This window comes from Neovison vison, chromosome X, assembly GCF_020171115.1.
Source record: "Neovison vison isolate M4711 chromosome X, ASM_NN_V1, whole genome shotgun sequence".
NCBI classification, from domain to species: domain Eukaryota; kingdom Metazoa; phylum Chordata; class Mammalia; order Carnivora; family Mustelidae; genus Neogale; species Neogale vison.
In genome coordinates, this window is record NC_058105.1 from 101471715 (window position 1) to 101593700 (window position 121986).

A 121986-nucleotide genomic window follows, 5' to 3' on the forward strand; every position below is an offset into this window, starting at 1 on the left:
TGAACTTCTATAACATTGTCTTTGTTCCACCATGTGCTTAATTTAGTACAAATGCCTGGCTCAGAGACTGCTCCACAGACGGTCTTTAAAAGAAACATGGTGGGGCGCCTGAGTGGCTTAGCTGCTTAAGCATCTGACTCTTGATTTTGGCTCAGGTCATGACTTAAGAGTTGTGAAATCAAGCACTGCGTTGGGTTCCGCAACAGGCGTGGAGCCTGCTTAAGATCCTCTCTCTCTCCCAGGGAGGCAAATCATGAGACTCTTAACTCTAAGGAACAAACTGAGGGTTGCTGGAGGGGAGGTCGGTGGGGGGATGGGGTAATTGGGTGCTGGGCATTACGGAGGGCACATGATGGAATGAGCACTGGGTGTTGTATGCGACTGATGAATCACTAAATCTACCTCTGAAACTAAAAAAATTTTTAAAAGGTTCAAATTACCATTGGGATACCTGGCTTAAGGGGCAATGTACTGTAATCAGTAGGGGACTTGTTTCCCATTTTATCTTACAATGTTGTATAGCACATTTATGCAGCTGTGCTTTGATTAAATCATATTCCCATGAGTCATTAAAAAAAAAAAGATTCTCTCCCTTTCCCTTTTCCCTCTGCCTCTTCCCCCAATCCTCTCTCTCTCTCTTTCTCTCTCTCTAAAAGCAAATAAACAAAAACACATATGGACTACTTTATTTCAAAAATTGTGTTGTTAAAAAATGCTTTATGAAAAAAATGTTTTATGATCAAACCCAGCTGCTACATTATAAATTGTTGACCCACTATTTTTCCTTGCCAAAAATCTCCCAGACTCCTATAAATCTCATGGCAATGTAGAGAACAAGGGATAAAAATTTCTGTCTATTGTTTGGTAATTCTTCCAAAAGAAAATCTATGCCTTTGAGTGCCCACTTTAGATACTTTGCAGCTCTTAAAAATTCGGTAAGGTAAACCCTATACAGTAAAGATATCATGCAACACTATATATCACTCTCCACCTTCTCAAGAAGGAGAAAAGTACAAAGGTAAACCACATGAACCTAAGGAACAAAGTGAACCACACAGATCTGCTAGATTTGATATAATGAAGAGAAGAATCATCCATTTCCTTTACTATGCATAACACTTCTGAGAATAGCATCACTCTAAAATGCTAATCTTACTCAGTGCTCTCTGGCCTTGCCCTCATCCCCCGTAGGGGCAATTCTCTCAGACAGTGGCCATTAGTTCAGTCACCAGTAGGCAAAGGCATAAAACTGATGAACATAAATCCCTCCGCCCTTAGCCAGGGAAACAATAAATAAATTCAACAGATATGTAAAGAGCAGGCTGCCCAGACAGTATTCTAAGCTCCCCAAGCAGGGATTTCAGTCCAAATATGTACCAGTGTGTCCCCAGCAGACAAAAAGCAGACAAAAAAAAAAAAAAAAGATAAACGCATGTAGGCCCCCCAAATTCAACCAGAGGCTTAATACCCAGTAGTTATATCAATCTGTTCAGGTCAAACACGAGTACTCTCTGCCCTGGGAAGTCTCCTTAGGTCCAGCCAACAACTATATACCGTTGTTTAAAAAGGAAAGTCTTAACACAGGGGCCGGGTAGACAATAGAGAAAGAAAAGGCAAACATCCTTATGGCCAATGCTCCATGTTTTGTTTTTTAGGATTTGGATGTAAAATTTACTTCCTGCTTCTGAGAATTGTTTTTCAGCCATAAAGCTTTCAAAAATCCGGTACACCTAATTCAAAGCCTTTAAAATTTATGTTATAAAATTTATTATAGTGCCCTTATAAATCAGCACTTAGTAGTAACAAATTATCAGAATGTGCCATATATTAAAAAGATAAGTCAGAATTAAATAGTAAAGGGAGAAGGTGTTTTCAAATCAGACAGCCAAAGCACTAACTAATGGGAACATTTGCAAACACGACAAAGATTTACAGCAGGGCTCTTGGTTACAGTGCATAAATCTAGCAGAAGATTTTTGCATCTATCAACTGGGACTTTTGGTCCATTGTTTATAAATCAAGAAGTTAATGAAGAGTCAGGGATCTGTAAATCCAGACACTATATTAGAGATTTGTAGCTTCTGATTTATAAATGTTACCTCAAGAATTACGTATATAAATAAGCAGAAAAAGAAATTGCATTTAAAATCAGGTGGAGGTTAGCATTTATAAATCATGGTTGTAAATAAAAAGATTACCAATATTAACTCAACCAACTCTACAACTCTGCATTTCATAAGATTGTAACAGGGATGTGTAAAGCAGAATGCCAACACTAAACAACTTCAGTGAAATAATTAGCTCATTCTTATTCCTTTAATTTTAATAGGTTATTTTTTCAAAAATATGGTATTGACAGTACAATATTTTTTGCTCTACCATAAAAGACCCTTAAAAAATGGCATATCATAACCCCAAAAGACACTGTCTTGTTATATAAGTGAACTTCAAAGATGTTCCTTTTCCCTTCAGATACATACATACAGAGAGAGAGAGAGAGAGAGAACATCCCAGGTAAGGACAATTGTCTCAGCTTTTGGTTTGCTTCTTAACTTTACCTCCCAATGGAATCCTAGACAAACACATGTCATTCTGGGAGCAGGTTGCTCAGGCCCCACATGGCTGCTTTCCAGAAGCCACAAGCTATGACACTGAAGCACATTAGCTTGAGGGACCCTCATAGACCTCCAGTTTGTTCATTCCCAAATATTTCCTGAAAGGAGAGGGAAGACTGTCATCACAAAAGAACACAAGTAAAGCAGAATCAAGGAATATTAAAGAGCACAGGGCTAAGGGACCCAGACAGGTGACTGACTCGGAATGAGCTTTAACTGGATAGGTTTGCCTTTCCCTGACTCTGTTTCAGAGAGATCTCATTGCTGGATTGTCTTCCTCTGAGTTACTAGGGAAGAGCAGGTCCCAATGGAGTTTCAGGGAGACTCATCATGTCAAAACTCCACTCTGTCTCGTATCTCCACCTCCCACCCAACCCTTGAGAGTCAAGTGCCTTACTTCCAGGGATACCCTGAGGCTGATGTAAAATATCATGCCTTCCCATTCCCACGGCAGCACTCCTGCTTTCTGTCTTCTCTCCATATTACATTAGTTAGTGTTTCACTAATCAGTAAAATCATGTATGCTCCACATTTGAATGGTGGTTAATCCATGCCCCATGTGGACTAACAGCTTGACATGTTAATAGGACCTTTAGTACTCTTCCTTCAGGGAGGTCTGAATATGGGACTTTATCAATACAGGACTTTGTCAGTCACCTGCATCATGAAGACTAAAGACTTGAATAGAATATATCTACCCTAGCCATCAGGGAAATACAAATCAAAACCATAATCAGATACCATCTTACACTAGTAAGAATGACAAAAATTAACAAAAGAGGAAACAACAAGTGTTGGCAAGGATGTGGAGAAAGGGGAACCCTTTACACTGTTGGTGGGAATGCAAGCTGGTACAGCCACTCTGGAAAACAGTATAGAGATTCCTAAAGATGTTGAAAATAAAGCCACCCCATGACCCAGCAATTGCACTACTAGGTATTTAACACAAAGATACAGATGTAGTAAAAAGAATGGGCACATGCACCCCAATGTTCATAGCAGTAATGTCCATAATAGCCAAACAATGGAAGGAGCAGAGATGCCCTTCAACAGAGGAATGGATAAAGAAGATGTGGTCCATATATACAATGGAATATTACTCAGCCATCAGAAAGGATGAATACCTACCATTTGCATCAACATGGATGGAACTGGAGGGGATTATGCTAAGTGAAGTGAGTCGAGCAGAGAAAGACAATTATCATATGGTTTCAATCAAATGTGGAACATAAGCAATAGCATGAAGGACCATAGGGGAAGGAGGGAAATCCAAAGGGGGGAGAAATCAGAGAGGAAAATGAACCTGAGAGGCTATGGACCCTGAGAAACAATCTGGGGGGTTCAGAGGGGAGGGGCTGGGGGATGGGTAACAGGGTGGTGAGTTTTAAGGATGGCACATGTTGTGATGAGTACTGAATGTTATACCCAACTAATGAATCATTGAGCACTACATCAAAAACTAATGGTGTACTATATAGTGGCTAACTGAACATAATTTAAAAAAAAAAAAAAGAAAGTATCCACCCTTTTCTCTTCTTTGTTTTACTGACTAGTTATTTGTTGACAGGAACACCCTGGACTTCCCCACATAACTCTTGCTCAAGGTCTGAGACAATAACATCTTAAGGCAGTCACAGTCTGCCAAGAGGAGTGAGGAATAGAACAGAAGACCTGAGGTTTATCCTTCCAACCTCACTCTCCACCAAGACTTCATAACATGCCCCTGTTTCTCTTTACTTCACACAGTCCTCACTATACAGCAACCCCAGCTTCACAAATTTTGGACTATGTACTTCTGTTGACTCCCTGTCTTTCAGTTGGGCAATTATGCTACTCTTCACAGCATGACATTCTTTGGGGAAAGTACATAAAAATGTACATCAATTGTGTCCTCATCTCTGACTAAAGATAAAACTACTCATCCTATTATGCTATCAGGTCCCTTAGGAGCTACCTAATGTTATTTGTTAAAATTTTAAAACACAGGCTTAAGGACACAATGCATTTCAATGCTTGTTGAGAGGTATTGTGGTATAGTGTTTAAAGCAAATGTGTATTTCATAAGTTCATTGAATGACATAAAAGAGCACAGATCCTAAACCTGGAGTCTGAAGGTAAGACTCTTTCTTCCCTTAATATTTACTCTCAGGTTTATTTAACATCAGTCCTAAAGTTACATCTAGGGGCTCCTGGGTGGCTTGCTAGGTTAAGCCTCTGCCTTCAGTTCAGGTCATGATCTCAGGGTCCTGGGATCAAGCCCCGCATTGGGCTCCCTGCTCAGTGGGGAGCCTGTTTTCCCCTCTCTCTGCCTGCCTCTCTGGCTACTTGTGATCTCTCTTTCTCTCTCTCCCTGTCAAAGAAGTAAAATCTTTCAAAATTTTTTTTAAAATAATGTTAGAACTGATATGGCATTGCAGACTCATTGTACCTTTCTACATTTTGCTCAGAACTTTGGAGAGCTGACCAATAGAGTATTGAGTGTATTAACTAAGTAGAAAACCAGAGTAGGTGGTTTGATAAGTTAGATACAAAATTCTTCCATCATACTGATGAAGAAACTCCATTAGTTTCAATGTAAGCCAAGTAAAAACTATGAGACTGTATAACACGGTATTTTGCTTCATAAGCATTTGCTTATGTTTCATCTATTTGGAAGAAAGAAGAGCCATTAGTCAGGAGACAGATACACACACACACACACACACACACCAGTATATGAACATATATTGATTCTAATAGAGAATAAAATCAGGGATTTTTTGGGGTGCCTGGGTGGCTCAGTGGGTTAAAGCCTCTGCCTTCGGCTCAGGTCAGGGTCCTGGGATCGAGCCCCGCATAGGGCTCTCTGCTCAGCAGGGAGCCTGCTTCCTCCTCTCTCTCTGCCTGCCTCTCTACCTACTTGTGATCTCTGTCAAATAAATAAATAAAATCTTTTGAAAAAATCAGGGATTTTTTTTCACTTTCATGCTTTCATTTGCAATGTTAAATAGAATGATGCTAGCTATAAAGTTCCAAACACTTCAATGTTTTCTCAATTGAAAATTCTTCAACAATAAACATGTGTTACCAAAATTGTAATTATTCTAATATCATCTACCTTAAGAGGGCAACCAAAGCCATGTTGCTGATAAAATTTTATTTTCTCCAAGAAAATGCAGTACTTGTTTCTAAATTGGAGTTTATACATTTTTACCAGTCCTCAAATAAAGATCAATGTTTTTTTAGCTATCCTGGAGAAATGGGCTGATTTGTGAAATAGATAATCTATCTGCAAATTACCAGAGAGCACTAGCACACAGAGATGGAAATAAAGGCTGTGTAAATAAATAAACAATCAAACAAATAGCAGCTAGAACTTATGACTGCAAAAAGAACAACCAAATCAGGATTTGGGGTCTCCAGAAGATAGGTTCCATTTGCCCTTAGACCTACTGAAAGCTGTTCTCTGTTCTTCTTTGTGCTCAGGGAGGCTCAGTGTACACCACCTGGGTTCCTCCACACTCTGGCTTCTATTGGGTTTGGTCAACAGAAGGTGTCCACAGGGGCTTGGAGGGCAGAAGGAAAGCAAGGTCATGGAATTTGTTCCTGTCCCTTCTCCTGTCTAGGGCAGTTGTGGCAGTGGCTGTATCTTCGTAAAGCTACAACTTCTGCCACCAACCCTTCCCTCAAGGCTCCCTCTCTCCACCATTCACCAAAACACCTTCCTCCTTCAAGTGTGGTAAAGGCTTCTGTTGTTGCAGGTCCCTAGGTGCTTCAATCATTCCCCTGGGTTTCCCTAATCTTGCTCATACCTCTCTAAATAGCTCTATATGAAAAGAAGTCACCTAAAGGATGTTCTTGTCAACCACCCTCCTTGTTTCATAACAGATGAAACTCGTCAAATATTGTACAGCTACTGCAAAATTGGGATTAGAATTTAGGTCTGGACTCCCAGTCTGGGCCATGCCTTAACACAACCCTTTGCCATATTCCCAGATGGAAGAGGTCCAGAAGTCAGGGGTTAGAGTGGTAAGAGGAAAGCCTATGGCACATCCATAATGAGAAAGTGTGAAAGGTCACAAAGAGAGAGGTGTCATCTGTGCACGTGCATTGGTGTCAACGGGGTTATAAAGAGGGCTACACCCCTTAGAGGTAGATCGATTGCCATCTGCTCTTGAGGAAGTGCTCATGCAGATTTCACTTCCCTTTCCACAAAGGTCAGCTCACATTCCACCTTCCTTTTGAGGCCTCCTTGGATCTGAAACCGCCACACAAAATTAAATTCCCATAGAATTTATTGTTCGTAATGCTGTGAAGATCAAGTGGGACAATGCATATTGGGATGCCTTGTACAAAGTGATAGATTTACAGTGTTACTGATGACAACCATCAGTGAAAGATGAAAAAGCTTGCTCCCTTGGCATGGTGTTTTTTGATATGAAAGGAAACGTATAAACGATGTTACTATCTTAACCTATAATTAATATTTCTGAACTTTCTTCATAAGGTTCAAATGAAAAGGTTCAGTGAAGAAAGCGTAAATAAATTTGAAATGGTTGGCATTAGAATTTTGGCTTCGATGTCTGCTTATGTCTTGATTTATATACCTTGATATATCTATCAGTGGTAGATAATTTTTTTTTTTTTTACATAGCAGAGGATGAGATGGTCGCAGTAGACTCTAAGAGGGTCTGTACAACACACAGGGTCACAGTCTTTCTGACTGCCCAATTTGTAGAACATAACTAAAATCTTAGCTGAATTGTCCAATGTTGGATGGGTTTCATCATCTCCAGCAGATTTTCAACAACCGTCTAATAAAACAGCTACCACAAAAGATGAGGATTTACTAAATCCCATTTTTCAGAGGAATCACTTGGCTCAGAGCTGGTAGAGTCAGCTGTAAGAGAGAAGGAAAACTGATCTTTCCCTGAACTATACTTGATATAAAAGCAGCCAGAGAATACTTCGAAACTGGGCCTCACAAAGAATGTGTGGCTTCCAAAGCCTGCTAGAGGTGCCAGGATCTCTCAAAGCAATAAAACCCTAACAGTCAGCAGAAGTCAGACATCCACTTTTCCATCCGAGCTGAGGATGCCGCCAGGAGTTCAGAGAAACAGTCTGAATGGTGAAGAATGAAGCCCCAGATGCAATGAAGCTCCATTTCCCCTCAAGAACCTCGAGAAGAACTACAAGCTGCAGAGGCAGCCAACTCAGTCCCCCCCACCCCCAACGGACACCTGAGGAAATTCTGCTGGTTAATGTTCACTGAGCAGCAGTGGATGCAACATCCTCTTCAAGGTGCTCTCAAGAAACAAGTTTCTTATGTGGAAGACACAGTTCTAGATCGCTCGCATAGTGCCACTAGCCGCAGAACCACCCCAGGCCGGTCTGCGGAAAGCTCGGTCAGGCAGTTCACAGAAAGCCCAGAGGAGCCGCAGCTGCTGTGGGCGCCATGTGTGCTCAGCTGCCACAGGCAAGTGGACAAACAGACAGACGCACCATGACTCTTGTAGACAACCCTTTTGTTTTCATAAACCTAAATTTGCAGCACCGACAGCATGTCTGGAAGAAAGCAGATAGGTATGTCCAGACACTTCTGACTTAGAAGAGACAGAAAGTAATTTGCTTTTATTTAAAGGACCACCAAGATGCAACGCTGATTCTGACCTAAACAATAAAGTGGAACAGTTTGGTTCAGAGGAGGACTTTTAGGGGAGTCAGTTTTCATTTAACTCATGTTGCTGTTATGGTCAAATGGTGGGAAGAGCTCTTTGAAGTTGGGCCACAGGCACAGGCCCTAGTCCCTGGAATACCGGCCTTAGGTTATAAGTTAAGAAAACATTAGCCTTTGGAGCAACAGAGATCAAGCAAATTTTCCAGGCTGTTAGGAGACCATTTAGCCATTTGCCTGCTGACCATATGGTAACCCTTTGTCATTTTTAGAAGGGCTAGGTCAGGGACCGTAGTGGCCTACCACCCAGACTAATTCTCCCCAGGAGCTTGATACTGTGAGAATATATCTGACCTCGGGGCCTAAGTTGACATCCGCAGATCTCAAGAAGCACTTCATAAAGGGCTTACACTGCAGGTTTTCAAGTCAGTAAACCTGTTGCCTGCACCTTTTATGTGCCACCTCTAGACTTTTGATTGGCAATAACGCTCTAAAGGGGCTATTTGGACTCGACCTGCATCTCTCCTCAGCTTGCCTGGTCGGGGAGCGCCCTCTTATACACATGTCTGTTATTGCCCCGGATAGTCTGTCTTCTGGATAAGAATCTGTTTCTTTAGGGGAATGTGTATTTAACCTTTATTGACATGCAGCATTCTCAATACGAGACTTAATGCACAGAAAAATGAAATGTTTGTAGAAGATAGAAAGAAAAGGAGGAAGCGAAGGAAGAGTGAAGGGAAAATTACAGAATTATAAGTAGTAATCATTGTCACCCTCTTCACATCTTCAGTATACAACAGCAATGACCTTGCTCGCTTAATAAATATTTTCTCATGAAGGTCTCAGAGAAACTCTAAGGTATCATTATCTCTCTCCTAGTAGAGAAAACTAAGCTCAAAAGAGTTAAATTTACCTCAACTCCCAGAAAGGAAAAGTGGTAAAATCCACATCTGAAGCCAGTTTTGACTAACTCCAAGCTCTGTGTTCTTCTCTACCAAGCCAGGAAACGCAAGAGCCCAGAGAATCTGAGTAATCGTACCTGATGCCATAACTAGTTAGTGGAGAAGAGTAGAAGACTCCTGATTCTAGCAGTTAAAAACTCTTTGAAGTCAAGTGATTGGAATCATATCAAGCTTAGTTAAACCAAAATTGTGCTCTGTAAGTGTTTCACAGATCACAGGGAAAAATGATAGTATTCTAGGCCTCAGGAAACACTGCAAACTACAGATTGGAACCCTGGCTGAGAAAGACACTGGGAGCATTCATCTCACTTCTTGATTCCTCTGCACATCTGCTTCACTCCTTCTTGTAGATGAGCATTCTCTGCTTCTCAGTTTAGTGGAAAAATTGCTGTCTCACAGTCCCTGAACATAATGATTCAGACACGCCCACAGAAAAAGCCTTAGATAGTCCCAGTCTAGGGTTTATGGAAGAGCATGTGATTGCCGTAGACAGGTCTAGATGTCCACTCTGGTCCAAATGCTGCAGGCAGAGGGATAAAGTCATGAACTACTATGAGGACTGAGAGGGACTCACAGGGGTCTGTGATCCTGTGAATTCAAGGATAGGTTGAGTCCTAGATTAGGGAAAATAACAGTAAGGAGAAGAGATACTCAAAAATTATCTACTTGTATTTGTTCAAGCTTCTTACTGTCCATATTGTTTTTCAGCCCTGTGATTAAAGGATTATTAAACTAAATTTAGAGCACAAATGAACACATTTTACCTTAAGGAGCTTTGCTTACAGTGAAGAAAAATGGTTAATTTTTTATTACTCTATAGAAAAAATTTGAAAATGTATTGTTTTACAAAGGTTTTCAAAATCTTAAAATTCCAAATTCAAATTCAAAATTCTTGAAAAAGAGCAAACTACTGGTACAGGCAACACATATTATACCTTATCTAAAATAGAAAAACAAAAGCAAAATATTAAATTAAAAAAGCCTCGACGCCACTGAAATTTCTGAATTATTTCTCTGGAAGTTTCAGAGAGGACCAGAGTATCAAACATTAAACATGTGCTAGCATTGCCCAAATGAAAACCTTAGTTCATGTAACAACTAAGCTTTCCCAGCTAATGCATAGATTTGTCTCATTTGCAAGAATAAAATTTTCTTAGTAAGAATTATAGGTTCTTTCATACATATAGTTTTCATATATTATTTTATGTGTGTGTATATTCATTTGAAAATAAAATGAATACCCACTCTTAGGTATTTTCCCAAGAGGAATGAAAACATGTTCACACAGAGCCTTATACAGGAATGTTCCAACAGCTTTGTTCATAACATCTCAAAATGGAAATTGCCTAAATGTCTTTCCACTGGTGAACGAAAAACTAATTATGATATGTCAGACAATGGAATACTATTCAGAGTTAAAATGGAGCAAGCTACTGGTACAAGGCAACAATATGAAAGCATGTCAAATGCCTTATGCTTCATAAGTGAAGAATGCTAGGCACAAAAGGCTAACATACTGTGAGATTCTATTACAGGACAAGATTCTGGAAAAGTCAAAACTATAGGAACAGAAATCAGACCAGAGTTGGGGATTCAGAAAGGGATTGATTACAAAGGGGCATGAAGAAACTTTAGGGAAATGTTCTCTATTATGATTATGGTGAGGGATACATGTCTGTTTATATTTGTCAAAATTCATTAAACTGTGTAGCACAAAATGGTGAATTCTAATGCACCTAAGTTATACCTCAGGGGTGTCTGGGTGGGTCAGTCAGTTAACTGACTCTCAGCTTTGGCTCAGGTTGTGATTTTATGAGTAGTGAGATCGAGCCCCCTCAAAGGGGTCCATGCTCAGCAGGGAGTTTGCCTGGAGATTTTCTCCTTCTGCCTCTCCCACAGTGTGTATGTTCTCTTGCACTCTTTCTCTTTCTCTCAACTAACTAAAGAAGTCTTTAAAAAAATTCTACCTCAGTAAATCTGACTCTTCAAAACAAAAGATATATGTATTTATGGTAGATAATGAATACAGCATACAAATGTTCTCTTAAATCCACAAAAACAGGTTTGATTTATATAACATATACTTAAAAACTTGAACTGTATTCTGTAATCTCTTGAGTATTCATTACTTTAATTAAAATAATGCTTTTTGATGCATTGGACAGTAGTAACATTGTGTTGATCAACCCATTCAAAACCCAAGTAACGTAGGAAAACATTGCAGTTTTGTTCTTCTTTATTAAAAGCCAACATGCAAATACTCACCAAACACATACATACATGCGCAGGGAGCATATCAGGAAATTCCAGACAGCCCTGGTTTCATCTGACATTTAGATATCTAATTTATTATAGCACATTCTGAAAACTAAGTGCATTGCCATTTAATCAATGTGAGGTTACTGGAACCTTGTAAAATGGAAAAAATCAATTCAATCATTGACTAGGTCATCCTGGTCTTTCCTTTATAGAACATTTCTTCATTTACAATTTTCAAAGGAATAGGACTCTTAGGTACTCCAGATGATGAGTTTAAAATTTAACTCAGTCTTGCAGAAAGAAGCAAGTGAAGGTAAAGAACAAAGTGAAGGAATCCAAAGATGAAGAAAATGAATTCCTATGGACAACTCCAAGGTAGGAGATGAGAATCTCATTCTTTTTTTTTTTTTAAAGATTTTATTTATTTATTCGACAGACAGAGATCAGATCAGAAGTAGCCAGAGAGACAGGCAGAAAGAGGAGGGGTGAGGGAAGCAGGCTCCCTGTTGAGCAGAGAACCCGATGCCGGGCTCCATCCCAGGACCCTGGGATCATGACCCGAGCTGAAGGCAGAGGCTTTAACCCACTGAGTCACCCAGGCGCCCCGAGAATCTCATTCTTGATGAGAAACTTCAGAGTACAAAAGGTTCTTCCATTCATCGATGTTAGAAGTTGGGCCAAAACCTTTACAGCTCCCTCATGCCCTGGAGTTCAGCTGTGGTTGTTAGGCAGAAAAGCTGCCTGTATGAGGTACTGTAAGGACGTGCACATCCTCAGTTGCAAGACAGCTGGGGCCAATGGTTCCCAATGGAAGTGCACGGCATACAGGCCTACGTGATGTCTTTCCTAGCCAGGTCCGGACTTCTTACGAGCACCACTGTGCTTTTCTGCAGCCCTGGGATCACCCCAAAGTCCTATTTTTCCAGTAAGTGCTGGAGTCAGCAGAATGAACCACCTGAAGGAAAGTCCTCTGGTATAACAAGAAAGAGAAGCTGGCATGGGGTTCTAGATGCTTTTCTGGGGCTACCATCTCCTAAATGTCAAGGCCCATCCAGGGAGGAGACACTCAAACAAGAAATGAGCATCAGGTATCCCCCCCTAGCTCCAGCTCCCAGAGGCCCATGTGCATGCCTATCTCTCCAAAAGGGACAGGTTGGCAACTAAGCATAGAAACAGGAGGAAAGAACCAGATATTTGTAGCATACATGCTATAGTTGTGTTTGTTGTTCTCCCTCCAAAATGGACCTTTTTTTTAAAGATTTTTTTTTTTAATTTGACAGACAGAGATCACAGTAGGCAGAGAGGCAGGCAGGGGGGCGGGAAGCAGGCTCCCCGCTGAGCAGGAAGCCCGATGCAAGGCTCGATCCCAGGACCCTGGGATCATGACCTGAGCTGAAGGCAGAGGCTTTAACCCACTAAGCCACCCAGACGCCCCCAAAATGGAGTTTTATGGTGTTCTTTGGTACAAAGAATTTTTTAAAAGATTATTTTATTGGCAAAGGATCGAGAAGTTCTCAAGTAAAATGCAGGGATAGGAGTAGTTTAAAATTGGACCTGACAGCAGAATGCCATACTGACCTAAGGCAGTTCTGAAGATTGCCTCTCTTTTCTTTGTCCTGGGAATTAGGTTTTCCACAAGCTATCCTAACTCCTTTTTGGTCTATTCCATTGCATTATCTGTTCTCCAACAACTGGTATTCTCTATTTATTCATTGGTTTTTATCCCTCTTGATTTTAACCTGACTTTTACCAAATTCACTATCCTCCGTAGTCAGTGTCATGTGGTGATTAAAAGAGGCTCCGGAGTCACATAGACCTTGGGTTGAATCATGGCCCTACCAGTCATTGTGTGGGCAAGTAACTTACCTTCCTGCAAATTAAGAGTGCCTGCGTCATAGAACTATTATGAGGATGTAAAAGATAGTCCATGGAAGGTGTTAGGTAGTAGCAGACACATGGTAGGGACCCTGTAAATGTTAGCTTTTCATATCCTCACTTCATCCCTTCAGCTTCTGTCTCCAGTTTCTGACCTGTAAATTATTTCTGACTCTCTGTGTTCAAATCCCTAAGAATGAAAATCAGGTTAGCATGACTGTCTTTTCAAATCACATGGCTACAAGGCTGCTCATGGATTAATGAGTCTTCAGTTGGAGATCCTCTCTAGACCCCCTCCCCAGAGCCTGGACATGAGTTTAGGTTACAAAACCTTCCTACCAAGGCAGAAGAAGCTCTGGGGGTGGTAGTTTCCTGAAGTAGAGGCAGAGATGGTTGGTACTGATCAGCATTCTAAAGTTTGTTTATATGTGTTCCCAATATTGAACCATTGTTCCTTTATATCAGAAATGATGATAAATGCTTGTTATTGGTTTTTATGAATTTAGCTGGTAGTGTACATCTGCCTTTTTCTTAAGCCTACTTACTTGGAGAACTTCTGTTGTTTGATTAAGGTCATCGGTACAATAAAAATAATTATTTCAAAGATGATTCTAGAAATACAAAATAAAACTGTTTCCATTAAACTGCCTTCACAACAATCAGTCTCTACCACACACAACAACCAGTGGGTGTGGTAAACCTGAACTCTGCCTGCCATTGCCTGTGTGGTGAGCATTTTCCTGAAGGTAAATTAGCTTCACATAACAGGCAGGCATGCCAGAAAACATCCACATAAACCTACTAGGAAGGGGTTTGGGGAGATCAATTCAAATGAAATCATCTGTGTGGGGAGCTCTGTGAAGCTGATGAGTATGTTATTTACAGGCCAATTCCGTGAGGCTTGCTGGCTGAGTAATTAGGACAATAGCTGCTCTGGCCTCTTGCCCCCCTCTGACTCAGCTGACACAATTCATCCACTCAGTTGAACAGACCAGTTCTCCACCTCTTCGGACCAAACACAACACCGTCTATTGCAGGGCATAATTTTATTGCCAAATTATTGTTGACTTTGGCACAATGATTTCTTTTTTCTTCATTCATTTCATTTTAAAAGTACTAGGAGATATCTTTTCTAACTCAGTTGTTAAAGACAGCAAGACACCAGAGTCAGGTTCCATTGATTCAGTTACCTATTTGTTTAGCAAGTATTTTCCAAGGACTGACTTATGCTAGAGCTTGTTTCAAGTACTTGAGATCATTCATGGACAAGACAAAAAAAATCCTATCTTACTAGAGCTTACTAGAGCATAAAGATAGAAAATAAACAAGATAAATAAGTAAAATGTATGGTATGATGGAGAGTGATAACAAATGGCTTTTTAATAGAGTAAGAAAGGAGACACCTTTGTTACTTTTAAGGTAGAGGGGTAGATAAAACATTCATAAGAGTAATAATCATCCCATGAGTGTCTCCCTTCTATATCCTCAAGTTCCTAAAGTAACATTGGAAAAACCGCTCACATGGACCAACCCATCTGGACCAACCCAACAAATCCCCACTGGCCTTTAATCTCAGGTAGAACAGAAGTTGGGGGTCTCAAACCAGCTAAATTCTACTGAATTTAGAGGGAGGAAATTCTACTGAAGATCAGGGGAGGAGATATGTAAGGCCACAGAGCAGATAAAAGCAAGGAAGAGATTTAGAAATTTAGTAATCAGAACAGGAAGAATTGTCAGGCAGGTAATTGAGAATAAGGCCAGACATCAGAGCAGGCAAAGCCGGAGAAAGTATCCTATTAGCAGCTCAGAGAGGGGTAGGGGTAATCGAGAACCAGATTCCCGAACAGGATCACAGTTATAGGAGACAGAAGATGGGCAAAGAGCTTGAGAAACATATTTATAACAACTCAACAAAATTAACCTCAACTCTAAATCAACATTCACTCTCAACCAGGAGCTTTGAAAAACAGCTTCTAAGGGCAAAAGTCAACTCATCCTATCTGAGCCTGTAGGTAAAAGGAAGGGAAAGTAGCTATGATAGTAATTATCAGAGACACTATTTAAAGTACTTCACAACCACTATTCCAGTGTAGTGTCCAGGAAAAATGGAGACAGGTCCTAATACTGAAGAGGGTCCCAGAAAGCAGTTCTAGAAATTCCCCCATAGTTGGTGAATGGATCATATAGTAGTGAGGAGGGAAAGTGTACGGCAATGATGGAGGAGGTCTGAGAAGTGGCTGATGATCCACTGGTACTCAAACACCTCAATGTATTAATATAGTTTGCCCACGGCTCAGATACTAGAACTTAAATCCAGGGCAGCTAAATCCTTAGATCCTTAACCATAAGGATCGTAAATCCTTGAATCTTTAGATCTTAGCAGGGCAGCTTTAATGACAAAATATAGCTTTTCCCATTAATACCATTTTGGTCTGGTGAGGAGCACAGCATAGTTTTTAGGATACTGAGAACGAGCTAAGGTGCTTGCAGGCTGTGTCTGTGGCATGTTCCTTACACATGACTCCCCAGCAGCAAAATGCGGGTGATGGCACCTACCTCCCAAGGGTGTTGTGACGATCAAAGGGAATGGGAAGGGCTCAGAGTAGTGACTGCACATAGGAATTGTGCAGGAGTCACTGGCATATAACGTTATACTGGGAGGGACCCAGGTGAGATCTCATCCAGTCCTTTGTTGTCCACGTAAGAAGCTTTATGTCCGGGGATGTTGTCACTTCCTCATGGTTACCCAGTGGTAACCATGGTTATCACGAGCTTGGAAGAGGAACCAGGTTTCCCACTCCCAGCTGAATGTTCTTTATTCTACTTTACACGGTATCTCTTTGATTCTTTACAAATAATTCATAGTACCTTTGCCCCTCTGGTGTGTTAATAAGATAGTGTTCATGTTCATAACTTTTTGCCATAGAACACACAGTAGGGAAGAGGGGAAAGTAAACATGAAATGAGGTTTTATGCAGAAAGGATAAAACCTATAGACATACGCCTCTTGAAGGGACTTAGAATGTGGTTTGTGGGGTTCTGACAACAACAACACATGTTTCATAGAGACTGTGAATTCCTTCTTTCAAGAAGGCTTAGTCCGCATCATGCTGTCCTCGCCCATTGCCCCCACACGTATTTCCCGGTTTTTCTCTGACTTGACTCTCCAGAAGCTCAGGTAGAGGAGTGTATTCTGACAGAATACAGACAATCTTGCCTTGGGAACTGTTGGCTCTGAGTCTTCTGTGAATCTGCATTTCACAGCTGGCTGCTTCGGGAGAAAGTGTGTAAGCAGCAATGTTAGGTAGATAGACGCGGCCCCAAGAGGACTTGCACCAGATCGGCACCACTCCTGCCTGCTGGGCACAGCAAACTCCCGTTTAAAGAAAGCCGCCAAATATGTCACCCTACTCCGTGCTTTTCCTCTAATTATCTATGTCAGTAAATGTTTTCGTGTGTGCAGGAAGCAAAGGAAAGGAGCATCAGGTCTGGATTTTGGCCGCCTTCCCTTTCCCTCCCTCCTGCCTAATCTGTAGATCTATAAATGAGCTGCTCCACTGATGGAAGTTGAGATATGCTTCTCTGGTTCACTGGTGTGTGTGTGTGTGTGTGTGTGTGTGTGCGCGCGCGCATGCACGCGCGTGCAATTTGGCCATATACACAAACTCTTAACAGTTACTGAGGCAGCAGAACGTGTCTACCTTCCAAGAAGCAGAAGAATCAGTCACAATCTGTCAGAAAACAACTGTTTGCCAAGGAACTCTTCCAGAAGCACTAACCTTTGTTTAATATGTTATTGATTTTCTAAACTGTTAAGTATGGTTTATAATGGCAATAACCCACATGATACCACTCATTACATCAGTTAATACCTAGTTTATTAGAACATTAACTTTTGCCACAGGCAATTAACTGACAAACTGTGTGTGTGTGTGTGTGTGTGTGTGTGTAGCAGAGAGAGGCATTGTGGGGTGGAAAGAGAGAGACTTATAATGAGAGATTTCCAAGTGAACATTACTTCAATACTTTTAAATAGCCTGTGGGAGCCCAGCAGTGGAGCCCAGAATCTTCTTGTCATTACCTTTTCTTCCCAGAAGAAACAGGCCAGTACTATGCATATATGGAGCCCCCCACTGACATTAGTAAATTAATCCACAATTAGCTATTGGAAATCATGTGCATAATTAATTAAATGTCACTACTCATGGCAAGATGTGGTGGGTGTGTGCAGGTGGATTATTTGGGAGTAGGATAACGAAGACTTCTAAACAATGTAAAACATTAGTACTGCCCCATTATTGGTGTATGGTAAAGATTCATATTTATTCCTTTACAGGGAGGTAGCATGACAAAAAGAAAGTTCTTCATATTTTATTGCATCCTAAACTTAGTACATTTCCATGAAATAACACTATCTACCCTATGTATACTTGTACAGCAATTTTTTCTTAAGGCTTTTTATGAAAAATGTTTAAGATTCTCAGTAATCTATATATGAAAACGTATATATGCCTAAAGAAGAAGCCTTGATACTTTTTTTTTAAGTTTTCACATATTTAAGTAACCTCTACACCCAATGTGGAGCTTGAACTCACAATCCTGAGATCAAGAGCCGTGTGCTCTTCCAACTGAGCCAGCCAGGTGCCTCTATAGTTTTGTTTTTAAACAAGTTTAAAAACTGGTATTTAGAAGTTGACAAGACTTCCAGAATGGTGGAGTAAGGGGATTGGCAGATTTGCCCAACACACAATCACACAACTGGACAAATTGTCAAAACAGTTACGTTCGAACATTGTTTCCAAGTTAACCAAAGGCATACAACGATCTGAGAAGCTTGAAAAACTGCTGAAATTCAGGCTTCAGGTACAAACGTCAGTCTATGGCATTTCAACTGTACCTCCTCCCTTTTTTCCCCTGCCCCCAATTAAGCTCATTTTGGATGGTGATTCTATTAAAGTGGGCAAGCCATGAGAATCAGGAGCTTTACTGCCAATGGAAGCTGATCAGATCTGGCAACCCACATGCAGGGACAATCTGAAACAATAGGTATCTTGGAGGCAAACGATCAAGGAAGGCCAACATCACAGCTGTCTGAGTTGTGATAGTGGATAGAATAATTTACCATACAACCCAGGATACTCACTCCTAAGTATCTACCCCAAAGATATAAACACACATATACACACAGAGCTTAAACATAAATGTTCATAGCAGTATTGTATATGAGTCAAAAACTAAAGATAACCCAAGTGTTCACCAATTGATACATGTATAAACAAAACTTGGTATTCCCAAAAAGCAGATTATTCAGCAACAAAAAAGTAGTTACTGCTGCATGCTACACCAAAGATGAGTCTCTGAAAAAATAACTACATGCAAGAAGCCAATACAAAAGACCATGTATTATATAATTTCACTTATATGAAATATCCAGAAAAGGTAAATCTATAGATACAGAAAACATGTTAGTCTTTGCCAAGGACTGAGGGTAGGACAGTGGAGTGAATTTAACTGAGCAAATGGGACTATTTCAGATTGTGGTTAATGGTTCACAGCTCTATAATTTACTAAAAAACAACTGTACTCTTAAAATGGGTGAATTGTACGGTATGTAAGTATACCTCAAAAAAGCTCTTAAAAGTTGTTATTTTATAGAGTATGAAAATATGAAAAGATGTTAGCACTAACACAGAATAATCATTAGCTCTATTATAATAATCTAGCTTCTCTTAAAGTATGAAGCATCTTGAAAAAGCATTATTAAGATTCTAAGCAAGTTTTATAAAGCAAGTGTCTTATTGCTTCATAATATACTAAAATAGAAAATTCTAAGAGCTCCATTATTTTCCTCGGTATATCTGAAGAAATTTTCCCATTCAGAAATGGTCTCATAAATCATGATAATAATAATTTCAGATGGTTATAAGAGAATATGTTCTGAAATTACAACATGTGTTATAATAAACTACATACCCCCCCCAAAAAAAACCCTGCAGGAATTGCTCCATATTCCAGCTATAGAGAGAAAGAAAAAATAATGGCTAATAATTTACTTTGGCATTAGCTTGGCACTAGACAATGCTCTGAACAAAAGAATGAATACTATTTCAGATAGTATCTACCAAGGTCCTCTGAGATTAATGTAATTGTCAATTTTTAAACTAATTGAGGAAGCTGAGACCACTGTCTTTATGTTCCTTTATAGAGTTTCTTTGCTAGAGATTGATCAGAAGCTCAGTTTTATATTTTGTTAGAATAACAGCAACTCAATAAAATGGTCGTTTTGTGCTGAAAAGATTTTTCCTAAAAAGTAGGAGGTAAAATGATGGTCACTATGCTTTCTCTCTCTTTAAATTTAAAATGTCAGGAAGGCCATTTCCACCTATGAAAGTTCCATCAGAGATATGTGGGTGCATGTACATATATACATATATGCATATACACATATAATATATGCAGATACTTAAGTAAATAATATTACCCAGTGTCAGTAGAGATTTGGGAAATTTGATAATACCGTGTGTTGCTGACATTGCCAAATAGAAAGCAATCTGTCAGTGTGCATCTTGAAACATGAAAATCTCATGCCTGTGACTAGTAATTCAGTTTCAGAGAGTCTATCCAAATCTCCTGATAGTTGGGCACTGCTTGAATCAGTGCAGCCTCTTTTGGGTCCAGAGTATGTGGATATGAGAAAGAACAACCAGACTCAAAGAACCTTAAATATTTGCTCATTTCAGAGAGCCTGTCTACATCATGATAAAAGAATTAACAAAGACTAATGGCATAAATCTCTTTTCCCCCTGACACATTTTCCACAAAGCCCTCCCAATTGTTTCATCATTGTGTCAATCCATAACCCATACGAATTAAGAGAGATATTAGCAAAAGATCTTGGCAGAATTGAGTCTAGAATTGTAACCCTTGAGGCTAACATAGAAACATTGTCATTTTGGGTCCCCTTTGGTAAGGTTTTATTGTTTTAAGGTTTTGGGCACCTTGTGACCTACAGTCTGTGCCAATGAGCATGTGCAGAGCCTTCATTTGGGTCCCTAAGTTTCTGATAGCTTTGTACCAAGCATATCATTTATGTCACAGGATGATAAATGCAGTTCTTCCTGTAGGCTCAGAAAGAGGCCACAAAGGCTGAGAAGAGAACAATAGTTGCCTGGTAACCACTCGATCTAAGCCAAGGGGCTGGCTCATCTATGCAGGATTTGCAAAGAGGGTGGCCCAATGCTGAGTGTTACACAATTAACAGATCACCTATCTCCTTTCAGATAAGAGGGTGAGATTAAAAAGTCAAGACAGTTAATTTCATTTTTGTTGGCTTGTTTTGGTATTATTTTGTTTTATAGTTCTTACTCAAGTATTACATTCAAAAGAGAAGTGCGTTTATTGTTAAGCCTTCAGCTCAATAAAATCTTATGAAACTAAATTTGTGCAGAACGCCAGCACCAGATCAGGGAACAGAATATTACCAGTGCCATGATTCCTCCTTCAAGCTTCTTCCAGCCAATCTCCTCACCATTCTTAATGACTGTTATCATAACATAGAGTAACTTGACCTATGTTGAGGATTTTATATAGTGTCATACAGTATATATACTTTTGTGCCTGGCTTCATCTGCTCAATATTGTGTTTTTGATATATTTGTGTGTGTTGTTGTGTATGTATGTAGAACATAAATCTTCTATGAAAATGCTTTTGTCGAACATATGTTTGCTTGTCTGCTAGATATATGCCTCAAGAGTGGAATTGCTAGGTCACAGAGATTAGACATGTTTGGCTAGAGTATATAATGCCAAAGCATTTTCTAGTTATTACACCAATTTATACTTCTACCAGTAGTATATGAGAGTTCCACGGGCTCCCCATCTTTACTAATACTTGGTATTTTCTTTTTCATTTTACCCATGCTGGTGGGAATGTAGGGGAGGGTAGTGGTGAGAGGATTTATTTCAAGAAATACTTAATTCTGCTGTGCTTCGCCTTCCCTCAACTTAAGTGATAGGAGCTTTGAGATCGATAAGAAAATCTTTAAGTGTGTTTGCAAGAGCTCAAGGAACGAGAGGAAAAGCTCTGACTTCTGCCTACTAGTTCTAAAGGCAAGCTCTCTGGCTGGTACAGTCCCTCACTCTGCTGGCAGAGTGGAGAAGGTTGCCCCGGGAGGCAGCTCCTCTTCCAACCAAGGTTGAGCAGAGGTGCAGTTTCCTGGAGACTAAACATGAACTTGAAAAAAGGGATCCAATCTGGGTTTATCAATATTAACTCTGACCTAGACGATCGATTGGAGATACGTAGGGATCCCAGTTATAAAGAGCTGAAAGCCCAGAGGCCAAGGGTGAATTTGGATATAGCCAACCAGACAAAAAGCATTCTTCCCACCAAGGAGTTGCAGTGGGAGGTCTCCAATAGGAAAATTGCTAAGAACCCTGTAAATGCACCCCTTGGGAAGGAAAGACTATCGCCAAAGTGCCCCAACACCAGATTCCAACTGGTCTAGCCACTTAAGCTCCTGTCCTTTTCACCATTGCCCTGGGGTCAGCCATATAGTAATCAACAAACAATGAAGATAAGATAAGACACTGTTAGTTCTGTCCTTTCTTGTTATGGTCTTCCAATACTCAAGAAGCTCTGTGCTCAGGAGGGAGAAAACTTGAACTCTGAATAAGTTCGGCAGTTGAAATACCACTACTACACACTAGACTGGAGTTGAGTCATTATGAGATGATATTGAACTTGTCAGCACTTTAAAGAGATTGATTTTTTTATTATTGTTTAGGAGGGACTGGAAAAACTAGAAGTCATGTCAGAAATTTCATCCAGGGGAAGGGAGAAAACTGGCCCACAGTAAGACTGAAAAGGAGGATGAGAAAGAATATGAAAAAATTTCATACTATAGAGGTGATTGACTCAGTGTCTAAAAAATAAAAAAACTCTAATAATCTCAGTGTTACTTTACCCTATGATATTCAGTTGTTCACAGATACAGTTCACAGGCATGCCGTAAGTAGCAAACTATTTGAAGTTCATGCGAAAGTTGCTGTAGCACATGTAGAAACCAATCAACTTCAATACTATCTAATCATGTGTCTCAGAAAAGGAAAAATCATTCAACAGAAGATGTAAGATTGGTATGTCTGAGTGACCATAGTCTCTACTTCTCAGTGGACAGTGATAACTTCATGCCTATGCATTAACCTTCTAGAAATTTCTATGGAATCTTTCTTAATTTAAATTTCTTGGAATCTTGCTCTGAAGACAGGTCCACTGACTTGTCCTGACAGCTCCTGGGACAGTAACAGTTCTGCTCCAATTGCAACAGCAACATCTATGACCAACACTCAGGCTAGTGAAGTTTCTGTATCACAAGTAAATGTGAGTGAAATTTCAGGGTGTACATCGAGTATAAACATGTCTCGAAGTGCCACACAACCAACCATTTCTCCATGATCAAAGCCTACTGTCCCTAGAGTCCAGTCTTCAACATGCCTTGTAAACCAACCACCTAGACCTTCAGGAATATAGCAGCAAAATAACCTATTCCTGTAGTAGGAGTCAAGAGGACTTCCTCACCAAATAAAATAGAGTGTCTCAAGAAAACCAAACAGAAGGGAATAAAACAAGTAAAGAAGCTAACAGTCTTGTTTTGAATGGACATGAGAAAACAGAAATAAATAAACATCTTTATATGAAGAAAATTACAACTCAACTAGAAACTAAGGGGCTTCTCTGTTAGCCCCTCACAAAACACCTAGTATGGACCTTTCCAATATCCTTGCTCAGTCTGCAAATTCTATTCTTACTATCAAAGTTTCAATAAAACTGAGATTTACCTGTCAACAACTTCAGGGATCCATAAACAGTATCTGCCAACTCAATCTCTTGTCTTCAAGTACTAAAAAAAAAAAAAGAGAGAATAAAAATGAAGGAGAATAGAGTGGATAAGGTTAACATGACTGAAAGAAATGGTTTAGATTTACTTGGTGACCTCACTTCCTGGGATAATCCACATTTGTTCAGAAGTCCTAATTAGTAAGTGCAGAGGTAGGAGTGTTATTATTAATTTGCTAACAACAGTCCATGAAGGATGTCAGATATTGATAAACTTACTCTTTCTTCATCAGGACAAATAAAACAGATTTTTCCAAACATGTTTTATGAACCCTCCATTGGGCTTATTCTATCATATTTGCACTTTCCATGCTTAACTGCAATGATTCAAACTCTTCCTCTTTTTAAAATTTTTTAAAAGATTTTATTTATTTGCTAGTCAGAGATCACAAGTAGGTAGAAAGGCAGGCAGTGGGCGGGGGGGGGGGGCGGCGGCAGGAAGCAGGCTCCTTGCGGAGCAGAGCCCAATGCAGGGCTAGATCCCAGGACCCTGAGATCATGACCTGAGCTGAAGGCAGTGGCTTAACACACTGAGCCACCCAGGCACCCCAACTTTTTTAAATTTTTTTAAAGATTTTATTTATTTATTTATTTGAGGCAGAGAGAGAGAGATAGCACAAGCAGGGGGAGGGACAGAGGGAGAGGGAGAAACACATTCCCGGCCAAGCAGGAGCCGGGTGTGGGTCTCAATTCCAGGACCCTGAGACCATGACCTGAGATCATGACCTAAGCTGAAGGCAGACACTTAACCAACTGAGCCACCCAGGTGCCCCTTCCTCTCTCTATCTAAACTAATGTTCCAAAGTTGAAGTATAGTCTTAACACCCTTAGGAGATATACTGAGGCTTTCTTTTCACCATTAGTTTATGCTATCTAGTAGACACTATTTCTTCTTCCCGCATTTGCATTGTCTGTAGTCACTTTGCCTTCCCTCCCACTCTCTAAGAAAATATTGTTACACTAACAGGTATAATGTAGTATCTGGTGTTTTGTGTAGCTATGGATTTAGATTGAAACTGCCCAGCATGGATTTCAGTTTTGTCATTTTGTGACACAATGGAGAAAATTCAGCTTATTAAACATTTTGCAGAATTGCACCCAAACTTTGCCAAGCAGGAAAGTTGGACATTTTCTTTGTAGTGACTTTTTGATTCTAGTTTTCATAACCTAGAGATCAGACTGTTGCTTTCACATGATATATGTAGTATCTCATGAGCGGACTTTGAGTTTGTTCTGCCTTGAAATATCTAGACTCCTTTTATTTTTTAAGAGCTATATTGTAAACAGAATTAAAAACACATTTTTAACATAACAAACTTAGAGAACGAAGGGAAGAAAGAAAGAAAAAAAAGAAAGAGACGGCAGGAAGGAGGGAGGGGGAAAAGGGAGGAAGAAACAGGAGCAACAACCAATACCAAGCTTACAGAGAAAAATTCAGGGATGAAATATACTAAATGTTCAGGATTAAAGAAACTGGGATTGTGAATATATTTAACTATGCTCAGTATTTGTAATTTTCTGTGACAAAAGTATAATTTTCTAATGTAAAGAACATAAAAATACCAGCTTGGAGCTGTTAATGTAGAACAAACATTAGAGATTTAGAGCTAGAGATTTAGATTTTATTATAAATGGTTAGATAAATTTAATGATAGGCTTTATTATCTATACATTTAGGAGTTATCTTGGGAAATCATTTATAATACTTCTACTAGATATATTTTGATACAGGTATTATATACTATATATATGCATACATAGATATGTGTATATCTCTTATCTCTATTGAGTGTGTATGTATGTATATGTGTGCAATTAAAAAACATTTTATTGTCTAGCTCATTACATACATATAATACTTTTTAAGTTACAGTTACAAAACGTTATAACAGATATAGAAAGCTGTCTTCCTAGATCCTGGAAAACTGTAAAGCATTAGGAACAAATAGGGCTTTTTTGTTTTCATGTGGTTTCAATGGACTTATGGCCTATTTTATGGCAGAGATGACACAGTGTTAACAGAATTATTAAATAATTCCTAGACAACATTTCTAACATCAATATCTGAAGCTTGTTTTTAATAAGTTATATTTGTAGCCCTGGGTCAACTATATGATGTCCTTAAGGTTAACAGCCCTAAGCTCTTTGTTAGAAACACAGTCTAGGGCCTTTAAAAAAAATCTAGGTAATATTGGTCTCAAATCCTTGTAGATAGTCCAATGTCCCATCAACGAGTTTTGTAAATTCCTGGTAGGGGTGTTAGAGAAGAGGGAGAGCTCCAGCTCTGGCTGTCTGCTTTAAGTTAATTCTTATCCTCTACTCTGTGTCTCAGGAGTGTTTCTTTTCTTCCATCCTAAGGGAAAACTTAATATGAGACATATACTCTACTCCATGAGGGCCCAAGCCAAAAGTGAATAGAATATGATTCTAAACAGCATTCTACTGAAAAATGTATAAACATGGTATATCAAGTAAATTTAAATTGCATGTTGGATATGCTTATCCTTCAAATTCATTGATCACTTTGGTATAGGAGATTTCTCCCATATTCCATGGCCCCAAATAGCACTCTGTCCTCTTGACATTCCCTGAATTCCTCTACTCATCAATTAAACCATATTCCCCTAATGACACTATTTTCTTACTCCGTTATAGAAAAGATTTCAGAGATTAATATCAGTATCTATAGCAACCATTTATAACCACCTGAATAAGAAAAATAGCAAAACAAAGCCATATGGACAGGAGATCCTCAGAAGGGAAAAATACATATTTATTTTTAACAGATCCATTGACTGAATTTATCCTGTCCATTTACAGGAGACTTGAGACAGCATTAATTCATCTGTTTTGAGAAATGCTGGCACTGCACTCGGTTCTAAGGATACTGTGTTGAGTGAAAAAGATAAAGCCCATGCACAGACATATTGACTTGTCTGGAGGGAACACACTATCACGTAAGTAGACACAGAGAAGAGCCATGAGGAGTGCTGTATAAAGTGTAAATTCATATTGCTAAAGTATACAAGGAACCTAATTTCAACTGAAGACTCAAGGAAGGCCTCTCTGAAAAGTAATAACGTGCAGCATGTCCTCAAGGATGAGAAGAAGCCAAGTATCGAAAGGGTGAGGAGAAAGATGAACAAAGTCCTTAAGGTGAGAACTTTGAGTGTTGGAGGGAATGAAAGGAGGCCCAGAGGGAGTAGCACAGACAGGGCATTGGCACGGCAATGGAGTGCAAAGAGCGTGTAGAGGAAGGCAAAGGTCAGCTCCCAAAGGATTCAAAATAGTATTTTAAGTATAATGGGAAATCCTTGAAAAGTTCTGGGGAGGAGTTAGCATGATCCATTTGACATTTTAAGGAGATCACTCTAGTTTATGAAGAATAGATCCAAGAACAAAAGGGGATGGCATTTATTTTCATAAATCTATAAGATGTTATGATTGGGGACATATCATACAAATTAGATCTAAGACCTTTTTTGGAAAGGGTCTATATAAACATACATAGCCATTTCTTTAGAGACTAAAGTCTAAAAAAGGAAATGGCTCTCCATTTGGATTTGGATGGCCAGATTGTTTTATCATCTGATGTAGCACTGCTTGGGCAACTTAGTATTTCAGCACTGTGTGAGCTAAAACTGTTGAAGTTAAATGTTTAGATGAGGATTCTCTATCTCTTTCACTTCCGGGTAGGGACAGGAAAGTAGAGCTTCAACTTCGCCTTTTTTGCTATTTTATCTATCTACCTATCTAGATGCCTAAATAAATAAATAGGTAGGTAGGTAGATATAGATGCAGGTAATAAAAAGCTCTCATTTACTGAGAACCTACTCTGAGTTGGGCTTCTTGTATACATTACCTCTAATGCTGACAAGACTGTGCTCATTTTACAGATGAGAGAATGGAGATTCAGAAATGTTAAGTCACTTGCCCAAGGCCACACAGCTATTACATAGCCCTGCTAGTAGTAGACCTACGTAGACCTACTACAAATACGTACGATTCCAAAATCTATTAACTTCTCCCCTCTATTCTGCTGCTTCCTCATGCATTATTCTTTCTGAGCAGAGAAAGTAAATCCAGCAGAGGAAAGAACTGTTGAACTTCCCCCTTTTATCCCTCTGACAACACAAATATTTCCTCCCTAAAGTGATTTTAAATGGAAATTGGAGAGCTAATATTTTTTATGTAACAGTACATGATTTAAAGGAATAAACAATTACCTAGTTCACTTGAATTTTATTTGACTTATTCCTTCAGACAGACACTCACTGCTTTTAGTGTGGCTGACAGAATACATATGGAAATAAGGAATCATCGGTTTGTGATATGATATGTGGTAGGCATCCTCCCTCACTTCACACAGATCACGGGCAAATGTGTGTTCTCAAAGATGCACAGATTCATACGGAAGCGAGAAAAACAAAAACCAGTACTGAAGGCCCTGTTGTCTAAATAAAAGAATAGTATCACAAAAACAAGAGGCAGCAAGGCTTCTTTGATCAATTGTCTACCGGGGATACTGTCAGCAATATTCAGGTTCAACCCTCTTTTTCTTATCAGAATGTTCGTCTGGCAGTGTTCTTGCGGATTATCTATTTCTGCTGAATAACTTGCAGCAGGGCTGCTAATCAAGAGAGAAAAGAAGCTGCCTTTGGTGATGAAAATTGCTTTCCAGTGACTGATTGTGCTAATCAATCTTCTACAAGGGAAATCAGGAGTAAAAGATGGCCAATAATTGCAAAACACTGCTGCATCCATGAAGAAAAATAACTGACGCACAAAGCCCAGAAAAGCAACTCTTGGGAAAATGTTGCAGAGTTGGCTATTTAAAACACACATACGTTGGAAAGCAGTTTTTCACAGTTTTAGCCTTCTATGTAATATGTAGGTAAGGACTGTGCCTACTTTACTCTGGCATTAGAGAATCTGATGGCACTTCATAATTGGAGGGTAATCTGGGATTTTTCATTTGGAATCTGAATACTGATTGAAAGTTATAAAACTTATCAAGATGGTTGATGCAGGGATGACATTTAGCCTCTGATCATAACTTTTTGTGTGTGATAATTACAACTGAATTAAGGGCAGAAAATCTCTTTCTAATGATTCCCAGCTGTCAGTGCAGCTCAATTAATGATCCTTAGTGGTTCAGTCCATTTGTTTAGAGTTTGCTCACAAGTTCCTTGTGATATTAAGTACAAAATTGGATATAATGTTGATTCTATATCTAGTTTTATGCAGACATTGTAAAGTAGAAACTAAAACATATTCCTCCCATTAAAAAACAGAATTATTTTTCCAATCTGGTGTGCATTTAAAGCAATTTTTTAAGACTCTGCATAACCTAAGAGTCAATTACCTAAGAGATCTAGAATCATACATGTTGAGTAAAATACGTGAGTTAATGCCTGAAATTTGAAAAATCCGTTTTGGCTGCTTAGAATCACATATCGAGTTTCTTCAGATCTAAAACAGCATCAGTTGTAAGGCTCACTAAAATAATTGAAGAGGAAATAGATCACAATCTAAATTAATATATATTGCTTTAATTTAAAGCAATTTGTAAATTGCTTTAGCATGATCTAGTCATACAAGCTTTTTTTGCTTTGAAGTTTTCTATTTCCAAGAGATTTGGAAATTTCTCTTGCCTAAAGTGACATCTCTTGGAGTATATGAGGTAATTCCAAAAGAATGTAACAAAACCTACAACAGCAATGTCTGCTCATGATGGGACTCTCTCTTCCGTCTCATGAAGCATTTTTATATTTCTTTGCACAAAACCATGAAATTGTGTTCACTCCCCCAATGATAAATATTTTCTTTGATAGCATTAAATTTGCACCCCAGTGCTGTATTTTCATGGCCAAATAATTCTATATTCCAAAATGCATGATATTATAATCACTAATAAAAGTGTAAAGCAATGAAACCAACATGTTTAGTAACATAACTCAGCTGAAATGGTATTAAAAGCGATGACTAAGAGTGCATATGAGCAGGCAACAACAAATACAACATAGTTGGTACCTGGACAATGGCAACTGGAAGATACAGACATGTCCTGATTTCAGAGAAGTTAATATGTGGAAAATGTGCATCTTAGAATTGGGAAATACATTAATATTGCAAGGTGAAACTTTCAAGATAATGATTTTCAATTCCCTCATTTTCCACGGTAGGTCCATAAGGCCCAATGAATTAAGAAAGCCATTTCAGATGGTGGTATAAACTAGGTAAGACTCCTAATTTTTAGGACAGTTTATATTCTATTAATTCATGTTTTTCCTGATCCCCTTTTGAATGATTTGTTACTTTGTGATATTCTTATTTTCTTGGGCTTAAAGCTGTTACTTGACTGAAGACTGATTTAACTCGTCCTATTGATGACTGATGATTGAATACACTATATAGGTTGCTTCTATGCTCTATTAAGTGAACGTACTTGGTAATATAGGATGTTCTTAATCTATGTAATTCAATATTTTATTTAGGTTCTAGCAACTAAAAGATAAAATTACTATCCCTGATTAATCTTTCCCAAAATATTTTCATTCTGCCAAATTAAAGGTCTTTCTTTTGTTTGCTGCACCACTTCTAGACTTTTCTATCCAATTTTTTTTGGGGGGGGGTGAAGAGATGGAAGGGCAGAGGGAGAGGGAGAGAGAGAACTTAAATTGTCCATGGAGCCCAACTCGGGGCTCAATCTCACAATCATGACCTGATCCGAAATCACAAGTAAGCTGCTTAACCAACTGAACCACCCAGGCGCCACTCCATCCAATTTTTGAGGCTTTTCATAACTTAGCCTCATCTAAATCACTCAATTTTATTTCCCTCGACTTGAAGCCATATTACCCTGATTTTTATTTTGCTCATTATCAACACTGTTACAATGTTACAAGGCAATGCATTTGACAGAACCAAAAAAGGAGGATCTGGAATCAACATAACACTGGCAATGGGGCTTATATTAGTTTTAACTTCCTCATCTGGTATTAAAAGTTCTCTCTAAAGTTGGCTTTAATGGGTGTGCAGGAGAGTATCATACAATCAGGTGTATGTGAAGGCATTCTCAAGCAGAATATCACCTTTTCCAATGACACTATATCTCTGTCCGTAACGAAGCTTCTTCCTAAAACAAAAAAGCAAACTTAAAATCCATTAAATAAGGCATCACTGAATACCTTAAAATTATTAGTGTATAACAGATGGCTCATACTCAGTTCCGGTTATTCTGTCCCCTACATATTTACTCTGCAAAAAAAAAAAAAATGCTCAAAAAATTCTAAAGGACTAACTCAATATGAAAATAAGAAACTTCATTACAGGGGCACCAGGGTGGCTCAGTGGGTTAAGACCTCTGCCTTCAGCTCAGGTCATGATCCCAGGGTCCTGGGATGGAGCCCCGCATCGGGCTCTCTGCTCAGCAGAGAGCCAGCTTCCCTTCCTCTCTCTCTGCCTACTTGTGATCTCTCTGTCAAATGGATAAATAAAATCTTAAAAAAAAAGTAACTTCATTATAAAAGTAGACTTAACTAGTACCTGAATATGTTTGTCATCATTCAGAAAGTATTCTGGATCAGCAGAAGTATGTTTAGCTATGGATCAAAGAACTAAGGAGGAATTACAGAGTGTCTGAGTTGGTTTATGATAGCTGATAATTTCCTTTCACCTTTTCTCTTCTTCTCTAACTTGTTAAACTGAAGTCCTAAGGACAATTCTTCACCTGAAAACCATGACCACTTTGCCATTAAGATTAGTCAACAAGATATATGATATAAACTCTTTATCATATTTCTATTTCAAATAAAATTATACTACCCTAGATTATATAGATCACAGTTTTTAACATAATGAAACATACACATGTAGAGCATTATATACAGCACTGTATAGATATAAAATTTTAGATTATGAGCACAGGATTTAGGTTGCAAATTAAGGTTGCAGAAATCAAGTACTGTATCAGAAAATAAATATTCAGAAACAGATAATTTAATTAATATGATGGAATACAACCATTAGAAATTGTGGGGGCGCCTGGGTGGCTCAGTGGGTTAAGCCGCTGCCTTCGGCTCAGGTCATGATCTCAGAGTCCTGGGATCGAGTCCCGCATCGGGCTCTCTGCTCAGAGGGGAGCCTGCTTCCCTCTCTCTCTCTCTCTGCCTCTCTGTCTACTTGTGATTTCTCTCTGTCAAATAAATAAATAAAATCTTAAAAAAAAAAAAAAAAAAAAAAAAGAAATTGTGGCTTCAAGTAATTTCTCACTATATAAGAAAAGTTAACCTTAAGTTTTTAAAAGCATTTCATGTGATAAAACTAATGTGATCCTCGTTAAAATCTATACATATTCTATGTAGCTACCAATATATATTTATCTGTGTATCAATATTTAGAACATATATATCCAAATGTAAAATGAGAACAGTGATTGGTATGAGCAATGACATTATAAAATATTAGTCTGATCAATTAAAATGGGATTACTTTGGTGTTTTACTATGTTCATTTTATGTTTTTGTTCTTTATTTCTAATATAGAGCATTCATATTTTATGGAAGATTTATTTACAATACAATATGAAAATATCCCATTATGCCTACTGAGAAAAAAGAATCTACTAATAGGCCAGGATATTGCAAATTGCATGATAATGGTCAAATGTGAGTTGTTAAATTACTTTGGTTATCATAAAAAAATCAATGGTCATATCTATAGAACTGATAGATCCTTAATATGACAAATTTATATAACCCCTGCCTACAGTGAGTAAAATAATAGGTAACAGGATTGCTTTAAGAATTAAATACAATAGGGACACCTGGGTGGCTCAGTCCATTAAGCACCTGCCTTCAGTTCAGGTCGTGATCCCAGGCCCCATGCGGCATCGTCATTGGGCTCCCTGCTCAGCAGGGAGACTACTTCTCCCTCTCCCCCTGCCTGCTGCTCCCTCAGCTTGTGCTCTCTCTCTCTGTCAAATAAATAAATAGACAAATAAATAAATAAATAAATAAATAAAATCTTAAACAAAATGGAAGTAAATGCAATAATGTATGTAAAGTACCTAGTGTACTTCCTAGAAATTAGTAAGCATTCAATAACAATGGTTAAATTTTTCATAATAAAAATGCGTTATTTGGGGGCACCTGAGTGGCTCAGTGGGTTAAGCCTCTTCCTTCGGCTCAGGTCATGATCTCAGGGTCCTGGGATAGAGTCCCACCTCGGGCTCTCTACTCAGCGGGGAGCCTGCTTCCCCCCCTCTCTCTGCCTGCCTCTCTGCCTACTTGTGATCTCCCTATCTCTGTCAAATAAATAAAAAAATAAAATAAAATCTTAAAAAATTTTTTAAAAATGTTATTTTGGATGTTTTTACTGAATAAAATCATATCAGCAAATATATGTGTTTTAATAAAAATATGACAAATTAGTTAAATAATGTTAAACCAAGAACTGAGGGATTCATTATACCATATAATAATCAAACAGAACTTGTGCTTATAGATACTTTAAAGTCTCATACATATTTCACCAATCATTTGGTTCTGGGCCTATCTGACGCTGTGTTAAATGACAGCTTTTCCAAATCATAGGTATCTACCTTGAGGAATTAATTTATAGTTATATTAATCCAGAATGAATGTCCTGTAAACTTCACTTCACTTCTCCATACTTCTTATTTTGCCAGCCATGTCTGCAACTTTTGAACAATTAGGGAAGAAAACTATGACCTTCCTATTAAAATAAAACACCCAATAGTAATGGAATGAGAATTTCCCAGAGGGCAATTATGATTGTACCTCAAAACCCCAAAATATTTCCTGAAATTCATTCTGTTTCTTGCTTGTTACTATACAGACCACCATCTTGGTTGAGGGTTGAAATGGAGGTTGGAAGAGAGACAAGTAGAGAAACTCCTGAATAGCTACAAAAATCTCTAAACATCTCACAGCACTATTGACTTTATTAAAGGTTAAAGTAGTGGTTTCCAGTTTGACATTTTCAAAAAATTCAATTAACATGGAGCTGTTCCAGATGAAGCAGAATTCAGGAATCTTAAAGCTTACCTTCTCAAAGAGGGTCTTTGGAACCCCTTGATTTTTCCACTGAAAGGGGCTTTAAAAGACCTGAGTTAGAGAATATCAAGGGGAAATAAACACAAAGGAAAATATGAACCTAGATCATCTGATTCATAAGGTGCAATTTGGCTGTTTTCAGTTTGAGGACTTCTACAGAGAAGCCTTTCTGTGAAACTCATAGTATATTTTCATGAAGTCTTTACTTGCCTTAGAAAATATCTGTCATGAAAAAGAGGCCATACATACAAAATTCTATATTCCTGAAGATCTAAACTCAACAAACCACAGATCAAAATGAGGCTCTTTTGCTCAGTCTCGCCCAAATTTGACTTTTCTTCCAGCTTCTCCTTGGTGTGAAAATACCAAAGTAGTTGATGCTATCAGGACCTATTAATTTGAATATTTCCAACTTAACTGATCATCACCAGAAGATGGCATAAATACACTAAATAAGAATGTGAATAAGTATTTAGAGACCCTTTCTTTGTTAAAGAATACAAAGGATGTTTTAAAATTATACTGCATAAAAAAATAGAAAATAAAATTAGAGTAAATGATTCAACTTTAATTTGTTCCTTATGTATTATATTCTCACAGACTTCTTTATTGTGGAGACTGTATCATAAAATATGCAAACATGTTCTTTTCATATATACTAATGTCAGTAACTAGAATTTTTAAAAGGTAGAAATCTGTTTCAGTCCAGAGTCAAATCTGAAAAAAGTAAAATCCTTATTTCAGTTGATATTTTTCAATATGAAATATCTATTTTTCTTGCCACTTTAAGGGAAATAAACATTGACAAATGTTATTAACATTTAATGAATGATTAATAGCATTGCCTTTTCCATAATAATTTATTATAAGAAGCGTTTTATCATTTTCAAGAAACACGTAAATAATTCTATGCAATGCCATTTATAAATGCTTTATAATAGGTTGATGGAACATTATTTAGAACGTGTTACAAACATGAAAAAGGTAAAAACAAGTCTCCTAATGACTAAATCTTAAAAGTCTGTGTTGTCATTAATCAAGTTTCTTAAATCATTTCTAAATGTTACCTCAATTTAAAATGCAACTGCCATTTCTTATTCAGTTGTTCCCTCAAGTAAGGATAGAACAAATCTATAGCACTCAACCTGGAGTAACCACCATGGCTTAGAATTGTTAGGTGCAGTGGCAGCAGAAAGTTCCAGAGAATTACCTGTCATCAAAGCCTAGAATATTCTGATATTAATTTTAGACAGATGTTAAGTAAGGGAGGTGGTACAAACAAGTTTATGACAGATGCTTTTTAGGTAAACCTTTTAAACTAATTTACTGATAACTAGACCTTGCTTAGAAGTAAATGCCACCTGCATCGCCTGGGTGGCTCAGCTAGTGAAGCATCTGACTCTTGGTTTCAGCTCATGTCATGATCTCAGGTTTATGAGATCAGGCACCTCCTCAGGCTCCATGCTCAGCAGAGAGTCTGCTGGAGATTCTCTCTCTCGCTCTGCCCCTCCCCCTCCGCACGTGTGCGCGCTCTCTCTCTCTTTTAAGTAAATAAATAAATAAATTTATTTTAAAGGACTCACATTTAGGTAAAATAGAAAAATATATTTTACATGTGTCTAGTAAAAGAAAGAAACCAAAATTAAAAAATAAAATAATCATGAAATTCCTACAGGGCTACAATGAATGCCAGTCCATAATTTCACAAAATTTCACAAAAGAAATCTCACCGTAAAAGGTCTATTTAAGGACGCCTGGGTGGCTCACTGGGTTCAGCTCAGGTTATGATCTCAGGGTCGTGGGATCGAGCCCTGAATCGGGCTATCTGCTCAGCGGGGAGGCTGCTCCCCGCACCCCCCGCCCCTGCTGCCCTCTGTCTGCCTCTCTACCTATTTGTGGTCTCTGTCTGTCAAATAAATAAATAAAATCTTTCAAAGAAAAGGTCTATTTAATTCTGTCATTGTTTTGTAAATAGGAAAGAGTTGTTCAGCTAATGTCTTCACACCTCGTGTGTTCTCACTTGGTTATCTCTGCACCACTGATTTTTTAAAAATATTTTATTTATTTATTTATTTGACAGAGAGAGAGTGAGTGCAAGAAGGGGGAGCAGCAGAGGGAGAGGGAGAAGCAGGCTTCCCACTAAGCAGAGAGCCTGCTGTGGGGTCCAACCCAGGACCCTGGGATCATGACCTGAGGTGAAGGCAGACGCCCAACCAACTGGACCACCCAGGCACCCCTTCACTAATCTTTTTCTTGTCACCACCACCCTCTCTGTTGTGACTTGTTCTCCCTGCCTTCTGCTCCTTTCCTCTCCAAGTTATCTTACACACTTCTGCAGGATCCCTTGTCCTAAATGTTATACTGGTCATACCACCCCTTCAGGGACTTGTCCTTTACAGTAGTATTTCTCATCCAAGATCCTCAGAACACATAGGTATCTGGACACATTACATGCTGTTTGATGAGGGAAAAACAGTAATCTGTGATCAAATACACCTGAAAAATATAGGGTAAACAGAATAAAGTTAATTTCTCTACTTCTCATAACCTTTGATGTCCCAAAAACTCAGTGTGAATTTCCAGGTTAGAGCTAAGATATGAAGCACTTCTCAAATTTATTTCTCCATCAAAATCATTTGCTGCAGAACATCCTCCAACATCTTCTAAGACACTTGAGAACACTTTGAGATACTGGTTGACAGTATAATTACTCAATTCTAAATCTGATATTCTATGAACTTCACAGTAGGGCCCTATATTAGTTTCCTAGGATTGCCATAACAAAGTACCATAAACCAAATCCCTTAAAACAACAGAAATTTATTGTCTCACAATTCTAAATGCTTAAAGTCCAAAACCAAGTTATCAGCGGGGCCATGCACTGAGGTCACATGCTGAGGTTCTAGATGGCCATGAATTTTTTTGAAAGATTTTATTTATATGATAGAGAGAGAGAGAGCACACATGCATGAACAGAAATGAGAGGGAGAAGTAGGCTCCCTGCTGAGCAGGAAGTCCCATTCAGGGCTCTATCCAGGACTCCAGGATCATGACCTGAGCCAAAGGTAGATGCTCAACTGACTGAGCCACCCAGGTGCCTTCACATGGTCATGGATTTTGAGGGAACACTATTCACCCCAGTACAGGCACCAACCATCTTTGTAATATTTCTCTCACTACTATTTTAGTGTTTCCTATGTTTAAACCAATAATATTTAGTTACTGCCCCCTATAATATACCCTGGACTTTTTCCCTTGGCAGTCCGTACTTAGAAACAGTGTGCTAAGATCAGTTACCCTTGAGGCAGATGTTATACGTTGGCTCACTCAACAGCTTTATCAACCTATTCTTCACTTTCCTCTACTATTAAATCTAGACAGGAAAATACTTGACTTCCCAGCTGCTCTTGCACCTAGAGGAGGCCATATAACAAGTCTCACACCAAAGTCCTTGAGGAAGATTACTATCAAAAAATAAAAATGCAAATGATCATGAGGAGAAAAACATTTTCCTTGTTCTTTTATATTTTTCCTGTCTTCTTACCTGGAAAATGGGGAGACATGATAAGTGGAAGTCCAGCAGCCACCTTGTGACCATGAGGGTGAAAGCCATACACACCACATGTGGTAAGGCAGGAAAATCAAAGGAATGTGAGTGCTTGAAAAAGAATATGGAGCCTCCTGGGATGGCTAGGTGGCTCAGTCATTTAAGTGTCTGCCTTTGGCTCAGGTCATGATTCCAGGGTCCTGGGATTGCACCTAGAATCAGCCTCTGTGCTCAGCAGGGAGTCTGCTTCTCCCTTTGCCTTCTCTCTCTCTCTCTCTGACAAATAAATAAATAAAATCTTCAAGAGAGAATGTATTAAAAATTTAAAAAGACTAGGGAGCCTCCTAATACTGTGGATTGCCTATTCCTAGACTTTTGTGCATGAAAGCCACTGTTCAGAGGGTTTTCTTGAGCTAGCAGCCATGTGTAATCCTGATTCATAAATCTTTTCCATTTGTTAAATTCAGTTTCTGTCTGTTCTTAATAATGGCACTGCTTTCTATAGCTGGAAAAATGCTTTTCTTCTTTGAATTAACATGACTGATTTCTAGGATTCATTTATCAATTAATATTCTCCTGCCAGGCAGCATTGCTCTTTTTCTATTCAAACTGTTATTTTAATAGTTCATGTACTATTTTCATATTTACCTATATAACTAAATATAACATAGTTGTCTTAGATGACTCAGAAATAAGCATACTTAACAGAAAGTATAGCTTCTGATATTTCCTTCTACTTCATAGCATATAATAGCTATTCACAGCTTCACAGCATATAATAGCTGAAAATATTTTCTCAAAACATGTCCACTATGTGATTAAGTTGGGGGATCTGTAAAGTATCTGTAAAGGTGTTGCCTACTATTTTCCTCTCAAGTAGTTCTTTCTGCTGAATCTCCCATTACATCCATTAGACCATGCTCCTCATATCTTACTGCATAAGGAACCTGAAGGCAAATGCTGCAGACATTTTCTATAAGAAAGATATCACTCATAAATGGATTTCTTGGAGAGAAGAAATTAAGGATCTGTCCTCAAAGCGTCAGTCCAGAGTTTGTTTTCTGTTCAACCAAGACTTCTCTCTGCCCTTGGAACTTGACTCTTGGCAGAAAGATCGACAGGCTTAAAATGTTCTTGTGGGAGTCCAGAGAGAAGGAGCCAGAAAGGACTGATGATGATGTTTGGAATAAACTTTGAGGAATCTGGTAAATGTTCCATGTGTCCTAATATAACCTTTTGACAATCTTACAGGAAAATCCCTTTATAATAATGGATTCTGAAAATAACTATATATCTTTGCCTAGGCCGGGGCCCATAGCAGGGACAGAGCCAAGCTTCTATCTAGTGCCTTTGTTACACACGCACATACACACGCATTCATAAATATATACGCATATCCAACACATATGCATACACTCATAAATAAGCATAGAGACACACAGGCATTCATAAATATACACACTTACACACATTCAAAAATAAACACAAACACATCTATAAACACATATACACACGTATGCACAAATGTCTATGTACACACAGAAACTCTACACTAATCCTTGCATATATTGACTATGCCAGATTTCCAGGTAAAGTGGAGAAAGAAATGTCCAAGTTGTTTTCAGCATAAAATTTACAAGGAGTATCTGTTGTCTCACCTTTGAGGTAAGGAACACCACGAACTAATGACACCTAATTTTTTCTGGCAATTGGGGTTTATTTAATGGAAATTCCAATAATGTGGCAATCATAACCTTCTTTTCAAGCAAAAAGATAGCATGAAAGAAGCCCCAGATCTCAGATTCTGCAACAAGTGTTGTTTTAAAAGAATACCATGCCATACCCTCCCTACATGAGCCACCCACCCTGGCATTCATTTAGTTCCTTAAATGGTGTACCATCTTCCTTCCTATTCATAGACTTCATCCATGTTGTTCCTTTCTGTCATCTAATTAACTGGTAATTTTCTTCCAAATTATGGGGTAAATGTTCCCTCCTTAGGGAAACCTTACCTGGAACAAGGACTAAGTGAACTCCTCCTTTTATAGTCTTTTATAACCTTGGGTGGACTTCTTTTTTGTGCCCAAGAAAGGTTGCAATTTTACATTTATTTGTGTGATTATTTAATGAAATTCTATCTCCTGAAGTAGACTTGCATGCTAAGAAAATAAGGGTTATCTGATGTGTATAATAGTGTCTTGCATCTAGTAGAGTGACTGGCACATACATAGTAGATGAACAATAAATATTTATTGATTTGATGGAAGGTTGTCTCTGAAAGATGGAAAAACACAAAGTATCTGAATGCATTCAGCTGCAAAAAACCAAAAAACAAAACAAAACAAAAAACCAAGCTGAATATGGCCCACACAACGAAGGTAAGTTTTTGGTTTACATAGTGAGAAAGTCCAGATGTGGGGTTAATTTCAAGGATGGTTTGATTAAAAAGATCAATAGGGTCTACAAGAGTCTTGATTCTTTTCATGTCTCTCCTTCTACAGCATCATCTTAGACCTGGCTCCCCTCCACAGTCACAAGATGGCTGCCAACAACTCCAAAGATTACATGCTTTCTTGTCCATATTCAAAAGAAAAAATACCTGCCACAGTAAAAGAAAGAAACCTATAGGTATATGGTAACTGGGCTGGCATAGATCATGTGTCCAGCACTGCACCAGGGACTGGCCAAAGAGAATGGCGTACAGCAACTGATCTAAAGAGAATGGGGGGGGGTGGCATGTCTGGGTGGCTCATTTAGTTAAGTGTCTGACTCTGTTTCAATTCAGGTCATGATCTCAGGGTCCTGGGATGGAACCCCAGGTCAGGCTCCCTGCTCAGCATAGAGTATGCTTGTCCCTCTGCTCCTCCCCCTCATGCTCTCTCTCTCTCTTTCTCTCTTTCTCAAATAAATATACTTTTAAAAAAAATAAAGAGAATGGAATATACTGACTGACCATCATTAACAGATGGATAACTAAGGGAATATCTTGGTAATTTGAAGAAGGGGAGAAGATAAATGGATATTGCATAGACATCCAACTAAAATGTGTCAATAAATATTGCATGCAGCACATAGTTAAGTACAGCACATCAAAAGGGTTATGGATCAGTGTGAAGAGATCTCATAGAGTGTTGAGGACTGAATTGAGTCCCTCCCAAATTCCTATGTTGAAGCCCTAAACCCAGTAACTCAGAACATGACTGTATTTGGAGACTTATTTGGAGATAGGGATTTAAGAGATCATTAAGTTAAAGTGTGGTCGTTATGGTGAGTCATAATTCAATATAATTGATGTCACTAAAAGAAAAGGAAATTAGGAAACAAACAACATAGACAGAAGGACGACCATATGAGGGCACAGCAAGAAGGCGGCCATCTGCAAGCCAAAGAGAGAAGCCTCAGAGGAAACCAAACCCACCTACACCTTAAATGGCTCTATCATCTAGAACTGTAAAAATATATAGTTGTTTCAGCCACACAGTTTGTAGAATTTTGTTATAGCATCCCCAGAAAACTAATACATGGAAATAATGTAATTTCCAGATTCATTAACCAACTACATAGAGCTTAATAGAAATACCATGATAATACAGTTCTTTCGGGGGGTATCACACAGCTACACGACTTCTCACTAGACTCTGGGTGCCTTCATCATACACAGCTTCCTTTGATATTCTAATGTAAGTAAATTTTTGTCAGAATTGCAAAACATTCAAATACCCACTGTTTTATACTCAGGCTTTTATATCATTGTTCTTCTGTAATCACACTTACAAAGTACTCTTAGAAGACTTAACATGAAAATCTATGTTTCTATTTAGCAGATGTTTATAAATACTAGATATTTTGTCTCTTGAACAAAACTGAATAAGAGCATATTCACATCACTTATTTGTTAAGAGAAAGTAAGGTCTTCCTAAATATGTTTCCTTTTTTTTTTTTCCTAAATATGTCTCTTTAAGAAAATATCCATGTCTCAGCCTTCCAGAGTTCTGAAAAGCCAGGAACCCCACAGTCTAACTTCAAAGACTATTATCATAAATGCATCTCTTCAGCAAATATTCCCACATCAACAAGGTGACTATTAGTAAATTTGAGGTAAGAGTTGACATTTTCCAACAGCTGGAGGATGATGGGCAAATTCAGGGCCCTGCATCTACCTAGCTTCCTCTAGAATCTATAAGCCCTATAACCCCTCCAGGGGTATTTCAGAAACCTCTAGATCAGAAGAGGAAACAACAGCAGCATAAACCTACTATCCCTGGAAAGAATTGAAACCCAAATCTTCTTCTTTCTTCCTCTTAATTTAGGGTTCCTGTATCAGACATGAACACAGGGCCATAAACTCAGCTGTGCCAGAACTACAGATTCATTTACTGCTTTAGAGCTCATTTTAATTTCTGTTATGATGTTCCATCCTACTGCCATGCTGCTTAGATTCCACTGGCCCCACCAGATCCATTCTTACCTGTACACTGCTTGGTTCTGAGCCTCAGGCAGCTGGCCTCAACAGACTGCATATCCTACACCCCCTTGTTCTCTGGCTTCCAGGTGGGTTTTGGCCAATGGGATGACAAAGAAGGTGGGTAGTTCACTATCCTTCACTCCGCTGCTGGGCAAAGCCCTGGGCAGGGTAGAATAACCTTCTGCTGCATCACCTATGCTTCCTGCCTACTGGACTGTGGGGAAATCTAAAAATTCCCAGGGGAGGAGGTGTCAAGCAGGCTGGTAGAAAGCAGGTGGGGGATCCACATGGAAGTTTGTGGCAACAGCCATCACCAAGTGGTGCAGGAATATTGCCAAATGTTAACAATCATTTTAGCTGAATCAGTTCTTAACTGACTGAACTTCAGCCCTAGTTCTGCTCTTGTCCATTGCCCAGCCGGTAGCAGTGAATGTGGGGCTTCTTTTGGACTATTCCGTGGCCTAAATAAGGCATAGCAACCTCACAGAATTAGAACCCAATACTTTTTTTTAGAAACCCAGAATAAAACTATGATTCTCTCATTTCAATAAACAACTACATTGAGTCTCAATTTCTTTTTTTTTTCTTCAATTTCTTCAAACAAAAGTGGAGATGATACATACCTTTTAGGATAACTCTAAAGGTAAATTAACTCAGCATGTGCAATATCCTCAGTATTATAACTGACAGCTAGTTTAATATTGAATTTTCAATCAACATAGCAGTATATACTTGTGATAGCAAAACGGAAAGCATTACTTTTCAAAATAATTAGAAATTCTCTCTTTTTATTCTGCTGGAGTATACTCTCTCCATAGAAAAACCAGAATGGATCCATCCCCTCTTCATTACAAGATAAAATTTTGTGAGGTAGTGAGTTCAACCTTATCCCAACCCAATCCTCGTCACTCCCAACAGTTGCACTTTTGCTGTTCTGGTTTTTCTCCTCGTAACTCAGAGAAGAAAGTGCTTTCTTTTAGATTTTTGAAGTCTTAAAATAGTCAAGAAAAATATTTTTACATTGAAATGAACCATCTGGCCACTTTATCTTGTTCTACATTGAACATCCGGAGTTACTATAATATTTATTTATTGGATTCTTTATTCATGAAAGTGCTATTACAACTGGAAATTGCCATGAGTAGTCAGCAACTGCTTTTAACTGTTTCCTTTCCTTTTTTTTTTTAAAGATTTTATTTATTTATTTGAGAGAGAGAGAGAGACAGTGAGAGAGAGCACGAGCGAGGAGAAGGTCAGAGAGCGAAGCAGACTCCCCATGGAGCTGGGAGCCCGATGCGGGACTCAATCCCGGGACTCCAGGATCACGCCCTGAGCCAAAGGCAGTCGTCCAACCAACTGAGCCACCCAGGCATCCCGTCCTTTCCTTTTTTAAACTAAGAAACAGTCTTTATAAGAACTAGAATTAAGAAATGTTCATGAAAATTAGAGCATCAATTAAGAAATCTAGATCCAAACCTTGGTTCTGCTACTAACTAATTTTGTAATCACCAGCAATTCACTCAAATTCCTCACCAGTTAAATGTAGGATTGGCATAGGTGATTATCAATGAACTCTTCAAATTCACTTACTCTATCTTGGTGTTTATAAGGTATTTTATTTCATGTTTTTAAAGGATTTTATTTATTTATTTGAGAGAGAGAGCGCGCGCATGCAAGAGCGAGCACCAGCAGAGGGCTGGGGAGAGAAGGAGGGAAGGAGGGAGAGGGAGAAGCTGGATCCCCAATGAGCAGGGAACCCAGAACCATGACCTGGGCCCAAGGCAGACATTTAACCAACTGAGCTACACAATCACTCCTATTTCTAAGGTATTTTTTAAAAGATTTTTTATTTATTTATTTGTCAGAGAGAGCAGAAGCACAGAGAGCTGCAGGCAGAACGGGCAGAGTGAGAAGCAGGCTCCCCGCTGAGCAAGGAGCCGGAGGAGGGACTCGATCCCAGGACGCTAGGATCATGACCCAAGCCGAAGGCAGATGCTCAACCAACTGAGCCACCCAGGCGTCCCATCTAAGGTATTTTAGCATAAAAGAGCAGCTAATATACATTCAGCAATTATACCTTGGACCATGTGCATTTAATAATCAGAGCAACCCTACTTTGTGGATAAGAAACAAAACTGTGAGGGTAACTCCCTGACTCAAGATCTTACAGGCAGGTAGTGGAAGAGTCATAGTTTAAAATGGTCATTTTGAATTTAAATTATATAATTCAGTGACTATCATCTTATTTTTGTTATGATTTCCAAAATAAATTACCTTCTATGACTGAAAAAAAAAAAAAAGTAAAATTTCACAAGTGCTCAGTCGGCCAGTAAGGAAATAATCAACAATTTTAGCAAATTTGAAAGACGGAGAGGTATTAAAAATGTGTCAGCTTGGAAATGTGGAGGTATTTTCTATCCATTTATAAACAAACTACAAATGTAACTCTGCATTGTTAGGAAACAGAACAGTAACAGCCAAAAGAATGAACACCCTCTTACTGCCTCGATGGAACCAGAGATTGTTTTATTCCAAGCGAATCCCAAGAGGATGACACCTGCTGCCTATTTCTCTGCTGTGCTTTTCAAGCAAGTGTTTCTTTCTTGGGTGCTTGTGGAATTCAAAGGATGGTTGGCTCATAATCTGCAAATGGTTACTTATGTACTTATTTCTATGATCAGTAGATTATTTTCTGGATAATAGGATAGATTATAATGGTTTCCTAAACTCACATGAAACCAGTGACTCAATTTCCTATTAGTGGAAGTTTAAAAAACATTCACAAGCTAGGCCTGGTGGTGGGTATTAAGGAGGGCATGTATTGCATGGAGCGCTGGGTGTGGTATATAAACAATGAATTCTGGAACACTGGAAAATATAAAATAAAAAAACGATTCACAAGCTAGGAGTATTTTTAATTGTTTTATAAATAGAAAAGACTAGGAAATATAAAATAATTTTAAATGAATAATTAAAATTTAATAAATATTTTAAATTAATGTGGGGAAAGGAAATGACAATAGCCATTTCTGTGACAGTATTGTGGGGATGAAAGGAATAGTAGTGACAAATAATAGTAGTGACAAAACTTTTTTCCCAAGCATGAGATGATACTGCTTTTGGTTGACTATTAATCTCATTTGTAAAGTCTTTTAAAAAAATACCTCTCTGAGACAGTGATGACAATTTCCTCCATACTACATACTTATCTATGTACAGTGCTATAAAAAATAATCTTTGGAGGATACAGAATTTAAACTTTACTTCTATTTACTGATATAAAAGCATCAGTAATGTAGAAATGTAATTAGAATCAGTGCATAAAAGTGACACTTCATTTCTATTTGGATATAGTCTGATGTCAGTCCTTCTGACTCATTGAAGTTAAAGCTCAATGTACTTCTTTCCCTTGACAGAAAAATAGAAAAAATTTCGTTGTCAATTGATTAAGGTACAATTTTATAGCTAATGTGTGGTGTCAGGCCCCCTGACAGGATTTCAAAACTATTATATCTATTTTTCACAGATGATATGAAAATGCTATGATTCTATGAAAACCCTAAAGATTCCACCAAAAAAAATCTGTTAAAACTAATTAAAAAAACTCAGCAATGTTGCAGGATACAAAACCAACACACAGAGATGAGATGCATTTTTATACATGAACAAAGAACAATTTGAAAAGGAAATTAAAAAAAACAGTTTAATTTACAATAGCATGTAAAAGAATGAAACACTTAGGAATAAACCTAACCAAGGAGATGAAAAGCTTGCACACTAAAAACTATGAAACACTGCTAAAAGGAATGAAAGAAGACAGAAATTAAATGGAAAGACATCCTGGGCTCATGGATTAAATGTCCATATTATTATTGTTAATATTGTTAATATGTTAAGATGTCCATATTATCCAATGTGATTCACAGATTCAATGCAATCTCTACCAAAAGCTCAACAGCATTTTTTGCAGATACAGAAAAAAATCCCAAAATTCATATGGGATCTCAAAGACCCTAGGCCTTCAAAATTATCTTAAGAAAGAAGAAAATAGTAGCATTATACTTTCTGATTTCAAAACGTATTACAAAGCTACAATAATAATTTAAAAAAACAAGCAAACAAACAAAACGGTGTGGTCTAGGAATAAAACTAACCAAAGGATCTGTACTCAGAAAACTGTAGAACACTCATGAAAGAAATTGAGGAAGACACAAAGAAATGGGAAAAAATTCCATGCTCATGGATTGGAAGAATAAATATTGTGAAAATGTCTATGCTATGTAGAGCAATCTATACATTCAATGCAATATCTATCAAAATACCATCAACTTTTTTCACAGAACTGGAATAAATAATCCTAAAATTTGTATGGAACCAGAAAAGGCTTTGAATAGCCAAAGGAATGTTGAAAAAGAAAATCAAAACTGGTGGCATCACAATGCCAGACTTTGAGCTCTATTACAAAGCTGTAATCATCAAGAAAGCATGGTACTGGCACAAAAACAGACACATAGTTCAATGGAACAAAATAGAGAAGTCATAAATGTACTCTCAACAATATGGCCAACTTATCTTCAAAAAAGGAAAGAATGCCCAATGCAAAAAAGACAGTCTCTTTAACAAATGGTGTTGGGAAAACTGGACAGCCACAAGCAGAAGAATGCAGCTGGACCATTTCCTTACATCACACACAAAAATAGACTCAAAATGGATGAAAGACCTAAATGTGAGACAGGAACCCATCAAAATCCTAGGGGAGAACACAGGCAGCAACCTCTTTGACCTTGGCCATAGTGACTTCTTGCTAGTCATGTCTCCAAAGGCAAGGGAAACAAAGGCAAAAATGAACTATTGGTACTTCACCAAGATCAAAACTTTTGCACAGTAGGAAACAGTCAACAAAACCAAAAGACAACTGACAGAATGGGAGAAGATATTTGCAAATGACATATGAAATAAAGGGCTAGTATCCAAAATCTATAAAGAACTTACCAAACTCAACACCCAAAGAACAAATAATCCAATCAAGAAATGGGTAGAAGACGTGAAAGACATTTCTCCTAAAAAGACATCCAAATAGCCAGCAGACACGTGAAAAAATGCTCAACATCACTCGACATCAGAGAAATACAAATCAAAACCTCAATGAGATACTACCTCACACAAGTCAAAATAACTAAAACTCACAAGTCAGGAAATGACAGATGTTGGTGAGGATGTGGAGAAAGGAGAACCCTCCTACACTGTTGGTGGGAATGCAAGCTGGTGCAGACACTCTGGAAAACAGTATGGAAGTTCCTCAAAAAGTTGAAAATAGAACTACCCTATGACCAAGCAATTGCACTACTGGGTATTTCCCACAAAGGTACAATGTAGTGATCCAAAGGGGCACGTGCATCCTAATGTTTACAGCAGCAATGTCCACAATAGACAAGCTATGGAAAAAGCCCAGATGTCCATCAACAGATGAATGGATAAAGAATGTGTGGTATGTGTATATATAATGGAATATTACTCAGCCATCAAAAATGAAATCTTGACATTTGCAATGATGCGGATGGAACTGGAAGGTATTGTGCCGAGCAAAGTAAGTCAGTCAGAGAAAGACAATTATCATATGATCTCACTGATATGTGGAATTTAAGAAACAAGGCAGAGGATCATAGGGGAAGGGAGGAAAAATGAAACAAGACAAAACCAGAATGGGAGACAAACCATAAGAGACTCTTAATCTCAGGAAACAAGCTGAGGGTTGCTGGAGGGATGGGGTAACTGGAGGACGGACATTGGGGAGGTTATGTGGTATAATGAGCACTGAGTATTATATAAGACTGATGAATTACAGACCTGTACCCCTGAAACCAATAATACATTATATGTTAACTAATTTAATTTAAATTTAAAAAAAAAACAACAGTGTGGTGCTGGCAAAAAAGGCAGACAAATACACCAATGGAATAGAACAGAGATCCCAGAAAGAAATCCTCACATATATGGCCATCTGATCTTCAGCAAGAGTGCCAAGACCACACAATAGGGAAAAGACACTCCCTTCAACAAATGGTGCTAGAAAAACTGGATATGCATATGAGACAAAAAAGAAAATGGACCCTTATCTTACACCCTATATAAAAACTGAATCAAAGTGGATTAAAGAGGGGTGCCTAAGTGGCTCAGTCAGTTAAGCATCTGACTCTTGATTTCAGCTCAGATAATGATCTCAGGGTCTTAGATAGAGCCTCATGTCAGGCTCTGCGTTCACTGGGAAGTCTGCTTGGGATTCTTTTCCCCTCCCTCTCCTTCTGCCCCTCCCCCCTGCTTGTGCTCTCTCTCCCTGTCTCTGTCTCTCAAATAAATAAATAAATTGTTTTAAAAAATAGATGAAAGACCTAAACGTTAGACTTAGACCTATAAAACTCCTAGAAGGAAAAAGTAGGAGAAAAGCTTCTTGCCATTACGCTTGCGATGATTTCTTGGATATGACACCAAAAGACCAAACAAAAGCAAAAAATTAGACAAATGGGCTACATCAAACTTGAAAACATTTGTATATCAAAGAAAACACTCAACTAAATAAGTAGGGAACCTACCAAAATGGGAGAAAATAATTACAAACCATATATTTGATACAGGATTGATAGCTAGAATATACATTTTTTTAAAACTCCTCCAACTTGACAACAAAAAATAAAATAACCCAATTAATAAATGACAAGGGACCTTAATAGACATTTTTCCAAAGATGATATATAAATGGCCAACAAACATATGAAAATGTGTTGAACATCACTCACCATCAAAGAAATGCAGTTTAAAACCACAATGATCACCTCACATCCACACTATCCAAAAAAAAAAAAAAAAAAAAGAAAGAAAAAAGAAAAGACAAGACTAAGGGTGGGCAAGCATACGGAGACATTGGAAGCCTTGTGCATTGTTCTGAGAATGTAAAATGGTGCAACTGCTATGAAACATAGCATGAAGTCTCCTCAAAACATTAACAGTAGAACTCTACCACAATCTAACAATCCCATATCCAAAAAACTGATGGCAGAATATCAAAAGACATTTGCATCTGCATGCCTATTGCAGCATTATTTGTAAGCGCTGAGAGGTGGAAGCAACCTAAGGGGTCCTGGACAAGTGAAAAACTAAATAAAATGCAGTATACACAGAGAGTGAAGTATTACTCAGTCTTAAAAAGGAAGAAAATCTTGTCACATGTTACACCATGGATGAAGTTTGAGGACATAATGCTAAGAAAATTAATCCAGTTACAAAATCATAAATACTGTGTGATTTCACCTATATGAAGTATCTAAAACAGTCAAATTCAGGGAAACAGAAAGTAAAGTGGTAGTCACCAGGGACTGGAGGAAGGTGAACAAGGGGAATAATTGTTTAATGGGTACAGAGTTTTGGGTTTGCAAGATGAAAAAGTTCTAGAGATCTGTTTCCCAACAAGGTGGATATACTTCATGCCACTAAACTCTACTCAAAGGATGGTTAAGATGGTAAATTTCATGTTATGTGTTTTTAAATCACAATTTTAAAAAAAATCATGATACCCAGATCATCTCAACAAGAATATTGTCAATTCTAAGCATCCTCTTCCACAGCTTCTAACAATATTTAACACATTTCACCTACAGCACTCACCTGGCATGTGAAATATATTTCTAAAGCTTTGATCTTGGGAAATGTACTTTCAAATGAAGAGTTAATTATGATCACCCTCAGGGTATACAATAGAACCACAACAACACTCATGGTGATTATTTGGCTGGCAGTACTACCAAAAGTAACATTCGAGCTTATTTTCCACATAATTTCAGCCATCGTTAGAGAAAGAATACTTGAAGAGAAATGTTTAAAAATTAAAATCTGTGTAAAATGACCACAGTAAATAAGGCTACTATTCATCCATGGTTAGGTTTGCTTTTCATATCATGACAAAAATCAGGCCCTCCTGCCGAAAGGGCCATTTATTCCTTAGACCAGCAGACTCTTTCTGCCAAATTGCCAGTAAACAAAATACTATACTCTCTGCCATTGAGCTATTTCATATTTTAGCTCTTTGGCCACAAATATGTGTATGAGTTTCTTGGAAGAAATTAGTGCAATTCAGAGTTCATTTATTTAACTGTAGGGCTAAAATAAACTTTGAACACTTTTTTTGCTGTTAAAATAAATGTCTCTTAGTAGCATTTTATGCAATAAAATGAATGCCTTATATATATAATATGCATATTTTATATATTTTTAATATTATAGCATTTTATGCAATAAAAGAATTTTCTCTTCTTTTAAAAAAATTGCTTATAAATGCGTATCTTACCTTTTAGCCATGGTAAAAATGTTGGAGTCATTCTTCACACTTTCCTCTCCCTTAGAAATCGCCAGTTTGTTCATTTTGCCAAATCATGTTAACGAATCCATTCTTTTTGACCAACAGCTTGTATTGGATTTGTTAAGACTGTAGGCTCTGACTGGGCTCCCCACTCAGCTGGAAGTCTGCTTCTCCCTCTCCCACTCCCTCTGCTGTGTTCCCTCTCTCGCTGTGTCTCTCTCTCTGTCAAATAAATAAATAATCTTTAAAACAAAACCAAACAAAGACTGTAGGTTCTGAAGCAACATATCCTGGATTTGTGTCCAAGCTCATCTACCTCTTAACTCTGATATTCAGCAAAGTATGTTCTTAAACTTTCTTGGCCATAGTTTCCCCAAAATGGGTATAACAATAATTACTATTGATATGGTTTGTTGTATTATGTGACTTATTATGTAAAAAACCAGGGGTGCTTGAGTGGCTTAGTCAGTTAAGCGTCTGCATTTGGCTCACGTCATGATCCCAGGTGTCCTGGAATCAAGCCCCAGTTCTGGCAGGGAGTCTGCTTCTCCTTCTGCCCCTCCACCCCCTTATGCTTCCATTCTCTCTCTCTCTTAAAGAGATAAATGAAATCTTAAAGAAAAACACAATATATGTAGTATATACTGTCTTCTAAATATTAGCTATTTTCAGGATTGTCTCTATTATCACTCTCATAGTTTCAAGTCCTGTGGTCTCATCACTGGAGAGCTCTAACAATCACTGAATTGGTCCACTTCAATTCCATCCTCCAAATAACCTCTAGAGTGACTAATCTGACCCCGTCACTCTTGTACTTAATAATCCATTTGCAGCTTCCTGCCACTGACCATACAAAACATAAAGGTTCCTAATACAACCAACAAGAGCCCTCTTAACTAGATGCCATATTATCTCTTCAGCCCTATCTTTTGCCATCCGGCCTTTCACATTACACTTTAACAGCCGTCAACAATTTATAGTTGCAGGGTATGTCATGTTGTATTGCGCCTTTATACAAGTGAAACCATGCTGTGCCCACCTGCATTTCTTGGATTGATAATATCCTCTGGCCACAAAGGCCCATTTTCTCACCTGTATGACAGACAGGCAAAAAGTGCTAGAGAATCAACACTTCCCAGGAAAAACCTTCCACTGATGACCAAAAGGAGCTAGTGTATAAAAACTCCCACTCCTTTGTCCTATAGGAATCACTAAAGATAATTCTGAAGTGTATATTCTACACTGTCTCTCAGAATTCCCCAGTATGATCAAGCTCAAGTTCCCCACAGCAACTGCATGAAAAAAATCTTTTTTTTTAATTGTTGTATTTTTTCAGCATAACAGTATTCATTATTTCTGCACCACACCCAGTGCTCCATGCAATCCATGCCCTCTCCAATACCCACCACCTGGATCCCCCAATCTCCCAGCCCCCGCCCCTTCAAAACCCTCAGACTGTTTTTCAGAGTCCATAGTCTCTCATGGTTCACCTCCCCTTCCAATTTCCCTCAACTCCTTCTCCTCTCCATCTCCCCTTGTCCTCAATGCTATTTGTTATGCTCCACAAATAAGTGAAACCATATGATAATTGACTTTCTCTGCTTGACTTATTTCACTCAGCATAATCTCTTCCAGTCCCGTCCATGTTGCTACAAAAGTTGGGTATTCATCCTTTCTGATGGAGGCATAATACTCCATAGTGTATATGGACCACATCTTCCTTATCCATTTGTCCGTTGAAGGGCATCTTAGTTCTTTCCACAGTTTGGCGACCATGGCCATTGCTGCTATAAACATTGGGGTACAGATGGCCCTACATCTGTATCTTTGGGGTAAATACCCAGGAGTGCAATGGCAGGGTCATAGGGAAGCTCTATTTTTAATTTCTTGAGGAATCTCCACACTGTTCTCCAAAGAGGCTGCACCAACTTGCATTCCCACCAACAGTGTAAGAAGGTTCCCCTTTCTCCACATCCTCTCCAACACATGTTGTTTCCTGTCTTGCTAATTTTGGCCATTCTAAGTGGTGTAAGGTGGTATCTCAATGTGGTTTTAATTTGAATCTCCCTGATGGCTAGTGATGATGAACATCTTTTCATGTGTCTGATAGCCATTTGTATGTCTTGATTGGAGAAGTGTCTGTTCATATCTTCTGCCCATCTTTTTATTCACCATCATCTCTTCACCGTCTTACTTCCTCACTGGTGTGTACTGGTGTCAGTGCTCAAATAAACAACTTGTTTTCAAATCTGCCTGTTGGGGTCTGTTTTGGGCAATCTCAAACTAAGACTTTACTATATTAATTTGGGTAATTAACACTGCCTGAAGCTACAGTTGGATCATCTCATAACTAAACACAATCGATGTGTTTTCTGACTTTTGCGAAGTCTAATGAAGACTGGTCAATAATCTATTTTCTCGCCATACCATCTAGAACACACAGTTTCCTGAGTCATGTCAGCAGGCAGAGTAGAATGGATGATGCACTCCCACTCTCGACTGCCATAGCTAAGTGACTTATGCTACTTTCGCTTGTTATCCATTGGCCAGAACTCATTACTCGGCCTAACCTAACTGCAAAACAAGCTGTAAAATATAGATGGGATCGTTTGGTGAGCATCAGCTATTTTTCACCTACCTAATCTCCCATTTTATTATGAAGTCCATTATAGTTCAACACCTCAACCCCATGATACTAGATCAAAGGTCGTTCTGTGTGATCTCATAATGCTTTCTATAAATCTCTATTAATTGTACCAAAATAATTTATGTTTTTGTTGGTCAGGTTAAAATACCACCCAGTGAGCTCTTTGAATATAGAGATAATGCCTTGCTTTTTTTGAGCCAAGCTCTCAATAGCAAATACATTTCTCTTGTGGAAGAGCTTACATTATTAGTATTTTATAAAAGATTCTGATTATTTATGATCAAATTCCATAAGCTTTTAGGTATCCATTCCATGGCTGCCAGAATGGAAATCAGTAATTAGGAGAAATAAGAGAGAAGTTCAGAGACTGTGTTTTATTCATCTCTCTGTCATAGCACCTGTCCAATTTCCTAGTACTGCTAGAGAATGTGTGAAGAAACACATCATTAAAATAGAGATCAAATAAAGCAGTTTTTTTTTTAAAGCAGTTTTTACTTCTAGATTTCAGACTACCAATTTGGAAAATGGTTGTCCATATTATATACTAATAACTATGGTTTATATTTAGTTGATTTCGAGTAGACTTGAGTGATAATATAATTGGATATTTTCCTGAGACATACTAAAATATTGTTTTCTCCAATTTTTACCAATAATTATCAAATTATCAAGATTAACTCATTATTATAGTTACCTCTTTCTTCACAGCACATAATCTTTTGGGAAAAGGTCAAGGTGAAACAATATACTTCATATTCACATAAGCCAAACACACAAAAGAGGAAAATATTACATATGAAGGGAAGGAGGGAGTGTGTGAAGTGACTTTTATTTCAAGCAGTATAGCAGAGACTAGACATTGAACATCCCTTCTAAGGAAAATAATAAAAAATTACATAAAATGTAAACCTATTTTGAAATGTTACTGCTGACCTACAAGAAACAAAGAATGGACAAATTACAAAAAATAAAAGGAAAACAAAAATCCCAGAATGTAAAAAAGGAATAAAGGTAAGCTCTATCCTCAGGGCATCTGTAAACCTTGGTGACCTTGAGCAGAGCATTCTCCGCTGCTATGAAAGGCACAGGAACAGGAGCATGAGGCTAGGGCTTGCCCAAGTCTAATACAACTCCCAGGTTGAAGCTAGGATCTAGAAGGGATAGACCTTCCATATAACGGAAATGAGAAATACACCTGGCACACCAATGGGGCAATAAGAAAACATGCCTGTCTTAGCATTCACCTTGTATGCAAGGGAATATAATATCCCCTAACAATATTTAAACACAAGCAGTCCTCATACATTTGTAGCCCAAATTCACATAACCAGAAAAGTTGTGAGGAGTGTTTAAAATAAGTTTTCTGGACTCCTAGATGACTGACAGAATTAAACAAATCGTTCTTGAGTGAAACAACTATAACCCAGTCCTCAAATCACTCCCACAGATAACAACCTAAAGAACATGAGATCACAGAAAAACAAATATCAAAGCCATAAGAATCTAGTTACCATAACTAAGAGGCAGAATCTGCTGTGCAAAGAATTCCAGTGTTGGAATCATTAGAACCAGAATACAAAATAACTGTGGTTATGTATTTCAAAACAAGAAATAGAGGTCTGAAGTTTTAAACAAGAAATAAGAAACAATGAAAAATAAAAAGACAGATCTGAAATTAGATCTAAATAATTTGTAGAAAGGAAAACCATAATAATTAAAGTTAAAATTTTGAGAATGGGTTAAATAGTAAAATAACTAGAAAGAAGAAATAAATGAAAGGTGTATCCAAAAGAACGCTCTGTAAAGAAGTTCAGGGAGACAGAGCATTGGAAAATGTTAAAGAGATTAAATAAAGTATGCATATATTTAGCAAGGTGTGGGGGGTGCCTGGGTGTCTTAGTTGGCGCCCCCCACACCCTGCTAATTAAGACTCTGACTCCTGATTTTGGTTCAGGTCATGATCTCAGCATCTTGAGATCAAGTCCTGTGTCAGGCTCTGTGCTAGGTGTGGAGCCTGTTTAAGAGTCTCTCTCTACTCCCTCTGCCATAGGCCCACCCCTTTAAACCACCTCCCCCCAGTACTCTCACATGTGCTCTCTTACTCTAAAAAAGTAAAAATATAGATAAATTAATCAATCAATCAATTGATTAAATAGCTAGGATAAACATAAAAAGAAACAGACATAGAGAATATTATACAGAAATATAATGGAAAACTATAATAAACAAGAAGAAAAACTAGCAATGTTGACAAAAGGGATAAAGAGTACAAAATGAATCCTGAAGATATGAGAAATTAATTCTAGTATTTCAGTAATCCTATAACAATGTAAATGGACTAAACTCAACCTGAAAGACAATGATTTCCCAGACTATATACAAAATAAAATAAAATCCAACCATATGTTGTTTACATGAGACCTATCTCAATTATCAAAATACAGAAAGATTAAAAATCAAATGATAGAAGGATACACCAGGAAAATACTAACCAAAACAAAGGTAGTGTCAATATATTTGTAACAAACCAAGCAGATTTTAAGACCAATGAATTATTGAAGATAAAAAGAATCCTGCATAGTGATCAAAAGTTTCAGTTTTCCAAGATAATAATGATTCTTTACTCATATAGGCTTAACATTATAGCTTCAAATGGTGCAAAGCACCAACTGACAAAATTGAATGGTAAGTTATGAAAACTATCATATTGGGAGAGTTTAGCAAATATCTGTAGCAACTAATGGATCAAACAGATGAGAACTTACAAGAATATAGAACATTTGAACATCACAATGAAAAGTTTGACTTAATGAAAATATATGTAATATTGCATGCAATGAATGAAGAATATATGTTTTCTGGAAGAACTTGAGGAACATTATGAAAATCCACCATAATCTAAGACAAAGTAAATGGCAATGCATTTTTTTTCTTCTTGCTTCCCTTTCATCCATATATTCTCAACTCCACAACCAGAGTGATCATGGGTAAACCTAACCTGCATGAATCATATCTCTCTTCAGATTTCTCCAGTGGCTTCATGTCATGCTATAAGTGTGAAAGCTCAAATCCATAGTCATTTTAGCTGGTTTTGCCTCTCCCATCTCATTTGCTTCCCTCTCCCTTACTCAGTGTGCCCCAAGTACACTGGTATCCATTGTTCTATTGACATATTAAGCCTCACTTTTTTTTATTTGACATACAGAGAGAGAGAAAGAGAGAGAGAGAGAGAGAGATCAAAAGTAGGCAGAGAGGCAGGCAGAGGGAGAGGGGGAAGCAGGCTCTTTGCCAAGCAGAAAGCCCGATGTGGAACTCGATCCCAGGACCCTGAGATCATGACCCGAGCCAAAGGCAGAGGCTTAACCCACTGAGCCACCCAGGTGACCCAAGCCTCACTTTTAACCTCCAAATTTTTCACTTGCTAGTTCTTCTGCCAGGATGCTTCCTGTAGATATCAGAACATTCACTCCTTCAACCCCTTTAGGTCATTTTACAAATACTATTTTATTACTGAGGTCTTCAACACCTATGCATAACTCATTCCTTATCCCTCTAATTTTTAATTTTCCTCTTCTTTATTCTTCTCAGTTTTTCTTTAAATCATTTCACACCATCTCAAGTATTAGTTTTATGACCTGTTTCCCTTCACTAGACTGTAGCCTCCTGAAGTTTTTATTCTGGCTTATTTTTGTTGTATCGCTAGTCATTACAGAAGCCCCTGGTACTTTATCTTTATGTAGCAAATACTAGTTGAATAAAGAAAGAATAAATGAATTTGGAAATTTAAAAGTACTTTTTTATATAAACTTGGAGTCAGAGAAAAAATCTTAATAAAATTATAAAGCATTTTAAACTAAGTGACCAAAATCAACCATATTTATCAGAACTGTAGGATATAGCTAAAGTGGTACTTAGAGCATTTTTTATAGCCTTCAGTATATATATTAGAAAAGAAGAATCATTTAAAAATAATTAGCCAGGAGCACCTGGGTGGCGTAGCTGGTTAAGCATCTGCCTTTGGCTCAGGTCATGATCCCAGAGTCCTGGGACTGAGCCTCACGAGCCTGCTTATCCCTCCTTCTCTCATAAATGAATGAAATCTTAAAATAAATAAATAAATAAAAATAATTAGCCAGACATCCAACCTAAGAATAAAATAAGAACAATATAATAAACTTCCCACAAATAGTAGGGAATAAACAATAGAGATCATGAACGAATGAAATAGGAACAAAAGACAAGAAGCCCACAAAGCCTCAAAAAACATTTGAAGAGACTAACAACTTGCACAAATCTCTGGTTATATCAATAAATAAAACAAAATAGAAAAAGTGAAATAGACAATATTAAGAGTGAAAGAGATGACCTATCTACAGATACCATAGTGATTAAAGAAATTATATAATGTTATAAATAATTTTGTTAGTAAATTAAAAATATTTGATGAAATCAGAAAATTTTCTAGAAAATTGTAACCTACTTAAACTGGTTCAATTGGAAAAAGAGAAAACTATTAAAATATAGAATAAATAGTTTGAATTATCCCATCAAAAAACACATTAGAATCAGATGGCTTTACAGGAAGTTCCAGAAAACATGAAAGAACAAAAAATTCCAGTAACAAACTAAATTTTCCAATAGAGAAAAAGAAGGAATACTTCTTCCAATTCATTTAATGATGACATAATAACAGTAGTAAAAATTTTTTAAATTAGTGTACTAAAAAGTTATAGAACTGGGCTCCTTGGAGAAATGGCTGATTGATTCTAGAACTGGGGCTGAAAATACACACAATGAGCTTGAGCATCCTGCATGACAGAAAGAAAGGAATTGTTTGGAAAAATAAAACAAAACAAAACAGCACAATGATTTGGATATATCAAAGGAACATAGAAGCGTACACTTGAGTAACAAAATAAATAACATAATATTGAATTATAACCCAAAGTATAAAATAATGTAACTCAAAGTAGAAAAGAAATACCATGATGGTATAAATAAATGATTAAATAAACAATTAAGGATGAAGAACTAAGTCTCCCACGCAGAATTCCAAATAATTTAAGTAAATACTTCTCCCTCAAGGAAGAAGAGGTTGTCTCGACTCCTTATTCATGAACTATATAATGATTTCTTTTCAAAGAGTATGGTTTGGAAAGTTGGACAAACATTTCAAGAATACAGATGCACTACTCACAAACTACCAACAACCTGAATACATTCCCATTGAAAAAATAAATCATTACCAAACTGATATTATCCCAGGAATTATTTTAAAATTAATAAAAATATCAATAAAATTCACTACATTAAAAGACTATAGGAGGGAAAACACATATCATTAAACACATCAATAAAACACATTCAATAGAATTCAACATTTTTTCCTACTAAGAATTTTTAGAGAACTAGATATAAAAAGGAAGCATTAATCTATGGAATACAGATCAGCAGTTGCCAAACCTACGTGACCCATCACGTAGGGGGTGCAATGAGGAGGGACTGATTGCAAAGGAACATGAGGGAACTTTGTCGAGGTGATGGAAGTGTATTTCATGATGATGGTGGAGATTATGCAATTATATACATCAGTCAAAAATCATTGAATTGCACACTTAAAATTTGTAAAGTTTATTTTATGTTTCTTTTACTTCAATAAAGCTGACAAAAATTTAAGCAGAACTGTTAACTTGACAAAGGACACCTACAAAACCAAAAAAACTACAAAAACTATAAAACTTCTTGTGTACCACTCCTGTATATCAACTCCTATTTTATCTCCTGCTACAGCAACCATTTCCATGCTGCCTCTGAAATGTTCTTCCTAAGGCTCTTTGGAAATTCCAAGTGTTCATGAAGAGAAGGAGCAACAGAAACACTATTTGTTGGTTCACAAACTGGCCCTTGTATCCCGGGGGGCAAAGAGAGACCAAAGAAAGGCAGGCCACTCCAGACTGCTAGGGGGCAGGTTTAATAAGCAAGGGAAGTTATAAGACTTGTTTTGGGTGGCCATAAGACCGGTAGATCTTCATACCTGCCTGCCAGAACCTAAGGGTGATATACAGGCTTTAACAGAGTTTGGTCAAGTGCCCCGTCCAGAAGGTCTCAACAACACCTTACTCTCTCAAGGCTATATAGACTTAGAACAGCTTCTAGTGTGGGAACAGCAGGTGAATAAACATTCCAAAGATGAGGAGTGGGGAGGTGAGGTGGTGAGGAGCATCTGATTGCCCTAATGTAGCTCACAGTTCAACCTGCGGTCATGTCACTGGGATGATCTCCTCCAACATTCGTGTGCTGCTGGTGGAAGTATAAATTGAAAAAGTTTGGTATCATCCAATAAAAGTAAATAAGAGCATACTGGAGGACCCAGAATTTCACTCATTAGTCCATAACACTTGCACATAGGCACGAAGCCATGCTTGCCAGAATGTTCTGAACAGCATTGCTCTTAAAAGGCAAAAAAATGGAATCGGCTGTTATGACTTTCTACAGACCAATGAACAAATATTCATTCATTGTATCAACAGTTCCTGGAATATTATACAGCAGGAAAAAAAATGGGGAAAAAACCAGAACTGCATGCATCAGCAGTTGTGAGGTTCAGAAAAGAGTCGCAGAAGACACACTGTAGGGTATCACACTAAAAGATACAAAGCCAAATATGATATTATGGGGTAAAAATATAAAGTGAGAGAAAATAATATAAATTTTTGGACTGCGAGTCCATTTAGACCAAGGAAAGAAAAGGGAGATCCATAAAGACCATGCAGGGGACTCCCAGGTGCTAACACTCGATTCTAAACTCCGTGTTGGATACATGAGCCCTTGTTTAATTGTTATTGGTTAAATTGATATAACTCCCTTTTGTAAATATGTATAATAAAAAATGTGATCCTAGGTACAAACTTGTAGTTAGAAGACAGAGAACTCACAGAGATGAAAGTACAGCATAGGAAATATAGTCAATAGTATTGAATAATATTGTATGGGGATAGATGGTGACTATACTTATCATGGTGAGTGCTGAGTAATGTGTAGAATTGCCAAATCACTACATTGTATACCTAAAGCTAATATAATATTATATGTCAACTATACTTCAAATAAAATTAAAATAAATAGACTCATATATAAAATTGAGCAATGAATGAAAAGTTTCAATGTTTTCATAGTATTGGGCTAAATACAAAATATTTACAGAGGCATTTCTTTAAAAACTATTGTTATTTTGGGACCTGAAATCCAATGCATCTTTTTCCCATTTTTCATTCTATTTCCAAAAATTACCATTAAAATAAATTAATGTTGTGTTTTTTTTCCTCTCTGTACATTCTAAGTCACAAGAAATGATTATAAGTAGCTAGCACATGGTACAGTCTGCACTGTCTTATGGACACACATTGCCATATTCTAAGGTACTCATTATTGGCTTGTTAATATTTTAATAGTAGTAGAATGTGAAAAAATTGTGACTGTGAAGATAAATGGTTTTAGTGTTGACAGTTTGCTCAGAGGTAGAATCTGTCAGATGCTTCTCTGGACTTGCCTCTCTAGAGTTCAGGAACAATTTACAACATTTACGGTGATTTGAACATAACCTCCTCCAAGGACCTACCCACACCATGTTACAATACCCATCCCCACCTCACTCAGACCCAGTGGTGTTTTCACAAAGTTTGAAGAGTGTATGTAAACCCAGTGAACACTGAAAAATATGTCTTTAGCTGATCAATCACCCAGTATTTTTCAGGCCATGGGAAAACATGTGAAAGCTCCCTCTTAAACAGTGGAAGGCCTTGGTTGTCTTATAAAGATCTATGGCAGCTACTGCTGCTTCTCAGAGAATTTTTCTCCATTCTCTCTCCCCTCACCATTGCAGACCTCCGAGATATCATCTCATTCCCTCAGTTCCATCTGGCTGCCATATACCTAAGTTACACTTCTAGGTCTGGCACCTTGGGGTTGAAAATCTGTTTACATAGTCTGACTCGCTTCTCCTCAAGATGCAGCTTCTTATATTCTTCTGCTGTCTGTACTCATTGCACTGCCATGAACAAGTAATGCTCTGGTCCAAGGCCAAAACCTGCCCTGCTCTTTCGTGAGTGAGGAAAGGGCATAACAACCTGCTTTGGCTTTAGTTGTTTTAATGGCAAATTCACATGATTTTTGTGATGCAAAAAAAAACAGAACAAAACAAAACCAAAAAAAACCTAACCTGGATAGAGTGGAGTGCAAATATTCGTCCAACTGCAATATCAAAACAGTGAAGTTAATATCAAAAACTATAAAGAATTTTTCTAGGATATGTCCCTGTAAGTGAAATTATTGGATGAACCAAAAGCAAGGGAATAACCATAAATTAAATGCAGATATTATAATGTCTTTTGTATACAAATCATGGTTTCTCTAAATCTGTAGCTTTTTATTCTCAAAATAAATTATTTATTTAATATCTCATAAATTTATTTCTTGTCCTGGGAAGATAACTAGATCATTTTATATTCAATCTAACAACATTACCTAAGATGGGATTTAATGTTTATGACTTTTTCAATAGGTAGGGATGTAAACAAAGTCATATCTCTTCTATTTTTCAAATTGATTACTTAAGGCCTCCTATGTCCTTATTAGCAGTTCAGCCAATTTCTCCTTTTTCAGGGCTTTAGTTAGCATTAACCAAGAAAAAAAGAGTTTACTTTTTCCAAAGAATCTATTATTTTCCCAGAATCTATCCACATAGAGAACTACAAAGTCTGATTCTAACATCATTGTGTTGTTGCCATATGGAGTCACAGGAGGATGCTGGTTCTTTGATGGTTACTTGTCCACTGCTGAGGTGAAGCTTTTGGTGATTTAGATCCTTTTTGGGACACAGGGGTACCCTAATCTAGGAATCCAACTTTACCTTTGTGTGTGTGTTGTGGGAGGCAGTTCCTAATGTCACATTCATATTCTCAGTCCTTGTTCTTTAAAGTAAAATGGGACTTCCTCAGAGACTGAGCACCCATTTACTAATTTTATTATACAAGCCCAAGATATTTCCTTTGAATAAGAGTGCACTGATAAAAGTCTCCTAATATGCTTCATGAATAAATGATTATCTTGTTGTTGTTGTTTTTTATCTTAAGTACAAAGAGAACTTAGACATATAGGAGTCATTCTGGATCTGAACTATATCGGGATTTTTGTCTAATTATTTCCCATTTTTTTAATCACTGCTTCTCCCACAGTTAATTTGACAATGACCAGATGATGCACCTGTAAACTGGTATCATAACAAACACAAATCTTTCCTGGTAAACATTCATCTCCATGGTGAACTGGACCATAATAGAGTAGCCTACTAGCCCAGAGTCTTAAGTATGCATTGGGTATCAGTTGGCTTGCTTTACAAAGACAGTAGAGAGTGTTAGTTAATTTGAGTAGTTGGTTGAGAAGAAATAGATTTCTTACATGAAATCATGGTACATTAAATGATATATAAAGTATGACAAGACAAAGAAATCTGAATGGGGAGACACAGGTTTCCCTACATTGATTATCTTTCACTTAAGATACCCTTCACTCGGGTGCTACCTCCCTCTCTCTGCCTGCCTCTCTGCCTACTTGTGATCTCTGTCAAATGAATAAATAAAATCTTTAAAAAAAAAACATGCCTTCACTCGGGGGAGGAGTCAAAATGGCAGAGGAGTAGCAGACTGAGATGAAATCAGGTTGCAGTAGTTCAGCTAGATAGTTATCAAACCATTCTGAACACCTACAAAGCCAATGGAGATCAAAGAGAAGAAGAGCAGCAATTCTAGAAACAGAAAATCAACCACTTTCTGAAATATAGTACATGTGGAGAAGTGAATCTGAAGTGACGGGAAGATAGACACTGGGTGGGTGGGGGCAGCTCCCAGCAAGCAGCAGAGCAATGTAGCACAAAATTCAAACTTTTAAAAGTCTGTCCCACTGAGGGACATGGTTCCAGAGGCTAAGCGAGGCTGGAGCCCTCATGGGGACAGTGTGGTCTCTGGTCCCACGAGGTCAAAAAAGGATCGGGGGTGTCTGAGTGTAGCAGAGCTCGCAGGTACAGAGACGGAGCTGAGGAGTGAGCTCTCAGCTTGGGGTTACCTTAAATTGTGATCCGTGGCAGAGTTGGACCACTGCTCTTTGAGCAGGAATCCCACAAGTGGCAGATCCAGAGAGACTCACCTTCCTCTGCCAAAAAGCAGAGTGACAGGAATCTGCTGGGATTGGAGACTCCAAATGGGGTTGTGCGCCAGACAGAGAAAAGTGTGGTCACAGGCTGGGTGAACACAGGGTGTGGCCAGAGACCAGGGAGACAGGAGTGACTGAGCACTTTTCTCAGAAGGCGCACTGAGGAGTGGGGCCCTGAGCTCTCAGCTCCTCCAGCAGGAGATTGGGAGGCCGCCATTTTCATTCCCGTCCTCCAAGGCTCTATGGGAAGCATTCAGGGAACAAAAGTTCCTGAGAGTGAATCAGAGCAGATTTCTTATCCTGGCCCCTAGGAAGGGTGGGGCAATTCTGCCTCAGTCAAAGTCATTTGAGAATCACTGCAACAGGCCCCTCCCCACAGAAGATCAGCAAGAACATCCAGCCAACACCAAATTCACTGATCAAGTAGAACAGTGGAATTCCAGAGGAGGGGAAAGCAAATATGGAATACACGGCTTTCTCCCCATGATTCTTTAGTCTTGCAAAGTTAATTAAATTTTTTTAATTTTATTTTTTTCTACCTCTAATTTTTTAAAAACTTTTCCTCTTTCCTCTTTTAACGTTTTTAAAAAAGTTTATCTTAACAATGCCTTCCTTAAAAAAATCTTTTTAAACCTACATTATTATAGTCATATTTTATCCTTCACTGTATCTAACTTTAGTTTTTGTGTACAAGTAGGATTTTTTCTTCTAAAATATTTTGTGATACAATTTCTTCTAATAGATCAAAATATGCTCTAAATCTAGAATAGGCTTTGTTCTAGTCTCCAGCTTGAACAAATTCTTTCCACTTTATTTTTCTTTCTTTTTCCAACCAACTTTTCTTATCAATTCCTTTTTTAGAACATTTTTAAAATTTTCATCTTTACAATCATATCCCATCCCTTCATCATGTTTATGCTTATTTGTGTGTGTGTGCAATTTTTTTTCTTTCTTTCTTTAAAATTTTGGGAGGTAGTTTCTTCTAAGAGACCAAAACACATCCAAAATCAAGTGGGTGGCTATGTTCTATCCACCAGTCTAATTAATATATATCTTTATTGTTTAATTTTTTTTAATTTAAAAATTTTTTTTTAAAATTTCTTTTTACTCCCTTTCTTTTTCCCCCAGTTGGGGGTCTCATCTGATTTGGTTAGCATACATTTTTCTGGGGTCTTTGCCACCCTTTTAGTATTTCATTCTCTCATTCATATATTCTTATCTGGATAAAATGACAAGGCAGAAAAACTCACCACAAAAAAAAGAACAAGAGGCAGTACTGATGGCTAGGGACCTAATCAATATGGACATTGGTAATATGTCAGATCTAGAGTTCAGAATTATGATTCTCAAGGTGCTAGCTGGGCTCAAAAAAAGGCATGGAAGATATTAGAAAAAAGCTATCTGGAGAAATAAAAGCTCTCTCTGGAAAATAAAAGAACTAAAATCTAAATAAGCTGAAATTTAAAAAGCTATTAATGAGGTGCAATAAAGGATGGAGGCTCTAACTGCTAGGATAAATGAGGCAGAAGAGAGAATTAGTGATATAGAAGACCAAATGACAGAGAATAAAGAAGCTAAGCAAAAGAGAGACAAACAACTACTGGACCATGAGGGGAGAATTCAAGAGATAAGTGATACAATAAGACAAAACAACATTAGAATAATTGGGATTCCAGAAGAAGAAGAAAGAGAGAAGGGAGCAGAAGGTATATTGGAGCAAATTATTGTAGAGAATCTCCCTAATATGACAAAGGGAACAAGCATCAAAATCCACAAGGCACAGAGAACCCCCCTCAAAATCAATAAGAATAGGTCCACACCCCTTCCTCTAAGAGTAAAACTTACAAGTCTTAGTGACAAAGAGAAAATTCTGAGAGCAGCCTGGGACAAGGCCAGAAAGAACTGGCACGATATATTCAGAGCACTAAATGAGAAAAACAAGCAGCCAAGAATACTATATCCACCTAGGCTATCACTGAAAATAGGAGAGATTAAAAAGCTTCTAGGACATGGGGCGCCTGGGTGGCTCAGTGGGTTAAGCCGCTGCCTTCGGCTCAGGTCATGATCTCAGGGTCCTGGGATCGAGTCTCGCATTGGGCTCTCTGCTCAGCAGGGAGCCTGCTTCCCCCTCTCTCTCTCTGCCTGCCTCTCTGCCTACTTGTGATCTCTCTCTGTCAAATAAATAAATAAAATCTTTAAAAAAAAATAAATAAATTTAAAAAATAATAAAAAGCTTCTAGGACAAACAAAAACTAAAAGAATTTGTAAACACCAAGCCAGCTCTATAGAAAATATTGAAAGGGTCCTGTAAGCAAAGAGAGAGCTTAAAAGTAGTATACCAGAAAGGAAAAGAGACAATATATAGTAACAGTCACCTGGCAGGCAATACAATGGCACTAAATTCATATCTTTCACAAGTTACCCAAATGCAAATGGGCTAAATGCCCCAATCAAAAGACACAGGGTATCAGAATGGATTAAAAAAAACCACCATCAATATGCTGTCTACAAGAAACTCATTTTAGATCCAAAGATACCTCTAGATTTAAAGTGAGGGGGTGGAAAACAATTTACCATGCTAATGGACATCAAAAGAAAGCTGGAGTGGCAATCCTTATATCAGATACATTAGATTTTAAGCCAAAGATTATAGTAAGAGATGAGGAAGAACACTATATCATACTCAAAGGGTCTATCCAACAAGAAGATCTAACAATTTGAAATATCTATGCCCCTCACAGGGGAGCAGCCAACTATATAAACCAATTAATAACAAAATCAAAGAAATGCATCGACAATATTACAATAATAGTAGGGGACTTTAACACCCCCCCTCACTGAAATGGACAGATCATCCAAGCAAAAGATCAACAAGGAAATAAAGGCCTTAAATGACACACTGGACCAGATGGACATCACAGATATATTCAGAACATTCCATCCCAAAGCAACAGAATACACATTCCTCTCTAGTGCACAAGGAACAGTCTCCAGAATAGATCACATCCTGGGTCACAAATCAGATCTCAACCAGTACCAAAAGATTGGGATCATTCTCTGCATATTTTTGGACCACAATGCTCTGAAGTTAGAACTCAGTCCCAAGAGGAAATCTGGAAAGAACCCAAATACATGGAGCCTAAAGAACATCCTACTAAAGAAGGAAAGGGCCAACCAGGAAATTAAAGAAGAGTTGGAAAAACTCATGGCAAAAATGATAATGAAAACACAATGGTTCAAAATCTGTGGGGAAAAAACAAAGGCAGTCCTGAGAGGAAAATATATAGTGATACAAGCTTTTCTCAAGAAACAAGAAAGGGAAAAAAAAATAAAAAAGAAAGAAAAAAAAAAAGAAACAAGAAAGCTCTCAAATGCACTACCTAACCCTAGACCTAAAGGAGCTGGAGAAAGGACAACAAAGAAAGCCTAAACCCAGCAAGAAAAGAGAAATAATAAAGATCAGAGCAGAAATCAATGAAATAGAAACAAACAAACAAAAAAACAAAAAAACCAATAGAACAAATCAATGAAACTAGGAGCTGGTTCTTTGAAAGAATTAATAAGATTGATAAACCCCTGGCCAGGCTTAACAAAAAGAAAAGAGAAAGGACCTAAATAAATAAAATCATGAATGAAAGATCACAACCAACACCAAAGCAATACAAACAATTATAAGAACATATGATGAGCAACTATACACCAGCAAATCGGACACTCTGGAAGAAATGTTTGCATTCCTAGAGACATATAAACTACCACAACTGAACCAGGATGAAATAGAAAACCTGAACACACCTATAACTAGTAAGAAGATTGAAGCAGTCATCAAAAATCTCCCAACAAACAAGAGCCCAGGGCCAGACGGCTTCCCAGGGGAATTCTACCAAACATTTAAAGAATTAATTCCTATTATCCTGAAACTGTTCCAGGAAAAAAAAAAAAAAAAGAAAAAACAAACACTTCCAAACTCATTGTATGAGGCCAGCATTACCTTGATCCCCAAACCAGACAAAGACCCCATCAAAAAAGACAATTACAGACCAATATCCTTGATGAACACAGATGTGAAAATTCTCACCGAAATACTAGCCAATAGGATCCAACAGTACATTAAAAGGATTATTCACCATGACCAAGTGGGATTTATTCCTGGGCTGCAAGGCTGGTTCAACATCTGCAAATCAATCAATGTGATACCATACATTAATGAAAGAAAGAACAAGAACCGTATGATACTCTCAATAGATGCTGAAAAAGCATTTGACAAAGTACAGCCTCCCTTCATGATCAAAACTCGTCAAAGTGTAGCAATAGAGGGTACATACTTCAATATCATCAAAGTCGTCTATGAAAAACCCACAGCAAATAACATTTTCAATGGGGAAAAACTGAGAGCTTTTCTGCTAAGGTCAGGAACATGGCAGGGATGTCCAGTATCACCACTGCTATTCAACATAATACTAGAAGTCCTAGCCTCAGGAATCAGACAACTAAAAGAAATAAAAGGCATCTGAATTGACAAAGAAGAAGTCAAACTCTCACTCTTTGCAGATGATATGGCACATTATGCAGAAAACCCAAAAGAATCCACTCCAAAACTGCTAGAACTTGTACAGGAATTCAGTAAAGTATCAGGATATAAAGTCAATGCACAGAAATTACAGTTGCATTTCTATACACCAACAGCAGGACAGAAGAAAGAGAAATTAAGGAGTGATCCCATTTACAATTGCACTAAAACCATAAGATACTTAGGAATAAACCTAACCAAAGAGGCAAAGAATCTGTACTCAGAAAACTATAAAGTACTCATGAAAGAAATTGATGAAGACACAAAGAAATGGAAAAATGTTCCACGCTCATGGATTGGAAGAACAAATACTGTGAAAATGTCTATGCTACCTAAAGCAGTCTACACATTTAATGCAGTCCCTATCAAAATACTGTCAATTTTCTTCAAAGAAATGGAATAATCCTAAAATTTATATGGAACCAAAAAAGAACCCAAATAGCCAGAGGAATATTGAAAAAGAACACCGAAGTTGGGGGCATCACAATTCCAGACTTCAAGCTTTATTACAAAGCTGTAATCATCAAGAAAGTATAGTACTGGCACTAAAACAGACACATAGATCCATGGAACAGAATAGAGAGCTCAGAAAGGGTCTCTCAACTAATCTTTGACAAATCAGGGAAGAATGTCCAATGAGGGGAAAAAAAAAACAGTCTCTTCAACAAATGGTATTGGGAAAATTGGACAGCACATGCAGAAAATGAAACTGAACCATTTCCTTACACTACACCCAAAAATAGACTTCAAATGGATGAAGGACCTCAATGTGAGATAGGATTCCATCAAAATCCTTGAGGAAAACATAGGCAGCAACCTCTTCGACCTCAGCCACAGCAACTTCTTCCTAGAAACATCTCCAAAGGCAACGAAGCAAAGGCAAAAGTGAATTATTGGGACTTCATCAAGATCAAAAGCGTTTGCACAGCAAAAGAAACAGTCAACAAAACCAAAAGACAACTGACAGAATGGGAGAAGATATTTGGAAATGACATATCAGATGAAGGCCTAGTATCCAAAATCTAGAAAGAACTTATCAAACTCAACACCCGAAGAACAAATAATCTAAACAAGAAGTGGGCAGAAGACATGAACAGACATTTCTGCAAAGAAGACTTCGAAATGGCCAACAGACACATGAAAAAGTGTTCAACATCACTCGGCATCAGGGAAATACAAATCAAAAGTACAGTGAGATACCACCTCACACCAGTGAGAATTAACCAGTGAGGAAATGACAGATGTTGGCGACAATGAGGAGAAAGCAGAACCCAAGAAGGATCATTCCTACACTGTTGGTGGGAATGCGAGCCAGTAGAGCCTCTCTGGAAAACAGTATGGAGGTTCCTCAAAAAGTTGAAAATAGAGCTACCCTATCACCCAGCAATCGCACTACTGGGTATTTATCCTAAAGATACAAATGTACTCATCCAAAGGGCACGTGCACCCAAATGTTTATAGCAGCAATGTCCACAATAGCCAAACTATGAAAAGAATCTAGATGTCCTTTAACAGATGAATGGATAATGAAGAGGTAGTATATATACACAATGGAATACTATGCAGCCATCAAAACCCTCGAAATCTTGCCATTTGTAACGACATGGCTGGAAGTTTAGGGTATTATTCTAAGCAAAATAAGTCAATCAGAGAAAGACAATTATCATATGATCTCTCTGATATGAGAAATTTGAGAGTCAGGGCAGGGGGTTGTGGGGGTTAGGGAGGGAAAAATGAAACAAGATGGGATTGGGAGGGAGACAGATAATAAAAGGCTTTTAATCTCATGAAACAAACTGAGGGTTGCTGAGGATTGAGGGGGTAGGGATGAGTGGCTGGGTTATGGACATTAGGAGGGTATATGCTATGGTGAGTGCTGTGAAATGTGTAAGCCTGATCATTCACAGACCTGTACCCCTAGGGCAAATAATATATGTCAATTAAATTTTTTTTTGGTTTCTGTTAGTATTCAGATTTTGCTTACACAAAGTGAGAGTGGTAGGTGGTTTTTTTTTTTTTTTAAATAAATGCTGCTTAGTCTGAAAGATAAGTCTTGAGGTGGAAAGAAAGGGGATTAGTAATGCCAGGGGAAGAAAAAGGGTGAATGGATGGTCAGTCCTGAGCTGAAGCCTACTAGCAGGAATAAAACAAAAGGCAATTAGTAGAGCTTTTCACCTCTTGTTCCCTGGGCATAATAGAGCTTTAGGCCTTGTAAAAAAAAATTAGTTGGGAATAATGAAGCCATCTTGATGTTCTGTCACTTTCAGATGACGTAAAATAGAAACCTCAGCTTTATTACATAATTGTGTGGCCTTAGGTAAGTAACTTAATCTTTTTTTTAAGATTTTATTTATTTATTTTGACACAGAGACAGAGAGAGATCACAAGTAGGCAGAGAGGGAGGCAGAGAAAGAGGGGTAAGCAGGCTCCCCGCTGAGCAGAGAGCCCGAAGTGGGGCTCCATCCCAGGACCCTGGGATCATGACCTGAGCTGAAGGCTGATGTTTTAACCCACTGAGCCACCCAGGCGCCCCCAGTAAGTAACTCAATCTTTACACCACCTGGTTACCTCACCTGAAAATCCATGCTCACACTTATCTCTGTGTGGTTGTATTCATTCAGTAAGTAAAAAGTAGGTGCAAAACACTTAAAAAATGCTAGCCGTTGATAGGCGCTTAATAAATCCTAAATAATATTAACATTAACAAAATGATTGCAATGAAATCTGTTTTGGAGCAATCACATCTTTCAAACTCCAGGTCATTAATACAAGTGTGTCACGACATTTAAATCTCTGGCATTCCTGGACCAGCCAGCTGAGCCATAGTCACAGTATCCTTTCTCTATCCCAACCTTCTGGCCAAACATGACAGTACACTGTTACAGGATCTTACAATGGAACTTGTCTCAAATTTAAATAAGGTACCAAAGAGAACAGATATTGGGACGCCAGAGCGAGGGTGACAGAGACTCCCTCTTCCAATCACTTGATTTACAAAGAATATAAAGTAGGACCAGTTTCATAGCTCTTAAACCCCTCAGCCTGGTCAACAGCATAAAAATAGACCTATAATAGAAGCAGCATTCCTTAAAAAAAAAAAGAAGAAGAAAAAGAAAAAAGGGAGTAGCTTTCTCTGTTCAAACTGAATTAAGCCTGAGCTACAGAGAAGTTTTAATGCTGACTAAAATTTGGAGTTTCGATTACTGTATTGCAGCTGGACATTTTAATCACTGAATCGAGATTGTATTTGCCACCTAAAGTGACCATGGGACTCTCTGAAAGTGAACAGACACCCATGAGGTCTGTAAGAGATATCAATAAAGACTAGAGGAAGATTACCTCACACTAAAAATGTTTAAAGAGACCTTGGAGGAAGAAAAATAAAATAAGTTGCCTTTTTGCTTCCAGTGTTTTTTCTTGTGGTAAAATAACATCATGTAAAATTTACTGTTTTAACCATTTTTATATGTACAGTTGAGTAGAATTAAATGCATTCATAATGCTGTGCTACCATCACTACTATTGATCTTCAAAAGTCTTTTCATCTTGTAAAACTGAAACTCTAAACCTATTAAACAATAGCTCCCTATTCTTCCTTTCCCCCCCGCCCCTGGCAACCACCATTCTACTTTCTGTAAATTGCCTTTTGAATCATGTTTTTTCAAACAGCCCTGTTACCCATAAGTGGTGGAATCATTTTCAGCTCCTCATTCTTTAGTATCCACATATCTGGGCTGTTTCCAAACAGGCTTTGCCTTTTTTTTCCCTATATAATGCTTTTTCTTCTTATGGAGTCATTGTCAAATAAATTATTTGGAGTATAGTCAACTCTAACCCAATTTGGACTAATTTCTCCACTTCTGATCTATTTCTGTTTAAAGTGCTATTAATGATTACTACCAAAATTATTCTCATTTCTGCACATAATCTACTATCTTACACTTCTGATTGTTCCCAGAAGGGATGATAGGAAGGCAAGAAACACCTTACAAGACTAAGCATGCAACATTAGCAGATATGATGAGGAACTCGGGCATGGTTGTAAAAACATTTGGAAGAGTGAAGGAAAAATGGAGCAGAGACAAAGCCATTCAAATGCTTGGCTTAAACAGTGCAGTCTAAGCGAGAACAGAGATCAAGGACAGAGTGAACATTTTGTACTACAGATTCCGTAATCGCACGTCTGGATTTTGTAGGACACTCCTCATTTTTAATATTTTGGCTGGTCGTTCCTTTAAAACAGTTAGCTGGTCTCCTAAATTTGGGTTTGATGACTTGTTGGTTGGCATGAATCTGGCTTGGTAATGGCAAAAATAGCCCCATATTCAGTAAAACAGCAGTAGGAACATTATCCCCAAATACGCAGAGTTTCCAGTTTGGTGAAATTGCTCACATCCAAGTGAAATTTGAGTATACTTCAGGGAAAGATGGTTCTACATATTTCATGGGGAGAGACAAGGATATTAACAAGGATTGGATGTCATACAAATAATACAGGATAAGCCATGCATGCTGTGTGTGCATGTGTGTTTTTTCAGACAATGTGATTCACTGGGAATAAATAAATAAATTCCCAAAAAAAGACAGGATGTGGATCATGTGAGACTAAATATGACAACAGCAGAAGAAGGAATGAAGAGGAGTAAGATTTTTTTAAACAGGAAAAAGCAAGTCATGTATCAATACTTTAGAAATGTCTTTTGATTGTCTTTACTTCTCTCTTTTTCTGTCTATTTCTTTTACTGTATTTAAAGAATAGAAGTAAACATTGAAAATCATTAGGAAAACATGAGTTTAAGAGGATAGGATAATGAAAGTAGAAGGATGAGGCATGGAATAGCTCAGAGTCTTTTGCAGCGGGCCTATCAATAATTAAAACAACACCCTTTAAAATAATTTCTATTTTAGTTTTGCTGACTCCAAAGCACAATTTTAATATATTTATTTTTTCTTATATTACTTAATCTTGCACTCAGAAACTTGAACAAAGAATGAAAACCAGATTTGTTTTTTTCTTCTAAAAGCAAGCTTGTTAGGTGGCTGGGTTTTGGACATTGGGGAGGGCATGTGCTATGATGAGTGCTGTGAATTGTGTAAGACTAATGATTCACAGACCTGTACCCCTGAAGCAAATATTACATTATATGTTAACTTTTTAAAAAGGGGAAAAAAAAGACAATTTAAACCTTTGTCAGTTTTTGACGGGAATAAATTAAAATTACTGCCAAATAAGAAATAAAAACAAAAATAAAAAATTAAAAGGAAGCTTGTTTCTCTCAGAGAGAAACGTACTCCAGAAAAGCCATGAACAATAGCAGCACACATCAATTGAGTAATGTTAAGAGAAAGAAAGAAAGAAAGAAAGAAAGAAAAGAAACACCAAAGCACACACAACACACGCAGAATACATGCTCTCTGTCCTGGGCACACACAAAGTATTAAAACGTATGACAAAAAGTGAAATAAAAGTGATAGTAAATTGGTAAAGAGATTCCAAACATTTTGAAAAAACTTGCAATAGACATTGGATAGAAGAATATATTGGAAAAATGTACTTTTCTGAATATGCCTACTGATCTGCTTTATCTGTCTTGCTTTATCAAAATTCGTGATATCTTGTCAAGAAATAATACAGGGTTATCAGAAATCACAGCTTCACTTAGTTCACAGTAGGGCAATGGTGTCAAAACACAGAATGGCGGTGTCAATCACCTTGATTCTCTGCCAGCTATGAAAAATCGGTCCTTGTGAGGGTTATTAGCCAGTCTTTTGGTCATAATTGGCAAATCTAGTAATCAATGACTTTTGTTTATTTTCTATTTTTTCTCCTGAACTGCCAACTATTCATATATATATAATTGCGCTTTTTAAAATTTCTTAAGTAAATTTTACTTGCCTGCCATTTTTATTCTCTCAAGCATGCCAAAAATCCTATACCCACTCTCTCTAGACACCAGGTGCCCAGGGTCAAGTTTCACACATGCCATCTTTCACTTACTTTTGTTTCCACGGGCGATTTCTGTTCTCAACACTGTTCACTGGCACACCATTTTTTGTTTGTCGATTTGTCAGTTAAGAAATTATGTAAGAGTTTCTAAAATCTAATAACTGGGTTGGCTAAAGATAAGGAATTTAAAAGGAGTCCAGAGAGCAAATCTCAAAGTGGCCAGAGTTTAAAACCCCAACAATGCAGCTTCATCCTCTTACTTTACCTAGAGGTATCATTTCCAGGCCTGTGACTCTCTGTATTTGATGGTCTTTATCACTGGGGATTAGCTGCCCTTTTGTACTTTGTTCTGTGCTGTACTTTCAGATGACTTGGATAATTGAACTTCTGCCTTTTACTTCTAGGTGTGTAGCAATTTATTTGCATATCGTGCAGCTGCATAAATGCCTCAGAGTGAATTTGCAAGAAGCCAAGGGTCACTCTTAGTGTTCCTCGGTCTTAGAAGTTGTTTTTTAAGGTGTATCTGAAGAGGGACCAACATTTATCTTCATCAGTCAATTAACACATCATCAGAATCTTGGGACTGAACTGAGAATTACAGCTCTTTAGAACTACTGAGTCTAGCATACATTGATTCCAGTTAAGGTCCACAATGCTGACTAATCATTGCTAATGGCTCCAAACTCAATGACAGTTAGAGCCTGCTGAGAAGTGGCCATGAATGAAACACCATTCACCTTGGCAGCAGGTAATGTGTTGAAGGGTAGGGCATAAAGTAGTGAATTTTTATTTACTTAGCAGCTGTTTTGATATCACTACTTGTAGTAGAAATTGAGCACTAAGAGACCTGAGAAGATGATGTAGCAGATGTTTCTCAAACTTGGACTGATACACGAATCACTATGGATCCTGATAACGACACATTCTGATTCAGTAGGTCTCGGGAGAGGTCAGGGCTCTGCATTTCTAATGAACTCCCCAGTGATTCCAGCCCTGGCGGCAAGTCTGGATCACACTTTGAGTAACAAGGATTGAGAGCACTGGGGATGAAATCTACTGAATGAGCAGATGGGGAGAAGAGGGAGGGATGGGACCAACACAGATGTGGGATGGATGTGGATCTATGGTGAGGCAAGTGAGACATGGAGGGCTTTACTCTTTGTAGTGTAATACTGCTTACTGGTGACTTCTCAAGTAGTCCAAAAAGTTAATAATTCAAAATTATATACAGTGGTGCTATTTGATGTATTTTTCGTGGTAACTAGTGAATAAGCTGGCCTTTGCACATAGCTCGGTTAGGGGTAGATTTAAGCATTCTACTGGATGCAGAATCAGATATAGAAAAGAACAGAAGCAAGGATTGAGAAAAGGATTTGGGGCTCTAAAGGATCATAAAATTAGTGACTTGAACAAAGTTTATCTAAATCTCCCAGAGAAAAGAAGGCCCTAGCTGACATCTGGATTATAATAATATATTAATTATGATTAGTGCTTACCATATGGCAGATAGTGTACATTATATAAATCACCTCATTAATTCTTACAACAACTCAATGACATAGGTATCACCCTATTTTATAAAAGAGGGAACTGAGGTTAATGGTATGTCCAAATCCATATAGGCAGTAGGTTCTAGAGTGAGTGTCTTAACCTTGATCTGGCTAAATCAAAAGCAATTCCCATTTTTGCTTACTGAAGACCAAAAAGATTAAAAGAGTGTATGTGGGGTGGCGTGGGAGGTAGGGAAGGGGCGCTGAAAAAGGTAGGCTAAAGAAATTGAAAAAAAAAAAGACTCAGAGAATGACAAAAAGCAATGATCCTCATATTGTTCTGATATTTCCGCCTATATTTGTTTGAACCTGAATGAGCTGACATTTTGAATTTTGACAGACTGCTGACAAATCATGCAGTACTACTCAGTCACTTCAGAGACAAATTTTAAAAGGTGAAATCTAGAGGTGAGAGCCATACTGAAATACAATTCCTAAGAGGATCTGTTTTCCACTAGCCTCAATCCCCTAGCAACGTTGACATTTAAGACCACCTTTTGGAAATTCCAGGGAGAAATAGCTTAGTTGCATTCTTCTTCTTGGAAGTATGAGTATAAATTGCTCCAGGTACCCTTTCCACTTAACCTTTTTTAAATTTCAGCCTTACCTGCAATTAACTTTGAGCCAACACTATATTAGAGATTTACGAATGTGGGATTCATTTTTTTCCAATTGCAAATGTGAGTCCTTCAGTTCACAAGAAAGAAAAGGGATCCACACTTTCTAATGAAAGAGAACTCTCTTACACTATAGATATAGTCTATAGTCTTATAGTCTATAAGATTTATAGTCTATAGTCTATACACTTTAGATATAGTCTCTATCAGAAGACTTGGGAAGAGCTCCCGGCTACAACAACTTGGAGACTCTTTATACTACAAAAAATAAACTCATGGTAAATAATGGAACAGTGCAATCATCATGGATGAAACTATTTTTGAGATGAGAAACTTACACTGTTGTGACCAATTTGGGAAGGGGGGGTTCCCAAGCAGGCCTTTCTTAGAATTTTCCCATCAGTCTCAACTGTCTTCATTCAAATGCCCAGGGGTAAAAGGCCTCCACGAAAAATCACAAAGTACACAAAGTTGACTTTAGTCCGAAATCTGAAGTTACAGAGGAAGCTCAGCTAACAAGTTCCAAAGAGAGCAATGGAAAGGGTGAGTAATTTCCGAGGGCGATTCCTGATAATAATGATTCCATCTCTACTCTAACTTCACTTGGCTTGCATTGAAGTCAACACCGAAATCATAATTCAACACTCATTCCCTTCAAGTTCTGCCAAGCATATGCTAAACCTGCTCGTCTTATCAAGTATTCAACTATTCAGGGAAACCATTTCTGAGGCTTCCAGTGTTCCATTTTCAATTTAGTCCACCAGCACAGGGCGTGCCAGGAGAGATGTAGAATTGATGTACCATGTTGGTGGTGGTGGCCAAGGACAAATGAAATTCTGCCAGAATGAGAATATGTTGGTAGGCATGCACTTGCTTCTTGCTTTAGGGTAACCAAAAGCTTCAACTTGTAGTTGTAGAAACAAAATGTATAAAAATGCAGTCATGAGGTGCTTGGAGTGCTTACACCTGTTCATTTATCCATAAAACTGAAAGTGAATACAAATAAAATATAAAAATGGAGGAAGTTTTGTGCCTATATGTGATTGCTGCTAAGGAAAGAGATGCTTGAAAAAGATGGAAAAGGCATTTAGAGTTAGTCGCACTGGGAATATTGTAATTTTCCATGTATTCCTACCTCCTGGGCATCTGATTCATGCTTCTTTCATTACAACAAACATTTATTTTAAAACTAATCATCTTTCAACTCCAGTGGCCTCTTGTGTTTTCACTTCCAAGATGTATTTCCTTTATCTGTGGATGAGTAAATTATTATGGCCACATGTACCATTATGAAACAACAATCAACTTGAAATCTAAACATCAACACATAATGTGAATAGCAAATACGTTATTATTGACTTAAATCTAACTGATTCAACAGTATCATACATTTTTAAATTGGAAAAGACATCAGCAAATGATGGAATTTAAGTTTTGGGGATGTGCAATTCTTTATCTTCATCAATGTTGTTTTTTATAAAAGCAGAAATAGCAATTATTAGTAACAATTCTTGTGATAACTCTAAGCCAAGAACTTTGCCGCAATGCAACAAGAAATCTCAGTAATGCAATGCAGAATACACCATAAACTGGAACTCTCTTGGACCTTATTAATTTTCATAAATAGCATGCGGGTCTCATTATATCATGGTTTCACTCCCATCAGAATCCTTCTGGTGTGGAAGTCAAGAACGGAATTAGAGTAAAGTGAATAAACCACCGAAGTACCCTTTGTTTCTGATTTTTAAAATATTTTGCCAACATTATTATCTGTGACACTGGAAAAACAGTTGATGTGTGCTTCTAATCTTTTAATGGTTGCTTCATCACTTTCCTCTCCTTTCTATTTCCTCCTTTCTCAGAGCAAACAGGTCTAAACCTCTATGCCACATCTGTATGTGATCCCAGTGCCAAAAAAGCCTTAGTAAGATCACATTAATAGTTGTACATTTCAAATGGCAAGCAAATGCAGAGATGTGCCTTTGCTGACAGACTGAGCAGACATTTACTCCTCTTTGTTCTCTTAAGACACATTCAAAGTCTGGAATGTGCTCCTCCTCCCTGTCTCTTTCATACCCTCTACCTCCCACCATAACACTTTTTATTTTTCTGATGAACTTCCCACTCTCTTCCATCTGACCTCCCTCTCACATTGCTGCCCCACTTTTCTGGCCTGATTCAAGCAGGGGGCTCATTTTTTCTTTTACTTCGGGGGCTAGGGAATGACTCCTCCCTGTATTTCCCTGGCTATACATCTCACACAGAGTCACACATTGAAGTTCTGTACCTCTAATTTTCATGGAACTCTTATAGCATGATATAGAGTTAGGGCCTCTAGCCTTTGCCCCCCCTGAGGCCCAGGGAGAGGGGTGACCAGAGTGCCATGGTGTCCCAGGCTAGGCTCAGGTGAAAGAGGGGAACTCTGGCCTTTGCATGACACTGTATAGTACAGGGCCAACAAAGTCATTGCTTTTAAGAGATTTCAAGTAAATTCTCCTGAGCTAGGAACTCTTTCTTTAAAGTTCAATGCAGATATCATTTCTCAGATATAAGTTCATTTCAATCCTCATTTCTACATCCCTCCTACACACACACACACACACACACACACACTCCTTAGTTGTCACTTCCTATCCCACTCCCAGTCACTTAACTTGTTTTTTTGTAGTTTTCATTCATTCAATGTTTACTAATTGTTGGAATCCTCCACACTACTTTTTCCATCCTTAGGATAAATGTAAGTCCACCATCCCTTATATAAAACTTTTTGAGCTAGCTGTGTTGAGGAATTCAAACTTTTTCAAATTTTTTAAGGATACTCTGGTGAATGGATGCCTGGGTGGCTCAGTCGGTTAAGCAACGGTTTCCAGCTCAGGCTATGATCCCATGGTCCTGGGATCAAGTCCCACATCAGGCTCTGTGCTCAGTGGGGAGTCTGCTTCTCCCCTTCCCTCTGCCTTCCACTCTGCCTGCTTGGGCTTGCTCTCCCTCCCTTTCTCTCCGTCAAATAAATAAATAAATAAATAAAAATCTGTGTGTGTGTGTGTGTATGTTTAAAGGATAATCTGGTGAATATACTGTAAATTTAGATAATACCCAACAGGTTCAGTGGCTGCATATTTATTCATGCTAAGTGGGTATAACCCAAAACCATAAATAGCCTCACATCAGTCTGGAATTGTTTTTTCCACCAAATGAGTTTGCTACAAACTTAGGAAAACAACAACAACAAAATACTTTGTCTTGAAAGGTTTTCATGTTTTAAAAGTGAAGATTAAGGATGGTAGATCTGTACTATGTTGTGCAAATTCTAAAAATGATTAACAGAGGAATGGAGTATTTCAGGAGAATTTCTGTGTTTGTAGTTAAAAATGGCTCATTTTTCTAATGTTGGAGAAAATACAGAGAAAATTTTGTAGGTAGTATAAAGAAAGATGGATTCACTCAAGTAAGCAGTTGAGAACAAGCCAGAGAAAAGAAACAAAATAAGTGTGTGTGGCTGGGGTAGGGGGGCAGTGGGGGGGGGGAGGTGGGGAGGTGGGGGTGGGGAGGTGAGGTGGGAGGAGGGCAGAGCAGCTAGGGTGGAAGTGGAGAAGGAAAGAAATTTAAATTAGAGGAAACAAAGATAAAGAAAAATATTGGCTGACTGGAGGTAAAACTTATTAAAGGCAGGTTATAAAACTTGGAGAAAAAAGAGTTCTTTATAACTTTGAGGTCAAGAAATTTTCTTAAATGTTATTTGCAAATGTACATTTTAAACCCACAAACATAAATCCAGGTAAAAGAAAAATAGCACAGTCCTGGTCATCCATATTAATCATCCAGATTTTCAATTTTTCCATGTTCCATTCGTTTTCACAGAGAAGCACTTAGGCTTCTTCCTCCTTCAAAGGTTGGGAGATCAACCTTCTGGTTGGGAGAAGCTTATGGGAAGTTAGAGGTTAAGGAGCTCAGAGTGTTCTAGGTATTCCTTTGTAAGGGCAGTGCATATCGTAATTGAGAGGTAAGGGGGGAGTCGTCAATTTTCTAATTTCCAAATGTGTGAAAACCATGGTCTTTTATTTCACATTGGGTTGATTCTTATTCTTAAGTCATTTGACACTAACTCGATTGTTTCTTCAATTAAAAATGTTGCTTCGGTCAAAATGTGGTCAGCTCTATGGAAAGATGTGGTTACAAGAAAAGAAATTGTTATCAACAAGAGGTATGAAATCCCACAGTGTCCACCGAGCCACCCAGGAGCCCAAGGACAGTGTTTCAATAAAAGAGAGTAGTCATTTCTTTCATTCTTCAGATCTGAACCACTATTTTGGGTTTCTACCAAATTTTCCAGATGGTGAAAGATCTGGGGACATCCCCGTCCACAATGATCTATTCAACAATTGCCTCTTTTATAGGAAAAATGGAAAGTAGTCAAAGAGATACAATAGACAACCCGCCAAACGCAAGCTGCACTAGTCAATTACAGAACCACAAAGTCAATTTCAAGGGGTGTTTATTCCTCACAGATAGAAAAACAAACAAACAAAGAAAAGAGTGAGTGAGTTTCCATAAGAAAAAGCTCTAGGTCTATTGGGCTGAATCTTCAGTTGGGAGCGCACAGTAGGTGCTCAATAAATGTGTGCAGATTAAGTACTTTAAAATAAGCCACTTTTCCTATGCCAGGCCCTGAGCTAAGTCTTGCGGGGTACAAGAATAAGTTAATACCCTGGAAGGAATTCAGATCTGAGTCGGCGTAGTGCAAAGCCGAAAGAATAAAGGTTTTCGTCAACGCGCAAAAAACAGAGCCCCAGAGAAACCAAGTAAGGTTTACTTCACATTTTGCAGGAGCTCTCGTACTCATTTTAGCGCCTGCGTTCCCTGAGCAATTGCCCTTTATAGGGGGCGCAAAAGGAGGCGAGCCTCAAGAACAGAAGCGGCGGCAGGATTGGGGGAAAGTTAAGAAATGTGAAAAACTGCAGGTTCCTGGGTCTGAGTTCGTCCTGGATTTGAAAAGAGGACTATGCCTTTTGTCACTCTTCGCCTTTCTCCAAATCCCCCGGGAGGAGAAACTGGCTGGGGGTGGGGGACGGGTTTACATCAGAGAGACCCACAGACAGTAACGCTCTTGGCTACAATGGCCACAGCCCAAGAAACCCATGAAACCACAGCTGACGCCTTGCAGAAAAGGACCCACCCAGGCTCGCTAAGAAAAGGAAACCCACGTGACAGCGGAGGGTGGGGGTGGGAAGCGAGGCGACCCCGGAGCAGGAGAGGCCAGGGGCGGGGCCGGAGACCAAGCTGCTGCAAGAAACTACCCCACAGAGCCGGTCCGGGGCGAAGGGCTCGCTCTGGGTTCCGCGCGTGCCGGACACTGTGCAGTAGACAACTCGTTCCGAGCGCGGCACACACGAGGGTCAGAGAAGAGGGAACTGTTTCGCTTATTGGCAAGGGGCGGGGCGCGCGCTAGCCGCTCTCGCCGGGAGCCCGAGCTTGACGCCGCCGGGGTGCGGACCCACCGCCCCGCCCCGCTCGGCACCGCCTCCCGCAGCCCGGGGAGGGGCCGGGGCGGAGCTAGCCTGGCCGCGCCGGGGCGGAGCGGGCGCCGGCAGAGCGCGGCGCGGGGCTGGCAGCGAAGGTCCGCGGCGGGATCGGTGTCGCTGCGGCTGCCAGAGAGCCCCCCACCTCGGCCGGTAGCCCCCACCTCGGCCGGTAGCCCCCGCAGACCTACCTTCGCGGCGCGCGGCGGCTCCGCTGCTTTCCTCCGAAGGAGGTCCGGCTCCCCGCTCTCCGGACCCGCCTGGCGACCTCGCCTCCGGCGGGGAAGGGGGCTGCGGCGCCCGGGGCATGGCTTCGGCCGGCAGCGGCATGGAGGAGGTGCGCGTGTCGGTGCTGACCCCGCTGAAGCTGGTCGGGCTGGTGTGCATCTTCCTGGCGCTGTGTCTGGACCTGGGGGCCGTGCTGAGTCCGGCCTGGGTCACGGCCGACCACCAGTACTACCTGTCCCTGTGGGAGTCCTGCCGGAAACCCGCCAGCCTGGACAGCTGGCACTGCGATTCCACGCTCAGCAGCGGTGAGGGCCCGGCGCGCCGCGACCCCTGCCTCCCACCCCGGACTGCCCGGTGCCCCACTGCCCGGACGGCCACCGCCTCTCTCCCCGCCTTCTGTGTCCCCTACTCTCGTGCGCCCCTCCGCATCCTGACCCTTTGCGGACCCTTGGGCTCCAGCCGCCTCCCTGCGATCCACCCCTCGTCTCTCCCCGGTCCTGGTCGCCAAAGCCAATGCGACGTCCCACGCCCTCTCCGTCCTCCCGTGGCCATTCCTCGGGCTCTGGAGTAACACGTATGCTGTTTGGGGTAATTGATATCATTTAAGGCGAGAACCGCGGGGCCGTGTTAGAAATGCAACGCCTTCCACACTCTCGTTAAAAAAGAGACCAGCAAAAGCGCCCCAACTCCACCGAGACGTCGTGGGTTCTCCGCTCGGTCTTCCCCACTCTCTTCTCCCTCCTCTCTCAAGGAGGAATTTGCCTGAGTTTACCTCTCAGTGCCCACGTTTCTGCCGGCTCTACTCCACTTTGTCCGGTTTTCCCCAGGGAGTTTCGCTTTGGGTTTTATTTCCTTAAATTTTTGACGGCTGTGGAGAGTTGGAAGAGAGACAGGCGTAATTTCCTTGCCTTTTTTGGTGACACGTCGTTGGTTGTGAGTTGCCCTTCTTTCTCTTGCTCTCCAAATACCTCCTCTCTCCTTCAGACCTTTCTTTTTCTCCATGAGCTACTTACTCACAGATGTCTGTAAAGTTGTGGCTTATTCAGCTACCACTGGAAGCTGCGAACGGGTGGGGTGGAGGGTGGAGAAGAAGGTAGTCACCCCCTGGGAGGGGGCTTTATTCTCTCCTTGACCCCCAGTTGGCTTCCCGTGCGCCCCAGTTATGCTGTTGGCAGAAATCTGCCAACTTCCGATTTCTTGCAGTAAACGCTTTTCCTTGCTAATCTTGATTCTTCAGCTGCTGGTGTCAGTGCAGAGAAAGGGGAATAAAGGGAGAGGACCTGCCCGTGATTTTACACTTACCCACGCGTACCCCTAAGAAACTGATTAAATTCCTTCGTGACAGTCTGTCTTCTCGGGGACTATTTATGAAGCTTTACTGGAGACGTTTCAAGTTCCAAGAAAGTTGAAATAGCACAAATGCCACACAAACCTGATTTACTTTTGTCTTTGGTTTCTTGTTTCAAGAAAGATTAGTTCACTTGGTTAAGTTTCTTCCATAAATTTGATTTTCTGTTTACAAAAGGCTGCTGCTTTGATTTTACTTCAAAATTCCTATTGATGGGATTTTGTCTTTGTTGCTTAATTCACTGTGGAGGGGACTGGTTGGCAGCAGGAGGTCAACATTTAAGGTCTTTTAATTCTTTCAGGGTTTGTTGTTTACAACCAAAGATAAAATAAATTGGTAAAATGCCTTTCTTCAGTAACCAGGGGATCCAAATAAACTTTGGAGAAAATATCTTTTCTTTCCCCTCTCCAATAGAAATGGAAATTTATGTAGGAATGCCAGCTTCAGCATGTCTCCTTAGCAACGGGAATCTTTTGCCCCTTTCTCCTGTCTCCTGAAATAATAGTCCCCTGATTGCATAAAGACTTTTCAGATAGGTTCGAGAAACCAGCCTCTACTCTTTTCTTTTCAGACCCATATCCTTTTCTCTTGGCCAGGAATGTGGGGAATGGGGAGAAGCCAACACGAGTTTGTGGAGCAGTATGCAGTGTTTGCTAATCTCTCCTTAATTGCCTCCATACCCATTTATCTCAGCTTTTTCCCCCTCTCCAGGCAAGGAAGTAGGTAGGGAGACTCCAGCTTAATGCAAAGGTAGTGATAAAAGGTCTCTACGAAGTACAAAGTGGAGCCAGGGACAGTTTCTGGGTTTTCCCCCCTAAGCCCGTTATCCTACCCTTCTGCTTAAACTCATGCCACAGCATTTATTTCTATTTGGGTTCCTGAAAATCAGCTTCAGTTCTATTTTGCTTAAAATAGTTTTCATCCCAGAAAAAGTGTAGTTGGTGAGCAAATGATGTGGGAGGTTTAGAGATGGTTTTGTTTGAGGCTAACTGGAACAAGTTCTTGACTTTCTTTATGTAGTAGCAGTTCATTTTTCCTCTCCAAGGCGGTGGGTGGGGGGTGCAGGAGGAAAGGAAACAAAATATGGAAAATTGCTCTATCTCCCCCACTTTACAAAATGTGCTTTCTTAAAATGTTCTGTGAACTTGAAGCTTCTATCCACAAATGTTTTGAAACGAAAAGGGAAGCTTGAATTGAAACGAGCAATCCTTTTTTCTTGCCTGTTCCAGAGGGCAGGCAGCTTTTCTCAGTCTGTTTGCGGTGTGGAGTAACAGAAAGCAGGGAGGGAAATGTCTTCTCTGAAGATTTTTTAAGAGATCCACTTCATTGTCTCTTGAAATGAATTACCTCGGGAGGAGCCACCAAGGACAGTTTTGCTGAAGGCCCTTCACCAGGATCTTCGGGGCTTAATTAAAAACCTTTGTCTTAATTAGAATTAAAACTGCTATGAAGAGGCGAGCTTGTATTTACAGAAGGGAAATTTCAGGAATGTTTCTACTGACGACAATATGTCCTACTTAGGCCTAGTTCCTACGGAAACTTTCCCCTCAGCCATTATTTTTAAAGCTGCATTTTAATTTTGTTACCAAATGTGCGTTGTTTGCTGCTTAGAACCCGTTTTATGGTTTTAAGCGAAAGCAGAACCATGCCTTTTGTGTCCTGATATATTGAAGGTTGCATCAGCACTTCTAGTACGAACCAGTAATCCGGTGTCAGTCAATTGTAATGCTTTTCTCTGGTGTCCCAGTTCAGAGTAGGGGGACAGTCCAGGCATTCATCTAAAGCTAGAAGTTTTCTAAAAAGACAAATGAGAAAAACGGCCAATAAACTGTCATTTGCGATGGAAACAAACAACAACAACAACAATAATAATAAAGTATGCTTGTTAAGAAGTTTAGACTAGGTAGTACTCCCATGGCTGCCGGCCACAGAATTTCTAAGAATAGTTTTCCCCACTACTGATTTGGGCAGCCTCTTAATACATCTTTAATCAGTTTTTTTTTAAATTGTAGTCGTGTTTTTGGCTTTTGCTTAGTCACATTTAGTTTTGATAACTTTTGTTTAGACTATAGTTGTTAGGATTTCATAGCCATTGCAAAAGAATTCTTAGTGCAAATAGGATTGCTCAAGTGGATACAGAATGCTGATGCCCTAAACTTGACATCAAATGTGCTATATAACCTCTAAGATGGTTTTAAAATTTATAAATATGGAGCTATTTCATACAAGACAGATTCCTTTTTTGATGTCCGTGTGATTTATTGACCGAGCACAAAAGCAAGGACATGCAGATAGCCAAATGAGTGCGTTTTACTACGAGTAATTTTAGGATATAAAAAGTGCATTTATCTATCTTTCCATCTACAGAATATCTATACATCTTTTCTATCCATGAAATACTTGATCAAATAGTCTTTTTCAAGGAATATTGTTAACATCATTCGTGTACTGTCCTAAAAATAGCTTCATCTGTAACATGAGTCACTGGCAGTTTTGAAATGGCAGTGTGTGCTGTATGCTAATAACAGGTGAATATTATTATTTTTTTTCAGTTGACAAGAGGTTCTCTTAAGAGTGCTTTATAGGTAGCTCCTTTTCCTAAAACTAGTAGAACATTCCACTTTGACAGGCATTGTAAGAAAACCCACCTTGGGTCATAGTTTAAGATAAACCAAACTTCCTAAACAATTACAAATCTTAGAAAATCTGAGGTTTAGTGATTCTGAATTCAGATGTATGTCCTTTGTGCATACTTCGAATCCATACCTTCATTGGGAAACAGAATTGCATTAGGAAACGTCACAACGCTACTTACTTCAGGAAATGTTTAGCTTCTTTCCCAAAATGTGTTGATACCGATGCATGTTTACAAATAGTTCTGCAGGCCTGGAGGTCAGACAGTTAGACCCTCTTCTGGCTTCCTGAAAAAGAACATAAGTAGAACAAATGCAGTTTTATTTAACCTACACAACATAGGTGGGTGGAAAGTTACACAAAGAGTAGCACTCCCCACCAAAACTTTCTCAATAAACTGGAGAAAAAAAACAAGTACGACTTATTTCCACGATCTTTGTGATGATTTTTCTTTTACCATCTCCTAAGATTTTCAAACTCCCAAGACTGACTTTTACAAAAGATGTTTTAATTTGTGGGCAGATGTAATTCCTTTTTTGCTCACATTTATAGAATGATTGTAACCTCCAGGGAACCATTTGGATCAGTCTTTGTCAGCAAAGGGATTTGATGGGTGTGTGAGAAGCCTGGCCTTTCATAAAACATTTCCCAATAAAACCAAAACAAACAAAAGCATATCTCAGGCAATAGATTTTGTCTGCTGTCAAGAATATATTTTAGGAATTTCTTTCAAGTTTCTGTTAATGGTAAGACTACTTAATGAGACCAAAGATACATCCAGTACTACTAGATATATTAGTGAAAAGGATTGTAGATGCTTCAGAATAAGCCCCTGGAATATATTACCTAAATATCACAGTAGATTTCTATATGAACTATGCTAAATTATAATGTAATCCTGTAGGAGAGCAGAGTAGTGTTGTAGAGAATACAGGAGGCTTTAGATTCAAACTGCCCTGAACTTGGCCACTTAACCATTCACGTGACCTCATACAATTTAATGGCTTCAAATGCTTTGTCGTTAAGATTAAATATATAAAAGTACCTGCACATTAGGGTTGTGTTCCTTCCTTATTATATATTCAGAAAAACAAGCCCAAAGTGATTTTTTTTTTTTTTTTGCAAAATTGAGGACTCCCCCCATCCCCCTTGGAAGGTAAACTCTTTGCATTGAATAATGAAGTATGCAGTCAGTTTCAAATTTAAATTTTGCTACTGCATTACCAAGCATTTAACAATGCTCTTGGTAGATCATGATCACAAAATTACTATCTAATATCTACCCCTTTTCTCAGTACTATTACAGAGCAAACATCTCAATTATTGCCAATGTCACAGTAAACTTGCAAGGGAGTTAATGTTATCCCTATATGTTATTGAAGAGACCAGGCATTTTGTAAGTTTACCAAGTTTTCAGTCGGTGGTAGAGACCTTTTTTCCAAGAGAGTGCCAGTTACTAATGCTGGGAAACAAACCACTTCAAAAGTTAGTGGTACAAAACAACAATCATTTTATTATGCTCATGACTTCTGTGGGTCAGGAATTTAGATAGGACATAATGAGGATGTTTTATCTGGGGCTCCAGGGTGTCTGGGGGACATAGCTGAGGGTGACTTGAATGGCTGGGGACTGGAACATCTGCAACTGCAGGATCTTCTTCTAACTGGGTTTGGCACCTTGGTGGAAATGGCGGAGAGACTGGAGTCTGGCAGCTGGGACCAGCCTTACTAGCATGGTGGTCCCAGGGTAGTCAAACTTACTACAGGATGAGTGGTTTTTCCCCAAATGAGGGTCCTAAGAGAACCAGTCTCTTTCTTAACTAGCCGGAAAATCACAGAGGAGCCATTTGGCAGCCCAGATTCCAGGCAAGGAAAGTTGGGCTCCATCTCTTGCTCTTGATGGAGCAACTGGAAAGTCCCATTATAGAAGAGCATGTAGGATGGGAGATGCCGTTGGGCCACTTTTGAGGCATAGAGTCTCACACTGGAGTCTAGCTGCCAATCTGCATTCTTTCTTTATTGCCTCTGAAGAACAAAGACAACTACATAGCTACTTTCTTGAAGAATTTTCAATCAGGGTGCCTGAGTGGCCCAGTCAGTTACGCATCTGCCTTCTGCTCAAGTCACGATACCAGGGTCCTGCTCTGCAGTGAGCCTGCTTCTCCTTCTCCGTCTGTCACTACCATGGTTGTGCTCACTTACTCTAACTCTCTGTCTCTCAGCTAAAAAATAAATAAAATCTTAATTAAAAAGGAACTTTGCATCAATTATATAAGTAAAATTTGGCTGGGGCAAAAACTGCCCTTATCACATGGGTTTAATGATTGGTCACTTGTATGGGGTTACTTTGGATTTGGAATCAAATGAGCTTAAAAACCTAACCTGTCTACAAATAGAGAACTTCTCCCACTCTCTTTAGGTGGCCTTAAGCCATTTTGGTTTATAGTCTCAAATGACCAAGGCTCAAAATGATTTGAATCTGGGCTATAATCTGCTACTTTGTGTTGCTGATAAACTTTAGTTTTTTTGTTTGGTTTTATTTTGTTTTGTTTTTAAAAAGTTCTGTATGAGACAGAGGAGATAGATTCTTTGTACACAAACACTAAAATGTTAAAATTTCAGACAGGAGTCAAGTTTTGTAGCACTAGAAAGATGTTGGAGTTGCCGAATTATTTTTTGTTTGCTTGTTTTTCCCTTAATAAAAAAATTATTTTCCTGACAATTGCCCATATATTGAATTACAGAATAATAGCACATTTGGAGTAGAAGAGATTTTTAAAAGTATTCCTGCCTGGGCAAATTTCTTGAATGGATAAGAAAAATTGAGGAAGATACAATGGTAGTGACTCAGTAGGAATTGTACTTGGCGTGTACAATTGTACTTGGCGTGTATTTTTGCACGGTGTGTTTTCCAACTTTCCTGTCACACTGCAGGTAACTGTCTTTTCATGTCGGAAGGTTTGCTAAGTGCTTCCAGGTATGGCACTTCGGATTCAGAGGTTAAGTACTACACATGAAATAGACGTCTACTTTTTATAACTAGCCAAGATCTGATTTCACATAGAATTTAAGATCTTCAGGTAGACTCATTGTGTCAGTAAGTCTGTGAAGTTTTAGATGTTTCCTAACATCAAATTTACATTGTTCGCATGACTAGTCCTTAAAAATCAGCAAAACTTTTTTTTTAAGTTTTGCTATGATAGGATGCTTTAAAACATCTGTTTAATTTTAAAATCATAATTGTAAGTATGTGGAAGGCAGCCATGTAAGTTTCTTAAATTGATTACATGAATATAAATTTCACTAGATCAAGTTTTAATGCACCCTGGCTTTTTTTTTTAAGATACATTTATTTATCGAAAGGGACTAATGTTCCTTAAACAGAATTTCATCCTTATATGTCAAAGTTACTGGCAGTTAAATCTTAACAGTCTTTTCAAAGTATTGGATTATCTCCCTTGAAAATTAGACAAGGACATCTTTCCTTGCCCTTTTTTGCTTGTAATTTGTGTGGGTTTTTGAGACACTAGTGTCGGTCATCAATTTTCAAAAAATCTTCAAAAACGAGGCATCTATGGTTCCCAAAGAACCGAGGAAAAATACCTAGATCATTTTTGTCTCTAGCAGCTTATATTAACTGTTGGGGGATTTTAAATGATAGTTTAATGAGCCATATTTCAACATAATGTCACCTATTGATTCTCTTTCCAAAATACATGTTTATTGGCAAAAAGATGTTTAAATATAGAAGCTGGGACCCATGAGTGACATATCCTCAGTCTGCAAAAGGCTCATCTACAAAAGAACTACAATTTTCATCAAGCGGGGGTTTCTTGCTCTTGTGTTTTAAGTTCCCTAAACCAAAAGTTCATCAAAATGTTGCCATAGTACTTTGTGAATGCGACCTGGCTAGCACTACTAGGTGACTTAAAGAGAGAAATGACCTTTCCCTTTTCCTATCTTGTCATGTGTGCCCAAAGAGTTAACTTCATTAAAACATATTCATTGATTTCATACAGGGTGTAGGCATTATCCTGGTATAGAATTAGCCAGTTTGTGTGGCACCACTGTGCTAGTTAGGGACAGCAAGGTGATGAATGAAACACTTGCTTTTAAACAACAAAATCATATAAATGTACAAAGTAATGTAAAGGGGGAAATAAAAGTTCAAATTTGGCAGGGGATGGAAGAGATTTCAACTAAAGAAGTTTGCTAACAGGGAGCTGCTATCTTGCCAATTTTATCCCCCCCCACCCCCGTATTTACTAAGAGGGTATCTCAGTACAGATCGTGGGTGACTGGCTACCTTCTGTCTACCCTTTGATTATTATTAGTTACTCTAAACCCATCACACAGAAGATTTTTAGTTGAATAGAGGAAGGTCACCCACTCCTAGTCCTGGTGTGGACTTTCTTCTTCCTGCTTTTCCAGATAACCAAGTTTCCTAAATTGTAACAATTGTAACCTTAGATTCCCCCCACCCAAGAGTGGGGAAGATGTTCAGCATAACAAACTCATCACAACTTTATGGAAATAGTACGATTAGAAATTACTACTGAGCCTGTACCCTTTAGATAATATTAGTTACCATAAAATGCTAATGAAATAGTTACCATAAAATGCTAATGAAATATTTCTAACATAGTACATGATAGCAGTGATGGTGTGTCTTTTTTTTTTTTTTTTGGTCCAAATTCTGCAACATGCTTTAATTGCAGGGCACTTTGCTAAGCACTGTATATAATGGTCTTATTTGGGGGAAAAGATACCATACGTTATGATATTTAGATGATAAATTGCATTTTCACCAAATTTTCTAAGATAGAATTCTGTGAAACAGTTAAAACAACCCTTGATTTGTTAAAGAAAAAGAGATACATAGTCATCTAACACCACACAGAATAATTCAAAAGGCTTAAATGAAATTGTCTGGATTGAAAATTAGTAACCTGTCTGGTACTTTTGGACAACCAGAATTTTCCAGAATTTTGGCAAAATCGACTTACATTTTGGTTATTAGAGTTGTTGCATCACTTACTTGCATGGTTTCCTAGTATTGTAAATGGGCTAAAGTCAGGTCAGTGCTGTGTTTTTGATACATTTTTTATCCATACGTTGGCCTGAAGAGTAGGACTATAAGTTGTATCATTGCAACTTGATTAATAAGGTAGGTGCTTCTCTAATATTCCATTTCACTTTGTGCAGCACAGTGTACAGTGTCTATACTGTCATTTTGTAAAAGACACATAGTTGTTTGCTTTAAATATTTGTTTGCACATGAAGAATGTTAGATTTGATATTAGTTGATTCAAAACACATGGTCATTTTAATTACTGAAATTGGAATCAGAATTTTTCTTTTGCCTGTCTTTGTCTCTGTATCTCATGGAGTGGTAGAAAATTAATGCAACACTGGTAGATTTAGCTCAGAATGCAACTTACCAAAGAAAACAAAGTTTAAACTCCCTCAGTAATGGCTTCAGTTTTCCATTTCATTTGCCATATACAGATTGAAAAAGTGAAGTGTATTATTTGATAACTCTGGAAATATTTTGGCTGTTAAGTCTATAGTTACCTTCCTTTTACACAAATTAACAGCACCATTTTGATTCATTCTTCATACATGAGGATATGGGCTTACTGTCCAAACCTGGAAATATGTAGCATTAATCTCAAAATCCTAAATTACAGTTGATGAAAATAATTCAGTGCATAATTTCTAATAAGATGAGCTAGTCAGGAAAAAGGCATGGTCTTCTGTGATTAGGTTGGTGTATTAGAGAATTGGGGTTTGAAAAGTTATTCTGTAACTGGAGCTTGTTTCCTCCTCAACAAATATAAACCGTCCCAGTAGTTCCCATTCCTGATGATAAAAATGGAATTGGCAATAATGAGTTCGCACCAATATAATTAAAATTAATTTAAGTGTTTTGCTATACATATGCCCAACGAGTGAATAAAAGTATTTAGAAAAACTGAAGGTGTTCTGGGGATGAGGGAAATGATCCAGCTTCTGTGGATTTAGGGAAGATTTATGGATGACCTGTGAGGTGGTGTCAAAGAGATAGGAAACCTCTTTCACCCTGTCACCTCTTCTAGGTGGAACAGTAAATGATTTTGATTGGAGTTATGGATATCATTTTGGTTAATATACCTGTCTTTTAGGGAATTCAAAGGTGAAAATAAAAGTGTTTGGCAAACTTGAATGGGATTATAAAAGTTCATTAAAAATCAGTATTTTAATTTGTGATGAGAATTCTAAAACAGTGATACTCCCATATTAAAACATTAAAATACATTTAGGAAAATACTGCCCACCCAAATTGTGGGAGTTGAATTTCTAAGACTAAAAATCTGTTTCTTCATTGCCTTTTAATTTTATCTAACTTCCTAGAAGAAGTGGCAGTTGTGTGCTCAAGGATTTACATACAGTAGAACTAATTTCAGCATATAAACAATACCTACAGAGGTAAATAAATTAGCCCGTGTTTGACAAGTTAAAAGTTTGGAAATGAGGTGGTACATTTGTAGTACCACTAGTGTGGTATATTTGAACTTGTGGAACGTGTGGAAAGTATATTGTCATTAAGATTTTGCCTTTCATGAAAATTTGGAAGTAAACTTTGACCATGAATTCCCTAAAGGAATGTGAATTCTTCAATTTGGCAATTAGAATGTGGCTCATAGAATTTTCATAATGCAGTGGCAATTTCAGACCAGTCTCATGTATTAGACCGTAAAGAAAGTCAGCACAATTCTGCAGAATACTAAAGCATTTATAGACATTGGAAACACTGGCGCCAGCTAATAAAAATACCTTGAAAGAGGACTTGATTTTAGTTCCTGAGTTGCATATTAATGCTGGACTTGATGTTGTGATATAAAGACTGCCCAATTTTGATTCTGTAACTACAGGGGAAAGTATAATATTATATATATTCATTACTGTTATTTTTTCCTTTTTAAAAATGTTTAACTTTTATTTATTTATTTTTTTTAGAGAAAGCACTAGTAGAGAAGCACACATGTATCTTGAGCCTTGGCTTCCATAGGTGCACATACAGTGCCTTGTGTGTGCCACTGTGTTAGTTTTGCCAAAATACAATAGCCCCCCCCACACATCTCTGGGGGATATATTACAAGAACCTCAGTGGATGCTTGAAACTGTGGGTGGTACCGAACCATATATATACTTTGTTTTTTCCTGTTCACACATACCTGCAATAAAGTTTAATTTTTAAATTAGGCACAGTAAGAGATCAACAACAATAACTAAGATTAAAAAATAGAAGAGTTATAACAATATACTATACTAAAAGTTATGTAAATATGATCTCTCTCTCGGACTATCGTATTGTGCTATATTCATCTTTCTCGTGATTACGTGAGAAGATAAAATGCCTACATGATGAAATGAAGTGAGGCGACCGATACAGGGATTGTGACGTAGCATTAGGCTACTACTATTGACCTTCTGGTGATTCATCGGGAGGATCATCTGCTTCCAGCCTGGACTACGTTTGACTGTGGATAACTGAAAACATGGAAAGCGAAACTGCAGATAAGGGGGGGATCTGCTACACTCTTAAACAGAATCTGCCAGAAGTATGGCAGCCTCATTTCAGGTGGGAGTTCCAGATCCAAAACATTCTTCACAGCCCATTTGAGTCCTCCCTGGTTCATGGACCAAGGATGTACCTTTTTTTTTTTTTCATCAAAACTGATTATCACTTGTTTTCTGAGCTCTCGGAAACCAAACTCAAATTTCAAATCAGCTGGCCTGACATTGAACAATGACCAGTTTTAACTGTGCAGAGCACTGCAATTTGTAAAGTAGCACCATGGCCATTGATGTTCTGCAGAGCTGGTTTATGTTCACTGCTCCACTACAGTGTCACTTTATCATTTATAGAAATGTGTAAAACTAATGCAGAGTAATAAATCTCTAAGGACTCTTAACACTTCATCTGACTAAATACTGTGAGGGCTATAAAATTGTGGAACTAAGATTGATGTAGAAATTAACCAATTATGAGAACTTAAAATAGATGATTTTGTTTTAAGAAATGGGGCTGAAAATTGAGATTTTTATGACATTTTAATTTGTTTTGCAAACACTGAATATGGGATAGCAAGTACTTGTGGCATGCAAACCTTCTAATGGAAAAACCATTAGTGTAGAGACAAATTTTCTGCTCATTTATTATAATATTATCAAAAAAATCATTCAAGTACAGAACATTCTATATGTATATTTTGTTAACTGTACATTGGTAGATAAGGAAGTATATGTGTATACATGAAGCCCAGAGTATATTGTTTTAATGGTTATTGCTAGGTATCTATAAAACTATTTTTCACTTTTTTAGAATTCTCTGTGTACTAGTCTTGTTCAACAAGAAGGAGGAAATGGTATCAGGCCGATCTACATGGTCCCTGACTTTAGCTCACCTGTAAGGCAGGCAGGCCCTAATATTTGGACAGTGGATTCTGTTTCCTGAAAGAGGCATGATGCCACAAGCCCTGTTCTCCGCTTCAGAATACCTAGTGCTTAGCCAGGAAAAGTGCCCTGGATCTAACTGACTATGGTAGCCTTATCGAACCAGTTTTTGGCTTCCTAATTGTTCAACTGATCAGCAAGTTAAAGCTTGGGTCCTGGGCATCCTGCCTGAGTGAATCATTCCAAATGGCTATAATGACAACAATCTCAAAACTTGGCACTGTCTATGAGAGATATGGGCTCAATACTTCAGTCTAAACCCCAGCTTCTGGCCAGGCAGTGGCAGACATGGCCTAATTCTAGTGTCTCATAAAATAAAATGGCTTCTCTGTGTGAACAGGCATTATCTATGGTTAAGGACCAGAGGGAAGGGTAACAGTATTACAGTGTGATGTGCCTTTTTGACTTTATGTCTAGTATGACTTTCATTAGCCACAACCCTCAGTACTAAAAGTAGATAGAGAGATACCGGACTTTGAGAAGACAATAAAGGAGCCCCTGGGTGGCTCAGTCTGACTCTTGGTTTCAGCTCAGATCATGATCTCAGGGTCAGGAGGTGGAGCCCTGCCTTGGGCTCCATGCTCAGCCATGTCCTTGAGATGGTCTTACCCTCTCCCTCTGCCCCTCCCCTCCCCAAATAAATAAATCTTTAAAAAAAAAAAAAGGAAGAAAATGAGAACTGGTTGTATTCACTTACTTTTTAGAACTACTTCCTGTGGGATGCCTGGGTGGCTCAGTTGGTTAAGCGGCTGCCTTCGGCTCAGGTCATGATCGCAGAGTCCTGGGATCGAGTCCCACATCAGGCTCCTTGCTCGGCAGGGAGCCTGCTTCTCCCTCTGCCTCTGCCTGCCACTCTGTCTGCCTGTGCTCGCTCTCTCTCCTCTCTCTCTGAAAAATAAATAAAATCTTTAAAAAAAAAAAAAACTACTTCCTGTGATGTAAGAGGTTCCCTTCCTAATTAGGTTTTAGTCCCTTTTAATAAGTGTTGTTTTCCTGGTGGCTTCTATTGCATTTTATTGGTTTTCTCTATGACATGAAGTATTATTATTTTAAGGAGATTCGACATTTTGTGAGATTTGTGTTTTTTGTACTTTTCAGTTGCTAAATTGGGTCAGCATCACTTTGCACACCTTTATTATGCATTTATCAAATTGACTTTATTATGAAATTATTATTGTCTGAGAGACCTTTACATAGAAAAAAATTCAACATTTTTTAATGGTACATAAAGTACAGACCAGGGGTCAGTAAATTTTAGCCAGAGGGTCAAAACTAACCCACCACCTGTTTTTGTAGATAAAGTTTTATTGGGACACAGCCATGCTCATTCATTTACATATTGTCTATGGCTGTTTTCACACTACACAGCAGAGGTTGAGTAGTTGCAACACAGACCGTCACCCATAAAACTGAAATATTTACTGTCTGGCTCTTTATGGGAAAATTTTGCCAATTTTTTCCTGTCTTAGTTTGTTTTTACAAGATGCAAATAAATACATGTGTTTTATCTATTCTTTGAGGATATTTAAAGTAGAGAAAAGTGAACAAAATTCCTTTTTTTCTTTTGGATTAAAAGTGGAAGTAGTCAAATGTGTGGCATTTTATGCATACATATTGGGCTGTGTGAAAGAACTTACCAGAAAAGCAGTCTTTTAAGCTATTTTTTAAAGTGAGTGAATATTTTGATTATATCTTGACTTAAAATTGATTCTGTAAAAATTCTTATTTAAAGGAATTTGGAGATGCTAACAGTAATAAACATTTTATAAAAATAATGGTCCAACTAGACAGTGTTCCACATAGTCTCTCTTAAAGAATTTGATTAATGAATGGAAGGATTTTTTTTTGTACCCTAAACACTTTAATACACTGAAAATTTTACTTATTCAGAAATTTCAACTTAAAAGTTCTCAGAAGGATTTCTGTTATGTTAAAGTAAAAAATAATTGTGCTATGTATAAACTTTTTCAAAGAAATTTAGAGACTTCCAAATGTAAGGATTATTCTTTGGGGTTTTTTTAATTCAAAGCTACATGCTGTTATGGAATAAAAAATCCATAGTATGGCTATCCTTTTAAACTCTAGTTGAAAGCCAGATATACTTTTGTTTGAAGTTATATGGCTTTGTTACAAATAGATGGCATAAAAAATGCTCTCTACTTTCTTGCGATTCACCTTTATATTTTAGAAGTGTGGGTTTTTTTCTGTTTTCCCCTTGTTTGTTTGTTTCCTGAATGCAATGCAAGTTCTGAGTCAGTGCCAGTTATAAATCCAGAATTTATTACAAGGCAAGGATGTGGGAGAGGACACTTAAGGCGGAGATATATAAGTGTAAAGAAGAGAAGAAAACCCGAGGGTTTTATAGGTTCCTCCATTCATCCCCTATCCTACAGTGGTAAAGAGTGTGCTTTGAAAGCTTTCTGGAGGGATAATTTCAGAGTGCAGCATCAAAATATCATGAGTTCTTGACTTTGGATAGACTACATTGCAATTTAACCATGGATTAAATTCTGTTTTCATTTTCTGCATGTACATTACAGTGAGGACCAGAAGAGGCAGCCTGGAACTTCCAAAAGACCCCCACTGAAGAATGTTCTGCACAATAACTTTTTTTGTGATGCTTCTTAAACTGAATAGTGCTTTTATATATTCACTTTGCTATACTTCTTAGAGAACATTTTCCTCTTCTTATGGAATGGGAAATGGGCCAATTTTCTGTCATGCTATTTCTATATCTTTATAAGAAATGACAGATGCATTTCTGTGAGGTTTACGTTTCACTCAGCATATGGGAGACCCACAGTGTCCACGTACAAAGACCTGTATGTAGCATGTGGTCAATATATACTTGCTGTTTCCACGTATGAATGAAGAAAGGGGGCCGACAGCTGTTTAGAGTACATTCTGGCTCTCTGGGAATACTTAATTTCACAAACCATCCTTGTGGTAAAGACCACAGTGAGAATAAAATGAAATGAAAGAGAGGAGGAAAGAACAAACAGCAACAAATTCTCCTGATGCCATTTTGCTGGGGGAGTTGTTTTAGGGAAGACTGGCAAATAAAAACTTGGTTTTTGGGGGAGTTGGGGGTGTGGTAAGGAGAAGGAAGGCTAGACAAGAAAGGACAGGAAAAAAAAAGAATGAAGGAGTGTGTTACTGCCACACAACATGGGTGGATATCAGAGACGTAAAAATCAGACACAAAATCAATATCACAGACTTAAAAGCCAGACACAAAAGAGTTCATACCATTTACATAAAGTTTAAGAATAGGCAAAAATGAACCCAAGGTGATAGATGTCCCTTACTAGCCTGGGTGGGAGGAGGATTATTGACTGGGGAGGGGCACAAAGGAAACCCGGTGACAAAAATGTTCTGCATCTTAATGTGGGTGGTGGTATATGGGCATATGAATATATATAAAATGTCATCCTAGTCTCGATATTCATATTTAAGATCTGTGAACTTTATAGCTCAATAGAGAAAACAATAAAATAATGAAAATAGGTTATGGAAAGGATATCCAATTTACCATGAAGGCTTAGTAGAATCCTTGGAAAGCGTGGCAAACCCCTGGTCTAAAAACACTGCTGAGCTTAGCATAAGAGACTCTTCTGAATAAGGACGTTTATGGTAATTTTTGTTGCAAAACAGTTCAGTTCCCAAAGGATGCTTAGCATGCAGCCGGATCCCATGTATTTAGTTGTAGCTAGGTACAGGCTGCTGAACATCATTCTGTTGATTCTTTGAGGACAGACTGCTTAAAAGCAATACCTTTCTTTTTTTTTTTTCTTTCCAGATTGGCAGATTGCTACTCTGGCTTTACTCTTGGGCGGTGCTGCCATCATTCTTATTGCATTCCTGGTGGGTTTGATTTCTATCTGCGTGGGATCTCGAAGGCGCTTCTACAGACCTGTTGCTGTCATGCTTTTTGCAGCAGGTAAATATATATTTATTATGTTCAAACTGGTATTCAAGTTGCAGGAACCTTTCTACTACCCCTGTCTTCTCAGGCAAAAGCAGTATGGGCTTGCTGCATTACATAAAAATTGAGAGGCATTTGTTATATTTTAAGGTAAATTGATTAAGTATTTGTCTTATAGTTTTCAGTTTGTTAAGCATTTCAGAGCACAGTGGCAATTTCTAAACTTCTAACTAAAACATGAATAAGTCATAGTTCTTGACAGGGCTGTTGCCTTATGAATTGCAGCAGATGTATTTACCAACCGTCTTCATATTTAGCTTTTTACCCCACCTTTCACTGCCCCCTTGGTGATCTTAAGGTAACATTATTTTTTTCTGACATGAAACTGGAAAAAATTCCCATATATTTAAACTTAAAGTTCTAAATCTGTTTGGAAACAAACATGCTTGTAATGAAAAATGATAATATATAACTTGAACCATCAAACAATTCAGTTGTATGCGGTCACTGGCACAGTTGTTAATTTAACAGCCCTTGTCCTATGAAGCACGCACAGCTTGGATGAAAATATCAAGCAAGGTAGGGTGGAGGTTTTGCTAAAATCAGGGAACTATTTAGAAAGGGGGTTTATAAGACTAAAAGCCCAGTCCATTAATGTGTTTTAATTTTCATTTATAAGAATAGCCTTGGATATATTGTTCTTTTTGATTCAAACTGAAATATTCTTGTGGTGCCTTCAATTTATCCTGTCAGTCACAGCTGATTTGAAGACTGCAAAATAAGCCCCTGTGACTGTCAATAATGAAGACACTGACAGAACCGTCTCGGCTGTTAGATGGATTTTTTTTTTTTTTAAAAGCTGTTTAAAGATGGGAACAGATGAAATTTCTCAGGATTTGAAGTGTAGTTTGATCTAAAAATATAAGATCTGAAGTATTCTGCTGCCCCCTGCTGTTTGTGTTCATTTTTTTATACCCAGGAACTGCTGGGAATGTAAGCATTATGAAAACAAAGGTCCAGAGGGCTGAAGTACATCTAAGTCAAATCTCTGAAGTGACTTGCTCAAGATTGTATAGTAGCTACTGTCAGAGCCGGGGCTGGGAGGCTACTGAATTTTGAATTAGTGGCTTATTCACTACTGACTCATTCATTCATTCAGCCATTCATTAGTTGCCTCTTACGGACGGAACATGGTATTAAGAGACTCACAAAACTAGCTAAATAGCATCACAGACACTTTATAATGGAACAGAAACACCATTACAAAAAAAAGTTTGAAGTCTTAGGCAGTGGCAATACTATTCATTTTTTTGTTGATCTCCTGTGTAATAAAGATCTCTATTGTGAATCATTTAGTACACCATGAAGATTCTTCTAAAGATTCCATCACAGTTCTCTTGTTTAAATCTTGGTTCATGGATTTAGCATGGATATTTCTATTCTTAGAATGAAATATCTTAGATATTTTAATTTTAGTATAAATTTGTCTTTACAGCTAGGATTTATTAACATAGTGATAAGATAATTGTGATAGAATCTTTTGATAAATTGTTCTGAAATGATATACCATTCCTTAAAACTGGAATTATGTTTTGAATAATCTTTAGAACACTCAGATATTTCTGGTTTTAGAAAGGTATAGAGGTACTCTAGACATTCTCTTATAAATATCCAATATTATGGTGATATCTAGTTACTGTCTCATTTAGACTTTAACTTACCACATAGTAGCATACACAGAATCTGTAAAGAAATCCCGTGTTTATAGCACCTATTCTAAACATGCTTAGAAAAATAACTAAGAGTTTCTAGTTCTTTCTAAAAAACCTCAGTTTTCCCAAGTATAGCAAAAATTATGAGTGTGAATATAAGTACCGGTTGTAACCATAAGTTAAGGTAATGGATTTGGTCAAAATAAAGATTCCTATTTAGCTCTAGCTACTACAAGTATTAGTAAATTATACAATAATAAAAGGAATCCCACAGCAATATTCCTATATTCATATTCTACCCGCTGAGACCTAAAGCAAGCATTATATTGCTACATTTTTAAAATGTACATGTGCTGAGATTTAATTTTACTCATTCCCTTTTGACACTGTGCTTATGGAAGCTTTTTAATGAAATAACCATTAGTTTAGTGTTCTCTTTGCATAAAACAAGGTAAAAACTTACTGGTTATTTGAAACATCATGAAAAGTTCTCTCTCCCATCTGAGAACCCATTAAAGACTTGCCTGTCGCTGATTTCTGGAAAAGGTACTCATTACACATAATAATCCATTATTGATTGGGGCGTAAAAGTAACAAATTTGGAAAATCTGCCCACTTGAAACAATGCTAGCAAGAATCATGGCTGTTTATTTCACTTGCTTCATAGTAAACATACTTATTCTCTTGGTTGGCCTGTCTCACCTGTAATTCAGTTTAGTGATTCTTTGTAGTAAATGTGTATTTGGGGCCATTTCCCCTTTTTTTCTCACCTTGGTGTGCTTGAAAATAGTCTGTGTTTCTCTTCTTTTCTCAAATTTTTTTTTTTTCAAATAATACCCAGCTTTATCTTGGTGTTGACACACAGAGAATGTTACATATCTCAGCGAAGAAATTATCTTTTCTTCTGCTGAAACATGCAGTACATAAAATCAAAATAAACATAACACTACCACTTAGAAACATCTCTACACTGGACTACATAATTAATTCAGCAACAAGTGCTATGCCCAGTACAACGTGGTGCGCAATAAATAGTTGAATGAATGCTGGAAAGATGACGAAGGCATGTGTGGCTTATAACTTGACAGGGAAAAACAGGCATGTGAACAACTAGCTAACTGTAGTGCAATTTTTCTTAAACCATTTCCCTCTTGGCAATTTATGAAGTAGCAAGTTTCATGTGAGCACAAAGCTCAGACCAAAACAGCTCAAGAATTTATTCATGTTTTCATTCACTTATTTAACAAGTATTTGTTAAATAAGTAATTAACAAATACTCTAATATGTAGGTATACTGCCTTGGGGTTAGATTATATACTCCAAAGGTATTTACTTAAAAGCTGATGATTAAATCTCATAAAGGCAGCCAAACATATTTTAAAGATTTTCCATCTTCCATTTGTCCCTGAAGGTCCTAATTTGGTGGTGGTGAGGGGGTTTGTTACCCGCCTGAATATTTACAAGAATTGCTAAGAGCTTGTCATCATTGCAGCCCATCTAAAACATTGCCCCATGTTCCACAACTCTTTCATTCACTGGTCCTAGAAGTCTGAACTTTAGATTAAGGTACTATCTGTAATAATAAGGTTGACAACAATAATTAATTGAGCACCTACCCCCTGTAACACTGCTAGACACTTAGCATATACTCTTTCTGACCCCAGCAATCTTAAGATTGGGTATTTATTTTTGCCATATTATCACTGAAGAAATGGGTTCAGAAAGGTTAAGTGATTCCCCAGGATTATCCAGCTAAACAGTTGCAGGGCCAGGGTTTCAATTCATCTTTACTTGGACATGCCTAACACATAGCAAAACAAGAGCAGAATCAGCCTTGAAGTTTGAATTCAGCTGCCAGCTGTGTGCTGCAGCTGGAGTCCATCCCATAACTCCAGTTACTCCATTTCTTGGGGGCAACACCTGAAGGAAGTAAGCAACTGGAAATGTCCTAATAACCACACATTGATCAGTGTAACGTGACTGAATCATAGTGCATCATGAAAGTGTGCATATTTCCAATACAGAGGACTATAACATATTTCTTACTGTGTAACTGACAACAATAGGTTATATATGATGGGATTATAAGTTACATCTAGTTCTCACTAAGAGCTGGTGAAATTAAAGGGGCTGCCTCTTTCTAGGTCCTCTTCTTTTATTGTCTGGTTTTGCAGATCTGTTTTATGCTCCACTGGAACTTACGATGATATAAAGGCCTCTTATAAGGGCCTTTGGTACAGATTGCATATTTTCAGTCTTCTAATTCAGATTTTAAATAACAGAATCCCCATTAATTTTACTAAGGATACTTCCTTTCTGTTCTATCTGCAAAAATCCTTCTGTAAATGAATGTTTGTACAGAATAGTGATTTTTTCCCCCCATGGTCCTACAACTGCTTTCCACTTCTGAGCTGTCTCTGATTAGAGACTTGCCTTTTGTAGCCCTACACACCATCCTGTTACACAGTGAGGTGCCTGGAGGTATTTTGGTTCTAGATTTTGGCAGAAAAACCAATGTCCAGCTTTGATTTCAAGCTAAAAAGGTATTCTATTCACAGATCTTTATCAGTATTGAACTACCCTTTGGCTAGAACAATTTATACTATAAATGCCAATAATTAATTTCATATGTACTATGATTCTCAGTAGTTACAGATTAAATTTAAAAGGGAAAATAAGGGGGTGTCTGGGTGGCTCAGTCGGTTAAGCACCTGCCTTCAGCTCAGGTCATGATCTCAGGATCCTGGGATTGAGCCCTGGCTCTGATACTCAGCGGGGAGACTCCTTCTGTCTCTCTCCCTCTAGCTCTGCCTCCTGCCTGTGCACACACACTCTCTCTCTCTCAAATACATAAGTAAAATCTTTTTAAAAAAGAATAAAAAGGAAAAGAAGATCACTTCATATGAACCCTTCATGGGCAAATGTTTTCATTCTCCAAATTACCATTTTCTTTTTGTAAATATTCTGTATTTAGAGATCTGCCTGGTAAGTCCTATCACTTCTGTCTCTAAATTATCTCCTAAATTCGTAGTTCCTTTTCATGAACCACCATTACCGACTTAGTTGAGGGCATAACTCTTCAAGTGAAACATCTCCACTTCCAGATTGGAACTTCCCCTACTTTATTTTTCGATAATATTTATATTTCGATAATATTTTGATAATATCTGACTTAAACTATCCATGTGACTCCTTCCTTTCCCGCCTTTCCTTCAGCTTCTTTCCCTTTCTTTCCCGCTGGTGTCAGCTCAGTCATCACTGCGTACAGGTATCCATGCATTGACTAGCCTCCTAGGGCCCTTCCATCTCTAGTCTCCTTCCCACTTACAGTCTGTCTTGCACACAAACACATGAGGTACAGTTCTCAAATACACAGCTGGTGTTGTCACTTGTCCTGTTGGTTTCCCCAGAGGAAGGATTTAAGACAAGGAAACAAGTGCAAGTACTTAGTCTGGGAGGCAAAAGCAGGGATACGGAAAGTGAGACAGAGAAGGGAAGGTAGGCAAGAAAGAGGACATTATCAAACCAGTTGTTGCTGAAGGCAGCTAGAGCTTAAACTTCGTGGAAAAATTCTGGAAACCGGTTTACAACATACAGCTCAGTTATTTCATTGGAAGGACTAGAGAACTGGGGTATTTAAAAACCAGATTCTGAGAGTCATTGGTAAGGGCTGAGGTGATGCAGGGGAGCCAGCGGTGTTACTTTCCCAGAGCAACAGGCCTGCCCCGCAGTCAGGCAAAGTAGCTTTCATGGCCAGAAGAAAAGTCAGGCAAAGAAGTGCAGGTGCTGCTGACAGTTGGAAGTCAGGTTAACATGTACGGGAGTGATGAAGATGAGAGCATACGGGAAGGGCATGAATAGCATGTACAATTCAAATAACCTCTGAGATGTCTCCCTGTAGAAACCAGTCTCTTATTTTTATGACACACTAAGCCTTTTATAGTCTGAACCAAACCTTTCCATGGGAATGCACCCTTTATTCCAACCTCGTGAATTTTCTACAGGCACACCCTCTTATACTGCTAAGCTCTATACAAGCTGCTGTTTTTTTTTTTTTTTACTAGAGGTCTTTTTGTTTTTATCTTCTGATCAAGTCCTGTCCATCCTTCAAGAATCAGTTCCAATGGTGCTTCCTCATGGAAGCCCTCCCTTCTTTATCCAGGCAGAAATGGTGTTTGGGATATCATTAGAGTTCAGGAAATGTGTAGTTAATGGGTCAGTGAACATGCCTCTGCTCTTACTGTTGAACACATTCATTTGTAATGATCTATGTGTCTGTTTTCACCATAGAGTATGAAATATGACGGGCCAAGAGCCATGTCCTGTCTGTCTGATCCCTTTCACCTGCCACACAGTCAACATCCAATAAGTGTTTGTTGAAATATCCCCTTGAATGAAAGTATTGAATATTTCAGTATTGAATGTTTTCAATGTTTCAGCATTGAAAGCGCTGAAAAATGGCCCCTTAAAGAAAACTAGACGTAAGACAAAAATCAGTATCTCTGAGTTCTTGTCATGTCTCTCTCCACCCAATTTCATGGTTTGTAGTTTCGTTACTTCTTTTCAAAAAAATGGAGAGAGGTATAAAATGAACTTCAAACTCCCTTCAAATTCTAAAATGCTACAGGACTTCACTTACGTTGCCTCTGAGGTAGAGCACAGAGAATACCAAAACCAGTCCCTATTATGTTTCATTGATTGGTAGGAAAGTAGAAATGTAAGTGTGATGATGTTTTCTTGAGTTCTGGCCTTGGTTTGTGTGTTTGTTTTTGCCTTCACAGCGTCTATAAAAGGCAAGGAGGCGTTTTTACCTGCTTCTGTGTATTTTTATTAAGTGGAAAAAGTTATTTACAAATGCAGGTTTATATATGTTTTTTTTTCTCAGTTTTGCTATTACATGCTTTTCTCTCAGTGATTCTAAAGAGAGTAAAATAATTCAGAGGCATAAAGCGTTTTGGGGTAATTTTCATCTGGCTACAACACAATAAAGCTTTATCTCTAAGAAAGCTGTTCAGGAGAATATGCCGGAGGAGCCTAATGGAGTTGTATTTCCACTTTTCCACTAGTGGGAAATTATGTCATTGTACTATACCATGGAGGCCAAATATTTGCTAAATAAAACACATTGAAGTGAATATTAAAAGCGGTCTAGGTAAACAACCCACCCTAGGGACTGGCTGTTTCACACAAGAACCCATATAATCCTTCTAGAATAGAATTCAGATTAGTTATTACTTCTCTGCTCAAACTCCTTTAGCAGTTGTTCATCACACTGAGAATAAAATCCAGACCCCCACCCATGGTTCACAGGGCCATCCCCAAATGGGCCCCTGCTTCTCTCTTCCATCTCCTGTCCTGCTGTGCTCTGCCTCATTTTCTGTACGGCAGCTACAGTGTCCTTACTAATGTCCTGCTGCCACTGGCCTGCTCCTGAGTCAGGGGTTCTGCACTGCCTCTGCCCTTTACCCCACCCCACTCAGTTGACCTGCACCCTCACTTTGTTCTTGTCTGTGCCCAGATGACTCCCCCCCCCCAACCCCCGGCAAAGAGGCTTTCCCCAGCTTTTGATCTGAAAGAGCAGCCTGTGTCCCTCTATCTGGTTTTCTGGCATTCTTGTATTTTCATGTGTCTTGACAATACCTGCCATATTCTCTGCCTAGTTACCAATGGGTTAGTTACACATTGGTAACTAGGGTTTACCTAGTTACCCTGTGACGGTAGCAACTTTTGTTACCAATGCCTTAAACTGTACCACTTGGTTCAAACATTTATTGAATGAGTGAATTTATTGAATGAATAAATGAATGACTATTCCTAATTCACATTTATATTTCAGTCATCTACGGGCAGGATCAGTCATGCTTTGACTAGTTACCAGAATATAGAAGCGTGAGGAGAAATGCCTTTTTTTTTTAAACTTACTAACTTTGCAATTTTTTTCTCTACTTCATGGTTGATAGTAATTGACTTCTTATTAGTTTTAAGATGTTTAATACATGAAAGCGCCCTTTCCCTCATGAAGTCACAGAGCCAGCTAACTTTTTTTTTTTTAATACACATTTAGCACTTACTGGCTGGAGGTAGAGCAAGTGTGGGTTACATAATGAGCGGTCAGTTGTCCTGACAATGACTTAAAACATTTTCTGAGATTTTTAAACTATAAACAAGTTCTGATTTCCATTTTGGATGCCAAGAGATTCTCATTTTATATGGACCTATTTTTCCATCCATTCTCTATAGTGCAGAAGTATGGTAGGCGCAGTGTTGACCTACATGGTAAAAGTGTTTCAAATTCTTATATCTGGCTCCAGAAATGTTACTTGACCCCTAGTCAGAACCTTATAGAATGGAATGATTTTGTGCAATCTCATCCTCATGTGTTTCCTGGAGTTCATCAGTGTTATGCTAGAGAGAGGATCATTAATGTAGACTTTCTGAGAACATGAATCATATTAGTAACATGGATCTCTTATAGGTACTGAGAATAGATGAACATAGACTTTAAAGCACAAAACCCCAGTTTAATTAAACACTATCCATCCTACTGCTCTTTTTATTTTTATTTATTTTTATTTTTTTAATATTTTATTTATTTATTTGGCAGAGAGAGAGAGACAGTGAGAGAGGGAACACGAGCAGGGGGAGTGGGAGAGGGAGAAGCAGGCTTCCCACTGAGCAGGGAGTCCAATGCGGGGCTCGATCTCAGGACCCTGGTATCATGACGTGAGCCGAAGGCAGATGCTTAACCACTGAGCCACCCTGGTGCCCCCCTACTGCTCTTTTTAAAAAATATAATAAACCGTATCTTTTTTTTTTTTTTTTACTATATCACATTTTATTCTTGTCACTTTCATTGTTCATGTTTGTTGTTATACTTTTGGAATTTACAGTATTTTTAAGATGAGTTAAATAATAATCATTTTGACTAAACGTTTACTTTATGTATCAGGGGTTGGCAAACTTTTTTTTATAAAGGGCCAGAGAGTAAGTACTCCCGACTTTGTGAGCTGCATAGTTTCTCTTGCAACTACTCAGCTCTGCTGTTATAGTGCGGACAGTACATAAATGAATGAGCCTGGCTGTGTTCCAGGAAAACTTGTTTTCAAAAACAGACAGCAGACCAGATTTGGTTGTTTGCCAATCCCTGCCCCATAGTACATGGTACCCCAGATTTTTTAAGATTGTTTCTTGAGGGTGGAAGCTGTTCTATAGTAGAGAATGAGGCAGACGCATCCCATAAATTCTAGTTAAGCTGATTTAAATGAAGTAGAAATTATATAATAGTTGATGCAATATGCAGTGAAGATTTTGAATGGAAGCCATCATCTCTTATGTAATCTAGTGCCTCCCATATAGAAATAGCCACAGGATAAGGGCCACTTTAATTTTATATATAAGCAAAAACAACAACCCTTCCCTTTCCTGATGAATTGGTTGGTTTTATTTTGTTACGTATGACTCATCACAGTTCCCCTTTAGCCGTGACTGACAACTGACTTAAGAAGTGAGAGTTAGTTAAGAATGAATAGCTGAGTTTTGTGCTTGGGGTAGTACCCAGCATTCACTGATATTTTCAGTACCATTAGCTTCTTCCTATGCCTTCATTGATTTCATTCTTTTTTTTAAAAAAGATTTTATTTATTTATATGAGAGAGAGAGCATGAAAGGGGGGAGGGTAGAAGGAGAAGCAGACTCCCTGCTGAGCAGGGAGCCCAATGTGGGACTTGATCTGGGGACTCCAGGATCATGACCCACGCGGAAGGCAGTTGCTTAACCAACTGAGCCACCCATGTGCCCGATTTCTTTCTTTTTTGAAAGTAGATGAAGAATGAATATATAAATGTCATCTATTATACCTAATACAAAAGTATAATTGGATGTGGCTTCTTTTGAGCCCCTTTTGAAGGATGAGAGGAAAGGAATGAAAATCATTTTTGATCAGTGGAATATAAGCAAAAGACATCACAGTAAGAATTGCTAGAATCATTGGCTCAGTTGTGGTATTGAGAAGCAACAGCAAGAAAAGTGTGTCTTAAAATCACAGCTTAACTATTTTCATCAGTACAAATGAATCTGAATTCCTCAATTCCTTAAGAGCATAAATAAATAGCAAGAGTTTGGGGTATTTGGGATCACTGTTCTCGAGAAACTATTTACAGATTTTGTATAGTGGAACAGTTGAACTTACAGTAATACTTGCATAATAGTGATGCTTATATATGTATGTCTGTAAAGTGAGAATCACTATGCTCTTATAAATTATTGCACTAATTATTTCATCAAGTACTATTACTGTGAGTTACTAATTACTAACAGTAATTCTTACTATATTGTGAAACAGTGTTAAAGAAAAAAATGTTAATGTTTTCAGGTATACCATCTAGAACAAGCAGTTCTTCAAATTTTTTGGCTTTTATATTTGATTACAAAGTAATTCTCACATATATATATATATATATATATATATATAAAATGTTGTACCCTTTTATTTCCTGCAAATAACATTTTTCTAAAATCTATTTGCTTTTCTTTCAGTTGTTTTACAGGTTTGCAGCCTGGTCCTTTACCCAATCAAGTTCATTGAAACTGTGAGCTTGAAAATTTACCATGAGTTCAACTGGGGTTATGGCCTGGCCTGGGGTGCAACTATATTTTCGTTTGGGGGTGCCATCCTTTATTGCCTGAATCCTAAGAACTACGAAGACTACTACTAGAACCAACAGTCTGAGATTTTAAAAACAACCAACCATCCAACAAAAGGATTATGTCTGTATCTTTTCTAACTCACTGTTTTCTAAAACACTTGTGGAGCATCAAGCAGTTTGCGTGGTTGATTTAATATCTTTTGCCTTTTGGCTGTCAACATCATAACCAGCTTTTACATCCATTTTAGGGACCTGCACAAATTAAGAGAGCTGATTAGACATAGGCAAATGCTGAAAACTTCAAATATGTTCATGTCATTTTTCTTGACAAGTGAAGGGTCTATATGACAGCAACCATTGTGAGAAACTAGTTGGAATGAGAAATGCCTGAATCTCCTATTGCCTGCAGGGGAGCAGCTGGCATAAGTAACATTTAGAAGTTCCTTTGCTCTGACAAGGATTCCACTGTTAGAGTCCTTGTCTCCTGCTTATCCCACCCCATGTCTAGATTGCCCATTGGTTATTTGCTTGAGTGAGCTTTTGAAAAGTAAACTGCCCTTCGGCACCTAATGGAAGTTCTGAATGTAATTGGTTCAGGGTACATATTCCACCTTCAAGAATACTCTTTTTTTTAATGGGAGGCAATGCTTTGGCCATCAGCTTCTCCCCGGGAAGGGAGTCAAGTCTTAGAGACATGTGCTTTTCATTATGTGGTTAGCAGTTGTGCCTCAACCCTATCTAGAATGAGGAAAATTGAGAGTCTCTACTTTCCCTGGGGCAACTAGAAAGAATGAGTTGCATGAGTTGCTTTTGTCCTAAGTACCCTTTAAATCATTTACCAAACATTACCGCAAATAATTGTGCATATGTAACAAGCTTAAGTATTTTTATAGAAGGTGAACCATTAGTATAAATGGTAAAAAGTTGTTCCCTAGCCCTATACATGCATTTGCCTATTACACATAAAAGTAATATTTGCTCTAGTGAAGTGATTTGAACACTAACCTTGTACACGTTAAGAGGCTTAGATTGGTATTCACACTTAGTTACTGTACAAAAGTACATATACCTTAAAACTTTTGCTCTATGTTCTCTACTGTTTCACTGGAAAGTTTTAATAGAATTGTTTAAGAAGAAAAATTGAAATGGTGTTAATCTGAAAATTCATGATTCTTCTGTAAGCACTGTAGTTCAAAAGAGAATAGCAGTTAGAATGATCATTTTGTTAAAAATTCAGTAAAATAGAAGGCTGCTTTTTTTTAAGTACTTTAAATGTCTTTATTAAAAAAATAAAAGAATAGCAATAGATTTATAGAAATGTTTAAATGTCTCAGTAGAGGAGTAGAATTCATCTGGTTATCACCTGGTCCTCTGAAGTTAACTAATGGGCTAACTGATTTGTGCACACATTTATGATGGATTTATGTTAAGGGAATCATTTGTTGGCTGTTCAGATGGAAGGAAATATTAATGATAGGGAAAAAGTTTGCAGCTAATCTCACACTGCAAACTTGCATTAATCCTGTTTAATATACAAATTTGGATAGTTTAATTATAAACATATTTTTATATCAAATAATACAGTTCTAATATAAAAGTTATAGATAGTTATTTTTGTTAACAAAGACACTAAAACAGTATGTCCTGGTTTTGGCCCTTTTGCAGAAAGAACCATTGGAAAAATCATTTAAAACCTACTTACGTTCTATTGTATTGCAAAATCCGTTAAGAGCAGGACCACATCAATAGTATTTAATAATTTGCTTTACCTCCCAGAGCAGAGTTCTGCTTTCAGCTTGTCTTAAGAACTGTTGCCAAAACAACAGGGGGAAAAAAATCTATTTTATTATTCAAACACTTAAAAAAAACACCCTCCTATCTTGTGACTTTTCTATAGAATCACAAAGTAAATATAAAGAACTAGGCTTAATCTTACTTTAGCAATGACAGACAAAAGTAATTAAATACATCCTAGAGAGAAACCTTTGTAAAAGTATATGATTCTCCATAGAGTCATAAGAAACTAGAAACTGGGTGGAAGTTTTCCGGAATGGTATTAGTATTATAGAATCTTCTGAAGCAGTTTTCTTAAAAAATAGTAAAATCTGGGCCAGACTGTCTTGCAGTTAATTGCATATTGTCAGAGCAGCATGAGAAATACGATATTTGTTGGATAGGGATTTCGGCTACTAAACACTCTCTATTGTGAGAGAGTCTCCTTATTCCTGAATAATGGAAGAACAGTACTTTGGTGCTGACATCAATCAGGCACTTTTCTTAGTCCTAGTAGAGGATGCAGTGTGCTGTTAGACCAATACCACATCTCGAGTCTTACCAAGTTTTCATTCTCTGTCAATATGACAGGCTGGAAAATGACAGAATATGTTATAGGCTAAGGCACACATGTTTGCAGTACACTGAAAAGTAGATTTCTTATGTAACTTTTCTCCCTTTCCCAGTGAAGAGCCCTATGTTATATTTCTACCATCACTAATATTTAAAAGTATTTCATGACTAACAAGCTCAGTACAACATGAAAGTTGTTGCTCATCCAAAATACTTTTTCATCTATCAGAATGAACACATGTGAATTTTCACCTACATTATGTCTTTGCAGCTTTAGGTTTGCTTGATGGTTTCTTACAAGCAAAACTGTTGGCTATAAATCCATTGTTTATCTTAAAGAGATATATACACGTACATACACACATAGAGCATAAAGTACTCAGCAGGGCTAGTTATTTGGATTTCTTGCACAACTATTTAGCTTTTTGTAAGTTCAACATGTAAATTTTAAAGACAAATATAGAGAGACCTATGTGTTTGAAATATAAATGATATATATGGATTAGCATGTACCTGTATATTATTAAACATGCAATGAACTGACTGGTAAGTGACGTCTAATTGTATGGCTAGCAATGTAATTTATTCAGACTGTATTTTTGTACAGAGCAGCGCACACTAACCTATGCCTCTGTGTCCTCTTTAATGCCTAAAACTGTGCCTAGAAATTTCATCTGTCTTAAAAAATAAAATTATACTTCATGCTGTTTATGCTATAGTTTCTCTACTGCTGTTCTATATTTATTATTTTTAAATATATGACATGTTTACTACTTAAATATGAATCCATGGTATTCTGGTTATTTTTTCTAACACTCCTCTGGGGGAATCCTGTTTATCACTCCAGTGGTTTTGAGTTTGCAGTTTCGCGATCGGTTCTTCATTTCATGATTTTTGTAGCTGACCTGAAGTTATCTATGTGGAAAAAATAAAAATAAAAGTGGTTTCACTGATGCGGTTTGACTTGTGCCTTCTCTGCTGTGTAGACCCATTAACAGGTTCCCAAATTACATGTCTGCAAGTTGATGTTCTCCTTTATAATATATACTTTACTTAGAAAACAGAACCTGCCATAACATGGCTCCTTTTATGTAAAACTTTTAAAACTACTTTTGTTTCATACTCTCTCCCAAGATTCTTTCTGTCCCTTACAGGCCAGTTATGTAAACACTAAGAGAAAGAAAGAATGTTAAATGTCTCTTTAAAGCTTTCTTTTGAAATGCACAGGAAAGAGATAACAGTGCAAGCTATTGGTTTTCATACTCTAATGACACAATTAGAAACAGGAGTAGCAAAAGGCTTGATACTCTGTTTTGGATTTTGTTTAGTTTTTGGTGTTTGCAAGGTAGGTTAACACAGCCTCTCCTGCATTATTTTCTATCATTTTTAATTAGAGAAGTACACTCCATTTGCCATGCACATGTGCATGTGCATATGAACAAATCCATAAAATTGAAATTTTGCATCACGTTTGTGTATATAAATGGTGGGTGTACTTGGAAGGAAATTTAAATGAGGCAATAAAATGCACTTGTATGGTTGCCAGAAATTTTTTCTTGAAGACCTAAATAGAACCACATGTAATTGAATAAATTTTCTTGTATTGATAAAATCAGTTTGAACAAAAAGTATATTATTTTGTTAGGATATCCTTTCATGTCTCTTATGAACCCTTAAATTTTGAAAGGTTCACAGAACTCTTTTCTGCCAAAAAATACTGTAAATCATCTGCAAGCCTATCCTATATTTAATCTCAGACTTTCAAAAGTATGCATATTTGACAGCCATAAGTTCTAATATTTTCTATCACTTTTCCTTTCAACAGCCTTATACTCTAATTTGATGGAGTAACATCATTCATATGGTGTATTACATTTTCAAGATAAAGTAACTTTCATTTATATGTAGAATTCTCATGAGCAAAACACTTACAAACATGTCCTGCCTGGTAATTATCCATGACCCACTTTCTCTGAATACAGAGGACATGGAGACATAACTTTGCTCTGATTTGACAAGGGAAAATCCTTCGCCTTTAGAGATTTCATTGTGAACATGAAACAGGAAAGCGTTTTCAATTTGCTCTGCCATGATGGCCATATAGCCTGTTAGCAGTTTCTTTTATTAAGCCAGGTCCATCCTATGTCAATACAGCATACCATTTAAGTCATTTGGGTTAGAAAGTAAATTGGTAGTGAAGTCATTTTCTGAATTTCTGAATTTATCGAATTCTCATGACCTTCTGTTAATAGCTTTTCAGAAGCAGAACCTTAGGTTGGATTAAAAGAGCAAATAAATATTAGAATTATGTGCTTAAAAAAAAAGAATTATGTGCTTAGTATTCTCACTAGAAGCACTAATTTACTTGAATAATTTAACTTTTATGACAACTATTGGAATGTGGTATCATAGCTACTTAATGCCAAAGTTAAGATCAGACTAAGTAACAAAACACCATCTAATAAAATGCCAACAGTTTTTCTTATATGAGACAGGTCTTCAGACTGTTTGGGAAGTCCTCAGATTTTTTTAACAACTACATGTTGCTATGAGCAGAGAGTCCATATATCTATAATTAGAAAATCTGTTTTCAAAGAGTCACCAGCTGGGTGACTCACACATTTATATTCCAGCAGTAAGTCTAATAGTTCCAAAGTATAACTAAGAGAACAGGAGCTGAACTGTTCAAGAGGGAAGAATAATATGTGGTGTTTCGAAGCCAAGATTAACAGCACACAAAGAATGGTGTTCTTTATAAAACTAAAGCTGTGTTGAGTGGTTCACCAGAGAAACTCCGTTTTGGCAAGCAATTATTTCCAAGTTGAATGACTTCATAGGAATAATGATTATAAAGGAAACTTGGAACAAGTGCTGGAAAATCATGTCACCAAACCAGTAAAAACCTTGAATACTTCAATTTCTGCATGTGGCCAGAATTAATGAAGAAAACAGTATCTAAACATATATATATATATATACTAATAGCCATATATACTAATCGTATATAGTAGATAATTATACATTACATATATGGGATGGTGGTACTGAAGACTGCCACTTGGCAGCTTTGAATTTATCATTATAAAGGTAAAATAAGAAACAAACAGCCTATTTTTAAATAAAAATACGGTTCACAAGAAGAGTTTAAAGAAATTGAAGTCTGAACAGACTTGAGCTCACTATGAACAAGGGATTACATTGTTAAGGGATAAATGGAGGAGATAACTTGTGTTAACAGATACCTCGTGCTAACTCGTTGATACCATGTATTAACTGAAAAGACATAATACTCTCATGCTTGAGAACCTCTCCCACACACAAACTTCTCTATCAAAGTGTTTTTGGAGACTTTTGTGGCCATATCACTGTTCAGTGGGAATGTAACAACCCGACATCAAGAACAGTTTTCCAATTTCTAACATTTAGGAGATTCTTCTTAAACATTATCTAGCTATTATGATCGCATTACTTATTTGTATAGTGATGTGTCCGAAAGAAGCAAAATGAGGAATTGTAATCATTAGAAAGGAAAAATTTTCCTCTACCATTCAAGTTTATTTATTTATTTTTTTGGCTAGTCTTAAGAATTAAATTGATATGAGACAGCTAAACAGGAGAAAATCAAATTTAACTATGTACTTATGGGGACTCTATAAGATTATGAGGCCCACAGGCAGTCAGGCATTTCAGCTAAGAAGCAGGTAGGGGTCTGGGGCTACAAAGGGAAGAAAGGCAATTCACAGGAAGATGAAAAAGTCAATGTTTGGTAAACAGTATTTGCTGAGCCTTCCAAAAACAATAGGACATAGAGAACTTGGCTCAAACAGGACTAGCTAGGGTTCCTCCCTGTCTATCACACCTAGTTCATATTATACTATAGTTATCTGAGGTGATAGCTCTCTCTGGGAGCAGATCCTCTGTCTAAATCCTTTCAAGCAGTTACGGGAGAAGCAAAAAAGAAAAACTCCTTGAGTCATCTGTTTCTTAAAAACAATCAGCCTAAAGTAATCCACAGGCCAAAAGACACATTTGAGGAGGAAAATTTCGCTTCCCTAAATAATAAAACATTTAACACTTAACGATAATGAAAATTGTGCTTCTCATTCAACTCCACCCTCTGAATGCTGTTCACTGTTGGAAAAATTTTGGCATAAATTTGACATAATATAGAAATCCTTATGGAGGTGTAATGTTTCATATAAAATTTTCAGTTATATTTTCTGAAGACCTTGATATTTTTAAATGCTGCTCAATGAAGCAGAATTTTGGAAAAGTCTATTCTCAGGGTATTTATGTGCAAGCCTCAATATTTAGAACATCTTTCTAGCCAATTTTCAAGACATGGAATACTTTGAATTACTTTCTCCCACTTCTTCAGGCCTGTATAAAATTATTTTTTCCCTATCTGTATCAAAAGTCAATAAACATTAGTACATAATTTGGCCAGCCCTTGAGCTTTAGCAAGTTCAAGTATGATCCTATACACCAGGATCCAATCTCCTACTGCCAATGATTGGATAACATTTTTGAATTAGAAATGTTCTAGAAGTTGAAGCAAACACTAAGACTTCTCATACCCATTCAAACCAAAAGCACAGTTTGGCTTCAGTTAGGTTTCTTTGACTATTATGCCGTTTGTACAGGGAAAACACATGCAACATGCTATTTTCCTAAACTAAGGTTGGTTTTGATTTATTAGTATAAATGTGTAAAAATTTCATGCATTTATATGCTTAGAATGGTTTTCATATTATCTATTTTGGAACTGGAACATTTTTAGATTTACAACTTAATAGAAATACAAAGTTACAGTTAGAGTAACGATTGGGGAAAAATATCTATAGGAAAAGGAGATCAAACAGCTAGATCTTCAAAGTCTTACCATTTAGTCATAAATATGTGGTGTAAGACTGTGAAGGTATGAAAGCAGAAACCAGACAGGTTGTTGTAATTGATTAGCTTTGGAGTGTGTGCTCCACCCATAATGATTTTTCTGAGAACAGTGGACGACTTGGCAGGCGGCCATATTTGCACTACATGACCCTGCACCCCTGGTCAGAGGTAATTACTGCAGAGATGGTTCCTGCCTTAAGCTAGCCTCGTCTGTTTCTCTTGCCCATTAATTTGGAATTGGTCTCTGCATGTAGCTAGTAATAAAATGCATAAACCATGGGGTTTTGGGGTATGTGTGCAGGGATGCAAAGAAAAACTGCAGAGAATAAAGGAATGAAATAGATATGCAGAAAGAAGCAGACAAGAAGGACGATGTAATACCCAGAGAGTAGGAAAGAGTATCAGTTTCTAGTAAAGTGAAGCTGCCTGTGCTCCATGAAATACTCCCGTGTCCTTCCAATAATTTCCTGTTTTGATTAAACCAGTTTTATTTGGAACCAATAGAACTTCTGTTAGACAAAGCACCCTTCATTAGAGGGTTCAATATGTAGGTTTGCTAAATGTCCAAAAGAGAACTGGGAAGATTTCCTGGCACACTTCCCATCCTAACCCAGGGTGCCCAACACTCCATTTCCCTGTCAAAATTTACTCCCACTTGTCTTATTCACATTACAATGCTTCATTCACAGTATAATATGGCTCAGTGAAAAGATTTTAATGTAAATTTCCCCTTCTCTGTATATATATTTTCTAGGATCAAAGTCATATGCTAAGGAGGAAAGATCAATAATCATCAGATGGCAGAAAATCTGCCCTGGAATCTCGGAAGCCACTTATGGTAATTTCTCCTCCATCCTATATCTAAAATGCACTGGCAATCTACATTAGCCCCTAAGAGTTGTGCTGTACAACCCCAGAGAGCACCATTCTCATGTGTTCTCCAAGAATGCCAGTCTTGCTGACTTTGCCTATTTCTTTGAATTTATGGCTTATTTTGAGGATTTCAGACTAATATCTCACACACACAATATATTTTTTTAAATATTTTATTTATCTACTTGGGGAGAGAGAGAGAGAGAAAATGAACGGGGGGGAAGGACAGAGGGAGACAGGGAGAGAGAAGCAAATTTCCTGCTCTGCAGAGGGCCCAATGAGGGGCTTGATCCCAAGACCTGGAGATCATGACCTGAGCTGAAGGTAGACACTCAACCAACTGAGCCACCCAGGCGCCCCTCACATACACAATATTATCATCCAAAGTTTCCATTACCTTTACTCTACTGCTGCTTTGGGCTCAGGTGAACCAAGCCCAAGTAGAATCAAGCATTTTGGAGCAAACCCAGTAACAGCATATAGTAAAAGAGTCTACTCATCCAACTTCTCTGGAGATTTGATCTGCATGGCTCCTTAAGCAAGTCAATCTGATGGTTACAGTTATTCTTAAACCATCCTTTGACTACAGAGTGGCTCCAACACATGACAAAGTAGTTATATACAAGCACAGACAACTAAACCCAAGGTCAAAGACTTAATCTATGATATAGATACTGACAACTTCAAGCGGAGGATTGTTCTTAAAAGAAAGAACATCAGACCAACAATATTTAGGTGTTTACATGATATAATAGGATGAAATTTTTAGTTCTTGGTGGAAAGTATTATAGGCAATCAAATTATCTGTCATCTCCACAGCTTTCATCCAGGGGCTAAGTGATCCACTTTGAGAGGTATTTTTTGTTTTTGTTTTATTGGGTTTTTTTTTCTATTTAATTTCAAAATGAAGTTCTATTGATTGATGTGAATTTTAGCCTTGACGGACATTTATTCTGTGACTCTGGATGACAGCTGATGGCCTCGTGCCCTTAAGACCAACTGATTCACTACTGCTGGTATAATATACAATCCCTTCATTCTGTGAACAGTATCTTCAGATTGTCCAGGAAGCCACATGTACACACAACATTAGACAAAGAGTGGCTCTGACAACTAGTACTATTGGGAAAAGAGCCCCTTAAGACTTAAGTGATAGAAGGCTTCAGGGATATGGTGGACTTTCTCTGGCCCATTTTAGTTGTTTCAGTATCTGATATCACTAAATATTCTACATCATCATTTTTCTCATTCATTTACATTTCTCAGGCCTTCAAAAGATCCTTGAACACATCTAACAAAAAGTCCAATCCTTTAGCACATTCTTTTTTCCCTGGCCTGTGCAGCAAAGGCCATTTGTGTTTTTAAATACCAGCAACTGTCCCATTTCCTCGGTCAAGGGAAAATACATGCCTTGGTGTTTTCCATTCTTATTTGGATCTAATAATGTGAGGCAAAGCAATTTTGCAATCCTGACTCCTTCTTCAGGAAAATGACATAAGAATCCACATAACAATCACAGTACAAGGCATTTAGGAGTGCTGTATTTTACACACTATATTTAAATGCTTCAGGAATAAGAATAGAGTCTTAAAAATACATCAGGTCAGGAACTGCTTCCTCCTTTCTCCAGTCTTTAAATGCAAACACATGCATAGTGACAACTCTCAGAAAAATAGCCCTAATGAGAATTTCTCCCTTTCCCAAGGGGTGCCCTCTGCCACCATCTATTTATGGAATAATAGTGGGCTCCCTCCTTCATTCTCACATCCTACATTTAAAAGAGCAATTTCCATTTTTAAAGTATTGCTGAAAGGAAAGAAGTCATCTTTTATCACAGTCAGGAAAGGTCAGCAAGTCAGTAATCCTCCATTCACTTACTGACAGAAATATCCTTCCCTCCCACAGCAGACCAGAAAAGTGATTTATTTGAGATTGGCATTAATACATAAAATGTTCAGTACACCTAGCTATGCCTGGGCAATCCCTTACATGGTCCAGAGGCTTCTTTTATTACCTGCTAAGGCTGTGAATTGAATCTGTTGGAGCAAGCATTGTAGATAGGATTCCCAATATCCTCTCAAGCACTCTTCCATAATATCTGATCCTGTCAAGGCCAAAATATTTTCATAACGAAGACGAACCAAGAAGCGCTTCTTGCTTCTGTGCCCAGATGTTGACCTTTCCTTTGTATTTGGGTGCCCACACACATGGACGACCCTATTTCCAGAAGTTTTCTTTGTTGCAACCTGCATGTTTGTTTTTTAGTTCTCTAAATATTCACTACATTTTATTGTGTCTTTAATATGTAGTACAATGTTGTACAAGATCAAGGGACATTTCTAAATGTATAATCTGAGACTTCACAGGTCTTCTAATTCAAGGGGGCAACACAAGCTTTGCACACAGAAACAATAATTTTGCCTCAAATTATGGAATACTTGAGTTCTCAAAGTCCACTGATTTTATTACAACCTGATACTTTAACAATATAGAGTATATAGCAATATTCTGACCAAAATTAATACATGGTTAAACAAAATGATATATGTAAGAGTCAGTCTGGGTTTTCCTGTCCAGTTGTAGGTTTGATGTTTTCTTTTGGGAAATCTCTACCTGTGACTTGTATCTTGTACAATCTAAGATACCACTGGTTGTTAAGACCTTATGTACCAATAAGAAAGGAAAAACCAAGATTGTGTGGAGGAATGGTCTAACAGCAGTCCTCTGATTAAAACTGGGTCTAACCAAAGGCTATAGCTTCAGTATAAAACTAAGCAACTCAATAGAGTGGCTACAGAGAAAGGACCGGCAAGGGAAACTTAGTATTACAACCTTGACACTGGGTGGCAAATTTGAACAACTAGTCAGTACTCATGCAGGTTTGAGGTCTAAATTCACACTTTTAGTATGGTCCAAGAAACCTCAAGCAGAGAATTTAATTTAAAATGGTCTCAGATGGATTGTGCCTGAAGTTGGCTGGCAAAAGCAAATGAAAATTCTCTCTGGAAGTCCTTAACTTTGACCTAAGCTGACAAAGATTGAGGGTGCACTTGATTATAAGAGACACTCTGATTTCACAGGTGCAATAAAGTATGTTTTAGGATTAATGAAATATGGTTATTACTTATTTGTAAGTGATTAAAAGGCTTTCACCTCAGAATTAGCTCAGATTAAAATATCTGAGCTTTAAGAAGAGTTATCATATGTTTTAGTTATTATTTTTCAGTGTCTTTAATTTTAGGAGACTTATCTATCATCTTCCGAGATACGTTTCCAGCATAGCAATCCCAGGCTACTATGTCACTTATTCACAAAATAATAATGGTGAAAATATTGGATAAGAATTTAAGTAGTCTGATAGCCATTTGTATTTCTTGATTGGAGAAGTGTCTGTTCATATATTCTGCCCATTTTTTGATGTGTTTGTCTGTTTCGTGTGGGTTGAGTTTGAGGAGTTCATTATAGATCCTGGATATCAACCTTTTGTCTGTACTGTCATTTGCAAATATCTTCTCCCATTCCGTGGGTTGCCTCTTTGTTTTGTTGACTGTTTCCTTTGCTGTGCAGAAGCTTTTGATTTTGATGAAGTCCCAGAAGTTTATTTTCGCTTTTGTTTCCTTTGCCTTTGGAGACGTATCTTGAAAGAAGTTGCTGTGGCTGATATCGAAGAGATTACTGCCTATGTTTTCCTCTAAGATTCTGATAGATTCCTGTCTCACGTTGAGGTCTTTTATCCATTTTGAGTTGATCTTTGTGTACGGTGTAAGAGAATGGTCGAGTTTCATTCTTCTACATATAGCTGTCCAGTTTTCCCAGCACCATTTATTGAAGAGACTGTCTTTTTTCCACTGTATATTTTTTCCTGTTTTGTCGAAGATTAATTGACCATAGAGTTGAGGGTCCATATCAGGGCTCTCTACTCTGTTCCACTGGTCTATGTGTCTGTTTTTATGCCAATACCATGCTGTCTTGGTGATCACAGCTTTGTAATAAAGCTTGAAATCAGGTAAGGTGATGCCGCCAGCTTTATTTTTGTTTTTCAACATTTCCTTAGCGATTCGGGGTCTCTTCTGATTCCATACAAATTTTAGGATTATTTGCTCCAGCTCTTTGAAGAATGCCGGTGGAATTTTGTACCAGGTGGTGGGTATTATAGAGGGCACGGCTTGCATGGAGCACTGGGTGTGGTGAAAAAAATAGTGAATACTGTCTTTCTGAAAATAAATAAATTGGGAGAAAAAAAAAAAAAGAATTTAAGTAGTTCATTTGAAAGATTTGCTCTCTATAAAAGCAAACATTTAAAAACACGTGGTGCTTAATGGCAGCTTAGGCTAATGGAATACAGATAAACCAGAATATAATCATGTAGGTGTGCTTCCATATGAGATGTTTTAATTAATATTGTTTGTTTTTAAATATTTTTTATTGTAAAATAAAATACACACAAAAGTGTACAAATTCATATGTGGAGTTCAGTGAACTCCATGGAGTGGTACTCATGGAACTCCATGGAACTATCATGGAGTGAACATCCATATAACCATAACAAAGACCAAAAAACTGAAAGTGTCATGCTTCTCTCATCACAGTCCTCCCCATTTCCCCCCCCTCTAGAGAGTCATCTCCTTGTTTCCTTTTCCAAAAAAAAAAAAAAATAGCTTGACCATGTAACTATTCATCCTTATATATTACAGTTTTCTTTAGTCTGGTTTCTGAACCTGGGAAAACGGACTCATGCAGTAGTTGTTTTGTTTCTGTCTTAGTTTGTTCAACATTACGCCCTTGAGATTTATCCGTCTTGTTGTGTGTAAATTGTAGTTTGTCCACTTCACTGCTCTTTAGTATTCCATTATATGAAGATGCCACAATTTATTTATCCATTCTACTGTGGTTGGACATATAGTTTGCTCTCACTTTGGACTACTACAAATATTGATGGTATGATTATTCTTGTATAGATCCCTTGATAAGCTATACACACACTTCTGCTGTGTATTTATAATTTGGAATATAATTGATGGGCTCTTGGGGGAATTCACAAGTTCAAGTTAATAAGTATTTCCAAGCAGTTTTTGAAAGCAGTAGTATCAATTTGTATGTCCATCAGCCATGCAATAAAGTGCCAATTTTTTCAGGTTTTTGTTTGTTTGTTTGTTTGTTTGTTTTTAGTCATCTGGCCTGTGGAAAATTTTTTCAATGACTTTTAAGAATAAATACAAATTTGCATATAGCATTGTAGGATTAAACTGTCAGGATTGAAAACTACTGACAGGCTCAGACAATGAAACAATGACAATAAGGTAAAATTCAGCAGGAATGATACAAAGCTACTTCATCTGATCAGTACAAGGAGACCAAGTGTCACAGAATTTCCCATAAAAAAGATGGCGGGAAGTTATGAAGGCGTTATGGTCAGTAAAAAAATTGGTATCCAAATCTGCACTAAGCAGGGTCAGTTTTCTCAAAGCAGATCTTGTAAATGCCCAAGCCCTAAGGAAAGGTTATCATTTCTCTCAGTAGATGATTGTTAGTTAATGAATAAGTTGAATGAAGGAATGACTGAGTAGTTAGTGTTCAAAGCTGAATACTAGAGAAAGACACTCAAGAGCAAAGCTCTTCTGAGCATTCTTCCTCTTTCCTATTTCAGAGGACAGAGACAATTAGGTGAAAACTATCAGAGGAGAAACAAATGATTAAATAGGAAGCAGTGAAATCAAGGGTAGGATCTTTTGGAGACACTGATGAAACAATAGGTTTTGTATAAATCATTTAAGTATTAGTTATGCTTTCTGGAGAACTTTCTTTCCTTGTTCCATTTCATCTGTTTTATTTTTTAGGTTCCTTTTTTTCTCTTCCCTTTTGTTCTAAGTTCACTTTTTCTTTCTCTCTTTTTAAAAGTGTCAGTTCTGTGTTTTATTTAAAAAAAAAAAAAACAAAAAACAAATCAAGAAGTCCCACTTCGGGCCATACCTTGCTTAGCTTAGGCACACCCTTCCACAGAGAGTCCTATTTCTCTTCAGTTCTCCCCATTATTCATTTCACCCAGTGTAGCATTCTAGTTTTTTTTCTTTTAAGAAAATAATAAATTTTGGGGGGGAGATGTTTGATATATATATATAAATGAA

At 37.9% G+C, this 121986-nt stretch overlaps 1 protein-coding gene and 1 pseudogene across 1 annotated transcript; both read left to right on the forward strand.

Annotated features, from left to right (window-relative positions):
* Positions 1-22236: 22236 nt before the first annotated feature.
* On the forward strand, positions 22237-80342 carry LOC122896678 (annotated as a pseudogene).
* A 507-nt stretch (positions 80343-80849) lies between these two features.
* TMEM47 (transmembrane protein 47) lies at positions 80850-111048 on the forward strand. Its single transcript, XM_044235085.1, has 3 exons — positions 80850-81292; positions 97267-97407; positions 107640-111048. The coding sequence occupies exons 1-3, from the start codon at positions 81067-81069 to the stop codon at positions 107816-107818; spliced, it is 546 nt and encodes a 181-aa protein (XP_044091020.1). The 5' UTR covers positions 80850-81066; the 3' UTR covers positions 107819-111048.
* Positions 111049-121986: the final 10938 nt, after the last annotated feature.

Coding starts and splice junctions, on each gene's coding strand:
- TMEM47 (XM_044235085.1), top strand. CDS start 81,067: ATGGCTTCGGCCGGCAGCGGCATGGAGGAGGTGCGCGTGTCGGTGCTG. Junction 81,293..97,266: donor CGATTCCACGCTCAGCAGCG/GTGAGGGCCCGG, acceptor TTTTCTTTCCAG/ATTGGCAGATTGCTACTCTG. Junction 97,408..107,639: donor TGTCATGCTTTTTGCAGCAG/GTAAATATATAT, acceptor CTTTTCTTTCAG/TTGTTTTACAGGTTTGCAGC.